A 140,566-nucleotide genomic window follows, 5' to 3' on the forward strand; every position below is an offset into this window, starting at 1 on the left:
ATAGACCTTTCGTGACGTCACCCATAGAGTTCCCAACCGCCGTTCTGAAGACTTTAGCGAGTCCAGCAGGACGTCTCCACATTGAATATTTGAAACCGGATGTAAATGTGATTGGTCCCGCCCATCACGAGACCGCACATGGAGAGAGGAGGCGCTGTGATAGGGCGATTTATGCAAAACTTTAACTCGTAATATAAAACCAACAGACGATTTATGTGAAAATCAGAGTCTGGTGAAGCAGCACGGTTATAGAAACTAGTGATAAAGACCAAAATATGTCCTGAAACCGGGCGCTTTATATGTTTATTTGCACTCTGAAAATCGGCATTTTTGAATGGGTTCCAATGAGACCGGTGCTCTTTTTCAAACCAGCATCATCGCCCCCTGCTGGAATCTCTCCGGAATTACAGCTTTTTTGCACTATACATCCAACAGTAACAATGCGCCCTCTGCTGGGCTGAAGGAGGTACTGCTGGACTTCTGCACTGCTGTGAACTCCATAGAAACAACAAATACTTATAGAACATAAGAATATTAATAACTGTAGCAATAATTTCTTCAGTTTTTCATTGAAAAAGTAGACAAGGTCACACAGTCCAGCATATACAGTACCTCTTCAGCCTCTGAGAGCCCTGCTTCTACACCTTGATCATGTTTGCACTTTTTTATTTTTGTTTTGTATTTATTTTTATTCCTTCAGGAAAAAGAGGGCTGAAATATCTGAAGGTGAAATAGTGAGTTTTAAAACGACTAAAATCAATAAATCCTCAAAAACAGATAAAAGATCAACAGTTAAAATATTAAACAGCTAAAACAAAAATAAGCTCAAAAAGATGATTAAAACAGAATGAAACAGCCTAAATTGTGAAAAAGAAACATGGTTCAGAGATTTGTAAAAACACAAACCACTGAAAGGATGAATTGGTAACACAGCTACACAGTTCAGTTAGAAAGCCTGCATTATTATTTGTTAAGTTAATTTTGACAACTAACTACAAGACCAAAATCAGAGAATGGTATGGCACCATTAGACTACACATGTACACGAAACAGTAAAAAAACAAACAAAAAAAAAAACAGGAAAATTTCCAACAATACTTTTTCTTTTTTCTTTTTTTTTCTTTTTATACATGTTCGAAAAATAAATAAATTCATTCATTCATTCATTCAATAAAACAAACAAATAGACCTCTAAAAAATGGTAGAAATCTCTACAAGGACTCATGCCATGGGTGACATTTCTTCAACAGTTAGATAATTAAACAGCTACAGCTCTGAAAATGGCAAAAACAAAGTAGAAATGATAAAGTTCTATCATAACATCAATAACAATCAAGTACAATTTAAATCCTTCAACCAGTTCTCTCAACAAAAGCCTCAATCGGCCTGAACAGTTTATGAGTTCATTTTGTTCTGTGTGTCCTCCATGTCTAATGTTTATAATGAACGGGAGTAGAAGTCGAAAACTGATCGATTAATGATCACTTTGATGGAGAGACATGTTATTCCTCAATGTGCTGTGGAAGAGGTCTCCCTCTGCAAGATGGCCGCCGCGCAGGCACATCTGCTCCAATCCGCAGCAGCGTGAATGAAGCGTCTGTCTGTCTGTGATTTCTACCCCCGCCAGACACATTCATGCTCACATTCAGACTTTTCATACCTGTTTTGGAGGACTTCATTTCCAGAAATGCGTCCTGTAGATGAATCTCCTGCTCGTGCTGAACGTTTGTTTGTTGAAAAGCAGAGAGGATTCCTGCAGCAGCAGCACTTCGCTCATTCGCGGACAGTCAATGAAGAATAAACCAGGCTGATTTGTGTTCGCCGCCTGTAGCTGGCTTCCGGGGCGGGACTTCCGTTTCCGATGCACACCAATCAAATAAGCCGTATTTAAATAAGCGCCCCCACTTGAGCAGCTATTATAATCACACGACGTTGTCCGTGCGTTTGGACCGCTGTCAAAAAATAAGGCAAACCGATCGAAAACTGGAAAGCAACGGTTAATTCCAGACAGAAATAATGGCAAGGCTGCTTCTTCTCTGCTTATTTCATTGGAGAATCACAAAAAGCACCAGCGTCTTACTGACATCTACTGGGCATAGGGGGGAACTGCAGGTTATTGGCTGCTGATGAAATGGTTGCAGCTTTTTTATGACTCGACTGTTGTGTTTTCATTTCATTTAACTGTTACAGACTGAGAGGACGAAAATATGAACTCTTTTTGTAATTCGATTTTTTTTAATCCAATTTCAATTTATATTCTGCTTTTAACAACGGACACACATTTATACAGAACCAATAGGATGACAGTGTTCTGTAAGCAAGAACAAAACATGGAACAAAGACAGGAGGAGTGCACCGAACAAAGCAGCAGACCTCAAATTACACTCCATACCTGGAGAAATAAAACACTGGTGCAGCCAGGGTGAAACTCTAGGACTTCAGGTTACCTCAGTAAAAGGGCTCCATATTTATAACATAAACCTTTTCCCTATGTGGCATTACGTGGTTGGAGGTGGGATTTCAATTGAGGGCCTGGGCCCTCATTGGCCGCTTGCGCCAGCTGGTGATCCATAAAAGTGCCGTTTCTTGGTCTGCCCCTTTGACGTCACGCATCTGCCCGCCTACCGGCGTTTCACTTCCGTGTTCTTCGGTGCCTCACGGCAGGTAAGAGGAGCTCCGCTCTTCTTGGAAATTTGTAAAAATCTCTTTCTAATTAGAGCATCTATTTGTAGCACGGACAGTCACGCACATAGACGCGGACCTATGCCTCTCGCGGCACGATCGCTGGTAAGCGTGTTTTTCATTTGTGGGGTGCAGGGCTCCTGCAGCTAAGTTAGCTTAGCTTTAGCCTAACTTAGCTTCTGTATTGTCATTAGGCAACTGGTGTAGCTCTCGGCTCGAGCCTCTCCCTTTTGAGGAGCTTCATTTCAGCTCAAAAGTGGTAAGGAATGTCTGTTATTGTGGTGGTTGAGCTCCAATATTCCAACCTAATATTTCTTCTCCACTTTTACTTCAGACGTGTTGCTGTTTTGCCCTGCCTCGATCCTCCGCGGCCAATTATCTGTTGCTTTCGTACTCCGCTGTTGCTGCTTGCTGCTGTGCAGACTTGTCCTGTCGCAGCCTGAACTGCTCGTAACCTCTCCCTGCGCTCAGTGTGGCCGCCGCTAGGACAGCGCCTCGTTCAACTACAGGGAGGGTTTGACGTATGCTGCTGCAGTCTCGCCGAAGGAAGGCTGCGCAATCGGGACACTGTTTATCCCCCCCCCCCTTCATTGTGGGAAGACTGAAATTCATTTTTCTTTATATAAATTGTAATATTTGTTTTGTTCTTTTCTAGGAGCTGGTGGTGGAGTCAAGTGGTGGTGGTGGTGGATTCCCCCTGGTGGTGGTCGTCCCGTTTAGTTTGTGGTGCACTTCCTTCTTTTGGTTTGCTGTGTTGAGTCTTTGTGTTTTTTTCCCTTAGTTTAAGGTTTCTACCCCCCTTTGGTTCTCCCCCTCCCCAGTCACGGTTGAGCCCCAGCTCCTAGTCCCCTTTTTCACCGTAAGTGTGTGTGTGTGTGTGTGTGATAAGAAGCTTCATTATTTTAGATTCTTGGCCTTTTAAAAAGAGACTGTTATAATAAAGTATGGTCATACATATTTTTTTTCTTTCTGTAAATAAAATTTCTCAAAACCAACTGACTAGTCTCCGCCTCTCAGTAAAGTTCCGAACCTGTGTGCTCTAAGTTAATTCTCCAGGTGCAATTCCTGGGGTGGCGTTGTTGGCTTTGTTTAGATAGAGGAATCGACAAACTCCATTACCACTCCGTGTCACATTTGGCGTTGTCGGCAGGATTTACTGTGTCGAGGTGGAGGCTTGTTTTGTTGAGTGTGTGCATTGTATTGTTACTGTGTGTCCCAAGCAGCATTAATAATTTTCCTCTGTCTTTTGTTATTGGAAGGGCAAAACAGCAGCCATCACTCTGAGCATCTCATTGTAAAGAGCGTCTGTAGCCATGGAGGACGAGCTACAGCAGCTAAGGGATTTGGTTGCTCAGCTTCAAGCCGACAATGAGAGGCTGCGCATGGATCGCGCCCCTGCTTCAGCCAGCTCCAGCGCCGGGACCTCGGCAGCCTCTGTTGCTCCTAACCCACCTGCCGCCCCAGTTACGGAAAGGTTAGTTTTTATACCTAGGGACCGTAAATGTCCCATGTTTAGGGGAAGGACCGGGATCAGCATCGGCGAGTGGGTAGAGGAGGCACAGGCCTGCATGAGGGCTCGGCACCTGTCACCCGCAGAACAGGCATTCTTTTTATTCGATCACTTGGAGGGAGAGGCACGGGATGAGATTAAATACCGTTCTACTACGGAACGAGGGGACCCTGCCCAGATTGTTTCTATCCTCCAAGAGCTTTATGGCTGTACTGAGTCCTACGTTGCGTTGCAGGAGGCCTTCTTCTCCAGGAGACAGCAAGAAGGGGAGACTCTTGTGGAGTTTTCTCTCGCTTTGCTTGGTCTCATGGAGAGGGTTAAACAACAGGCCCCTGGGGATGTTCCAAACGCTGAAGCACTATTGCGCGATCAGTTCATTGAGCATGTATTGGATGGTTCTTTGCGTCGCGAATTAAAAAAATATGCGCGCCAACACCCGCGGGCAACGATGCTTGAGGTCAGGGGGGAGGCAATGAGATGGGAACTGGAAGGGTTACCAGCTGGTATGCGGGGCCGGAGTAACTCGGTGCCCTCAGCACTTGGCATACAGTACGCTATGCGTAGTGGCCACCAGATGGAGACTACTCCCACACGATCGGAGGTAAGCGAGATGAAAGAGCTGCTGAAAAACCAACAGGAACAGTTGGACCTGTTAACTCGGAGCATTGCGCTCTTACAAACCTCTGCTCCGCAGCGCAGTCGCTCACCCCGTCGGGGTCCCATCATATGTCAGCGATGCCAGCAGCCTGGTCATTATGCCAGAGACTGTGATGGCCCTCGGGTTCCCCGCTCTGTGCAGGCCCGCCCCCAGCAGCCGCCGGAAAACTAGCACCCACCGCGCTTCAGAGCCAAAGCTCGGGTGGGGCACATTTGGGCTCAACCAACACTGTTCACGAACTAGTGGACGTCCCCAAATTGATTTCGTCCTGCCCACACGTTGATGTTGATATGGCAGGTGTAAAGGTGCAATGCCTGGTGGACACGGGATCAATGGTTTCCACTATTACGGAGAGTTTCTTTTACGCGCACTTTGAGCCTTGGGGAGAAGAACGCTTGAAAGCCTGTCATTGGCTACAGCTAAGAGCGGCCAATGGCCTGGCAATTCCTTATATTGGTTATTTGGAGCTGACGATTGAGCTTTGTGGCTCGGTGATGCCCCACTGTGGAGTGTTAGTCGTTAAAGACCCTCCCAGTGGTACTCCGCAGGTTCCTGGTGTTTTGGGGATGAATGTTCTCCGTAAGTGTTATCTACAGCTCTTTGGACAGTATGGGGCTGCGTTGTTCGATACAGCCCCTGTCACTGAGTCCCCTACCCCGTTATTGGATGCCTTCCAGAAATGTCATGCCGCTGACGTTCGACCTCTTCGAGAGGACCCAGGTAAAGTCAGGGTCAGAGGGAAAGGGGCAGTCCGGGTTCCAGCAGGTGCAATTAAAATAATACCAGCTACTTGCTCTGAACAGTACTCGGGGACTACTGTCCTGTTTGAACCGCTGGACTCGGGTTTGCCTGCTGGATTGTTGGCCTCGCCGGCCCTGGTTCAGGTGGTTCGAGGAACGGCTTTTGTTCCCGTAGTGAACGTCGGGGACAATGACGTCCTCCTTTATCCCCGTACCTTGGTGGGCACATTGGACACCGTGAATGTAGTTAGTCTCCCTGCCGGTGTAACTGAGCTTCCATCAGTCGCTGTCACGGTTGCTTCTCAGACATCGGCAGCTCCGGCACCTGATCCGATCGACACCTTAAACCTGTCTGCTCTATCCACCTGCGAACAGGAACAGGTGCGGTCCTTGTTGAGGAAGCATATTTCCGTGTTTGCTACTCATGATCAGGATTTGGGGTGTACCAACCTGATCACTCATGACATCCCCCTTCTTGATGATGTGCCTGTGCGGCAGCGATACCGCCGCATCCCGCCTTCAGAGTATGAACTAGTGAAGGAACACATTAACCAGTTGCTCAGGGCACAGATCATCAGGGAGAGTTCAAGCCCGTACGCGTCCCCTATCGTGTTAGTCCGCAAGAAAGACGGCAGTTTGCGTCTCTGCGTTGACTATCGCCAGCTTAATGCCAAGACACGGAAGGACGCGTTTCCCCTTCCCCGAATCGAAGAGTCCCTTGATTCGCTGAGCGGAGCCTGCTGGTTTTCGACAATGGATTTGGCCAGTGGGTATAATCAAGTTCCAGTTACGGAGGCCGATCGCGCTAAGACAGCTTTTTGCACCCCATTCGGCCTTTTCGAATGGAATCGTATGCCATTTGGGTTATGCAATGCACCCAGCACCTTCCAAAGACTAATGCAAAGAATCTTTGGTGACCAACAGGGCCAGTCGTTGCTCCTTTACCTAGATGACATTGTGGTGTTTTCGTCTAGTATTGAACAGCATCTGGAGAGGCTAGATCAGGTGTTGGGTAGGCTACACAATGAAGGGCTGAAAGTTAAGCTTGCAAAGTGCAGCTTTTTCCAGCGTCAAGTTAGTTACTTGGGCCATGTAATTTCTTGCGAGGGCGTGGCCCCCGACCCTGGGAAAATTGAGGCGGTTGCAAACTGGCCAGTCCCCACCAATGTCTCTGAGCTTCGCTCGTTTCTGGGGTTTGCAAGCTATTACCGACGATTTGTTGATGGATTCGCGAAACTGGCTGCCCCATTGCACCGCAGGGTTGCTGAGCATTCTGGGAAGTCTAAAAAGAAATCCCCTCTGGGCAGTGTTGATTTCTGGGGTGATGACTGCCAGGAAAGCTTTGACGCCCTAAAGGCAAAGCTCATCAGCACCCCGGTCCTCGCGTATGCTGACTTTTCATTGCCCTTCATCTTGGAGGTAGACGCAAGTCACCTCGGCCTGGGGGCGGTGCTCTCTCAAGAGCAGGCAGGCAAGGTGAGACCCATTGCCTATGCCAGTCGTGGTCTCAGGCCCCCTGAGCGCAATATGTCCAACTATAGTTCTATGAAATTAGAACTGTTGGCCCTCAAGTGGGCCATGACAGACAAGTTTAGGGAATACTTGCTTGGTCAAAAGTGTGTTGTCTTCACTGATAATAATCCGTTAAGCCATCTGGCCACTGCAAAACTTGGGGCGGTTGAGCAACGCTGGGTGTCCCAGTTAGCTTCCTTTGATTTTGAGCTGAGATACAGATCAGGAAAGTCTAACAAGAATGCGGATGCCTTGTCCCGTCAACCCCGGCCCACTATCCAGGGTAGTACCCTCGATGTCCCAGGCACCCCTTTGCCCTTGTCGTTGCAGCAAGCGCTGCAAGCTACCAGGCTTCAGGTGACGCAGTCTGTGATGACTGTCTTCCCCGCACTTGCCCCAGCTGACCTTTATGCCTTACAGCAGGCTGATCCTGTTATTCAGGAGATCTGGCCCTTCTGGAAGCAGCAGCGGAAGCCCACTCCTGAGGAGCGGAAAACTCTTTCCCAACCCGCCCTTGTTCTGTTCAGTCAATGGGATCGGCTTGTTGAGTTTGGCCGGTTGTTGTATCGGCAGGTGTTTCGCCCTGATGGTGGTGGGGCCTTGTGTCAAGTGCTCCTGCCCAGGGCTCTGGTTGGGGAGGTCTTAAACCAGGTCCATCAGGAACACGGGCACCAAGGAGTGGAGAGGACTTTAGCTTTGTTGCGTTCCCGCTGTTATTGGCCGAGTATGACCCGTGAGGTCACCGAGTGGTGTAGGACGTGCGAACGGTGCCAGTTCAGTAAGGACAACAACCCCACTGCCCCTGCTTTTCTGGGCCATTTACTGGCTTCGAAGCCAAACGAGATTTTGGCGGTCGACTTTACCTTGCTGGAACCAACCCCAGCAGGCTTGGAGAATGTTCTGGTAATGACGGACGTCTTCAGCAAGTACACCTTGGCGGTCCCAACCCGCAACCAGCTGGCCTCCACTGTGGCACAGGTCCTGGTTACAGAGTGGTTCGCAAAGTTTGGCGTCCCTGCACGCCTCCATTCTGACCAGGGCCGTAACTTTGAGAGTGCACTCATCCAGCAGTTGTGCAACATGTATGGGATTGTGAAGTCTCGCACTACGCCGTATCATCCTGCTGGCAATGGCCAGTGCGAACGTTTCAACCGGACGCTTCATAATTTGCTGCGTGCACTGCCCACGTCCCGTAAGAGGGACTGGTGTTCATGCCTGCCTCAGGTGCTCTACGCGTATAATACGACTCCTCACCAGTCAACAGGCGAGTCGCCATTTTTCCTAATGTTTGGGCAGGAACCACGTCTTCCGATTGACTTCCTGCTGGGTCAAGTGCCAGACCCGGTGGAGGGAAGCATTCATGAGTGGGTGCGGGAGCACCAAGCTCGCCTTCAAATGGCCTTTGACGGAGCGCAAGAGAAGTTGCGTTTAGCTGCTGCCCGCAGAAAGGCCAACCATGATCAGCATGTGCGAGAAGCCCCTCTTAAGGAGGGCCAGCTTGTGCTGTTGCGCAATTACGGCATCAGAGGCCGTCAAAAGACCCATGACCTGTGGTGTCCGGAGACCCATGTGGTTGTTCAAATCCCATCTGAGGATGGGACCGTGTACGCTGTGGCCCCAGTGGGTCAAGAGAACAAAGTTAAAAAGGTGCATCGTTCTCTGCTGAAGGCCCTGGTTTGCGACAAAGCACCAGCTTCAGCTCCGGTCGTATGTCCCTCAATCTTGCCCGCAGTTCCCGTAGTGGAGGATGAACCCCCTCTCGAGGGTGATTTGTTTTTGAGATTGCAGGCTCCACAGCCAACAGCTTCGGGTCCATCATCCCCGCCGGTCACTGTTGCTCCACCACCTGTTCAGGTGAGGCCGGAACCATCAGAGGGTGGCCCGAGTACCTCCTCTGCAGCGCCACCACTGGTGGAAGATCCTGCTGACACTTCTGCTCCTTCTGGCGGATCATTGCGTAGGTCTACACGGCCAACCGCTGGTCAACACCAAAATCCCTTTAATCTCCCGAGGCCGGTCGTCCAACCGCCATCACGTCAGGGCTCGTAAGCTCCTTTTCGTTGCTCGGAGGCATCGACGGGCCGCCGATGCAAAATGGGGGGGATGGATGTGGCATTACGTGGTTGGAGGTGGGATTTCAATTGAGGGCCTGGGCCCTCATTGGCCGCTTGCGCCAGCTGGTGATCCATAAAAGTGCCGTTTCTTGGTCTGCCCCTTTGACGTCACGCATCTGCCCGCCTACCGGCGTTTCACTTCCGTGTTCTTCGGTGCCTCACGGCAGGTAAGAGGAGCTCCGCTCTTCTTGGAAATTTGTAAAAATCTCTTTCTAATTAGAGCATCTATTTGTAGCACGGACAGTCACGCACATAGACGCGGACCTATGCCTCTCGCGGCACGATCGCTGGTAAGCGTGTTTTTCATTTGTGGGGTGCAGGGCTCCTGCAGCTAAGTTAGCTTAGCTTTAGCCTAACTTAGCTTCTGTATTGTCATTAGGCAACTGGTGTAGCTCTCGGCTCGAGCCTCTCCCTTTTGAGGAGCTTCATTTCAGCTCAAAAGTGGTAAGGAATGTCTGTTATTGTGGTGGTTGAGCTCCAATATTCCAACCTAATATTTCTTCTCCACTTTTACTTCAGACGTGTTGCTGTTTTGCCCTGCCTCGATCCTCCGCGGCCAATTATCTGTTGCTTTCGTACTCCGCTGTTGCTGCTTGCTGCTGTGCAGACTTGTCCTGTCGCAGCCTGAACTGCTCGTAACCTCTCCCTGCGCTCAGTGTGGCCGCCGCTAGGACAGCGCCTCGTTCAACTACAGGGAGGGTTTGACGTATGCTGCTGCAGTCTCGCCGAAGGAAGGCTGCGCAATCGGGACACTGTTTATCCCCCCCCCCCTTCATTGTGGGAAGACTGAAATTCATTTTTCTTTATATAAATTGTAATATTTGTTTTGTTCTTTTCTAGGAGCTGGTGGTGGAGTCAAGTGGTGGTGGTGGTGGATTCCCCCTGGTGGTGGTCGTCCCGTTTAGTTTGTGGTGCACTTCCTTCTTTTGGTTTGCTGTGTTGAGTCTTTGTGTTTTTTTCCCTTAGTTTAAGGTTTCTACCCCCCTTTGGTTCTCCCCCTCCCCAGTCACGGTTGAGCCCCAGCTCCTAGTCCCCTTTTTCACCGTAAGTGTGTGTGTGTGTGTGTGTGATAAGAAGCTTCATTATTTTAGATTCTTGGCCTTTTAAAAAGAGACTGTTATAATAAAGTATGGTCATACATATTTTTTTTCTTTCTGTAAATAAAATTTCTCAAAACCAACTGACTAGTCTCCGCCTCTCAGTAAAGTTCCGAACCTGTGTGCTCTAAGTTAATTCTCCAGGTGCAATTCCTGGGGTGGCGTTGTTGGCTTTGTTTAGATAGAGGAATCGACAAACTCCATTACCACTCCGTGTCACACCTATCTATCAGTTTACTGTTTAATCTTTCAAAGCAAGATATTTCAGACATCATTTTGCCAAATTCCTTCACTGAAAGGTTGTGGTTTGGTTTCAGGCTTCCTGAAATACAGCTGTAAAGAAGTAAGTACTTCTAAAAGTCCTTACTGAAGGGTGAGCTTCTTCATGAGTTGTTCAATAATTCAACTCAATTCAGCTTTATTTATACAGCTAACATGCACTGTCCATCAGGTAACGTCCTGCTCGCCACAACGGCAGCGCTGGGCTGATTTTAAGGTTGTGGAGGAGTCAATCCCCTCAAGATGTCCGTGAGGACGCTGCCCCTGGTGTTCATTAACCTGGGAGAGGAGATGCTTTACATCCTGGACCAGCGGCTGCGAGCGCACAACACGTCCGAGGACAATTCAGAGAAAGTTACAGCGGCCCGGCCTGGTTGGAGGAGTCAGTAGACCCCCGCTCGTCCCTCACCCCCCTTTAGTTCACCGTAGCTGTCAGATTATAGTCTGAGACATTCACTTCTCAGCTCTCCACACACAATAACACATCTGACCAGTGTGTTTTCTCTCTTCTCGCACATGATGGATCCAGGAGTTTGGTCAGAGAATGACAGGAAAAGAGGTATCCTCCCTTCACTTCACCCTGTCCAGCTATCAACATAAAAATTCAGGCGGCATGGTGTTTTAGTGCTTAGCGCTCTTGCCTCACAGCAAGAAGGTCGCGAGTTCGATCCCCTGATCGTGCGTGCCTTTCTTCGTGGAGTTTGCATGGTCCTCCCCATGTCTGGATGGGTTTTCTCCGGGATCTCAGGATTCAACATGCACGATAGGTCAATCCTCCAGTCAGGTCTCCACACCTGGAGATGGGTCCCCGAGCGCTCTCCGCAGCTGCCCACTGCTCCTTAAAGGCCTCAGTATACTCCCCCGTCGCCGCCACGGCGTTCCTACGCCGGCAACCCTACGCCGCTACTGAACATATCTTGCTCCTGCGTCAAGGGAACGCCCTCCTCTGCCAAGCCGCTAGCAGTCACAACAACAATGCGGCTTCCGTAGCTCCGGCTTTACCTAGACATAGATCTATAGACATAGATTTCGAGACATACGTATCTAGACACGCGTGCATTTACCGAACATATATCTGCATATATGACATATCTGGTGACACCGGGCTGTGGTGGAGGAGAGGCTGAGCAGACCGTGATGAAATATTGGTGAAACTAATGAGCTTTTGGACGATTAAAGCCGTTTTCGGAGCGGCTATACACGTAGCCCCGTCTGCTAACAGTGCTAACACTGCTAACAATATGGGGATGTGCGCCGCTCAATTTTGGATCTCAATTTCTCCCGAAGCACTGTTCGGATCAGAAAAGCATTTCGGGTGAGTTCTACTTTATTCTATAAACAACGCGAAAGCGGACCAATCACAGCCCTCGACGTTCACGTCACCACGCGTCGAAACGACGCAAAGTCACAATTTTCGGGAGGCGCACGTCAAGCCCCGACGTAGCCCGACGTAGCCCGTCGTAGGGCTACGACGTCTACGTCGTAGGAACGACGTAGCGGCGACGGGGAAGTATACTGAGGCCTTAAGGAATGCTTCAGCGGCAACGAAGGATGGGTTAAATGCAGAGGAAGAATTTCATTGTACATTCACTGTATAATGACAATTAAACCTTACCTAAAATTAGTAGTTACAAAATGTAACTCCAGTTCTACAAGTGTGTGCATGCCCACCTACGGGCATCCTCACCAAGAAGGCCCGCGCGCTAATCTTCCTTCTTCTGCAAACAGCCAGTAGAAAAGGAAGCAAAATAGCTGGGCCTGCAGGTAGGTGGGCACGCACACACTCGTAGAACTGGAGTTACATTTGGTAATTAGTAATTCTACTTTGTGTAGTGCTTGGCCCACCTACGGGCTTCGCTATTGGTACTCACCAAGGCGGAGGCTTGGTGGGATGAATGTACTCCCAGCTGGCGAGCTGACAGGATTGGCGCGGGAAAAAAACGGAAAAATAATAAAAAGGCAACATTTTAATTGCCAAGGCACCTTCAATACACCAAAACACTATTATGTGGATGGCGGGCGGGTTCGGATTTGAAAATTGATAAAAAAAAAATCGCTTGTGCGGGCGGATAGCGGGCCGATGGTGATTTTAAGAAGCGGTTGCGGATGGAAAAATGAGCCATCTGCGCATCTCTAACGTACGCCCAGTACAGCCACAACAAACTTCCAAGAACATTAGGGCAGGCAGCTTTGCACCGAGGCACTGCCTGCAGACGTGTCCAAACACCGTAACAACGGCACACACACACGCCGGCCGAGACACAAAACATAGCGGCGGCGGTAACCACGCCCGGTCTGGATCCCCCCCTGGGAAGCAGAAGCCGGATTGGATGAGAGCCAGCACAGTTAAGCGACAGAACTCCTGTTCTCACTTAAAGCTGACATAGCCACAGTGTCTGTGCCCATATCCATCAGATATGAATGCACAAAGGTGGACACTGACGCCCAGGAAGCAGCCTGGCAGATGTCACCCACTGTGACACTTCTGCACAGCGCTGCAGAGGCAGCCATGCTCCATGTGGAATGAGCATGAATCACCGCCGTCGGCGGGCGATTCAGCGCCTCGTAGGCAGCTGCAATAGCGCCCCTGACCCAGTGGGCGAGGCGCTGGGAGGACAGCGGGGCTCCACGCCCCCTGGTCCCGAACGTCACAAACAGCTGTTCCGGAGTGCAAAAGCCAGCTGTGCGCTCAACGTAGCAACGCAGAGCCCTGACCGGACACAGCAACCGCAGCCTTGGGTCGTCCCCTAATGAGCCAGGCAGGGAGCCAAGCGAACTGATCCGGATCACTCTCGATCGGAAGTCCGAAGTGATCACCTTGCGATGAAAGGATGGGGTTAGGCCAAAGGTGCACTAAACCCCCATCCTGACTGAACACCATGCAGGAGGGATGGACCAACAGGGCGCAGAGATCACCGAGTCTCTCTTGGTGGATGCCAGCACTAACAGGAGAGCAGCCTTGAAGGAGAGAAAGTGGTCCTCCGCATGCCCCAAAGGCTCGAAGGGGGACTCCCTCAGATCATCCAACACTGTATGGAGGTCCCATGGGGAGACCACATGCCTGTGGGGTGGCCTCAGCCAACACGCCCTGCGCAGAAACCGCTTCACCAGCGGGTGATTGCGCGCAGAAAAACGGCCGAAGCTGCCGTGGCCCGCAGCAATGGCCGATGCAAACACCACGAGAGTGGATGCAGCGCGACCGCTGTCCAGCAGAGCCTGAAGAAACTCCAATACTCCACCGATAGCGCAGGAGACCGGGTCCAAACCCCTCTCTGAGCACCATAACGTGAAGAGATGCCACCGAGACCTGTAGGCCTTGACAGTAGAGGGGTCCCTCGCACTCTGGATGGTGGAAACCACCGCTGGGGGGAGATCTAGTCCCACTAGTCTCATCCTCTCAGCTTCCAGGCCAAGAGTCTCCTGCCCAGGACAGGGCAAGACTGGAGGGCGCCCCCTGCCTGCAGTAAAGCATTGGGCCCATCGGGGATCGGCCACGGGTCTCACCCTGCGCAGCAATGGGGCCAAGAGGCGGGTGAGGAGGAAACGCATACAGGAGGCCCGGAGGTCAGACCCTGTGCAAGAAGGCATCTGCTCCGAGAGGGGGTCCGTCTGACGACCTGAGCAAGAACCAGAGTGGGCACTGTGCGTTCTCTGCACTGGTGAAAAGGTCTGCCACCGGGTGGCCGAACCTGCGCCAGAGTCGGGCTGCCACCCATGGGGACAGGCCCCACTCGTCGTGAAGTGGGCCTCCCCGGCACATCCTGTCTGTGCCGACGTTGAGAGCCCCGGGCACGTGTCGCGCTCTCAGAGAGGACAGGTGCCGGTCTGCCCACAGCAGGATCTCCGCCGCCTTGCGATGTAGCGGGGTAGACCGCATCCTCCCCTGCCTGTTCAGGTACGCCACCACCGAGTTGTCCGACCTGACGAATACATGGCTATCCCGCAGCCTGGCTTGGAAATGGCGCAGAACCCCCTGCACCGCCGTCATTTCCAGCACATTGATGTGAATTGGGGTGGATTTCCAGGACTTGCCCACCGCGAGGTGGTCTAGGGTGCCTCCTCGTCCTGCGAGAGACGCATCCGTGAACACCTCGACGTGATGCGACATGCAGCCCACGGGAACTCCCTGCATAAGGAGAGCAGGGTCCATCCAGAAGAGGAGATCCTGATGCGCCTGGGGTGGGATCGAGACCTTCCTATGTCTGTCCCGTTTCCCCAAGAGGCGGAGGCGACTGAACCACCGTTGGAGCCTGCGCATGTGCAGAAGGCCCAACCGAACCACCGGGTTCATATCTCATAATAATTCTCAATAAATTCAATGCTAATAAATGGCATGCTAATGCTAATAAACATGCTAATAAATACAATACCTTCACTTTAGTGTTTTAAATAAATGGTTACATATTGTGGTGGATGTTCAAAAATGCGAGGCTTTTTTTGTTTTTGTTTATTTTTTTTTACAAAAGTGGTTGAATCAGAGATAATTTACAACGCTGTGCAGTGGTGGATGCCGGTATCTGTATCAATACATGATCCCTGATAATTTTATTAACTTTGATTTCATTTATTTAGCATGAATAATTTGAAATCGGCTGAACAGCTGAACAGGAATTAAGTGTTCTGAAAAAACTGGTTTGACACCAAAAGGTTCTCATTGAACCCAAACTAAACTACGTTGATCATTTTTGGCACCGGGCAAATTAAGCATCAGGCTAAAGTCACTGCACTGAAACTGAAAGAGTATGAAAACATGTCTTGGTGTGACTATTGATCCTAACTAAGCTGGAAACTACATCTTAATGTGAAAAATAAAATGAAAAAAAATCACAGCTGTACTTTATTAAACAAAGGACGACCTCAGCAATATCTGTTCATACACAATTTACACACACACCCTGTCACTCCCAGTCATTTACCACTGTTCATTGTAACATTGTGTTGCTGCTACTGACAGGTCCCCCTTGAAAATGAGAACCTGGGTCTCACTGTGGCCCACCTGTACAACCAGAGGTTAAAAATAAAAAGAAAAAAATCATCACTTGCTGTGTGAAGATCTGGGGGAAGGTGAAAAATAAACACTCCTATGTTTTAGTAACAAAGAAAACCATAAGATCAATAATCCAATTCGAGTACTTTGAACCAACAAATTGTTTATTGAATTAAAAAGCCTTAAACTCTATGATTTAGCAAAATTGCGACTCAGACATGTTAACAAAGAAACACGGAGTAACAAAACCCACTGGATTCAAATCAACGTTTATATTTATTGAAATTTCTCTCAGGACACTTTGCTCCTCAATAGAAGGAACCTTGAAAGCTTGACTTTCACAGCTGACGGTACTGGACAGTGAGGCGTTCAGGTCCCACGGTTAAAATGAAGTTCTTTACAGATCAGATCACTACGCCTTGCCCCACCAACAGTTTTCACATAGAAACGTTGCTGTATTCAGCTAAAAGCGTATTTAAATGAAAGTGTCTTCAACCTTTTGGTGAAACAACTGGCTGGAAATCCTCAGTGACTCATGGGGCTTCATTTGGAAAGGGAGAACTAAAATCTTTAAGTCAATTTGAAACTTCACAGGAAGCCAATGACGACTGAAGCCTTTTTAAAGAGTGGGCTGTTGTGTTTTCTTTCACCAACTATCATATTAATGGTTACAGACTGAAAGGATGGAGATATCAACTCTAACTTTTTTTAATTCAATTTCTATTGTTCTATACAAGCATACATATACACATCCAGCCATACAGAACCAATAGGATGACAGTGATCTATAAACAGAACGAAACATGGGACAATAACACAATGACAGCAGGAGTGCAGCAGCAACACAGCATCTTATAAGGCTTGTTCATCCACACAGATGTCCATATTGACTGTGTGTGTGTGTGGGGGGGGGGGATAAATTCTGCAAAAGTTCAGTGAGCGCATTTTGATGATTTCAGCTGAAGCTGGACTTCATGGTCTCGTCTATCTGTGACACTGCAGGTGGCGATTCAAAGTTGTCCGATAAGTGAATCTGATTCCACATGTTCCACAAGAAAATGGCTTCTCACCCGAGTGAACTCTCATGTGGACCGTCATGTGACCCTGTGTACTGAAACTTTTACCACATGTTTCACATGAATACGGCTTCTCACCTGAGTGAACTCTTATGTGGACCATCAAATTGTTGTGTGCAGTGAAACTTCTGCCACATGTTCCACAAGAAAATGGCTTCTCACCTGAGTGAGTTCTCTTGTGGACCAACAAATGACTGTGCAGTCTGAAACTTTTACCACATGTTTCACATGAATACGGCTTCTCACCCGAGTGAATTGTCATGCGGACCAACAACTTACTCTTCGTCCTGAAACTTTTGCCACATGCTTCACAAGAAAACGGCTTCTCACCTGAGTGAACTCTCATGTGGTCCATCATGTGACCGCGCTGACTGAACCTGTTGCCACATGTTTCACATGAATACGGTTTCTCACCTGAGTGAACTCTCATGTGGACCATCAACCTGCTCTGCCGAGGGAAACTTTTACCACATGTTCCACAAGAAAATGGCTTCTCACCTGAGTGAGTTCTCATGTGGACCCTCAAATTACTGTACCGACTGAAACATTTGTCACATGTTTCACAAGGATATGGCTTCTCACCTGAGTGAACTCTCATGTGGCTCAACATGCGAGCGTGCCAAATGAAACCTTTGCCACATGTCTCACAACAATACGGCTTCTCACCTGAGTGAGTTCTCACATGGACCATCAAATGACTGTGCAGTCTGAAACTTTTACCACATGTTTCACATGAATACGGCTTCTCACCTGAGTGAACTCTCATGTGGACCACCAGTTGCCTCTGGGTACTGAAACCTTTCCCACATGTTTGACAGATGTTTTCATCAGTGAGCGTTTCTTCCTTCTGACATGATTTCCGTTTTTTACGAACACTTTGCTCCTCAATAGAAGGAACCTTAGAAGTTTGCCTTTCAGACTTCAGAATAACACACTCTCCATTCTGGCTGGTGTCCAGATCCTCTGGTTGTTCCTGCTCTGGACAGCAGTTTGTTTCCTGATTGATCAGCGGCTCCTCTCTACGGTCACGGTGCTGTTGGAGCTCTGCAGGGAGGAAAAGTACAAGATAAAATATCAGCTACATTACTTCTACAGTCCCATCTTAAAAAAATAAATAAATTAAAATAAAAACCTGGGAATTCGAGCAGTGAAACTGAGAAAGTTCAAAAATGTCATGGTCAGTTTCATTCATATAGCATGTTAAAAAAGCTCTTTGTCCGTACGGTGGCCTGGAGGCGGAGATGGACGGATGAAGCTTCATGAACCACTGTCTGTATCTTCTGAAGCCACTAGATGGTGCTATCTATTCAAGAAATGGTTGAAAGCACACTTCACTGTCAGTCCTTCAGCCTCCGTTTCAAAACCAAGAGCACCATCTAGTGGCTCCAGAAAGTAAAGACAGTGGTTCATGAGGCCTCATTTCCACATCACTTCCTGGAGGCGCTCAGCCCAGAAACATGCGAGAGGAAAATCAATTCTAAGATTCCCCTTTTTTTTTTGACATCGTTTTGACAAATAAATCTAATTTCAATCTTTTATTGATGAATCGCACAGAGAAGCATGGAGCTCTGTGTGAGCGTTAGCCTGACTCCCAGTCAGCTGATTCGCCCAAAACACTGCAGTCCAAAAATAAAACCTCCTACGAATCAAGAATCAAGACGAATCAAATACCAAAAACATCACAGACACAGATGCTGCTTGTGTCTGCGGTGGATAAACCAGACAGCCATCAGGATGAAGACCCTCCAGCAGCAGCATTCATGTGTTCATTCACACTTTCCCCACCTATTCTGTGCAGCTTGATCTGAGGTTTCCAGATGCTTTCCAGCAGTCTGCGTCGATTGTGGAACTTCTCCTGGTACTGGACCATCGTTGGTTCAACCAAGGTGAAGATTTCCATCGCAGCGGCAGCTGTCAGTCGGCAGGTGGTCAAGGCTCTCATGGAGTCCAGGAAATTGTCACTTTGACCATCAGTAACAGACACCTCCTGGTTAATGACTGGAGCTTCATGTTGCTCCTGCTCCAGACTGGAGCTCGTCTTCTGGCCTCCAGTGTGCTGCTGTGGACTCTCTGGAGGGAAACAAGACAAAATACACGGATGTGATGGATGTGAAGGTTTCACAGTGACTCGTGTTGTCAGGACACGGGGGGAAAAAAATTAGGAAGGAAGAAAAAAGGGGGTTGAATTAGCTGAAGGTAAAATAGTGAATTAAAATGACTAAAATCACTAAATCCTCAAAAATTGATAAAAAAAAAGAGCAACAGTGAAAATATTAAACACAAATATAAAATTATTAAATCACAAAAAACTTCAAAAAGATGGGAAAAACTGAATAACTTAAGTTGTGAAAAAGAAACAAAAAATAAAAATGGTTTAAATTTGTAAAAACATAAACCACTGAATGGATGAAATGGTAAAACAGCTGTTTCAGTTAGAAAACCTGCATATTACGTTAATTTAGACAAATAACCACAAGACCAAAATCAGAAAATGTTGTTATTGGCAACATTAGACTACAACTATACACCAAACAGTCAAAGAACGGGAAAACTTTCCAACAATACAGCCAGAAATGAATAAAACAAACAGACCTCTAAAAAAATGGTAGAAATCTCTACAAGGGCTCATGCCATGGGTGACATTTCTTCAACAGTTAGATAATTAAACAGCTACAGCTCTGAAAATGACAAAAACAAAGTAGAAATGATAAAGTCCTATCATAACATCAATAACAATCAAGTACAACATAAATCCTTCAACCAGTTCTCTCAACAAAAGCCTCAATCGGCCTGAACAGTTTATGAGTTCATTTTGTTGCGTTTATGTCTGTGTGTCCTCCATGTCTAATGTTTATAATGAACTGGAATAGAAGTCGAAAACTGATCGATTAATGATCACTTTCATGGAGAGACATGTTATTCCTCAATGTGCTGTGGAAGAGGTCTCCCTCTGCAAGATGGCCGCCGCGCAGGCACATCTGCTCCAATCCGCAGCAGCGTGAATGAAGCGTCTGTCTGTCTGTGATTTCTACCCCCACCAGACACATTCATGCTCACATTCAGACTTTTCATACCTGTTTTGGAGGACTTCATTTCCAGAAATGCGTCCTGTAGATGAATCTCCTGCTCGTGCTGAACGTTTGATTGTTGAAAAGCAGAGAGGATTCCTGCAGCAGCAGCACTTCGCTCCCGGTAAACTCTGTGATGGGACCGTCCCGCAGCTGCGGTCAGAGGACGCGGAGCAACATGAACAAAGACACCGGAGTCACGAGAAGCAGCCGCTCAAAGGAAGAGTTAGAAACACGAACCTGCAGTAGAGACGAAGAGCAGACGCTCATTCACGGACAGTCAGTGAAGAATAAACCACGCTGATTTGTGTTCGCCGCCTGTAGCCGGCTTCCGGGGCGGGACTTCCGTTTGCAATGCACACCAATCAAATGAGCCGGATTTCTTCTTCTTCTTCTTCTTCTTCTTCTTCTTTAGCTGTTATATGGCAGACGCGACTATATCAGCGCATTACCGCCACCCTCCTGATGAATGAGTGAATGAACTCTCACAGTTATGGCTCACAAAACTAACAGTGAAAAACTGTGGCATGCAAGCTACAGGGGGAAATAAATAATTAAATAAATAAATAAATAAAACCTAGATTCTATTCATTAACCCCGTCCTCCTAAGATATTCAAATAAATACTTAACAACTGCATGATCTGATGACTTGTCTAAAATTTCCTTCACTCTGAAGATCACCTTCTCGTCCTCAACCTTACTTTTAAAAACTCTTCTCTGTCTTTCATAGGTTCTACATCTAATCAGAGCGTGCTCTATGGTTTCTGCTTCATGACACTCATCACATTCTCCAGAGCTGTGTTTCCCCATTAACTGCAGTGTTTTGTTCAGACCAGTGTGTCCTATTCTCAATCTTGTGAATATTACTCCTTCTTTCCTCAACTTTGTTCTCTGACGTCCCAAACCAACCTTTGGATTCAAATTATAATAAGCCCTCCCCTTGGACTCTTCATCCCATCTGTCCTGCCACAAATTCCTTATGTGTTTTTTAATTATTGAGTTGCCCTCCGATTTAGACAGTTTACAATGGATGGAGACAGTACTTCCTTTTAAGGCCCACTTTGCACACTTATCCGCCAGCTCATTCCCATCCAGGCCCACATGAGCTGGAACCCAAACAAATCTGATGTGAGTTCCTAAATTTTGAACAGACTGGAGAAGAACCAATATTTCACCAACAAGATCACTTCGTTCACTGACATTACCTGATTTAAAGTTTTCTAACGCTGACAACGAATCTGTGCAGACTATTGCTCTGAGTGGTTTAACCTGCTCCACCCATTGTAGTGCCATAATAATTGCTACCAGCTCAGACGTATATACAGATACAAAGTCAGACACTCTTGCAGACACCCTCACATCAAACTCTGGTATTACACATGCTGCCGCAACAGCCCCTGACTCTGGATCTTTTGAGCCATCAGTGAATATCTGCAAATATCCATAATAATTATTTATATATCTCATTGCCAATTGGCCACTGTCACCCTTAAATCTCTTAACTGTCTCGTGCAATGAAGTATCAACATCTGGAGCTGGTAACAACCATGGTGGGTGCGGCTGACACATGATCGATGGACTTAACTCTAGATTTGCAATACCAGCTTTTACTGCTTTTCCTAGCACCCCTATACCAAAAGTCTCTCTCTTGATTTTCGAGTTCTCCCATGTTGGTACGAATACCCTCTTAGTTGGATGATCATCCTTATGTCCTTTTAAATTCACATAATACGCCAATGTCAGCTGCAGACGCCTCAACTCAAACGGCATTTCCCCAACTTCCACCTGAAGCGCACACACTGGAGATGATCTCAGTGCTCCCGAACAAAGTCTAAGTGCTGTACTTTGAATCACATCTAGCTTCTGTAGTTCAGATTTTGCTGCAGACCCATAAGCTATACAGCCATAATCAATGACAGATCTAATTAATCCAGCATATAACCTTTTCATTGAAATCATATCTGCCCCCCATTCCTTACTACTCAAACACCTAATGATGTTTATAGCCTTCTTGCATTTATTAATCAGCTTCCCAATATGGTTTTGCCAAGTCAACTTGGAGTCAAATTGCATACCTGGAAACCGCACACAATTAACTCTTTCTAGATCTTTACTATACAGTTGAAATTTGACACTTTCCTGAATTTTCCTAAATGAGAAAAACATAACCTTAGTTTTTTCCACAGAAAACCTGAATCCCCAATTTCCCGCCCACACTTCGACAGCATCAACAGCCTTTTGCAACTCATTCACAATAGATGAGACATTCTTTCCTCTTTTCCAGATGGCCCCATCATCTGCAAATAATGATTTTCCAATAGAATAATCCAGTCCTTCAAATATGTCATTTGTCATTATTGAAAAAAGGATAGGAGATATAACACTGCCTTGAGGCACTCCATTTTCTACTGTCAGACATTCTGAGAAGCTACTATTAATTCTAATTTGGATCTCTCTATTGCTGAGAAAATTTTTAATCCATTTATACATCTTTCCATCTATTCCAAGCCTTCAAATTTTAATTAGCACACCTTCTTTCCAAAGCATATCATAAGCTTTTTCTACATTGAAAAAAACCGCTGCAACTACTTCCTTACATCCTTGTGCCTTCCTTATGTCACTCTCTAATTTTATAATGGGATCCATTGTTGACCTGCCCTTCCTGAACCCACTCTGAAACGGGGAAACTAGATTACGTGATTCAACATAAAAACTCATTCTTTCCACAACCATCCTCTCCATTATCTTACCGAGGTGTGACGTTAATGCGATTGGCCTGTAATTTGATGCTATCGTTGGGTCTTTTCCTGGCTTTCTAACTGGAATAACCACAGCCATTTTCCAACATTTTGGAACTCTACCACACTCCCACACTTTATTAAATAATATCAATAATACATTAAGCACATTGTCGCTAAGATGTTTCAACATTGCATAACTTATTCTGTCTTTCCCTGGGGCTGTAATTTTTGCTTTGTTTATGGCCTTTTTAAGCTCCCTCAAAGAAAACAATATGTTCAGGCTACTATTTGAGTCTTCTACATTTTCCAAGAGATGCTGATACTGTTTCTTCGTCTCCTCTCTCTTTGTTCTCTCATCATTTGTCAGATTAAAACTACTGTGTACTTTAGCAAAAGTCCTAGCCATTAGCGTTGCCTTCTCTGCATCTTTCACGGCAACATTCCCATCATTCTCAAGAACTGGGTAGCTCCAAGACTTCTGCTCCAAGACTCATTCTTTTAACAACTCCCCAAACTTCATTTATACATGTTTGTCTCCCTATCGTGTTACAATAATTTTGCCAATAGCTCTTTTTAGTCTTCCTCACCACTTTCCTCACTTTTGCCTGTTCTCTTTTATACTCAATAAACTCAGACATATTAAAACACTCTCTAAACTTTTTGAAGGCCTTATTTCTTGACTTTACAGCTTGAGAACATTCTTCTGTCCACCAAGGAACCAGCTTCCGCTTCTTACCTCCTGTCTTACTCTGCCCTATAGAGGATTTTGCAGCATCTGCTATAGCAACAGTTACCTTTTCACTAAGCACATCTACATCATCTACGATATCAATCTGGCTCATTTGTCTCTCACTTAAAAATCTAAACAATGTCCAGTCTGCTTTATTAAAATTCCACCGTTCATAAAAGATCCTAGACGCGTCACAGCTCCAGCTACCAAGTCTGCAAACAATAGGATAATGATCACTTCCAATTGTTGTATCACTTAAAACTTCCCAACTCACTTGATCAGCCAGAGCTCTAGAAACCAAGGTCAAATCCAACACCGACTGCCCTGTAACCCCGATACGCGTAGGTGACCCATCATTTAACCACACCAATCCTTTTTTATCAATAAACTCTTCCACAACTGTTCCATTGTGATCAATTTTACTTCCTCCCCAAAGAAAACTGTTTGCATTAAAATCACCCAACCAGATTATTTTCCTCTCGTCTTGTCCTTCTATCCTTTCTAACGCAGCCGTCTCCAGCCTATGACAAGGGTTGTAAAAATTCACAACAACTAAACTACCATTAACACCCCATACTTCAATAACAACATATTCCAGTTCATCACCCTTCCCCAAAACTCTAGGGAATTCCTTCTCTAATGAATGTTGCATACCAACCACCACCCCCACCAGGTCTACCTCTTCTTTCACACACATAACCATTTAGAACAAAGTTTAAATGTGGTAGCAACCAAGTCTCAACTATACATATAATATCAGGTTTAACTTCTCTTTCAAAAACAAATCTTTTAAACTCCTGGCCATTAGCCAACAGGCTCCTCGCATTCCACTGTAAGAAATAAATGATTTAGGTCCTTGCGTGAGAAGATGACGCCGATCGCTGCGATGACTGTGCCGACTGTGCTGACGATTTCTCTGCCATTTCTCTGAACTGAAGTTTCTCATACACTGTCTCCCATGTAATATCTCTAATTCCCAGGTATCTTGCAGCACTCTTAACAACAATTGCAGTTTTCTCTGATCTATGCTTTGCTTGGAAAGTACCGTTAATAATTTCAACCATGAAGTATAAAAAATCCTATTTCTTGACAATCAGTGAGTCTGCATCTATCGCCAGACTCTGCACAACTCCTGGTCCATGATTCAGCTTAGGCTCAACTCTCACTTGCTTTGCTGCCTCAGCATAAGATAACTTCCTGTCTGCTCTGATCTGCTGAATTTCAGCTGCCCTCTTTCTAGCCTCACAATCTCTGTGGCCCACACTGTGTGCACCTCCACAATTCACACACTTCTCCCGCACTCCTGTTCCACATGTGCCGTAGTCATGTTCTCCTCCACAGCGCCCACACGTTAGATTTCCTTTACAGTAGGCAGCAATGTGTCCATACTTCTGGCATTTAAAGCAGCGTAAAGGTGGGGGCACATACAGTCTCACACTGTAGTTTAAATAACCCACAGTGACAAACTTAGGGAGCACCTCTTCTTGAAATTCTACCAACACTGATAAACTGTCCACCTTTTCCCCTTGTCTCCAAGTTTTAAGACGTTTCAATCCAAGCACCCGTCCACCACGCATGTTCCCCTTCATCTTTTCCAAATCCTCATTCAAAGGGATTCCATAAATCACCCCCTTACAGACTTCTCCTACTCTCATTCTTTTACTGACAGCCAAAACTTCTTTCTTACACACACTGCTCAGCCTTAATGCTTTTCCTTGCTGGATCTCATCCTTACACACAATCATCAAGTCACCATCCGTGTGGACTCTCGCTCTCACCACCTCTCCAACTTTATCGCGCAAAAACTTTGTTAACGCCACTGGCCCTACAGTCCTAATATCATGCCCTTCCTTAAACTTGATAAGCACCTTAAGACCTTCCTGATCCGTTCTCCTCCGCACAACTCTCTCCCTCCCTTGCCCGTCATCCGAATCACTTCCTTGACTCAACACTCGCTTCCTTTGTGATTTAACACCCTCACTATCGCTCTCATCCATACTATCCCCACCCCAAGTCCCCCCCGATCCTGCCATAAGGTGATTGTTCACTCCCTCTTTCAGGATTACTGGTGGCTTTCGCAAAACAAAAACAGCGTTAAGGAAATCGCTCGTCTCGACGACGGCTCAGTCCGCGTACGTCAGCTCCTCCTCCGCCAAACAGTTTCCCAAGACTCGGTTCGAGGGTTTGACTCTTCTTCTTCTTCTTCTTCTTTTTAGAGTTTTACGGCGGTTGGCAACCAACTTAGGAGCATTACCGCCACCTACCGTACCGGAGTATGGGTCAGACTAGGCTCACAATCTAGTTAAAAAAAATAATAATAATAATCAAAACTACACCCTACTATAAACCCCAGTCTCCTTTAAAAAGGATACCAGTTCCCCCACCTGACCTCCACTTCCACAGCACAGTATGCTCCTAAGAGAGAACACCTTCACCCCTCTTCTCTCCAGCCTGTTTCTCAAGGCTTCCCGCTCCACGCTGTAGCCTCCACACCTCAGCAACACATGCTCCACCGTCTCCTCCTCCTCCTGACACACCTCACACAGCCCTGTCCCGTGTTTCCCCATCATTTGCAGCGTTTTGTTCAAAGCACAATGCCCAAGTCGCAACCTTGTAATGACCACTTCATCCCTTCTGCTACCTCTCTGAGCCCTGAAACCATTCACATTCCTCTTAATGTGGTGCAGATGCCTTCCCTTAGCCCCAGCATCCCATCGCTTCTGCCACTCCTTATTGATCTTTCCCCACACAACACCCTTTGCCTCAGACTTGCTACTATTGATGCTCATGTCTATAGATCTTTTACTTAAAGCTAACTTTGCCATTTTATCAACCTTCTCATTACCGCTAATTCCCATGTGAGCTGGTACCCACAGAAACTTAACCTGGCTACCACATTGAGTTAGCATGGATACACACAGCAAAATATCAAATAACATGCCTGGTCTGGTTTTTGAGTAAAAGGACTGTAGGCTTGAAAGAACGGAGGATGAATCAGAGCACACCAGCACCCGTCTCAGTTTTGCTGTCTCTGCCCACTTTAGAGCTACCAAAATGGCCGCCATCTCCACAGTGTACACCCCGAGGGCATCAGAGGTCCGTCTATTAATACTTATGTTCCTGGAAGGGACGGTCACTCCAAATCCTGTTTTATTGGAATCTGGGCTTTTTGCCCCATCTGTGAATATATGAACGAAGGTAACATGCTGCTGCTGGACATGGAAATGAAACGCTGCAACAAGATCAGCTTTCCCTTTTGTCTTCCTTTTCAGGTCAAGAAGATGCCAGTCAACAACCGGTGACACAAGCAGCCAAGGAGGCACTGCAGGAAAAACTAGAGAAGGACAGATGTTTAAATCAGCCACACAACACTCCTGGGCTAACTGGTTTGCCGTCTTTCCAAAGTGATCCCTCTGCCCTTTCCCATACTCCCAGCAATCCAACAGCACCTCCTTGGTCGAGTGTGCCTCATCATGACTTCTGAGATGAATCCAATAATTAACAGTAATTTGTTTCCGTCTCAGGTCCAGTGGCATTTCTCCCATCTCAACCTGTAGTGCGGTGACTGGAGAAGTCTTAAAAGCGCCACAACACACTCTCAAAGCCTGAGCTTGCACCACATCCAGTTGCTTTAACACAGACGGGGCAGCTGAACCATACGCCACACAACCATAATCAAACACAGATCTTATCAGAGCCGAGGGTTTGACTCCCGCACAGTGTGCTGCTTTCCGCCGGATTTCTTCTTCTGTTCGATCTGGTCAATGTCCGTATCGGTCAACAGCGCCCCCACCTGAGCAGCTATTGTAATCACACGACGTTGTCCGTGCGTTCGGTCCGCTGTCAAAAAACAAGGCAAACCGATCGAAAACTGAAAAGCAACGGTTAATTCCAGACAGAAATAATGGCAAGGCTGCTTCTTCTCTGCTTTTTTAATCGGAGAATCACAAAAAGCACCAGCGTCTTACTGACATCTACTGGGCATAGGGGGGAACTGCAGGTTATTATTAAATACGGCAGTTGCAGCTTTTTAATGAATCGATTGTTGTGTTTTCATTTCTTTTCCTATTACTTTAACGGTTACAGACTGAAAGGACGGAAATATTAACTCTTTTTGTAATTTTTTTTTAGTCAAATTTCGATTTATATTCTGCTTTTAACAACAAACACACATTTATACAGAACTAATAGGATGACAGCATTCTGTAAACAAAGACAGGAGGAGTCTATCGAACAAAGCAGCAGACCTCAAACTCCACTTTGATAACTAGAGAACTAAAACCTTGGGTAAGGGTGAAACTCTAGGACTTCAGGTTATCTCAATAAAAGGACTCCACATTTTTTACATAAACCTTTTGCCAATATATTAGTTTATTGTTTAATAATGCATTGGTTTTATATAGCGCTTTTCAGGACACTCAAAGACACTTTACATTGCATTATTCATTCACACCATTCTGGGTGGTGGTAAGCGGTTTACAGTCAGGTCGGCACCACTCCAAGTCGGCCCCGGCCAACTCGGCACCGCCCCGGGATACAGTCAACTCGGCATCAAGCCAACTCGGCATCAAGCCAAGTCGGCATCAAGCCAAGTCGGCCTCACGGGCGGGGGGGCTCTCGAGTGACCGAGTTGGTCGGTGCGGACTTGACTGTAAGCTGCTTACCAACTCGGCCAAAAGCGTCTTTCTTTTTTTTTCAATCACGATGGTGGATAATGTACCTGGGAGCTTCATGTTTGACGTCCGAGTAGCTTAGCTACAAGCGCGCAGCGCTTAGCGGCTGTCTGGTCATGTGACCGGTCCCAAGGCATTCTGGGAATCGTAGTGCAGCGATGCCGGCTGCGCCGCGACGATTTGCAGTTTTTTTCGTGCCGGCAGCGCCGCTTCTCCTCACGTAGCAGGCAGGGGACTGGAGGACAAACTGTGTGGTTATGGTGACTGACAGGTTAGAGGTGGAGAATGGACCTGGAGCTTCATGGTTGACGTCCTGTTTGAACCGAGTAGCTTAGCTACGAGCGCACAGCGCGAGCGGCTGTCTGGTCATGTGACCAGATCATGTGACCGGCATGTGATCCGCGAACGCTGCATGATCAAACCAGTCGCCTGCATTATAATTTTATTGTAATGTTCTCCACCCCTGAAGTTTGGTCAGCCAGTACAGTTAGATTTACAATTAGATCTAAAACATGTAGGGTCACCGCTCCTGAGGACTGGAGTTTGACACGTGATTTAAATGTAAACATGACGACCGTCATTTCAGTGAAATGAAATGTATATAATATTTTACCGGAGGGCTACGTTTATGAGCTTATGAACGCCAAGAAACCACATGAACAGCTTAACATGTACTACTGGTAATCGTTTGATATTACAGTCCCAGTTGCTATTACTGTTGACGCACACTAGATGGCGGGCAAACAACATTTACAACAAAATACATGCTTTTGCAAATGACAATGTTTGTTAAAGAAAAGAATAATGACTGATAAACTAACAATGTTGATCAGAAATGAACAAATCAGCATAAGCATAATGCAATACAGGTATTATGTTGTGGTTGGGATGAAATACAACAAGTATGATCGAGTTCGTCATGCAGCTTCGGTCTTCCTAGGTTTCCACTGATTGGGTAAAAATAAATCAATTGTACTGGCTGACCAAACTTCGAGGGTGGAGAACATTACAATAAAATTATAATGCAGGCGACTGGTTTGATCATGCAGCGTTCGCGGATCACATGCCGGTCACATGATCTGGTCACATGACCAGACAGCCGCTCGCGCTGCGCGCTCATAGCTAAGCTACTCGGTTCAAACAGGACGTCAACCATGAAGCTCCAGGTCCATTCTCCACCTCTAACCTGTCAGTCACCATAACCACACAGTTTGTCCTCCAGTCCCCTGCCTGCTATGTGAGGAGAAGCGGCGCTGCCGGCACGAAAAAAACTGCAAATCGTCGCGGCGCAGCCGGCATCGCTGCACTACGATTCCCAGAATGCCTTGGGACCGGTCACATGACCAGACAGCCGCTAAGCGCTGCGCGCTTGTAGCTAAGCTACTCGGACGTCAAACATGAAGCTCCCAGGTACATTATCCACCATCGTGATTAAAAAAAAAGGAAAGACGCTTTTGGCCGAGTTGGTAAGCAGCTTACAGTCAAGTCCGCACCGACCAACTCGGCCACTCGAGAGCCCCCCCCCGCCCGCGAGGCCGACTTGGCGAGATGCCGACTTGGCTTGATGCCGACTTGGCTTGATGCCGAGTTGACTGTATCCCGGGGCGGTGCCGAGTTGGCCGGGGCCGACTTGGAGTGGTGCCGACCTGACTGTATCCCGTGGTAAGCTACTACTGAAGCCACAGCTGCCCTGGGGCAGACTGGCGGAAGCGAGGCTGCCAGTCTGCGCCATCGGCCCCTCCGACCACCACCAACCATTCACTCTCACAACTTTCATACTAGGCAAGGTGGGTGAAGTGTCTTGCCCAAGGACACAACGACAGTTTTACGCCTGCGGGAGCAGGGATCGAACTGCCAACCTTCCGGTTATAAGACGACCTGCTCTACCAACTGAGCTACTGTCGCCTCAATCTTTAATCTTTCAGAGCAAGATATTTTAGACATTTTGTCAGATTCCTTCTCTGAAATGTTGTGGTTTGGTTTAAGGCTTCCTGAAATACAGCTGTAAAGCAGTAAGTACTTCCAAAAGTCCTTACTTGGAAGGGTGAGCTTCTTCATGAGTTGTTCAAAAATTCAGCTCAATTCAGCTTTATTTATACAGCTAAGATGCACTGTCCATCAGGTAACGTCCTGCTTGCCACGACGGCAGCGCTGGGATGATTTTAACGTTGTGGAGGAGTCAATCCCCTCAAGATGTCCGTGAGGACGCTGCCCCTGGTCTTCATTAACCTGGGAGGGGAGATGCTTTACATCCTGGACCAGCGGCTGCGAGCGCACAACACATCCGAGGACAATTCAGAGAAAGGTAGAGCGGCCCGGCCTGGTTGGAGGAGTCAGTAGACCCCCGCTCGTCCCTCACCCCCCTTTAGTTCACCGTAGCTGTCAGATTATAGTCTGAGACATTCACTTTTCAACTCTCCACACACACAACAACACATCTGACCAGTGTGTTTTCTGTCTTCTCGCACATGATGGATCCAGGAGTTTGGTTAGAGAATGACAGGAAAAGAGGTATCCTTCCTTCACTTTACCCCGTCCCGCTGTCAGCAAGAAAACAGCTCAGAAATAAAGACAAAGTAAAGCAGCCTTGAAGGAGAGAAAGCAGTCCTCCGCATGCCCCAAAGGCTCAAAGGGTGACTCCCTCAGACCATCCAACACCGTGTGGAGGTCCCATGGGAAAACCACATGCCTAGGGGGTGACCTCAGCCAACACGCCCCACACAGAAACCGCTTCACCAGCGGGTGACTGCGCACACAACAGTGGCCGAAGCCGCCGTGGCCCGCCACAATGGCCGATGCAGACACCGCAAGAGTGGATGCAGTGAGACCACTGTCCAGCAGAGCCTGCAGAAACTCCAATACTCCACCAATAGTGCAGGAGACCAGGTCCTAACCCCTCTGAACGTGAAGAGATGCCACTGAGACCTGTAGGCCTTGACAGTGGAGGGGGCCCTGGCGCTCTGGATGGTGGACACCATCGCCGGGGGGATATCTAGTCCCACTTGTCTCACCCTTTCAGCTTCCAGGCCAAGAGTCTCCTGCCCAGGACAGGGCGGGACTGGAGGGTGCTCCCTGCCTGCAGTAAAGCGTCGGGCCCGTCGGGAATCGGCCATGGGTCTCAGACTGCCAACTGGACCAGGTCTGGGAACCACCTGGCGCTTGGGGTGTCCGGGGCCACCACGATCACGTGGAGGCCCTGCACCCTCACCGTGGGCAGCAATGGGGCCAAGAGTCATTTCAGAGGAAACGGATACAGGAGGCCTGGAGGCCAGGCCCTGTGCACGAAGGCGTCAACCTCGAGAGGGGGTCCGTCTGACGACCTGAGCGAAAACCAGAGTGGGCACTGTGCGTTCTCTGCACTGGCCAGACTCTCTCTTCGGAGAGACGAGCCGTCATAGTGAGAGCGTCCAGCTCCAACCCCAGATAAGCCGTCTGCTGAGCTGGGGTGAGCGCATTCTTGTCCCGGTTCACCACGAACCCCAGGAGCTCGATGTGGTGCAGGACCTGGGCCATATGCTCCACTGCATCCTGATATGAGGATGCTAGAATCAGCCAGTCGTCGATGTAAGTGAGGCTCCTCAGACCATGACGACGGAGAGGCTCCAGCGCTGTCTCGACACACTTGGTGAAGGTGCACGGAGCGAGAGAGTAGCCGGAGGGGAGCTGGTTCTATTGAAAATACCGGTCTCCCACGGCAAACCTGAGGAAGCTCCTGTGCCTCCTCAGAATGGGGATGTGAAAGTAAGCTTCCGTGAGATCGACTGACGTCATCCAGTCCCTGGGACGGACACTCTCCAGAAGGTGTTTGACCGTCAGTTTGCGGAACCTCCTGGTACCCACATGAGCGTTCAGGACCCGTCAGTCCAGAATGGGTCTCATCCTGCCGTTCTTCTTGGGAACCGAGAAGTAGGGGGCGTAAAAACCCGAATGTGCCTCCTCCACTCTCAGCTCTGTTACTGCGCCCCGGCGTAGGAACGAGGACACCTCTGTTTCGAGAGCGCCTTCCCCCGCAGGGCACACGAGCCGCGTACGAAGGATCCTGTTGAAAGGAGGCAGACGACACGCAAACTGCAGGGCGTAACCGCATCTCAGCGTCCTGAACAGCCAGGGTGAGAGCGGACCTAGCATCGCACACCATGTCTGGAAGTGGAGTGTCAGTGGCTGTACCACGACCATGGCCTGGGGGGGCCCCCAGCGACAGGGCTGCGGACGGGGCGTCCCAAGAAGCGGTGCAGGCGGCCGCCCCGGGGCCGTGCACCAGTGCTTTGTTGTACCCGAAGCTGGTGGAGGCGGCGTGATCCCGAGACATTTCGGGCTGCGAGCCTTGCCAATGATGCCGGGGCCCGAGCGCTCGACAGTGGGGAAGCGAGCTGGCATAATCCTGGCGCTTTGAAGCTCCGCTGTGCTCACACAGGGAGATGCAGGTGGGAAACGCAGCCTGGGGTGCTTGCAAGCTGACGGTAAGTCATTGGAGGTGCTCCTCTTGTGCCTTGCGCATGGCGTGAGGGCTGACGGGCTGCTGTGACCCGCTCCCGCAGTCGCAAAGCGACAAAACCGCTGTGGAGGAAGAGCCAGTAAAGGAGTGGGGGGCCCGGCGCTGAGTGCTATGCGCCCCTCTCTTGAGGAAGCGGCGTACGGGCCCGGCTCGCCACTGACCGCACCGCGCCCCTTTGTAGAGGAAGAGGCGTAAAGAGAGTCTCCCAGCGGAGCGAGCGCCATGCTGCGGACGCACTCCGCTCTGTCCTGCAAGGCAGATGCGGCTGTTTCTCGCTGCGGCGCCCAGGTGCCGTCGCGAACCCGCTGTTCACCCTGACCCTCCGCTTTATGAGGCAACGGAGGGAGGGAGAGGGAGAGTCCTGATGGGCTTGACATGCTTCAGTCTCGGGACTCGGGAGCGTGGGACCATCTCAGTTGGTCGGAGCCCCGGAGGAAGAGGATCAGCGGGCAGCTGAGCAGGCCTGGCCAGGCGCAGCGGTGTTCCAGGGGGCAGACCTCCGTTGCTCTGCAGGGTGTCGTCGCTGCGGGTTCGGCGCACGACGAGGCTGAAGATGGGGGGCGAGCTGCTGAGAGCCCCGGGCCGCCGCCTCCACATGCTCAATGATGACCTGTATGTCACAGCTGAAGAGAGAAGAGGTGGACAGGAGGAGCCCCAGGATTGCCCTCTGGTCCTGTTTCGCGAGGGCGGAGAGGCCAAGCCACAGGTGCCTCTTGGCAAGCTGGGCACTGGCCATGGTGCGGCCCCCGTTGATGGCGGTGGTGCGGCACATGCGCATCAGGACCTCGGCCGTGTTCTGGATCTCCTCGATGTCCTCCCGTGACAGCTCAGATGTTATCGATGGAGCCTGAGAGAAAGGTCATGTTGTTAGCTAATGCAAAGACTTGATTGCCATTAGCATAACCAAGATCCAGGAAGCCCGCCATGCACCTGTCTCTCTCAGAAGGCAGCATGGGATTCTCGCCAGGCCACGGAGAGGATGTGGGTAACAGACAGAGTCTCATGGAGTCCTCTATCATAGGTACGCCCCTTGGCGGTGAGTGGCGTACACCAGTCACGCTGCACATTGGCCTGGAATGATGGAATGGCGGGACACAGCACCGCACTCCGGGACCGAGTCCGTGACTTGGTTGTTAAAAAAACCCACTGGATTCAAATCAACATTTATATTTATTGAAATTTCTCTCAGGACACTTTGCTCCTCAACAGAAAAGAACCTTGAAAGTTTGACGTTCACAGCTGACGGTACTGGACAGTAGGGATGGGACGAGATCTCGCGAGATCGAATGCCGCGAGATTAAGTACGTTTATATAAAGGCAAAAACTCTTTATTAACTGGAATATTGACGGAATGATACATTACATGGCGCACAGCCATATAAGCACGTGCAAAACCCTGAATATGCTCATATTCATATTTAAAAACCCGGTCGAAAAGGACATGAAATACTGTTCTGCGCATGTTCTATCTGCAAGGAATCTTGGTCTTTTGAGTCCACAAACTACTTGTGATACAGTTTAATTGATACGACGTAAAGAAAATTTGCGGAAACGGTCGTTCAGTTCTTCTCTTTTATTGAAAAAACGGTGCATCGCATCAATGAACATTTTACCACGTCTTACCGGCTCACACTCTTTTTCGAACAGCATGCAGAGAGAGCCTGCAGCGGCTGCGGCGCCCTTCTTCCTCTGTGGCGTCTGTGTAAAATAAGGTTGAACATGTAAACAGCGCACCTAGTGGCATGAAGTGCAAATGCAGTCATGGCGTCGTCTGTGCGCCGCGGTTTGAATGGGAATAGGGGAACTCGGCGGCCGCCTCGGGCGCAGTGTAGAGCGGAGGGCAACGTGGCCGTACAAGGGGCGCTCCGACCCGACACTCCATGCTCCGACGCTGCATGTGAGTACCGCGCTGCCCCCCCCCACAACCTCAGCACCAAACCAACCCCCCCCCCCGTCTCGTGTCGTCTCGATCTCGTGGACTCAATCTCGCGAGACATCTCGTCCCGTGAAATTTGTGTCTCGTCCCACCTCCACTGGACAGTGAGGCGTTCAGGTCCCACGGTTAAAATGAAGTTCTTTACAGATCAGATCAGATCAGATGAGATCACTACACCTTGCCCCAACAACAGTTTTCACATAGAAACATTGCTGTATTCAGCTAAAAGCGTATTTAAATTAAAGTGTCTTCAACCTTTTGGTGAAACAACTGGCTGGAAATCCTCAGTGATTCATGGGGCTTCATATGACCGTCACTACCGGGGGACCTCATCATGCAATGCTCGGAAAGGGACAACTAAAACTTTTAAATCAATTTGAAACTTGACAGGAAGCCAATGAAGACTGAAGCCTTTTTAAAGAGTGGGCTGTTGTGTTTTTTTCCCACCAACTATCATATTAATGGTTACAGACTGAAAGGATGGAGACATGAACTCTAACTTTTTTTAATTCAATTTCTAGTTTTTTCTAGTTGTTTCAAGCATACATATACATACCCAGTCATACAGAACCAATAGGATGACAGTGTTCTATAAACAGAACAAAACATGGGAAAATGACACAATGACAGCAGGAGTGCAGCAGCAACACAGCATCTTATAAGGCCTGTTCATCCACACAGATGTCCATATTGACTGTGTGTGTGTGTGGGGGGGATAAATTCTGCAAAAGTTCAGTGAGCGCATTTTGATGATTTCAGCTGAAGCTGGACTTCATGGTCTCATCTATCTGTGACACTGCAGGTGGCGATTCAACCTTGTCCGATAAGTGAATCTGATTCCACAGGTTCCACAAGAAAATGGCTTCTCAGCCGAGTGAACTCTCATGTGGACCATCAAGTTATTGTACTGACTGAAGCGTTTGTCACACCTTTCACAAGGATACGGCTTCTCACCTGAGTGAACTCTCATGTGGACCTTCAAATTGCTGTGCGTGCTGAAACTTTTGCCACATGTTTCACAAGAAAACGACCTCTCACCTGAGTGAGTTCTTATGTGGACCTTCAAACTGCTCTGTGTAGCGAAACTTTTACCACATGTTTCACATGAATACGGCTTCTCACCTGAGTGAACTCTCATGTGGACCATCAAACTGCTCTGCGCGCTGAAACTTTTGCCACATGTTTCACAAGAAAACGGCTTCTCACCTGAGTGAACTGTCATGTGGACCATCAAAGTACTGTGCTGCCTGAAGCGTTTGTCACACCTTTCACAAGAATATGGCCTCTCACCTGAGTGAGTTCTTATGTGGACCTTCAAACTGCTCTGTGTAGCGAAACTTTTACCACATGTTTCACATGAATACGGCTTCTCACCTGAGTGAGTTCTCATGTGGACCATCAAACTGTAGTGTGCAGTGAAACTTCTGCCACATGTTCCACAAGAAAATGGCTTCTCACCTGAGTGAACTCTCTCGTGGACCAACAAATGACTGTACAGTCTGAAACTTTTACCACATGTTTCACATGAATACGGTTTCTTACCTGAGTGAATTGTCATGTGGACCAACAACTCACTCTTTGTCCTGAAACTTTTTCCACATGCTTCACAACAAAACGGCTTCTCACCTGAGTGAACTCTCATGTGGTCCATCATGTGACCGCGCCGACTGAACCTTTTGCCACATGTTTCACATGAATACTGTTTCTCACCTGAGTGAATTGTCATGTGGTTCAACACCTGACTCCGTGTACTGAAGCGTTTGCCACAAGTTTCACAAGAATACGGCTTCTCACCTGAGTGAACTCTCATGTGGTCCATCAACCTGCTCTGCCTAGTGAAACTTTTACTACATGTTCCACAAGAAAATGGCTTCTCACCTGAGTGACTTCTCATGTGGACCCTCAAATTATTGTACCGACTGAAACATTTGTCACATGTTGCACAAGGATATGGCTTCACACCTGAGTGAACTCTCATGTGAACCATCAAATGACTGTGCTGTCTGAAGCGTTTGTCACACCTTTCACAAGAAAACGGCTTCTCACCTGAGTGAGTTCTCATGTGGACCATCAAATTATTGTGCTGACTGAAACCTTTGCCACATGTCTCACAACAATATGGCTTCTCACCTGAGTGAACTCTCATGTGAACCATCAAATTGCTCTGTGTAGTGAAACTTCTACCACATGTTCCACAAGAAAATGGCTTCTCACCTGAGTGAGTTCTCACATGGACCAACAAATGACTGTGCAGTCTGAAACTTTTACCACATGTTTCACATGAATACGGTTTCTCACCTGAGTGAACTTTCATGTGGACCAACAACTCACTCTTTGTCCTGAAACTTTTGCCACATGTTTCACAAGAAAATGGCCTCTCACCTGAGTGAGCTCTCATGTGGACCACCAGTTGCCTCTGGGTACTGAAACCTTTCCCACATGTTTGACAGATGTTTTTATCAGTGAGCGTTTCTTCCCTCTGGCATAATTTCCGTTTCTTACGGACAGTTTCAGCACACATTTCCTCACAGAGAAGCTTTTCACCTTCAGCCTGCTTCTCTGAAACTGGAAAGTCCAGATGTTTGTTCTCATGGTGGACTTCAGAGTCCTGATGCTCAGTGTCTGGTTCTTCATCTGGTTTTCTCAGGACACTTTGCTCCTCAATACAAGGAACCTTAGAAGTTTGACTTTCAGACTTCAGAATAACACACTCTCCGTTCTGGCTGGTATCCAGATCCTCAACGTGTGGAGGTTCTGGTTCTTCCTGCTCTGGACAGCAGTTTGTTTCCTGATTAAAGTGCTGCTCTTCTCTACGGTCACGGTGCTGTTGGAGCTCTGCAGGGAGGAAAAGTACAAGATAAAACATAAGTTACATTGCTTCAACAGTCCCATCTTTAAAAAAAAAAAAAAAAACCTGGGATTTGAGCAGTGAAACTGAAAAATGTTTCAAAAATGTCAACGTCAGTTTTATTCATATAGCACGTTAAAAAAGCTCTTTGTCCATATCGTACAAAAAGCAGCACCAATTCCACACCACTGACTTGCTTTTCTCGCCCTTTTCAGCAACAAAACTCTCGCTTCCTCTACTAAACGCTGACGTGCTTCCAGAGGGGTGTGGGAGCAGACTTCACTGTCAGTCCTTCAGCCTCCGTTTCAAAACCAAGAGCACCATCTAGTGGCTCCAGAAAGTAAAGACAGTGGTTCATGAGGCCTCATTTCCACATCACTACCTGGAGGCGCTCAGCCCAGAAACATGCGAGAGGAAAATCAATTTTAAGATTCCCCCTTTTTCTGTTGACATCGTTTTGACAAATAAATCCAATTTCAATCTTTTATTGATGAATCGCACAGAGAAGCATGGAGCTCTGTGTGAGCGTTAGCCTGACTCCCAGTCAGCCGATTCGCCCAAAACACTGCAGTCCAAAAATAAAACCTCCTACGAATCAAGAATCAAGACGAATCAAACACTAAAAACATCACAGACACAGATGCTGCTTGTGTCTGTGGTGGATAAACCAGACAGCCATCAGGATGAAGACCCTCCAGCAGCAGCATTCATGTGTTCATTCACACTTTCCCTACCTATTCTGTGTAGCTTGATCTGAGGTTTCCAGATGCTTTCCAGCAGTCTGCGTCGATCGTCAAACTTCTCCTGGTACTGGACCATCGTTGGTTCAACCAAGGTGAAGACTTCCATCGCAGCAGCAGCAGCAGGAGTTCGTCGCTGGGTGGTCAAGGCTCTCACAGAATCCAAGAAATTGTCACTTTGACCATCAGTAACAGACACCTCCTGGTTAATGTGTGGAGCTTCATGTTGCTCCTGCTCCAGACTGGAGCTCGTCTTCTGGCCTCCAGTCTGCTGCTGTGGACTCTCTGGAGGGAAACAAGACAAAATACACAGATGTGATGGATGTGAAGGTCTCACAGTGACTCGTGTTGTCACAACACGGGGGGAAAAAAATTAGGAAGGAAGAAAAAAGGGGGTTGAATTAGCTGAAGGTAAAATAGTGAGTTAAAATGACTAAAATCACTAAATCCTCAAAAATTGATAAAAAGAGCAACAGTGAAAATATTAAACAGATATAAAATCACAAAATCACAAAAAAACTTCAAAAAGATGGGAAAAACCGAATAACTTAAGTTGTGAAAAAGAAACAAAAAATAAAAATGGTTTAAATTTGTAAAAACATAAACCACTGAATGGATGAAATGGTAAAACAGCTGTTTCAGTTAGAAAACCTGCATATTATGTTAATTTAGACAAATAACCACAAGACCAAAATCAGAAAATGTTGTTATTGGCAACATTAGACTGCAACTGTACACCAAACAGTCAAAGAACGGGAAAACTTTCCAACAATACAGCCAGAAATGAATAAAACAAACAGACCTCTAAAAAAATGGTAGAAATCTCTACAAGGGCTCATGCCATGGGTGACATTTCTTCAACAGTTAGATAATTAAACCGCTACAGCACTGAAAATGACAAAAACAAAGTAGAAATGATAAAGTCCTATCATAACATCAATAACAATCAAGTACAACATAAATCCTTCAACCAGTTCTCTCAACAAAAGCCTCAATCGGCCTGAACAGTTTATGAGTTCATTTTGTTGCGTTTATGTCTGTGTGTCCTCCATGTCTAATGTTTATAATGAACTGGAATAGAAGTCGAAAACTGATCGATTAATGATCACTTTGATGGAGAGACATGTTATTCCTCAATGTGCTGTGGAAGAGGTCTCCCTCTGCAAGATGGCCGCCGCGCAGGCACATCTGCTCCAATCCGCAGCAGCGTGAATGAAGCGTCTGTCTGTCTGTGATTTCTACCCCCACCAGACACATTCATGCTCACATGCAGACTTTTCATACCTGTTTTGGAGGACTTCATTTCCAGAAATGCGTCCTGTAGATGATTCTCCTGCTCGTGCTGAACGTTTGTTTGTTGAAAAGCAGAGAGGATTCCTGCAGCAGCAGCACTTCGCTCCCGGTAAACTCTGTGATGGGACCGTCCAGCAGCTGCGGTCAGAGGACGCGGAGCAACATGAACAAAGACACCGGAGTCACGAGAAGCAGCCGCTCAAAGGAAGAGTTAGAAACACGAACCTGCAGTAGAGACGAAGAGCAGACGCTCATTCACGGACAGTCAGTGAAGAATAAACCACGCTGATTTGTGTTCGCCGCCTGTAGCCGGCTTCCGGGGCGGGACTTCCGTTTGCAATGCACACCAACCAAATGAGCCGGATTTCTTCTTCTGTCGATTTAGTCAGTGTTCGTATCGGCCAACAGCGCCCCCACCTGAGCAGCTATTATAATCACACGAAAAAAAACAAGTCAAAAAACAAGGCAAACCGATCGAAAACTGAAAAGCAACGGTTAACTCCAGACAGAAATAATGGCAAGGCTGCTTCTTCTCTGCTTTTTTAATCGGAGAATCACAAAAAGCACCAGCGTCTTACTGACATCTACTGGGCATAGGGGGGAACTGCAGGTTATTATTAAATAGTTGCAGCGTTTTTATGAACCGATTGTTGTGTTTTCATTTCTTTTCCTATTACTTTAACGGTTACAGACTGAGAGGACGAAAATATTAACTCTTTTTGTAATTTTATTTTTTGTCAGATTTCAATTTATATTCTGCTTTTAACAATGAACACACTTTTATACAGAATCAATAGGATAACAGTGTTCTGTAAACAAGAACAAAACATGGAACAAAGACAGGAGGAGTGCACCGAACAAAGCAGCAGACCTCAAATTACACTTCATACCTGGAGAAATAAAACATTGGTACAGCCAGGGTGAAACTCTAGGACTTCAGGTTACCTCAGTGAAAAGGCTCCATATTTTTTGCATAAACCTTTTCCCTATCTATCAGTTTACTGTTTAATCTTTCATAGCAAGATATTTTAGACATTTTGTCAGATTCCTTCACTGAAATGTTGTGGTTTTGTTTCAGGCTTGCTGAAATACAGCTGTAAAGTAGTAAGTACTTCCAAAAGTCCTTACGTGGAAGGGTGAGCTTCTTCATGAGTTGTTCAATTGTTCAACTCAATTCAGCTTTATTTATATAGCGCCAATTACAACACAGTCATTTATTCAATAGTTCCTCATGAGCAAGCAAATTGATTAACTTGATTGACTTTGTATCTTATAAACTGCAAGTTTTGTTACTTGTGTCACAAAAAAAGGGAAGAATTAAAGAAAATCCTCCATTCAGGAGGGGGAAAATAATCTTGTTGAATTTATAAGCGGTTCCTTCAGGTGTCTATCAGTGGTGTTTTAAACATTGCCAAGGGTCAGGTTGAGTGTTCCTGATCACACGTCTGGCTTATCTTGTGTGGTTGGTCACTGTGCACCCTCACGTCAGCCTGATCCCGACCAATAAGCTGATCCTCTTCCTGGCCACCTGTTGCTTCTTAGTGAGCAACTTTATCTGCAGGAGCTCGATCAGATGAGATGCGCTGTCCATCAGGTAACGTCCTGCTCGCCACGACGGCAGCGCTGGGCTGATTTTAACGTTTTGGAGGAGTCAATCCCCTCAAGATGTCCGTGAGGACGCTGCCCCTGGTCTTCATTAACCTGGGAGGGGAGATGCTTTACATCCTGGACCAGCGGCTGCGAGCGCACAACACGTCCGAGGACAATTCAGAGAAAGGTAGAGCGGCCCGGCCTGGTTGGAGGAGTCAGTAGACCCCCGCTCGTCCCTCACCCCCCTTTAGTTCACTGTAGCTGTCAGATTATAGTCTGAGACATTCACTTCTCAGCTCTCCACACACACAACAACACATCTGACCAGTGTGTTTTCTCTCTTCTCGCACATGATGGATCCAGGAGTTTGGTCAGAGAATGACAGGAAAAGAGGTATCCTCCCTTCACTTCACCCCGTCCCGCTGTCAGCAGGAAAACAGCTCAGAAATAAAGACAAAACACTTCACAAATATCCAACTGCTTCAAATTACAGTCAGCATCACAACAGAACAATTCATGTCCAGCTCAAGAAATGTAGATTTAGAAGCCGAGAGACAAGCTGGTGTGTGAAGCCACGAGAGGTTAGCGAGCATGTGCTAATTATCTTTACAAAAAATCAAACAGAACTTTGTAAAATAGGGAGAACTGCAGTGATAACACATCTTAAAGCAATAGCTGAACCAACTACTTTATAAACAGAAGACACGACATGTATGTCCACTGAAACTAATAAAGCAGCCAAAGCAGTTTTAAAATTAGCTGCTGAATTATCTATAAAATCTGTGCGTATTAAGGAATAACTTCACAAAATGTTCACTTCAATTATGTAAACTCACATCTAATAATAATTCTGAATAAATACCATGCTAATAATGCTAATAAATGGCATGCTAATGCTAATAATGCTAATGAATACCAATAAATATCATACCTTTACTTTAACCTTTGAAATAAATGGTTACACATTGTGCTGGAAGTTCAAAAACGAAATTGTTTTTATAGAAGCGGTTGACGTGGTTGAATTGATAATTTACCATGTTCTTGTTTATTGTAATAACTTTGATTTCATTTATCTAGCATGAATAATGTGAAATTGGCTCATATCAAAAGGGGCCTGTAGCAGATAGGTCGGCTGACGAAGCTGGACAAAAGTTTGTCAGAATCACCGATGAAGCCTCTTTAGGTTTAATAATCAGGATTTACAATCAGTATCAGGTCAGTTCTATGCAGTAACATCAACAACAAAATATAAACCTTAAAATTAATTCCGGAACATGAGCTGAACTGTTGAGCCCAGGATGTCTCCTGAATGTTAGCTAGCTAGCTGGCCTTGCGCTCCGGCTGTGTTCATTCTGTTTGCTTGGTGAATCCCAGTGATTAGCGACATCGTCGGGACGTTGTTCAGCCAATCCTTCATGGACGAGCTGCTGAAGCCTCAGCAGCTGTACTCCCACCGCACCATGAAGACCGTGCTGACGCGGCTAGCGCACGCCTCCATCATGAGGCTGAGCCCCGCCAGCATGGACCGGGTGAGTCGGCCTCTCCTGGCTCCGGAGGAGGAGGCGGACTGCTGCAGGGTGGCGTTCGGTCCGGCACAACCTCGTGTCCCTGGTGTTTCCCCGCAGCTGTACGAGCTGATGATCATGGCGTTCAAGCACCAGGTCTTCGTCTGTCCGCGGCCCAAAGACCTGCTGCTCGTCTCCTACAACCACATGGACAGCATGCGGCAGCTGGTGAGAGACACGCCGGCGGTGGAGAACCGGGTGGAGGAGACGCACAGGAGGATCCTGGAGGTGGAGTTCCCGCCGCTGGTAGAGCCGTCCGTCCGGCGGCGGCGGTTCTCTGACCTGTGTGACCTCTGTGACCCTCTCTCAGGTGTACTCGGCGTTTTCAGAGGGAGAGCTTCAGCTGCTCAGACAGACTCTGCTCATATTCCTGCAGGACCTGCACGTCCGAGTGGGTTTGAGGACAGACTTTGAACCCGGGTCAGACTGGAACGACCCGCTCACGCTGCCTTTCTGGCTCCTCTCTCTCTTCAGGTTTCGCTCTTCCTCAAAATGAAAATCCAGAACCCAAACGGACGGTTCGCCCTGCCGGCCTCGGGCCCGGTGCCTCACAGGGTCGATGTTCCCGGGACCATCAGGTACGTACAGGAAACCCGCGGGAACCCGGCGTGAGCGTCCGGGGCGTCTCAGAGGCTGCATGTTCTCCCTGAGCCTGCAGGATGTTCGACTGTAAAGGTCGGGAGGTCAGACGCCGCCCGTTTCCCGCAGGAGGGAGCTACAGCTGCTCCGTCAGACCCGGGTCGTTCGAGCTGCACGGACCCAGGAGAACCAGGCTGGGCCTCAACGTGTGCGTACACACACACACACACACACACACACACACACACACACACACACACACACACACACACACACACACCGGCCAGAACATTAAGACCACGAAAACAGATCAGGCGATGATCAACTCCGGCATGATCTTTGTGTTTCGGTCAATAAAGGTACAGCATGGAGCATCCGGAGGAGACGCAGACGTCCAGAGCTCCTCCCGCTGAGGTACTGATGGACGTTCTCCTGCTTCGCTTTGGAAAACCGGAAAGTTCCCAAGAAAACAGATCACAGGCTCATATATGGCCGACAGTTTTCAGCTGCCGAGGCTGAGCTAATTCTCACCTCAACTGCAATAAGTTCTCTTGATTACAGAGTGAAAACACTCCTTTTCCTCAGTCATGTGTGTGTGTGTGTGTGTGTGTGTGTGTGTGTGTGTGTGTGTGTGTGCATGCTGATATTATTAACTTCTGGGAACACAGAAAACAGGTTCCCACTTACACAAAGCTGCACTTTGTTGTTTTTTTCTACTTCTCTACTGAGGCATTCTGAATCTGTCAGGAGTTTTTCCTGTGTGACCTCTTCCTCTTCCTCCTCCTCTTCCTCCTCCTCTTCCTCCTCCTCCTCCTCCTCCTCCTCCTCCTCCTCCTCCTCCTCCTCCTCCTCCTCCTCCTCCTGCTCAGGACAACACTCCCAACCTGCTGGCCAAGGAGGAGCTGAACCTGCTGGCCCGTCTGATGGGCAGCATGGACGCCCAGATGTCTCCGGCGAAGGACGCCAGCTTTCGATTCAACCTGTTCAACACGGTGGAGGAGGAGGAGGAGGAGGAAGAGGCGTGAGTGCTCCTCCCCGTCGTTACTCCTCCTGAGCCCTCAGGGTTCAAATCTTTTTAAAAGAGCTTTACTTTTATCTCCCCTGTCAGCACTTTAAGATATAAAGTGCTTTACAAATGAAATGTATTAATATTATTATTAGAATGATTAATTCTGACAAAATTCACTGCCAGTCGTCAATTTTTTGTCCACATTCAGGGAGCAAATTCAAGATCAGCTGGATTTTGTTTGTTGTTGTTTTTTTTCTTCTTCATTCTGCTTGAAAAGAAGTGGGAAGAAGAGAACTTGTTTAATTTCACCCCAAAGTCCTCATCAGTCACTCAACAGTGGTTAAATACTTTAACTTAACCTTTAGTGTTTTTTAAACTATTGTTTAATTTTTTTACTTCATTTTTTTAAATCAAACTTTTTTTTAACAGATTAAAAAAATAGTTTTTAGTTTTTAAACTTTTTTCAAATGATTTTCTTTCCCTTTTTAACTTTTCTGACTTAGTTTTATTTATAAAATACTCAGTTTTTAGTTTTTAAAGTTAATTTCATAAAGTTTTTCACTTAGTAAATCGCCATTTTTTCCCCTTGTTTTTCATGTCATATTCTTTTTTTAAAATCGCCATGTGTCTCCGTGTGTTTGTCAGCGGCCCGTCGTGTGACTGGAAGCGTCCTGCGTTCGGAGTGATCAACATCCAGGCCGTGCAGGTCGGTGGTCAAACTCTGCCAGCGTGAAAAACACAAAGATCAATAACGCAGAGATTTACTCACTGCAGGACGAAGAGACGGCGTCCGAGCTGGCTCGGATCGCCGGGCAGTTCGCAGAAAACGAAGAAAATCACAACGACAACAAAGGAGACGACCTGCTGGCCATGATGGACAACCTCTGACCTCTGACCTCTGTCCCCTCACTCAGGTCAAATCATCTGGAAGGAATTAACTTTAAGGCTTCATCTCTTTTAGTTTTTGTTGTTTTGCTGAATATTTAGGAAGAATCACAAACAAAACGGACTGTTTGAGATGTCTGCACCAAGAAAAACAAATTTAATGAATCAAATTTTGTAATAAATTATGTTTTCAATAAAGATTATATTCTTACTTCTGTGTTTATGATGAAAGACTGGTCTTTTGCCTGCTTCTATAAACTTCCTTTTTAACAGTTATGATCCTTTTTCATAATTTTGAAACATCATATAAACTATATAATGTTGATTTCTCCACTTATTTCAATCCAACTTTATTTATATTGTGCCAAGTATAACACCATTATTTGTAAAACCCAACTGTTCCACATGAGTCGGCATATTTCTTTATTGATTCTCTATAAAACAGACTGGAGCCTCTTTATTAGCTTTCATTTGTTAAAACATCCCAGTGAAGACTAACTCTGATTGAAACATCTGCTCTCACTAACATACAGAAGCATCAAGCAGTTTGTTGCAGATCTGCTCTCATCTCTATAAAATGTCTGTGGTTTACTTTTATGTGAGCAAATTTACTCTCCAAAAAGAATCTAGGACAACAGGTTGGGAAGTACGGCTCTAAAAATACTCACCATTCACAGTGGATGTTAAAAGATTGATCACTGTAAAAAATGGAGATTCAAGATTTCCTTCTTTTGGAGAGTTTGTTGACTGCAGAGGGCGGTGTTGTTCTGGTTATCTCAAGTAAATGAAATGAAATTAAAATTAAAAACAGTGAGGATCAGACATGAGAGACATGTGTCCTCATTTGTTTGTGGCACTGAGGCAAAATTTCATAAATCATTTTTGTTTGTTTGCTTGTTTTTTACTGTAATGTTTGGATGAAGGTAATTTTTTCAGTGCATTTGAATAAAAAAATCTGTTCAAAAAACTTCACTTTCTGAATTATTATGTTACAGTTTGGAACCATGTTGGTACAGTCAGAGACAGTTAATTCTTTAGATTAAAATTAATTATGTTGCATTTATCGTGATCATTATTATTATTATTATTATTATTATTAATAATAATAATAAATTGGATAACAATGAGTTTTGTTTTTTAAATCAGAGTTCAAGGAGTTTTTTGTTACTTTTAACTTTAATCCCTCACAATTCACTCAGAACAGCTAAGAAAATGAAAATAAACTACCCGTGTTTTTTTATTTTACATATCAATCTTTCCCTCTTCTTTCTGTTTTTAGGTTGTCTGTGTTCAGCTGAATTCACTCCCGATCGGTTAAGATTATCAATTAAATTCCACTGAACTGAATTTCTTGTACTTATTTTTTTTTTAAATAAAGATTTTAAAAAAAAACGCTGTTGACGCACAGACGTACAGCCCTGACGTCATCACGCTGCCGTACGTCACTTCTCCTGCGGGAAAACCAACTTGTTGACATGTCGGACATTTAGAGGGCTTTATCTCCGTGTGAGGAGGTTTACTGCGGCGTCTGCGCAGGAACTCACCGTTTAACGCACTCAGGTAAAAGCTGCGCGCGCTCCGGGAAAGATATCGCTGCATTTTTCACGTCTGAGCGTCACGTCGAGCTCGCGCGTCGATGCTAATGCTAACGGTGGTGCGTTCAGGGAGCGTCGGAACATGATGTGTTCAGGGACCTGCGAATTTTCCGAAGTTTGTAAAGTTATTTCTACCAAATCTTAGCTTTAAAATGTGTATTTAAACCATGACCTACCATATCGTATTTTTTTAAGTGTCCTTACTATGTAAAATGTCCGAAATCTCTGCTCTAAAATCATATTAGAAAGTTAAAAATATCAAAGCTTAGCTTTAAAATATCTTCATTAACTCTAAGCTTCCAAATCTGAGCCATAAAATGTTAATGATGTGGTTATTGTATTAGCTTTAATTTTATTTCGTGTTTGACTTCATCTTACCTTTCTTTCTTTAATGTTTCGTTTCTCATTGGCTGTGTTGAGGAAAACACGATTTTCCTACATGCACAGCAGTCTTCACTCTATTTAAGATGATTAATCTGGTTGAAATGTTTGTGTTAATGTTTGACGCACTTATGAAATCTTCTGGATCCAGAATCTGATGTGGATCCCACTGAAGATTAAAGGACTGGAACATGTTTCCTTCTGGTTTTGATCACAGTGCGTCAATCTGGCCCAACAAACCAAGAACACTGTAAAAATTTCTAAGAAAACTGATTCTCTGATTCCTGTGTGTGGCTGCTGAACTAAAATGCATTTGTACCTCCTGGTCTGCAGGTTTCTGACTTGTGTTCCTTCTGCCAGCAGGTGTTGCTATTCTCCGTTGGTCCATGGAGTCTGAGGAACCCTCAGGGTCCGGTTCTGCGGGATCCGGCTCGGCGGCGTCCGGCTTCGTGGACAGCTCCATCCGGGAGCGGACCATCGCGGAGAACAGCCTGGTGGTGCTGCTGCAGGGTCTGCAGGGTCACGTGACCACGGTGGAGCTGCGGAACGAGAGCGCGGCGCGCGGCCGCCTGCTCAGCGTCGACGCCTTCATGAACGTGCGCCTGGAGGACGTGCTGTACCGGGACCGGGCCGGCCGCTCGGCCCGGCTCAAGGACCTGTTCGTCACCGGCAGGAACGTGCGCTACGTGCACATCCCCGACGACGTGGACATCATGGAGACCATCCAGAGCCAGCTGGCCAAGATCCACCGCGTGCGCAACTTCGGCAGCGAGGGCGGCGGCAGGAAGGAGTTCCAGAAGAAGAAGTGACGATGTCGGAACGGGTCGATGTTCCCCGACGGCTCCGAGAGGAGAGACTCCAAACGCCTCAGACGGCGTCCGGACAAAATGACTCCATCATGATCGAGAACAACAACTGAAAACGTTTCAGCTTTTTTAAAACAAATGACCAAAACTTAATCTTGTCTGGACCTTTAAACCTGTGAAAGTTTAAATATATGTTGAAAACTAAGTTTATTTCATCATCGACGCTTCCAGGTGTCAACCTGAGAAAAGCAGAGAAAAAAAACTCTTCCACTTATTTTGTGTATTTAAATTTTTTTTTGTAAATAAAAAAAATGCGATCAAGAACTTTTTCTTCTTTTTTTTCTTTCTACAGTTGTGAAACGCGTCAGACTGGATTCTCTCTGAACTGCTGAACACTACTGACAGAGAAAGCCAAACCATTTTAAATGGCTAAAATGGCAAAACTTGCTCTATAAACAGTCATAACATTACTTTAAAAACAAAACTCATGTTCACATGGCAAAACTGCAAAAAATGGTATAAACAGCTGCAAAGCTCAATCCTCCACACATCCATCCACACCGCCTGATCCTGAGCAGCTGAACCGGATCACATGGATTCAAACGGTTTGAAGACTGTCGTCAAAGCAGCTCAAGAAGAAGAAGACATGAGACTAAACCCGCCGCTCTGGAGCCGCATGTGGCTCTTCAGCTCCTCCACAGAAGCTTTTTCCATTTTTATCATGTCTGCATGTTCCACTGATGTCAGAATGTTTTAATCCTCAGTATAAAAACAGCTAAAAGAGCCAAGACAGCTGGAGCTGCTAAAAAAAGCATGAAATCGCTAAAAACACTACTCAAAAAAATCCAGATAATACTGTAAAAGACGTCAAGATAAAATGATTAAACTTGTTTGAACAGCTTTTTTTTTAAGAAAAAGAAGAAAAGAGAAAAGAGAAAAAAAGGAACATTCAGATATTTTCTGTTAAGTTATACAACATTAAAATCAGATTTTAATTTTAAAAAAGCCAGATTTTGCAAAAAACAAAAACCTGAGATTAAATTAGAAGTTTAAAGAAAAAGATGAATTTGAGTTGGGAAAAATGTAGATTTTTTTTTAGATTTAAATTTGGAATCCTGAGAAAATAAAGCCAAAATGACGAAATTTCAGGTGAGGAAAACATAAAAAGTTCAAAATTTAAACAAAACATCAGACTTTAGAGGAGTTAAATCCAGACTTTGAGATACCAAATAGAATTTTGAAAAATTTTCTCAGTGTTACATAAGAAGTGAAAATAGATGATTGATAAATCTGATCACCTCTTTATTCCTGATTCAATCAAACAGGTGGATAAAAAGTTTGATAAAAACTAGAATTCACCATGAAGCTTTTCAGGAAAGTGAAGAAAACATGAGTGAGTGTGGAATCAGGAAAACAAGCAGCATCCCTGCGCCGGCAGCCGGATGGGAGTGTGGAAAGTCTGCTGAAAGGAAGAGTGTGTTTAGCTTGGAGAGTGCTGTCCTCACACACACACACACACACACACGCAGGGGGGAATGTGAGGAATCTGCAGAGGGAATGTTATTGCTGGGCAGCGTCAGGAAGAGGTCGGCCTGACTCAGACGTGTTGTTCAGGAGTGATTCAGCCGCATAATGACGGCTCTCTGCTGCCCTCAAACCCCACGGCTCTGAGAATAGCAGCTGACAAACACTCACCGGGAAAACAAGCCTGGACGACAGTGGACCGGCCGGGAGAGCTCACACTGCTGGGGCCCGCGGTTTGATTCCCACCTCACCATGCCTCTGCTTTAAAATGTTCCTGGTAAAACACTGAACCAGTTATTAAGATTATAGAGCATCTTCCTCCTCTAATATCCAGATTATAGAGCATCCTCCTCTAACATCAGATTATAGAGCATCTTCTTCCAATAACCTCCAGATTATAGAGCATATTCCTCCTAACATCAGATTAGAAAGCATCTTTGTCCTCCAATATCCAGGTTATAGAGCATCTTCCTCTACTAGCACCTAGATAGAGCATCTTCCTCCTCTAACATCCAGATTATAGAGCATCTTCCTCCTAAAAGTCTTGCTCCTGTTCTCCAAAAGCCTTTTCAGCTGCTAATGTTTGGAAACTCCTCCCCTAAAATACATATTTCACACCTTCACCGCCCTCTTCGGGGGATTATGAGACACAAAGCGCTCAGTGCAGCCTCAGCAGCAGCTCGGCCCGGGAGACGTTTCCTGTTCCACCCTGGACTCCGACACAGAGAACAGAGCTCGGAGCTCGGAGGGAGAGGCTGTGCTGTGGTGCAGCTCTCACTCACAGGGCTCTTTTATTCTGAAGTCAGGTCCCCAGGCAGCACTTCCTGTTGGAGGGATGAGAGGGAGTGATCGTCCCAGCACAGCCCTCAGTCTGACTCAGAGATGGGACCTTCAGTTTCTCTCCCAGGGAGCTCGGTGGTGGCGACGCTGTAACTTCATCCTCAAGCAAAGTGAGTACGTTCGTGTTTTTTCTGCTTTCTCCTTTAAAACTGCTCCCTGAAACTTCAGATTCCTGCATCTCGCCCTCTGCTCAGAACTATTAAACAGAGTTTATTAGAACTTTTTATGAAATGACCACAAACCATCAAAGTCTCTGTATTGTAAATTTGTACTGAAACATCTTCAGCGTCTGTCTTTTCAAACTAATTGTTCCTCACAAATGCTATGATTTTGAATATTTTGACATTTTGGAGTTTGTGAAATGTGTTTTAAACAGTTTTATCTAGTTTTAACAGAAAAAAAACTAATTTGAATATTAAAACATAGACATCTGACATATGATCTGCTGGAGAACGTCCTCTCTCGCTTCTGTGGCATAATGGACTCTGTGATTCAGGGATCTGCAGCTTTGCTTTTGGATTAAACACTCCGGGTCGGGTCGGCCAAGTGGACAAATCTGTAACAGCAACGATCTGAAGTGAAAAACGTAAACATTTTGCTGATGTTTTTTTGTTTTGTTTTTTTTTTTTTTGATACACAACGGAGCTCAGAGCCTCTGAAAACATCCAGACTCCATCATCTTATAAACGGTCAAAAACGACACTTTCTGGAAACGCCCAGGCTCCCGGTCCTGGTCCTGTTCTCCACGCTCATCGTAAACAGTTCTTCTGCACATGCTCAGTAGATCAACAATAAGAACAATATTTTCCTTCCATGAGCTAACGTCGTCTTTTTCAGAACGTCGTTGTGTCGATTCGTTTTCACTTGAAGCGCTGTCGTGTAAACGAGGTCGACCGTGATCCAAACCCTTCACGTCTTTCTTGCTGAGGTTCGGGTCTCTGGGACTCCTCCAGGCACCGGACTGAGCTCTTCCCGAAGAGGGAAGGCGATGGATCAAACATCTTCTGAGTCAGTGGGAAGTCAAGAGTCTGACCGCTGGGAGAAGACAGGAAGTCCGGAGGTCCCGGCTGGAAGTGGTTTGGCTTTGCTCCCTGTGCAGTGGGTGAGGTTACCCATGAAGACTCCGTGGTCTTGCTGGACCACTTCATGTTGGCACAGACACCCACGGTCCAGTCTGAACCCAAGAGGCGAGAAGCTACTGGAGTTCTGAGCTGTTCACGGACTGCCCAGGACAAACACCACGCTCTAACTCAAGGACAGGGTCTAAGGAGAACCACCAGAAGTGGCTTTGAGGAGATTCCAGGGGTCCAGCTCAGCTGGGCCGGAGATCCTCAGACCTCCAGTGAGGCCATCGATGTGAGATCCATAAACCCGGCGTCAAGTTGGACTTGTTCAAGGCGAATGTTTACACCTCCAACAACCAGTTCTTCATCGTCTGCTTTACGTACATGATGTTGTCCTCCTGGGAGCGTGACCCCAACATTTAGCTTTCGGGTGCGAAATGGTTTCAATGTGGATCCTTCAAGTCTGAGTCTCTCAAGGAGAAAGACGCCCCCTTCAGGTCTGGAGGAAGAACCTTCCAGGGTCCAGGAGTTCTGGGTTTTGAGAGTACAAATCCCTGTGGAGGTTCACCAGTCAGCTGAGGAGAGTCTCCGGGTCTGACCCGGGACCAGCAGGAGGGATTATCGGTCTGGTCTGGCCCGGTCTGGTCTCAGAAGAACAGGGACAGAGGCTTCTGGGCTTCGTCGCTCTTAAACAGGGTTCTCACATCAGTTTCACCTCGTTGTGGTCACTTTAACGGTTTCTCCCCTGTGGACCAGCAGAGGTTTCAGATTACATCTTTGTGACTGCAGCTGGATTATCTGAACAGGAAGTGTGTGTGTGTGTGTGTTTGGGGGGGGGGGTTGAGTGGGAGTTGAGTTTATGGGGGTTCACACAGCTGCTGGACATGTACAGTTATTGGACCGGTCTGGGTGTTAAATCCGTCTCCTCCAGACGTTCGTCGTCTGGCGTCTGAAGCGGTTCCAGCTTCACATGACAACCACAAAGAGCAACAAGAAAAGAAAAGAAGAACACATACAATACTTTGAGTCGTTTCAGTCTATATTTAAATTCTGTGAATCAAAGCGACTTCTTTAAAAATCCGCGTCTGCGTCTTCGGCTTTTAAACGTCACCAAGCTGCCTTCAAATCAACATCACAGCACTTCATTTCTCCAGAAATACTCACCGGTCACCGCCTTCCCTTTTCAGTTCCAGAGAAAGACACGATGTACAGACCGTCGTCATAAATGTGACTGTAGCTTCTTATAATCTGAGCTTCACTGTAAAGAGCAGAAGCTCGTGAGATCCACACTTCCATTGGAGAGCAACTAAACCTTCTTTTACAGCTAAATGAAGTTATTAACAAATATATTTACCTTAATTTTTACCTTTAATGTGGATATAAGTCGATTTATTAGTGGATTTCTGACTGCTCTTTAGTCGACTGATTAAAATCCATAATAGACATTATCACAACATATTTTTATGCCACATATATTCTGACTCATTGCAAAAATCTGTGATTAAAACTTCATGTGACAAAGCTAACTGATGCTAAGTGTTGTGATCTGTAGCTTCATATTTCAGATTTATTTTTTCATCTGTCGTTTAAACACCATTATCAACGATCATCACCGATCAACATTAGATGAAAGTGATGAAACTGTGCAGTTTTCAACTTTTCAATGTCTTAATATTCAATGAGTTCGTGCTTACCTGAGCTCACAGCTGCTCTACGGCGGCGTCCATACGGCGTTTTCACCATCCCGATGGGCCAGCGTTCCAGAGCTCAAGAAGCAGCTGAACAAAAGACATAATTGACATTATTTTCAAACATGACCGTCCTGTTTATATTCCCAAAACAACCCTTTCATTCGTTACCGTCTGAGCTACGGCTTGTTATCGTGGTGATTGCTTTAAAATGTTTCAAATGTTGTCTAAAATGGTCACGAGTACAAAAATGTAGCATTTTCTTGCTAACAGTCGGTTCAGTCTTCAGTATCAAGTCTTGTTTTAAATCTAAAAGTAAAGCTAACTGTTGCTTCTTCTGTCAATCTTTCCAATCAAATGCGTATTCAGAAAAAATTTTGCAAACCATGTAGTGAGCATGTTGGGCCACTAGTTGGCGCATCGCCCAACATGCAGCCAAAGCTTTTCCGTTGGCACCGTCATGTGATCAGGACCTCAGTTTTCCACAGTGCCAGTGACGGCGGACGTTTCCTCCCTGCGGTCGGAGAGCGTGGGAGTGCCGTCCGCCTCCCCGGGGAGCGTGTTCCTCATGCTCCTCGCGGTTCCTCACGGTTCCCCCGCCCTGATCCCTATCTGGGTGACTCCTGGCAGACCCCGCGCCCCCTCGGCAGCGCCGCTTCTTTATTTGTTTTAGGCCTAATTAAAGCTCCAGTCTCTGGTTCGGAGGCCGACTACTGAGAACTGCACCCTCCATTAACTGCCCCCAGACCTGAACTACATAAGAGGGCAATTTGGTCTCAGCGCAGATCGAGTCCACCACTGTTTGTTTTCCATCATTAAAGTCTGACCTTTGAGACATGAACAGCAGACACATCTGACTCAAGTTTTCTCCAGATTACATCTTTTTGAGAGTTTTCTCCTGCAGGTTTTCTGAAACAGAAGAACTCAGGACCTGTTCCACGTGTTCTAGTGACGACGGGGAACTTTCATTGTGTTCACATGACAACGGAGTGCGGAGCCACTGAAAACACAACTTTTTGAAAACCAGTTTGGCGCCAGCGGCTCGTTAGCTTTACCGTTTCCTTTGTTTTCTTTCTGCACTAAAACTTGACTCTCTTCCCGAATCGCCGCCCCTTCGGTTGAATCTCCTCCAGAGTCACATGGTGAGTCTGACGGGTCACTTTCTCCGAGCGAAACAGCCGGAAAGCAGATAGAAACAGTCCCAGAGGGTCTCTGAGGGTCCGACACGCCGCCGCCCCCCCAAGGCATCAACATAAAACACTTCTGACGAACAGGATGTGCCCCTCTGGTGACCTTTGACCTCACGTGGCTCCGCCTGTGTGCGTCCTGCAGGACCGGCCTCGGCGCGGTGCGGCAGTGGACGGTGTTGAGGGGCGATGCTGTCGGGTGTTTGAACCCCCCTCAAGATGGAGCCGGTGAAACGAGACATGGAGCTGCTCAGCAACAGCATGGCCACCTACGCTCACATCAAAGGTAAATAAAAGGTAACGGCGAGGGACCCAACACGAGGCCGGGGACCCCATCGGGGCCCCAGATGGAGAAAAGGCGCTCAGGCGAGGTGGAAAAGGTTCACATGCTAAATCTGATAAAGCATAAATTAACTTCGCTCAGTTAAAAAAGATCCTCAGAAGATAAAGATTGTACACAAACTATAAAAACTGCAAAAGACAAAACTCAGGTTAACATTAGAGTGTATTTTAAAAAGCAAATATTTTGATTAATTATGACATTTTTTACTTATTGTGAAAACTAAAATACAAAACTTAATTAGTTCTGATTAATTAAATTCAATTTACATGAAAAAACTAAATTCAGTATTAAAAAAAGCTAATAAAAATTTAAACTTACTGTTATGTTTAAAACAATGAAAACATGTTAACAGCTCTGTATAAAAGGTAGCTTAGAAACAAAATTGAAATTAGCCTGAAAACAAAATTGACATTTGCAGTGAAATATAAAAATTCCCCATGAAGTTAGAAATATTGAGTTAGTTTTATAAAAACAAAATTCAGATTAGCATTGACGTATGAGACTCAGCAGGAAAACAACGTAATAGTTACCTTAGCATAAAAACTGAATTTCTACTGAATCATAAAATTCAATCAGCATTTAAAAAGTTGGTTTAACAAGTTAAAAATGTAAGCGACTACTGAAGTAAAACTTAGCCGTACAACACAAGTGTAACGTTAACAATAACAAAGTTAATATAAAAATATAAAACAAGTTTACATTGAAACATAAAAATTTGCATGAAATCACAACCGTCAAGTTTTTACCATAAAACAGGTTAGCAGTGATGTGAGTTAGCATGAAAACACAGCGCCGCTAAAATCAGTCAAAAACACACAAATTCTGTTCAACTATGTCATGGGTGCGGGATGGAAGGACCCACGCGCAGGCAGCCAGGTGGCGCTCAGAAAGTCCTTTATTTGCAGGAACAGGAACGCAGGGATACAGGAACGCAGGGATACAGGAACGGAGGGATACATGAACGCAGGGATACAGGAACGGAGGATTCAGGAACAGGAACGCAGGGATACAGGAACGCAGGGATACAGGAACGCAGGGATACAGGAACGCAGGGATGCAGGAACGGAGGATTCAGGAACAGGAACGCAGGGATACAGGAACGCAGGATTCAGGAAGGAGTTGGGGCGGGCCAGGACACACACAGGGAACCAACGAGACACACCAGGAGAGCAGGGCTTATACATAGGGACAGGTGCAACCCATTAGGGCGGTAACGAGGGAGGCTGAACATGAGGGCAGACAAACAAAACAGGGCCCGAGCGCCCCCACATGGCCGCAGGGGCACAGGGTGTGACAGTACCCCCCTCTCAACGTGCGCCTCCTGGCACACAACGAGGCCACCATCCCGGGCAGGGGGGGGGGGGGGCACACAGGACGGGACGGAAACCAGACAGACTCAGACTCGAACAGGGACGGGGACGGGCTGGAACTGCACGCTAGCAGCAACAGGAACAGGATCGTTAATCGTTAGCATTAGCATCGGAGCTACACTAAGTTAGCCTATGTTTCTGGAACAGTATCGGAGTGTGTGAGTTTGATGGGTTGAATGTGTGTTTTTCAGCGAACCCAGAGAGCTTCGCGCTCTACTTCATGATGGGCGTCTGCTTCGGCCTGCTGATGGCGCTCTGCCTCCTGGTGGCCAGCATCACCTGCAGGGCCCGCCGGCCCCGCGGGGCGCCGCCGTCCCCGGAGAGGAGGCAGCTGAAGGAGTCCAGCGAGGAGGACGAGGACGAGGACGAGGACGAGGAGGACGAAGAGGAGGCGGCAGCGGTGGTGGAGTGGCGCCCTCCGGCGGACGGAACCCTGCGGAGCGTCAACGTGTTCTCCTCCGCCGAAGAGCTGGAGAAGGCACGGCGGCTGGAGGAGCGCGAGCGCATCGTCAGGGAGATCTGGAGGAACGGGCAACCGGACGTCCTGTTCACCGGAACCGGAACCATCGGACGAGGAACCGTCGGACCGGGAACCCTGGAGCGAGGCCAGCGCCACTGAGGCCGGCTCACGAGCCACGGCTCCCGGAAGCTAGCGGCTGCAGTACCGCCGGGCGTCTGACGGGGGCAATGCTGAGGGTTCCTCCAGCGGCGTGTGACGCCAACTCTTCTTCTTGAGTCTTAAATGAGCGCGGCGCCCTCTGGTGGACGTAGGAAGAGAGAACCTGCTCCTGGTTTCCCCCTTTGCGTAAAAGACTGGTTTTTGTGTTTCACTCAGCTTTTGAGTGAAATTCCTCACAGCTTCTGACATTTGTTTTCCAAATAGAAATACGTTAAAGGAACATGTTTTTTTTCTCATTCAGTGAGATGCCACTGAGAACATGTCGACGGTGACTCAGAGTAACAGAGAGAACAGACTTCCTGTTTCTGTAGTCACTGACATGTAGTTTCAATTACTTCAGCATTTTTTACTTGTTTCGCCATTTTAATTTTTTTTTTTACAGTCGTTATCTTAACTTTTTTTTTTTCTGAAAAAAGAATGTTTGCAGCCTTTTTCGTTGCTTGAGCTGCTTCTTTGGCTGTTTTGACTCTTAAAGGCGTTTTGCTCAATCTTCTGTTTCTAGCAGTGTCCAGGTTTTCACCTTCATCCTAGGGTTTCAGTTATTTTACCTCTAAAGCCAAGAGGCCAGAGTCCGTTTGTCAGAATGACATTTATATGTCAATAAATCATTTAGAGAAAGCTTCAGGGAGCAGAACCCGACCCCGGCCTGATACTGATGGATGGAATTGATGGGTAGGGAGTCGTAGCGAGGCGGGCGGAGGTTATAGATCCAGTCATCTGACCCCCTCTAAACTATCACTCCTCTGAAGTACTTCTGATATCCTAATAAGAATTTGTTTTGAATAAGACGGTTTGAGGTCTGCTCCTGGAGATAATCACTTCTAATCTAACGCTGCCCCCGATGGCTCCCGGCGGAACTGCAGCGTTTGGTCTGGAAGCGTTCTGTTCATCTGAAGACGTAAAGACGACGAAGTCGTCCAGACTAACTTCTTAAAAACATTTTTTTGGGGATGATGAAGCCACGAATCTGAGATTGAAAAGGAGTGACTTCTCCAAAACGTCAAAATGAATCAAAACCTTCTGTCAAAGGAATAAAATTCAATGTAATTTCCATTTATTCTCCTACTAACAGGAGTCTCGACTCAGTCGGTCCATCGGTGATCAATATGTTCGGTCTGATCAGTGTCTCACGTTGCATTTCTTCCCTTCATCTTTTCTCATCTATTTATTGACTTTTGGACTCTTGGGGCTTCCATCCTGTTTCAATGCTTGTGGATATTTGTCTTTACTAACTGCTGGAATGTGAAGAATTAAACCACTGTGGTTTTTAAGCTGTATTTCCAGTCATTGTCACGGCGGTGCGCTGGTCTGGACAGCGTGGAGGAACCCAGGTTTGAGTCCTGGTTCTGGTATAAAGGGCAGGATGTGTGAAATGATGGCTGGACAACAGGATGTAATCACTGCGGTGCAGCTCAGGAGACGCAACTCTTCCGTCCAAATTAATTGGTGAAAATGAAAATCTTTGATTTTACTCTCAGCTGTTTCTTCACGGCTTCAGGAGATGCAGAATGTTCCCATGGGTCCAACGTTTTCTGGGTCCAGAAAGTAAAAGTCAGAGGGAGAATATAAACTAGCTCTTATTTTGACTCTGGAATTTTAAAGCAGTGGAATCGGTCTGAGAGCAGATCATCAGGAATCATCAGATTCCCACAGAAAGGCTCCAGCCTGTCCCAGTTCGACCCTTTGACCCCGTCACTTCCTCTCCTTCTGTTCCCACATTCATCTCCTGCTGGACTCACATCTGTCCAGACTCTGGGAGTCTGCAGATCTCCCCTCTGCAGGACTTCCTCACTCAGTCCCAGATCCTCTGATATCTACAGCGTTAGTTTGATTTGATGAAATTCAAGTTTTATCCGAAAACCAAGTGTCTTTCCAGCTTCTGCCTGAAAACCATCTGACTTTAACACTGAAAATAATGTGGGTAAAAAAAAAAAAAAAACCAAAGCAGGACTCCTGTTTTGAGAAAGCTGGTATGACTAACAGTCTCACAGTTCAAAGGTCACCAACAATTTTGTTCCCTAAAACAATCTATTGCACATTCAAATCTGATGCTCACACTTCAATTTTTATTTTTATTTTGCATGTGTTAAAATTCCACGAATGACCCAGTGTATCAAATCAAACTTTATCTTTATCTTTATCGGATTCTCTGATCTATAAAACATTTTTCGTACATAATGTAGCACAAAATGCTTTACAGGATAAAAAAGCTAAAATTAGCTGATAAAGTCCTGTTTTTCTTACATTCTTAATATGGGGGATAAAATCCAACTCAGAGTCAAAGAGAACGCCCAGGCGTCCGACACACAGACCCCACAGAGCCGGTAACAGTCTCTCCCTCTGGCCTTCAGGACCGATCAACTCCAGTCTCGTTCTGGTCGAGCTGCAGAATATTTACTGCCATCCGTGACTTGATGTCTGAGATACAGTTAGAAAGGGCGTCTACTGTCCCCGAGTCAGCAGGAGACACGGCCATGAACAGCCGAGTATCATCGGCGTTGCTATGGAAACTGATGTCATGTCTCCTGATGTCGTCCCCAAGAGGAAGCATGCAAAGATGAAAAAGAATGGGACCTAAAATTGAGCCTTGGGGAACCCCAAAACTAATTTCATGGGTTCCTGAGGAACAGGTATCCATACTTACATAAAAACATCGACCTGTGAGAAAAGAACTGAACCAGTGAAGGACAGTCCTATCAGGTTTCCAAGTCTGTTAAACAAGACGTGATGATCGACTATCAGTGGCGGCGCTGAGATCCAGAAGCTCAGAGATGGAAAGTTTCTGAGCGTCTCTATCGCACCTGATGTCAGTACCGTTTGTCCTAAAACCAGACTGATATGTTTCAAAAAACATTTATCTTATTTTAAAAAAATCAACTGGATAAAACCTTGTTTCCCTAAATTTTGCATTTAGTTATTAAAAACACTGAGGTCTAAATGACTCTAATGAAACTCTCCAGTATCGTCCTAGGTAAAGCCAACCATTCAGAGGTTTTAAAAATGACCTGCAGCTTTCTTATCGCATCAGTTTTACTCTTGAACTCGTCTACAAACTCTACCTCAGTGTCCCTCACGGTCCTGGGGGACCTTCTGAAAACTTGAGTTCATTAAAAGCTGCATGGTGGACAGTTATGGCGTTCAGACACTCCTTACCTGAGAGTCACTAACGACAGGTGTGGTTGGCGGGAAGATCAACCTCACGTGACCAGGAGATACACAAGTGAAGCCATCTTGAAAGGCATGATGGGAGCAGGCTGAAGAAGTCCGGAAAGCTGAGGTTTGGCTGCCACCAAGTGGACAACAGGAGAAGCACAATGAGACGAGACTCCTGATCAGCCTGATGTTCAGGAAGTGGCACGCTCCCCGTTACATTTTCTTCATATACATTCATTTATGTTTCAAAAAAAAACCAAAACTATGTTAAATGAGGGAAAATGAGGGGAAAAAACAAAATTCTAAAAAATATTTTAAAATACTGCTCATCCATGGGCGTTGTGAACTTGAACCAAGACGAATTCTTTGAATATACGGCTTCAGATGAACAGAAAGCTGAAAAGTGTCTGAAGAATTAAGTTTAAAAGCTGAGGCAGCACCGGATCACCAAACTCCCCGAGACGGAGAGTAAATCCAGAACGGGAGGAACTCATCGATACAGAAACCGCTTCATAAAGAGTCAGGAGGCTTCTTCGGTTGTGACGTTAAAAGGCGCGTTGGGGGCGGAGCCACCAGATGCATCAATAGTCCACTGAGCGTAACTCCAGAAAGAGGCAGTGAGCCGCAGAACGAATCACAAGTTCACACTATTTCAATGAACACCGTCTGATTACCGATCCTTACAGATTCACATCCGGTTTCAGGAGATCAGAAGATGGTCGTCAAGGCCCCGTTTCCATGGCAACGCATTCAAAATGCTCTGACTTGCAGATGAAGGAAAACAACTTATAAAACGCAGCTACAGCGAACGCATCTGGAAATCACAACCTGCATGTCGACGTCAGATCACACTCCTGCAGAATGACAGGCGGAGGGAGAAACAGGCGGAGAGACAGGCGGAGGTAGAGACAGGAGGAGAGACAGGAGGAGAGAGAGACAGGCGGAGAGACAGGCGGAGAGACAGGCGGAGAGAAAGACAGGCGGAGAGACAGGCGGAGGGAGAGACAGGAGAGACAGGCGGAGGGAGAGACAGGCGGAGGGAGAGACAGGCAAAGCACAGTCCTGTGAAATGAGGCTCAGAGAAGTTCCCTGAATCAAAGAAAGATTTATTGAAAATCAAAAGACGATTACTTCAGAGCTCTGGAGGACAGTAAAAAAGATCTGAGATTAAAGACATGCAGTATGTACAGTGACACAAACACTCCTCCTCTTCCCCCTCCTCTTCCTCCTCCTCTTCCTCCTCCAACAGTCGCTTCAGGTCTTCTTTAAATTCATCTTTTCTTCTTTTAATCAAAATCTAAACAGACGTTCTGTGACAGGAAACTGCAGTCAGCTAACCTGGTGCTGTTTTTTTAAACCGTCTACACTTAAAAAAATGAAAAACAACCACAAACCAAAGAGGGAACACACACACACACACACACACACACACACACACACACACACACACACACACACACACACACACACACACACACACACACACACACACACACACACACACACACACACACGGGAACATCCAGCGAGGCCACTTCCTGGTCTTAAGCGCTGACCTCCTGAGCCCACGTCTGATTGGTCCCAAGCAGCAAATCAAACTCATGCAGTGACAGTGTGTGAGTGTGTGTGTCAGAGTGTGTGTGTGTGTGTGTGTGTGCCTCTGAACAGGGACTTTCTAAGGCACGAATGCTTCTTTTCTAGCAGAGAAAACGAACCTTAAGAAAACTAGAGAAACACAGAGCCTCCTGGAGCCAGCATGTCTGAACCAATGAGAGCGGAGTTTCGGCCGTGGCCCCGCCCCCCTTCCCCGCCCCCCTTCCCCCGCGCTCAGGGCTTGGCGGCGTCGCCCTTCATGTCCTTGTGCTCGGCCTCCAGGCCGTCGTCGGGCAGCTCGCCCTCCTCGCCGCCCTGGAACATGTCGTGGGTCCACTTGGGGCTGCTGCCGCCCTTCCGGTACACGAAGCGGCCGCGGCGGGCCGGGAAGAGGCCGCGGCCGCGCCCGCGGTTGTCCATCCACGTCTTCTCCCCGTCACGGTCGTCGTGCTGAGCAGAGGACACCGGAAAACGCTACTGTCATGGAGTAACTGGCGAAATGCAGACGTACTGAAAGACGACTGCAACAAACACTTCACAGGGTTCTGAATTATTCTCATTCAGCTTTACTGAACCAATTTTACACACACACACACACACACACACACACACACACACACACACACACACACACACACACACACAGTTCGTGGCCTCACCAGGTAGTACTTCCTGCTCTTGGGGGTGTACTCGGGGTCCCACTCCTCCTCGGGGGGGCGCACCGGGGGGTTCATATTGGCCGGGTTCCCATTGCTGTTGTTGCCCGGATAGTTTCCCCGGTTCCAGCCTCGACCTCTGACCCGGGGGAACTGGAACACACGGAGCACAGGTTCAGAGCGCCAGACACACAGACACAGACAGACGCGCACACACACACGCGCACACACACACAGGCCCAGCTGATGGAGCTCAGGCATTAGTTCAGAGGTGAGTTTCCACAGACTGGAGCTACGTTACCTTCAGGAAACCAGGCAGTGCATGGATTATGTATGATAGAGAGTCACCACCACCATCATCATCATCATCATCATCATTATCACCATCATCATCATCATCCACATTACGCTCCTTAGCATTAGGAGGAAGGAACAGAGCAGAGAAGCGCGGTCTACTGTAACGCCATTAGGACAGAGAATCGCAGGAGATGAGATGTCAGTACCTCAGAGACAACAAACCACAGAAGAAGGAGGAGGAAGAGGAGGAGGAGAGGAAGAGCAGGAGGAGACCAAGGCAGGCACTTACAAATCCGCGGCCTCGGCCGCGCTCCGGGTTGTGGCCCTCGTATTCCCGGGGGCCGCCGTATTCCCGCGGCGGGTAGCGGGCGTGGCCGAAGGCCTCCTCCGGGGGCTCCGGCCCCTCCCCCGGGTACTCCTTGCCCCTGTAGGGGGGAGGGTAGGGGGACGGGGAGGAGGAGGAGGAGGACGAGGACGGAGAGCGGTCGCGCTTCTTCTTTCCCTTCCTGCAGGGGGAGACGGAGAGCGGAGCTGAGAGGAGGGATGGCAGAGCGGCCGGACCGGCCGAGCATCGGCCCACACGTTTCCAGCTGCTGTTTACGCCGCGATGCGCCGCGCCGCGGGCCGGGACGTACTTGGACTTCTTGTGGTGCTTCCCAGATTTCTCAGAGGAGCGCTCCCTGCTCGGGCTCCGGCCGCCCTCGCGCTTGTAGTCTCGCTCGCGCCCGGCGAACCTCTTTCGTCTCTCAATATCCAGGCGCAGGTCCATCACGTCGCCTTTGAACTTTTTACTTGGGTCCTGCGGAGAAACGACGCTCGTCAGGGCGCGGCGGCCGCAAGGACTGATGGGTAAATTTATGCATGGAGACTCAAGGAGCACAGTTGAGTTAGAAAAGCAGTACCCACAGGTGAACATTAGCACTGTGCTCCCTCTAGTGGTCGTGAGGAGAAATGCAGTCAGAATACAGTATGTGTTGGGAGTTAAAGTACGTGTTCAGAGCGTTTCATGCATGTAGCTCATTCAAAACAAACTGAATTTCACAGTTCTGTGGCTTGATTTTTTTTTTTTTGTTTGTTTTTTCTTTTCAAGGAAAATACTTACAAGGTAAAGGCACTGATAAGCGTCCCTTGAGAGGCTCGGACTCAGCATCTTAATTCACTTCCTTTAAGCCTTTTTCGTGGGCTCGTACATACCCAATCAATAACCATATCTCATAGGCTGGGGGGGCTCGCTCGGCACTTATAAAACACAATGGGGCTCTTTTGATTTAGAAATATGCATCCTTTGAAAGAAAAGCACAAAGCTGAACACTGCTGCTCTGGATGAGACACGTCTGCTTGTTCCCAACACGTCAAATTCGTAAAGGGCTCGTCACCTTGTAGCTCGTCTCGTCCAAATCCTCAAACAGGTGAGAGTGCCTCTTAAAGGCACTGGGGGAGACATCAATTCTCCTGGGGGGGGGGGCAAAGCACAGGTCATTCGCGGCACAGACGCCACCGCTGGATGGAAAGTCAGGCTGCGGTTTGCTCAAAATAACTTCATCATCGACATCGAAGGAAAAAATAAGACTGGCTGCTCCAGAGGAGTGCGGCGTTTACCTGTGGATTTCTGGACTCTTCCTTGGCTTCATCATTTCTGCCTCTGCAGCTTTTCTTTGGTACATGGCAAACCGCTCACTTAAAGTCATGTCAGAGGAGGGGAAGTGTTGAGCTGCGGGCAGAGCACACGCCGGGGTTACGGGGTCACGGGGTCACGGGGCCTCTGGGAAACAGCCGGACCCCCCCTCCGTTACCTTCAGGCCGGACCGGAGCCCTACCTTTGATGTAGTGCACGATGGAGACGATGTGCTGAGCGAAGAGCTCAGACGGGCTGCGGCACAGCTGCGCCGACTGGATGTGCTGGAAGATGGAGCGGAACTCGGGGTGTTTCTTAGAGGGGTTCAGCAGGTCCGGGTTCATGAGGCGCTCTTTGGACAGCGAGGAGCTGCGGAGGACAGGAGCGAGGCGACTGACATGAGTCGTGGATGTTCCATCAGAGGAGGAGGAGGAGGAGGAAGAGTCTCTCCCACCTCTCTGCTGAGAAAACCCATTTAATCTCACTCACATTTTTGTTCGCTTAGCCTCAACCAGGGTGTCAAACCTTAGGCCCGTGGGCCAAAACCCGGCCCGTAAGAGGCTCCAATCTGGCCAAACTGGCCAAGTTCAAGGTAAAAAATGTAAAAGAAAACACTGATTTTCTTAAAGAGTATTGACACGACACTGAGACATCAGCGATGCTGCCATCTAGCTATCGAGGCTCATGCTGGAGAGCTAGCATTAGCCTCGAAGCCCTGCTGTCAGGGCCAGTCCGGAAAAACATGCAGGCCGCAGGCTGAGACTGCAGAAGTGATGGACGTTCTAAATCATTTCGTTTGAATTGAGTTAAAATAGAAACCAGTTTTCTGAAGTTCTTCAACTGCTGAGATACTTCTAGGGCTGGGCGGCATGACATAAAACTCATATCACGGTATAATTTAAATCCCTTCACGGTAACGGTATATATCGCAGTATAAATGTTGCAGTGTAAAACCTGTAATTGAAGTGTTTCTGAATGGGTTTTTCAGTCGTTCAATTCACCTGCATTTACACTTCATGCCACTAGGTGTGCTGTTTGCATGTTCAACCTTATTTTTACACAAACACCACAGAAGAAGAAGGGCCCGGAAGCGCATGCTCTCTCTGCATGCTGTTAGAAAAAGAGCCGGCAGTTTGTGCGCCAGAAGAAGCTGGAACATGTTCAATGAAACGATTGTTTCCGCACATTTTATTTACGTAGTAGCAGCTAAACTGTATCAGGTGAGATGACGGCAGAGCGCAAATCTCTACCGTGGCCAAATTTTTATCGTTTCTACCGTCATATCGCGCAGCCCTAGATACTTCCTGTGTCAGTGTGTGTGTCGGTGTGTGTGGCTGCAGGTACCTGGGCCTCTCGTCTACAGAGCCGACTTTCAGCTCGAAGTCCTCCCTGGAGGCCGACAGGCGCTGGGCGGGCGAGCGCTCCCGCTGCGGGAAGGCCCCGGGGAACAGGGGGCGCTCTTTCTCCCTGGAGGTGGAGGGGGGGGAGGGGCTCCGGCGGGCCTTCTCGCGCTCCTTCTTCTCCTTCTTCTTGGCCTTCTCCTCCTTCTTGGAGGTGTGCTTGCGGCCGCGGTACACCTCCTCCTCCAGGTGGTCGGCCGGCTCCGCCTCCTCGGCGTCCCGGCGGCTCTTCTCCTTGGCGGACGGGTACGAGGTGGAATACGACGGCTCGTCGTCCCACTTCCCGAAAATGTCCCGAGACGTGAGGGCGGGTTTGTCCTCGCCGTCGTCGTCGTCCAGATCCCTCTCCTTCAGCCCGTGAGACTTGAGGAACTCCTCCTCGCCGGCGTCGAAGAAAGGCATGGTCTTGTCGTCCTTGAAGTCGCCGAAGGAGGCGGAGGAGACGCTGAGGTGCTCCGAAGACTTTCCCCCCTTCTCCGAATCCCTGTCCGCGGACTGGTCCTTGTCTCGGCCGTTCTCCTTATCGGCCGACTGCTTCTTCTGCTTGTTCTCGGCCAAGAACCTGAAACGGACGAGGGGCGGAGCTTCAGCGACAGCTCAGACTGAAAGCCACCGGACGAGCCGAGCGTCTCACCGGACCGTCGGCGGCCTGAAGGTTTAACCGTGAATTGACATTTTCTACGAGACGGTGTTCAGGCCGGTTTAACGTAAAATGGAGACTTTAAGAGGACGACCCCTGAATGTAAACCAGGCAGAGCAGGTTCAGCTCAAACCCCCGTTCAGGACCAGGATTAGTTAAACCTTCCAGCAGGATCACATTCAAGCCCCCCCAAAAGCAGAGCGACGGCAGGACACCTACTTTTTGAAGGCTGCAGAGATCACCGTCTTATCTGCAGACTTGTCCTCGTCCTTGGGGAAGAAGCCGAAGCCGCCAAACGCCGCCGTCTGCGACTTCGAGGGACTCTTGGAAGGCGGGGGCGTCGCCGTGCCGACGGTCTTCCACCCGCCCTTCCTGTCGGAGCTGGACGGCGTGCCGTCCTTCTTGGAGTCCGGGGTGCCGCGCTTGGGGCTGGCGTCGAAGTCGATCCACTTCCCGCCGGACGCCTTCTCGATGGCGCTGCCGTCGGCGGCCTGGCCCGACTTCTCAGCCTGGCCCTCCGCCGGCTTCTCCTTGGCGTCCTTGGAGGCGTGGCGGCTCTTGCTGCCGCGGTGGCGGGGGGAGGAGGAGCGGGAGCGCGAGGAGTAGCTGGAGCGGCGGGAGCGCCGGGACGGCCCCGAGGACGAGCGGTCCGAGTAGCGGGAGCGGCTCCGGCTGCCCGAGCGCTTCTTGGGCGTGCGGGAGCGGGAGCGCCCCCTCCTGGGGCTGTGGGCGTGGTGGTCCTGGCGGTCCTGGCGGTCGTGCCAGCCTCCCCCTCCGCCCCCGCCGCCGCCGCCTCCCCCTCCTCCGCCCTGCCAGTTCCCCTTGTAGCCGTAGCCCCCGCCCCGGTTCTGGTAGTGGCCGCGCTGGTAGTAGCCCCGGGCCCGGCCCCGGTAGTGGTACGGCCGGCGGTAGCCCCGGTTGTAGCCCCTGAAGCCTCCCCGGTTGTTCTGGTAGTCCCGAGACGGATAGTTTCTGTAGGACGGAGAGTGTGAACGAGAGCGGGAACGAGACCTAGAACTGAACAAAGGACAAGAAGAACTACTTTCAGGGTGAGGGTGTGTGTGTGTGTGTGTGTGTGTGTGTGTGTGTGTGTGTGTGTGTGTGTGTGTGTGTGTGAGATGATTGAAGAGTGTGTTGGCCCAGACATTTCACAAAGTGAGTCAGCCAGAAATGTGCTCGTTTCAGAGAGAAGGTCCATGAACTCTGGCCTGAAAGACCCACTGCTCAACTACAGTCACTCAACCTGCAGAGACCAGACCCAGGGCCCCGAACCGGCAGAGTCCAGATCCTGAACCGGCTCAGGACTCACTAGGTCTGCACCCCATTCAGGATCAGCGCGCCAGAGGTAACTACATCAATGTCATCCACTTGTTTAAAAGCAATCGATCATTCAATGTTACTTCAAGCATTTAAATGAGGTTCCAGAAGATTCTACATCGAATATAAAGTCAGGGTTTTCTACTTGGAGTCACAAATGACTCCACAAGAGGAGAAAACAGCAGAGGATTTAATTTTTAAACCTTTTCAGGTATCTTATGCATTTAAACAGTAAATTATTATTTGACATCAGCAACTGTCAACGAGCTGCGTCAACATGACTGACGGTGATTTCTGAGCAGCACATTTTCATTTCAGTTGACAAGAAAACAAGTCTGGGAGTTTAGGAGGCAATGTGAGTTCCACGCTAGAATTACCAACGCTGACTGAAACGCCGTGAGTGAGAAAGACATCGATATGAGAAGAGAGATTAAAGCACATCTTATCAACACTAAATCCAAACGTCTGCCGGGACCGTTTCTCCTCTTACCCGCCGCAGCGCCTCATCAGATCTGAGTCCTGAGCTGAGCAGCCACACACACGCACACACACACTCATAAACACAAACACAGACACTCATTCACACAGGTCAGAGTCTCCTCCAGGAGGGAAATAACAATAAAAAAAAAACAGAGGCTGATCCAAGTTACGATCAGCTCTAATCCAGAAAGGGGGGGTGGGGTTTGGGTGGGGGTGGGGTGCTTCAGCTTTCACTTCCTGCTTTCAGAAATCATTTACATGCTGTGTTGCAATGCTGCCACGGGTCCCGGACCTGAAGGCCGGTCCGGCTGATCCCTCCACCTCCACGCCGCTGTGTCAGTGCATCTATTGGTCCACGTGTGCGTGAGTCAGAAAGTGGGCGGGCCTACCTGTAGCGACGCTTCCTGGACCGGGAGCGGGAGTGGCTTCTGGACCGAGACCTGGAGTAGGACCTGGACCGGGAACGAGACCTGGACCTGGAGCGGGACCGGGCCGGGGAGTCCGGAGCCTTGGACATGGCTGCGTTCAGACAGACAGAGATTCCCTTCCTTGAAAGACAGAGCAGGGACAGCCGCTGTTGACTTGTTTGTATTTATTCTCTGGGTTTGTTGCTATGAGATGGAACAGGAAGCCCGAGCGAACAGCCTCCCATCGTTAATCTGGAGTGCGAGAGAGCTGCTGACAGTCCGACACTGGAGAGCATACGTGCCGCCTTCACCAGCCTGCGGGCCACTTTGACCTTCAGCCGTCGGGGGGGTGGAGGGGTGGGGAAATCTGAAGGGGATAACCGAGTGTGGTGCGCAGACCGCGGCAAACAGCTGGAGCAGCATGTAAACAGGCCCACGGGCCAACTGGGACCGAGCCTCAGGGGACACACCGGGTCCAGACTGCAGAACCAGACCTGAACCTCAGAGTCTCTGACTCCAGCAGCGCCGTCCATCAGCAACAATCCAACCACAAATCATCAAAGACGCAGCTGAGAGACTCATGATGAACATCAAGTCTGAGCTGCATTTCTGACAAAACCTTGACTCCGAGCGAAGCCACGAGTCTCAGAGGTGCCGCATTGACGGAGCTCTTGGAGGCCGCAGCTGCTGCTTTGCCACAACAACAGATTAGGGCTGTTTTCGTCTGCAGACTCAACTGACACCAACGGCAACAACTCAAGGCCCAATTTATGAAGAGGGCTGAGCGTGACAGATCCGCAAAACTACTAAACATCCTGCAGAAATATCACTTTTATTGGTGTCAAACGGTCGTCAGAATTCTCTTTCAGCAGCATTTAAAGCCTCATCGAGGTGCTGAAGACTGGAATGAAAGAATAAGAAGGGCTCAACATGTCAATAATATTTTCAGAAACAATCTCCAAGGCATCATTGTTGAATTTTTGTTTCAGGGAACTTTCACATTCATCCTGCAACATTTTGAAAACAATGTAGTTAACACATGGGGCCACTAGTTGGTGCTGTATGTTTTTTGTAATGAAACCAAACACTGACCATCAAGCTGGACCAGGAGAATCTGGACTGAGAGTCCTGACACTGTGGGTGGCGAGCAGCAGTGCTTCAGAAAAGCTGTGTTTCCCTCATTTCAATGGAGCCGGAGCGCTTTATAAACATTGTTTTTGCCCCGCTTCCAGAAAAGGTTTGTTTTCTTTTGAAAACGTCCGCAAACAACAAACTGAACTGTTCAACATGTTTTGTGGGTGTTTGGTCGTGTTCAATCTCAGTGACTGCTGCACACATCTGCACAGAAGCTTCAGCCTCTCATGCAGCAGCAGCAGGAAGTGCTGCTTCAGAGGTCCTGAAGAGACGAGCGTCCGTCTGCCGCCTCGACAGCGGAGCCCGAAGCATTTGCATCTGCTGCGATGCCCTGAAGAGACACTGCAGTCAAATCACAAAGGGAACGGCTTCCCTGCAGGCTGCGAGGAGTCCGTGTTCTGTAATGTTTGACTTGGCAACAGTCACTATGGGTCAAACAAAGACTGACCAGCCTTAAAATGAGTGTTTTAGTCAGACTTTGTAAGCCTATTAGGTCTGTGTTAGATGATTCAGGGCAGAGCACCCTCTCAGAAGGAGTTAAAGTTTTGATTTCAAAACACAAAGAAATACATAACTGAATGAATTAATCGGTATAACAGACATTAGTTGACCTTTCAATGACTTTCAAACAGCCTGAGATGGATCTGAGCATCTCTGCAGTCTAATGGCAGACTCTAACCTCTATTTTAAAGGAAAGTCCTGAGCAAGTCAGCGTCCAAACACCAAACACACACCGTGTGTGTAAAAAGCTTGAGGGGGACATTCTGGAGTTTATATTCACGACAGCAGCGCCTCTGATTCTGCTCTGAATAATAATTACAGGAGCCGCATCAGAGACCTGAATGCACCCAGAGCAGCGCCGTTCTGCACCCAAGCAGAAAAAAAGGAAGTGAAGATCTGCATCTGTTTTCCATTTCGCGGCAGCGTGCGGCCGCTTGTAAAACACAAAAACACGCGAAGGCACTTTCTACACACTTCATTCATGTTTAAAACCTGAACGGTGAACTGGAGGACTCCCGGGACCTGAACCCAACACCGCCTGCAGGAGACCATGTGTGGACCGTAACCGCTTTGGCCCGCGGGCCTCAAGTTTGACACACCTGCTCTATATGATGTCTAGATCTCAGTTTTTTCTGAAAACCAGCACAGCTGGTTGTAGAGGCTCGACACTCAAACATTTTGAATGAACTTCACTGCATGAACAAAGACGTGAATTAACATCCTGGACCGTGGGCCTCAGGGCACATGCTCAAGTTCAGGAAGTCATCAAGCATGCTGGGTGGCGTTTTATAATGTCAGGAGTGAAAAAAATTAATTTAATAGTACTTAAGCACATGTTCAGAGGTACTTGAGGTTCTCACATGACTGCATTCAGTTGACACTTTTGGTTTTTACTTCCCTGTAAGGAAAACATGTTCGACTACTTAACACAATCAACTTTGCTACTTCAGCCATAGCTTCATGGATTTGTGCCAAAAATACTTTCAAATGCAATCAGGTAAAATGTGTCTCCACTTTAATACGCGTTTCCAATATTTTCTGCTACTTTTACTGTTACATTGTTGTTAAGCATGCTGACTGGCAGTCACACTGAGGGTAAAGCAAGGAAACGCAGCTACAAGAAACAACCTGCAAAATGTCTCCTACTTCGACCTGTGACTGTAATTAAGTAGTACTAAAGTACACGTCACCGTGTAATACATGTTGGTGCATTTATACATTTAAAATTAATACATTTTAAATTTACACTCAAATCGTCCGATCTGAAGGTTTTTAGCGATTAGGATACAAAAAAATCCAACAAAAACAACCTTTTAAATCTACTTTAACGTACTGTAGTTTAATGTTTCATAGATATTTCTCATAATAAGGCCTTGCGAATGAATATTTCAAGACATAGCAAACACTGTGGTTAAAAACACAGCAAAAATATTTATAATAAATGTAATCTGCTATAATGCAAGTAATGTAACTACAGTATTGGTATTTACAGTCAGGTTTTTCAATCAAATAGTGAATATATGTCCGCAGGAACATGTTCCACTGTTTTGAAGACTCTTAAAGCCAATTATTAGTTAAATTAATGAGGATCAATAGAAAACTGGAATTATTACTTTAGTAAAACTTAGTAAACTCGATGAAGCAAGCTTCGGGTTTAACCACTGGAACCGATCTGTATTTAACTAGATCTGCGAAATCGGGCTCAGATATCAAATTAAGTTACCTTTTCCTGGTTCCCCCCGAGTGGCTGTTCGGAGCGCGTTTGCCGCCCTGGATGGACCTTTGAGCCCGGGCTGCCTGCTCGCTCCTCCGGCCCTCCTTCCTGCTTCCACCGCCTGTTAGCCGCTAGCTCGCTAGCAGCCGCGCCGAGCACGGACTCGGAGCACGAAGCGGACCCGCTGCACCCTTACAGGAGGCCGGAGCGTCGGTTCATCGACACGTAGGTCATTTCTGGCGCAGCGGAGAGGTTTGTTGGTCGTCTAAAAAGCGTTTTGATGTCGGTAAAGAGCGCTAACAGCGGCTCAGCGAGCAGACCACAGCCGGACGACACCGAGCCTGCGCTCAGATCACGCGAGACTTCGTGAAAACTCGCGAGAAGTGAGGACGCTCCAGATCAGGAAACAAAAATACAAATAAATATAATTTCTTTTCGCAGCCTCTTCATAGTAGAGTTAGAAATCCTGCCGTTTCGGTGCACAATTTGCTGTTTTTGGCCCTTTGCAAGTTTTACATCGGTTCTTTTTTTGGTGCGTGTTCAGCTGTGGCCCAGTAAACACTCCAGCCTTTTATAAAGTGAAAACACAAAAACGTTGGTTGAGGTTCAAATGACATTGGGGCTCGGAGCCACTGTAAACACAACCTTTGGAAAACAAATTCCAAGGTGGAACGTCTCTGAAATGCTGCTACTGCACATGCAGTAAATATAATAGCCAGAAAATGCTTCTGCACATGCTCAGTACATAGTCATGACTCCCAGTCCATAATCTTCAGGTCTTGGTCCATATTCTCCTGGTCCTGGTCCCACTTCATGTTCTCCTGGGACGTTTTGGAGTTGACAGTCACCATAATAACAATCCAGCTCAGTGTTCTGTCCATAAAAATGTCTGTGTTCTCCCATTGTTAATGTTTTTAGTATATTGTTCTCACATTTATCGTTATTACATGTTGGTGATAGGTTAAGTGTCAGTGTGTTAAAATCTTAGAGTGTGTTCAGTTCAAGGAGTCTGACTTTGGTTTCTGCCTTTCTTCGAGACGATGTTAGAGGCTTACCTTCCTGTTAAGTTATGTATCATTGTTATTTTTGCCCCGTTCTCATTGAACCGAGTGTTTTTCTGGCCAAACGGTCCAAACAGCGTCAGAATCGGTCAGCAGTGGCACCTTCATGCCTCTGGTGTGGATCTCTGTGGGAATCTGACCCTGGTTGTGATGAGTAACCCTCCAGTGATGTGATGCAGTGAGAGCGGGAGCTGCTAAGCCTCCAAGTCAGCCGCGCGACCTTCATCCTGCACAAAACACACTCAGGAACTTCACACCTCACTCCACTCTCACCACAACCAACTCGCCCCTCTGTGACCTTCCACTGAGAAATGCAAACAGTTTGTGTCCTCCGTCATTCTTATTCAAAAAGCAGGTGCGCAACACTCAAATGTAGCGAGGTTATAATTAACCCGGAGTAATCTCTCCTCGGGCCACAATGTCTAACCACACAGGGCTGCTTGTGTGTCGCTCAGCTGCTACGAGCTGTTTATGGTCTGGCTGGAGGTTCGGATTCTGAGAGACGGAGCTCATGGGATTCAGTGAGATTAGACTGATGTTCCCCGACTGCAACAGGAATGAGGGAGTGTTGATTTAAAATAGATCAAACCAGGAAGAAGACAACTGAAGCACTGAGATCAATAACGAGTCTTTTTAAGATCACAAGTCTGAGTTTCTTCCTCAGGTTATGGGCTGCAGTGTCGTCCTGAGGCCCAGTTTACACGCTTTACCTCTCATGGCCCTCTTTGTTACCTGCAGTCCAGACAAGGCCGTGAGACACACTTTGGAAATTTAATGCCACATTTCCACTGACTCTAATCACATTTTTGTGCCTTTCCTCTGAGAAAAAGTCCCTGGTACCCAGTGGAGCTAACACAGTAAAATGTCCTTTATCACGAAAGGTTATTTACTTAATGGCTTTCTGTCTGATCTTTTAGAAATTCAGAACAGTTTAAATGTATTTTCCCGGTATTGCATGGCAAAATAAAGAGACTGACCTGATGGAGTTCAGGGTGGAGGCGAAGAGAAGAGCGAGACGTCCTCCTCATTCAAAGAAACTTTGCTGAAAGATGTTTCAGAAAAACCTCCTGTGACCAAATGTCTGACAACCACTTGACGAAGTCACATCTGAATTATAAATACTTTGCTCTCCGGAGGCTTTTTCTTTTTGATGTCTGCAGCTTGTGATCATCCAGGAACATCAGCTCCCACACACTGAATATCTCTGCAGAATTATATTGGCGTTACACCTTTATTAGTGGATTTTGAAGGTGTTTTCTGATGGATGAGAGACATGAAGCACTGTGGATTAGATCTCTGCTGGTGTGTTGAAGCCAGTTAAAGCAGAAACACAGACTGAGCCACTGAAGCACTTTAGACAGAGAAATCCAGCCCGTCTTCGTACAGACGGCTGAAACACATCAGGGAGCAATCAGACACAGGAGCCAGAAACCAGACACAGAGTTAAACACAAGACTTTTGTCATGGTTTGTTTGTCTGTTTACATGACAACGGTCACCAGAGCCACTGAAAATAGAAACATTTTAAAAATCTCAGAGTACATCTTGATCGTCAGGTGAAACCAGAGAAGTGCTTCAGAAAACGATTCTCGCTCCGACCTTCACAGATCTTCAGCTCATAAAAAAAGATCTTTTTTCAATCATCTAAACACCAGAAGTTCTCCAAGTGAAAACCGACACATTGCCTGTGATCGCGTCTGTATGTCGGCTCTACTGCATTCCGATTTATGGCAGGGTCGTCATGTGACAGACTTGATGCTCCGCCTCTTCGTTCTGACAGCTGGACCACAGAGAAGGATGTGTTCAAGACTGATGAAATGAAAAAGAAAAAAGGAGAAATAACCTAAATTTAACATAAACATCATTACAAATAACAAATACAATCATCGAAGAAGCTTTAATGGCTGAAAAGCAAATATTCCATTTTTTTCCTGGACCTCAGAGGTCCAGGATCCAGGATGTTGTTTGACTCTGGAGATCAATTGTGTCTGAGCAGAGCCTTTCAAGGCTGCCATCACTTTCCTTTTATCTTCAGCGCCATGGTGTTTTTCCATTCTTCACTTGTTGTGTCTTTTCGTGTTGAACCAGATAGCAGCGCTCAGCGTCGTGTTGCATTGTGAGTTCTGACTGACGCACAGCGATAAGGCCTGGCAGAAGGTGGACTGATCGCATTCAGAGCCGTTTCCTGTGTTTCAGTGGAGCAGAATCTGGCACGTGTTTTATCTGTGGTTACACATACACTCAGCGGTCGGTGTGTCGGTGTAGGAAGTGAGTGAATGACCCACAGAAAACAGCGACCGTGCAATTTACAGTCACTGATTAACCTGAAACAACCAGAAGGAAGGGAAGAAACGGTGATCAGTCAGAAACACGAGCTGCTGTAAAGTAAACCTGGCCTCAGTATTCACGGCTTTGTCTGCTGAGTAATCTTTCTAATTATAAAATCAAACAGATCGAGCCAGCCTGACCTCCAGAATCACGCCTCTGCGCCAAATGGCACGGCGGCGGCTGCAGAGGATCCAGCTGGACACCTGATAGCCCGGCGGCTGTCTGACAGACCGAACCTGACCCGAACCGACCAGAACCGACTGGAACCGACCGGTCGCCGCTCCAGGAGCCGTGTGTTTGGCGACAGAGTTACCAAAGCAAGCGGCACCGCAGGGCCTGGAGACGGCGTCAGACTGAGGGGGGAGAAAACCTCCAGCATGCTGCTCTGATCCTCTGCCTGCTGGGATTCCTCCTCTGTGAAATGAAAGCTGAAGCCACAAACAAACAAACAAACAAACACACAGGCTGCTGCTGAGGACATTTAGTCATCAAGCCAGGTCCGACTTTTCCTTCAGACCAGTGGGTCTCAGCCGTTTTTCAGTGATCTACCCCCTTTGAACACATTTTTCATTAAGCACCCTCTGACCAGGGCAAAGCATATTTGCTTGAATAAAGAGCGTAAGAGCCATTGTAATATATTCAGTCAAGAGATAAAGACATAAAATACAGCAATACATCATTTTCGGATCCATTAAATTCGATAACAGTGCAGAAACATTGCTCATTTGTAGCGGTGTTTCTTGAACAATTTGGCAAACAGATGCAAACAAAATCTGAAAAGTAAAACAAATAGTGATTCAATTATAAATAAAGATTTCGACACAGAGGTAATCATCAACTTAAAGTTCCCTCTTCTGTGAATCTGATAGAGAACCATGTGGACTGTGGAACTGAATTATGAGCATGTGGAACATGCTGGGGTCAAACCATCACGATACGGGGAGAAACTCCGGGGTTTAGGTCATGAAATGGAGGATCTGACTTTGTATGAAATTCAGTTTATGATCTTTCATTCATATTTTATTGAAGTATTTAATAAATACATTTTATAAAGGATTTTTGAATTTTTGGTATTTTTAAAACTTTTTTGAAGTCTCACGGACCCCTTGGCATCTATTCCAGGGGTACCCTGAGGGTACACGTACCCCAATTTGAGAACCACTGCATGAGACCACGTGATGAACTGGTTCACATCATGCAGGCCAGATGCAGTCATCCTGCTCTGCTAGTGCTGCCCCCTTCAGGTCAAAATGAAGTACTGCAGCCAGTCCTCTGCTACTGCAGAACCTTGAAGTTCCATCAGTGAGGAGGAGCAGGACGCTCAATAACCTGGTTGTTAACTTGTTTGGTGGAGTTCTTATTTATTTTCTTGCTCCCCACAGGAGGTTTTAAAAGATTTGTTCACTGCTCCTGCCTTTTTGAGAAATTCTAAGCGAACTGCAGTGAGAGCATTCAAAGACAAAGAGGCGGAGAGCTGGACGCTTCCCTTTCATAAAGCTTTATTTCACAGATCTCCTGCAGCAGGAGGCCGAGGCAGCCGGGCTCGTTTTACATTTACATACACTGTCTGAGGCCAGTCGACCCCGAGCTCCCCCGTTAAATAACTCAGTAATTCAAGACCAAAAAAAAAACCTCATACACACACACTCACTCTCTCTCACACACACACACACTTTCCAACTTAAGATAACAGTAACAACATCATAGCGACGGTAATAATAACAACCATTGTCAAATATTATGCATTTCCAGGAGTCTTATACTGTATTTTCTAAAATTTGTAACATAGTCAGTCATCTTTAAGGTGCACCATAAAATCTGCATGTGACATTTCAATGAAACTCCACAAATGCTGCACCAGGACACGCGGTGAAGACGAAGAATACTTGCTTTTTTTGTTTTGGTTTTGTTTGTTTTTTTTTTCTTTTTTGTGACGTTTTCAATGATTTTCCAGGCAGTTTCTGCTCTTCCTCCTCCTCCTCCTCCTCCTCCTCCTCCTCTGATGAGTCTGTAGTTTGGCGCGGTGGAAACACTGCTTCAGTTTGGCACACTGTTTGAAGATAAGCCGCTGTGGTGTGACATGAATCTCATAGCTCAAGCGGAGGCATAAGGCGCATCTCCATGGATGTGTGGCGACTCACAGGACCTCTGCAGAGACACACACACACACACACACACACACACACACACATACATACAAATCACATTTTTATACGTCTCAGGTGTGTGAATCACTTCACGATGAGACATCATGTCATGAAACATTAGCAGGACTGAATATTTACAGAAGTTCAGATGCAGAAGGTTCGATCTGCGGTCTGAACGATCGATCACTGGTCTGCAGCCATCACATCATGACACACGCAGTCACAGTTACAATTCAGGCTAATGGTAAACATTTAATTTCTTTCTGTGCCTGATTTTAGCAGCTGATTGCTTTATTTATTTTGATCCATCAACAGGATAGATGAGTTCAAAATTCAAGAATCAATCCATTCATTTGTACTTGAACAGGAGCGGGAAGAAGAAAAACTTATTTAGTCGCAGTATTTATATTCTGTAACCAAAATGTATATGAAAAATAGAAACTAAGCATATTCATGGTGTTGCAACGGGCAACAGCAAACTGTAGCTCATGATAATAATATCAAAATAACAACAATAAGAACACCAATACAGGCCTCATCCTTCATTTCAGTATGTTTTAAGCTAATTTCACATTTTGACTTTAAGTATTTCAGCACTGGATATTTTTTTCTATCTAATTTAAGCCTTTTCTATCTAAGAGACTTAAGTCATTTCACCTGTTAAGCCAGTTTTTATTTTATTTTTTTTGTGTGGTTTTAGTAAGTTTTCCTATTTTAATTGCACCTTTTTAACCTACAGATAAAAAATCCTTTTGAAATTTACTATCGTACACAGAATAAGAATAAGATTTAAAATACGGTCTGCACGCTGCTCTGAGCCGCAGGTTGCAGAACGGCGTTTTGCTTGAACTTCTTCATTGAAGCTTGAGCTTCCTGCTGCGTGAGCGCAAAAGTGACCATGGCGAGCGTCACGTACCTGCGACATGCTGAGGCTTCATGGGGCCGCTTTTCCTCAGGAAGGGCTCTCCGCCCTCGAAGGCCAGGATGGGCTCGCCCACCATGCCGCTCTGCTGCTGCCCGCCGCCGCCGCTGCCGCCGCCGCTCAGCTGGAGGAGCTCCTCCAAGTCTCCAGACTCACCGTTGGCCGAGACGCCGTTGTGGTGCGCGGCGGCCGGGACGCCGTTGGGGATGACGGGACCGGAGGCGGTCTGCGCCGGGATCGGGGCGCCGGGACCCTGAAGACCTCCAGGAGCTGCGGAGACGAGAGACCGGTTCTGTTTCTATCATCGGAGAACATTTCTGAACATGTTACACACGAACGTTTAGGACAACATCGTCTGCATACAGGGAGAACTTTCCTTCCATTCAGATCCTGAGAGGAGCTCAGGACCACGAGGATGGAGGGAGAAAAGGGGGCGGGAAAAGTCAAAGTTATTGAAGAAAGGAAGAAAGACAGGAAGTGGAGTTTGTTTACTTCCAGTAAACTTCCTCCTGTCCAATCAAATTCCTTCACAACCCACAGATCTTAGGCAGGATTAAATAAAGGCAGATAAACGTGTTTTCCATGTAATTAGAATTACTATTCCCATGTAAACATCAAGGAGAATGCTTTAATTCTGAATTAGTTAATTGGGAAAAATTACTTACAAATTACAACCATTTATCCGTGGCCAATGTTGATGTTAATAGAGTATTATTCTCTGCATGTTTTTGCTGTTGTCGTGGAAACGGACATCGTTTTCAGAACTTTTCTGAGTAAATACAAAACTTTTTTGGAATGAAGATGAAAAAACACTGTCCTGTATTGAGATTTAAAGAACAGCTGCAGCTCAGAGTTCAGCTTCCTGGTGCAGATGAATTCCTCACCCTGTCTGAGCTCCGCCTCCTTCCCGTTGACCTGTGAGGAGGCTTTGACTTCCTTCTGTGAATGTTAAAAAAAAAGAAAACAAAGAGTCACGCTGCAAGAAACAAGCAAGAATAAATGAGCTTCATCTCCCGGAGTCTGTTTCCCATCAGGCCTCTGACCTTTTCTCCTGCGTCGCTCTTGCGGGTTCTCTTCATGATCTCCTCCAGACGCTGAGCGGATCACACAGAGAAGCAAAGGTTGGAATCCTGCCGTAAAAACGCTGAACTCTTCTAGATTACAGGTGTGTGTGTTTGATCCTGATGCACAGCTGCGCTTTCTGCTCGTCCAGTAATTTTCTAGAAATCACAATCAGTAACTTTATGTTCGGAGAATCATTCACGCTCCTGCCAGAGGTAAACGTATAATTATCAAACTATACTTATTATTTTCGGTTTACTTTGATAAAATATCCTAAAACCAACTGAAACTTGATGAAAATAGTTTTTATTTTACCATTTATGTGGAATAAGTGAGAGATTCTGCTGTTTTTCCTGATGATTTAAACTTTAATGATCCGTCTTGTGGATCAGCTGATTGCAGTGTTTGTCTGTGCTGCAGAAGGCTCGTGTTCCCTTTGTGAATGCTGTGGATCTGTGAAACGGTCCCGGTGTTAAGGCGAGCGGCGAGCGGCGTGCAGACGGCGGCAGAGACAGGAAGTGCAGATCCACTCCTCACCCGCTTCCTCTCCAGCCGCTCCTGCTCCTCCTTCTGGAAGTGTTTCTCCCTCTCGACGCGCTGACGCTCCGACTCCTCCCGGGCTTTGGCTTCGGCCTCTTCCTTCTGAGGACAGCAGAGCTTAAAGTCAATGATTTTGCACCATTTCATGCTTTACATGTAAAGTGGACTTTGCTTCTTTTACAGGAATCTGCACCCATCCAAGGCTGGGACTCGAACCAGGGACCCTTATTGTGAGGAAACATTACATTGCATTACCACTACACCTATGCACTGATAAGGGTGCACGAAAAGTTTTTATATAACCTAAAGCTTCCTCTGCTTATGGGTGTGTTTGTGTGAGTGAGTGACGGTGCTCTATCTGACCACCAGAGGGCAGCACGTGCTCAGTGTGTTCTGCAGCCCGCAGGTCAAATCTTTATGTCATTGACTTTAACCAATTAAAGTGAAATTAATACTCAAATCTTTTTTAAAGAGAGAAAAATCTCCTTTATATCTTTTTTTTTTTTTTTTTACTGGCGTGCAACTTTTAGTTACTTTACTCTCTGAGAAACTTTAAGTACAAATTCAGAAAGCAGGTAGATACTGTTTGAAAATAAAAAAAACTGTCAGTATGTTTTCAGTGCATTGGGAACATTTTCAGTTTACACGATGATATTGGTTCAACGCTCTTATCAGAAGGGGAAACACGTCGAAAAATGAAATATCGATAGCTCGCACGAGTGCGTGCCCACTGCGTCGTCACACGATCAGTGTATCCATCAGACGTCAGTCATGTTTATCATGTAGCATGTAGCACAGCTCGGAGTTACGTGCTGCACCTGATATTAAAACACGCCATCAATCACAAACTTTCTCTTTTACGACTGAAACAGCTCAGCAATCAGTATTTCTGGAAACATCTGAGGTGAGAAATAAGCAGTGCCGCTGCTCAATCTTTGTTTTGCTTCCGCTGCAGCTCATTTAGACGCTTTACAAAACTGGGCTCAGGTCAAGGCTCCTAATTTGCATAAAGTTTTTTTTTTTGGCACTTTTATGAGTATCGTACTTTTTTTTCACCTCACTGAAACTTCACTTCGTGCTTTTACTTGTAGTTGAGTACAATCTGAATAAGGCACCAGGAGCGGAGTGCTGGAACCACCACGGCTTTCGGGCACTTGGCGTCACGACATTGATATGTCGAGGAAAACTCTCCAAGTGGAGGAGATGTGATGGAAAAGTGAGCGCCGTGGTGAGTCTGAGGAGAACAACGGTCCGATTGAGGGAGGAGGAGTGGAGCCGAGCCGAGAGCTTCAGGCGAGGCGCACACTCACGCCGCCGACCGAGAGCCCAGTGGACGAGACAGAGGCTGTCACCAACCCCCACCCCTCCGCCGCCTCCACCACCGCCCGGGATCACAATGAGCGCCTCTGCCGCCGCTCAGCGCCGTTATGGAGGTCACCAGCTGGCGTCCGCCCGGGACCAGACAACGGGCCTCAGAGGCCGACGCACGGCGAGCGTGACAGCGGAACGCACTCCGCTAATCTGCACACATGGCACACACAGACGGGGGAGTCAGTCAGTCAGTCGGTCAGAAAGTCAGTCAATCAGCTGGTCGGAGAATTGGTCTGTCAGTCTGTTAGTTGTCCAATCAGTCAGTCGAACAGCCAATCAGTTGGTCAAGTCAGTCTGAAAGTCAGTCAGTCAGAGAATCAGTCAGTTGTCCAATCGGTCAGTCGATCAGTTGGTCAAACATTCAGTCAGTCTGAAAGTCAGTCGGTCAGTCAGCTGGTCAGAGAATAGGTCAGTGAGTCAATTTTCCAATCGGTCAGTCGAACAGTCGATCAATCGGTCAGTCAGTCGGTCGGTCAGTCGGTCGGTCAGTTGGTCGGTCAGTCAGTCAGTCAATCGGTCAGTCAGTCGGTCGGTCGGTCGGTCAGTCAGTCAGTCAATCGGTCAGTCAGTCGGTCGGTCGGTCGGTCGGTCGGTCGGTCGGTCGGTCAGTCAGTCAGTCAGTCGGTCAGAGAGTCAGTCTGTTGGACGATCAGTTTCAGTCACCCAGTCTTCAGATTAAGTGATCTTTTGAGGAAACTGTCTCTCATCCTTCCATCCTGTTGGAAACACCGGGGAGCTGCTGGGGGTCGAAGGTCAGGAGCCCGCAGTGGACGTCCCTCCAGGACACCACAGCCCAGTCAAACCCAGTGTGGCGTTCAGGCTCACTCCAGTTTCCCGCATGCATTAATCTGCCCAGATGGTAAACGGGCTTAGAGCCGGAGGGGATCACCGGGATTCACGGTGGTTAATGGAAAATTAAAGGGTTTTCCAGCGCATTGAGTCTTTACAGTCACCGAGACGCTATGATCCGTCTGGGGTTACGGTTCGATTCCCACTGTCTCTGCCAGTTTTAAATGCTGATTGTTCCTGTTTTGACACATCCACGTGTACTGCTGCTGTTCCATCAATCCCTGCAGGCCTCTGTGAAAGCATCGACACATTCAGCTGCCTCAGCTCAGCCTTGACCTCCGTTATCACTCTTCCATTCAAGGATACATCCATCCATCAATCTACCGCCTCATCTTCATCCATCAATGCATCCATTTGTAGGACAGAACTCTCCTGATCTCCACAACAACCGAGTCAATTGGGTTAAAACGCACTCATGGAATTATTGTGAAGGAATTATTTTACCAGCATAAAGCTCTTGATCACTATTAGGTTATAACAGAGACTGTCAACTGTAAAACTATGAAGTCCAGGAGAATCTGGACTGGGACTGGGACCAGGAGAATTCTTCTTAAAAGTTTTGGTGTAAACGGGTCCTCAAAACGTATCTGCAGGAGCCTGGAGCTTCCTGTTTTCTTGGATTGGCACCGACCTGCTTCTGCAGCTTGTCGTTCTCCTCCTGCTCGGCCTTGGCTCTCTCCTGCGCCTCCTTCTCCTCCTGAGCTCGCTGGGCTTCGTCCCGCAGACGCTGCTGCTCGGCCATGAAGCGAGCCTCCTCCTCCCTGCGCTTCCTCTCCTCGGCCTCCCGGGCCATGGCCTCCTCCCTCAGGAGCCTGGAGACAGCGCCGTGTTACGTTGTGAGGCTGGGACGTTGTGACCACAGACAGACGGACGGATGCGGGACTCAGACCTGTTCCTGTGCTCCTGCTCCTGGCGCTCCTGCTCCTCCCTCTCTCGCTGCTCTCGGGCTTGTCTCCGCTTCTCGGCCAGGGCGCGAGCCGCCTCCTCCGGGTCGTTGGTGCCGGCCGACGGCTTGCTGGCGGGTGCGGCTGGGGCGGAGGCGGCTGGGGCGGGGGAGGTGGCGGCGGCGGCGGCGGCGGGAGCGGCAGAAGGAGCCGGATTAGCGCCGGAGGCCGCCGCAGGAGGAGTGGCCGGAGCGACGCTGGGTGCAGGAGGAGAAGCTGCTGATACGACCGGAGGGCTGAGAGAGGGCGGAGTCACCGGGGCCGAGGACACCACGATGGCAGGAAGGGTGGAGGAAGCTGCCGACAGACAAGGCAAGGTCACGGATCTGAAACTGGAACAATGCAAACATCTTCCAGCTTCTTCTCTCAGTGGGAGGTCAGCTGGTAGGCAAATACTTAGCTAGCTACGTCCAAATTAGAATATATAGGTAGGTACATCTGTAAGTAGGTAGTTGGGTAGATATAGGTAGGTAGGCCAGCAGATTAGAAAGTGGGCAGATATGTATGTATCTCGGTGGGTAATTGGGTAAGCAGGTTGGTAGGGTGGTAGGGATCCAGATCATCAGGTGTGTTGGGGGTATGTAGGCAAGTAGGCAGTCAATCTGTGAGTAGCTACAGTTAGGTCGGTTGGTAAAGGGGTAGCTCCGCCAATCACTCAGTTGTTAACTAGAGTTGAAAGCTAGGTAGGGAGATTAGAGGGTATGAATGATAAGTCTGTCAGGGTACACTGTCGGTAGGGAGGAGGTGTGGCAGGTCAAGAGGTCAACAGGCTGTTAGGTGGGTCCGTTGGTACATCAATTAATCAATCAATCAATCAATTTATTTTTGTATAGCCCAGTATCACAACAACAGTTGCCTCAGAGGGCTTCAAGATGTTACATTGATTGGTAAAAATTTCAAAGATTGATAATGACTTTGGGTTGGTACGTCTGTAGGAAGGAGTGCAGGTATTTCAGGAGAGGTGGGTCAGTGGTATGTATGGAGGCAGGTCAGTGATTAGACACACGTGGTTGTTCGCTATCTGGCAGGTTGGTGAACAGATTTAGGAGATGAGTTCAGCTCAGGACACATGAGGTGACTGCAGTTCGTCTCTCAGGTGGATCAGGTACTGACCAGCAACACGCTCACTCTTTTTCTCCTCGAGACCCTCGGGCTGCTGGGAGTCGCCGGCCGTCTCCACGGTAACCGTGGCGACGGCCTGGGGCTGCACCCTGGCGGGGGTCTGGGCCCGTTTGGGCCGGGTCTTGGGGGCGGAGCCAGAAGCCGGAGGGGGCGTCTTCTTGCCCGCCGGCGTCTTGGAGGCGACGGCGGGAACCAGCGGCGACAGGGGGCGGCTCTTCGGGGCGGCCGGCGACGGCGGTCTGTTCCTGGGCTTCGGGGTGCTGAGGGGAGCAGAGTCGGGGGTGAAACAGGAACCTTCGCCTGAACACACACATCACGGAGCAGGGCTGTTCTCCGGACTGACGCACCTGGATTCTGGTCTGGATCTCTGCACGGTGGCGGTGGGCGACGCCGTCTGTCTCTTCTTCTGCACTCTCTCTTTCGTGAGGGCGTTCTTCTCTTTCTCATTCTCTCTCTCCTTGTCCTTCTTCTCTTTCTTCTTTTTGTCCACCTTAAAACGTGACGTGAGAGTTTTTAGATGGATTTACTGCAGTCGTTACATTTTCACTTCCTCATTCCAGCTGCTCGTACCGGCGTGGAGTTCCGCCGGCGCTGGCGCTGCGTGATGTCCGGCGTGCTGGCGGAGGACACCCTCCAGCGCTCGGCGGCGTTGTGGTGGTGGTGGGAGCAGGAGGCGTTCAGCGGGCTGGCGGACACTGAGCGGGAGCAGTGGTGAGAGTCTGAGTGACAGACAACAGGCAGAGAGCGGCGGTCACACACACACACACACTCACACCACACACACCATGCAGGGTGAACATGATGAACATGAAGACGCGCCGCGGGGCACCTGGCTTCTAAAAATATCAGCAGCAGTTCATGTCACACTTGGTTTTTACAGACAATCCTCCCTAGTAGATCCATAATCCTTTAAAGTTTTGGTCTTACTTTTCCAAAGTGCATCTACCGATTTCAAACTGGAAATGTGTCTGAAGCATGCTTTTAAATGAACTGCTCATCGTTTACATAATGGTCCTTATGGTCATTATGGTTGCGAGAGCGGACCATGATGAAATATTGGTGAAACTAATGAGTTTTTGGACGATTAAAGCCGTTTTAGGAGCAGCGTTACCGATGCCCCGTCTGCTAGACGTATACAGATGTCAGCCTCTCGATTTTGGATCTAAATTTCTCCCGAAGCACTGTTGGGATCAGAAAAGCATTCGGGGTGAGTATATTGTTCTACTTCATTCTATAAACAATGTGAAAGCTGTTTAAACCGTACTTATCCTTTAAATGTATTCAAACCACTTTGAAGACCAGAGAAAGATCTTTGAACTGACAGACGGGCTGCTGATGTTGGTAAATCTCATGACTGAAGGCCGATGAAGTCAGTTGTCAGATTTGATGATGGAAACGGAATAAAACAGACGATAACAGAGACGGATGAAAGATGTTTTGTGATGTTACTCTCAAACCAAACAGACTCTTTTGCTCCCATGAAAAGTGACATTAACATTCAGAAATGCATGATTCACCAAAAGTTAGGGATATCTGGTGAAACTTGTTGAAAATGTAAAAAGTTCACTTTAAAGTGAATATTATATCATAAAATTTGGTCCCGCACTGTTTCAACAGGTCTTTTTTGGAAAAGCCAACAGTGGTGAGTGTACTGAAAGAAAAACATGTCAGTGTCTCTTTAACGTGTCCTGTGAGGTCCAGCATCAGTTCCAGCTGGACCACCACGTCTCCTGCCGTTCAAACCCACTGAGGTTCTGGATCCAGAGTTCCCAGCTGATCCAGAGCTGGTATCCAGGCTCAGGTCTGGAGACAGAGCAGGTCTCTCCACGTGAAGCCCCCCAGTCCAGCCTGCTGCAGCCACTCACTAACGACGCCTCGCTGGTCCATGAAGGCCACGGGGCCGGCCCTGCTGCTGCGTTCAGGGACCTGTCAGGTGGTCCAGCTCTCAGACCACGGAGACGGAAACAGTTTCCAATGGTCTGATGACAAAGTCCACTTCTCTACCTTTCTGGGACTCTTCCAGATCTCTGTCCAGCCTGCTGAAGACAGTCTGTGGCGTTCTGAGCTCAGCGGACTCTGTGTCTGAGAACTTCCTGAGATTCACCGTCATCCTGAGATCTCACCCAAAAGCCCGAAATGTCCCCAACTTTTTCTGAGTAGTGTCTGTGCAAACATGTGGAGGCGTGGTCGCTCGGCGCGATGCACTCACGGGAGTCGCTGTTATTGAGCAGCGTGGCGGCGCTGCGGCTGCGAGCCAGGAAGGACAGCGTCGGCGTCATGAGGCGCTCCACGATCCGGCTCTCCCAGGGGCTGAGGCGCAGGCTGCGGGCTGACACAAGAGGGCGCCGTCACAGTCAGACCAGGTTACCACACACACACACACACACACACACACACACACACACACACACACACTGCATACAGTCGGAGTTCCGCTCATGTGCTGCTGAATGAAGACACACATGGTTCAGATGGTCTGAGGAGATGTTACCTGTTCATGAAACAAACAACCTGTAAATAAACACGTTGTGTGTTTATTTATCCAGACAAAGCTCAGGAAATGTCCAGGAAGTGAGAAACAGAGCGTCTGTCCTCCACTTGATTTGTCTGATGTGAGGAAAATCAGCCCTCGGTTGTTTCCACCAGATGAGAGGAGGCTAATGCTAACAGTCGTTAGCTGGGTTCAGATCAGGCATCGAGTTGCAGAGCCGCTGTCTCTCTCAGCTCCAGTTTACTAGAACATCAGCTGCTCCAGCAGAACACCATTTTAAAGATTCATTTCACTGGCGGCTAAGCGATCGCTAATGCTAACAGACGGTCAGTTGTGTTTAGCGTGGGAAGAACGTCTCGGATGAGGGGAGGAACGTGCTAACCGTCGCTCATCTCCGACGTGAAATCAGCTGCAGAGCTGCTGTCTCTTTGAAAAACACACAAAGCTTCAGTGTCTCTAAGTGAAGAGGTTTCTGAGCAGTGGGAATGTTTGAGTCTGACACGAAAACACTCAGCGATCCGTGACACCAAAACAACCACACACGCGCACACACACACACACACACACAAACACACACACACACACACACACACACACACACACACACAAACACACACACTTCCACCTCTCCTCACTCACAGACACACACGGGACAGAGATTCCACTCGGGCTGAACGAGCACGTCAGCATGGCGGCTGATCGGGCTCGTCTCCAGGGTCTGTGTGTGTGTGTGTGTGTGTGTGTGTGTGTGTGTGTGTGTCATGTGATGAACAGTCAGAGCGTGGCTCACATAACAACAGCAGCAGCAGCAGCAACACATAAAACAACGCTCTGTGATGAACATGTGGGACATGAGCCTCAGAGGAGAATCAACCAGGTCTAAGTTTAATTCTAAGAGGAAGATTAATGATTTAAAGTCTCTAAAACAATAATTCTGAACAGACTGACACAGTGTGTTGTTACAAAAAATGATAAATCAGAAAAACTGCTGCCCGTGTTCTCTTTTCTTGACAAGAGTCGTTTAAAGCTAAAGGTAGGTAAAGTTCTATTGTGGACACGCGCGCACACACACACACACACACACACACGCACACGCGCACACACACAGTTGGACGTGCAGCCTTGTAACACGAGGGGCAGCAGCCACCTCTGTATGTTGGACAGATGATTTTCCACGACATGTTTTTTACGAGCTGATAACCCGACTACCTCCTGTTGCTAGGCAACAGAGCTCTTCCCTCCGCCTCCCTCCTCTCTCAATGCGGCAAGAGGAGGCCGAGCTGGTGAGCGTCCGCTCACCTAGAGGTAGACTGACGTCTGTGAGCGTCACCGCGATCTGTGGATGTGTGGATCTGTAGATCTGGATCTGTGGCTCTGAGGATCTGGATCTATGGATCTGTTCATCTGTGGATCTGGATCTATAGATCTGTGACTGTGAGGGTCCGAGGCGCTATATCTGTGGCTGTGAGGGTCTGAGCAGAGCAGAGCAGCTGATTGCACTGCGGTCGATACCATCAGTGACGATGTGTTATGAGGCGAGACGAATCAGGATGAAGACGATTCTGCTCAAATGTGCAGCAGCCAGATGAAATGAGTCTGATATCACAACTTCATTTCCATACCAGAGCTTAATTCTGCCACCTCCCACAAATACATGTACTGTATACACACACATCTGCTCTGTTTCTTCAACCGCCGTGTGTGTGAGACGTACACTAACGCACTGATGTTAATGAAAAGATTCCAATCGTGTGAAACTCACACTGCGGCGTAGTTTTAGCCTCAATAAAAACGTTAGCATGCCATCACATTAGGGAACAGTTAAAACATTTCAGCTGCTAAATGCCAGCAGTTTGTCACTGTCAGCATGTTAGCATGCTAACATTAGCACTCAGCTGAAAACAAGGCCGTTTGTGAGTATAACCTCAAAACACAGAAAATACGCCACCTAAAATATTTGTAGTTTTGGTGAATATTTAGAAAAAAAAAATAGGTGACAATTATTTGAGTGGTTCCCAACCTAGGGTTCTGGGCCCCCTTTAGGGAGCCATCAGTGATCAGAGGAAGGTCCCTGAGTCTTCACCGACTGAGGTTGTGAAAATGAGATTTACACAGTGATATTGAAGAATATGAATTACGATCAATCAACATGTGGATTTACTGCGGTAATCGCCTGATTTACGTCGAAACAAATACTTCAGTAAATGATGATTGTTGTGCAAGGTGAAGCCATGTTCACAATTTCTTGAAATATGATTAAAGGAGTGTGTGAGAGTAAATTTCAGGTTCACCTGTTTCTTCACAAAACGATGCAAGACAGCCTCAAAACAACACAAATCCACAACACAATGCATGTAGCTGTTTGAACTTTCACCAGTGACCACCACCAACACCACCACCACCAACACCATCACCAGCACCAGCACCAGCAACACCACCAGCAGCAGCTCAGCAGACCACCAACAGCACAGTGGAGAGGGGTGGGGTGGGGTGGGGTGGGGTGGGGGGGCAACCAAAAAGAAGGCGTGGTGATTTAAATGTGAACTGATAAACCACATGAACCGGAACCAGAGCACGGAGCATGGCTCGGTGGAAGGGAGGCCGATCCAAAATGCACAGGAGACTCAAATCAATGACACAACCACCAACTGAAATGAAACCAAAACCACGATGCAGACCGAGAGCGTGAGAGGAGGAGGAGGAGGAGGAGGAGGAGGAGGAGGAGGAGGAGGAGGTGGTAAATGACCGGTCACCAAGCACAGGCAGGCAGGCAGGCCACCAGAGACGACAGTTATAATCATGATGAGAGAACAGGACCGGATTAGGGCGGGAGGTGGGGTGGGAGAGGAGGGGAGGGGGGAAGCCTGGTGGACATCGACGCCGGGTCGTCCTTACTTCTGTTGGGGGAGTTCCAGAGCGTGGCAGAGGACTTGGACAGCCGGTTGTTAATGACAGGGTCCACCTGTCCCGGCAAGTTGACCGTGGAGGCCGAGCATCTGCCTGCACCGGAGAGAACGCAACACACAACAACTGTTCACAAGGCGGCCGCGGCTCGGGCTGCAGGACCCCCCCGGAGGCCGGACTGCCCGGACCCCCGGGTCAGCCTGGATCGTGCAGCTGTCAGGGACTCGCCCGAGAAGTCGTTAGCCTCAACTCTTGAACATCTTCTCAGAGAAGAGAGAATCCTAGAACCGTTATAAGAGTTAGCTTTAAAGCTTCACCCTGCAGCTCATCTGAACTGAGAATTCAACTCAGACTCTTAAAACCAAACCCTGATTCTTCATATATGAACTGGATTTTCTAAACTTGGACTTCTGAGACCTTGAAACTTAACTTGCAATTTTATAGTAAAATCTGGATTTCTGTTGGACTCGACCAGGACTCAGCAGAGCCTACCCGATCGATAATGAAGACCCAGATTCTTTCAAAAAGACTCTTATTCAGCTCTTTCAACTGACCCTGAAGTCTTTAAATACTTTTTCACTCTTTAAGAAACACCTGAACTCTACACCTGGATTGTTTTAGACCTGACCAGGATGCTTTAAAGCAGAGCTGGGTTCTGGTGACAGGACCCAGACTCCTGGAAAAAGAACTGAGACTGTTTAAAACACCTGAAATAATCAACCGTGCATCACACCGAGACCAAGATTTAACTCTTTAATCTAAACCAGAACTGTTTAACCCGCATCCAGACTTATGCTGACCTTTTGCTCTTTAAAATAAACTGAAATTCTTCAAACCAGACACTTTAAACTGAACCCAGGATCCTCAAACTGAACTGAGACTCTTCAAACCGAGTTCAGAGTCTTCAAGCTGAACCCAGACTCTCTAAACCGAACCCTGACTCCTTCACCATCTCCTTAACGAGTTCCTCAAAGGTTTTAGTGAAAAGCAGAGAGGCTGCCGAGCAGCTGGCTGAGCAGCAGGGTACGGGGTAATCTGCAGTCGGGCTCAGAGGGGGGTAAAGCGGGGGGGGGGGGAGACCAGAGGAAAGTCAGGGCAGGGTGTGGGGCAGTTGGAATCACATTTAGAGGCACTGTGTGAACGTTCTGTCCTGCAGACAGCCTCCTGGTCACGCTCGCTGCTGCTCCTGTTCACACTCTGAAGGAGCCACGTTGACCTCGATGTCACGGCCCCGACACGGGCCGCACGTCACACGTTTGACGCCGAAAAGAGCCTGAAAATGAGCCCACAGCTCCCTGAGGAGCAGCCTTCACACTGCCGATATAATGAGCTGGCGTCCCGCTCAGGGCCGAACCCTGAACCCCCCCCACCTCCGGGGGTCGTGTGCCTCTGGTACTCCGCCCGGATGACGGCAGCCGCCCTGGGAGCCGTTTCCACGAGTTGCATCGCTCCCAGCTGTGAGTCAGACTGAGCAGCACAGAAAACACACGAGCGCTGGAACTCACTTTCTCTGCGGGAGGTCTGGTTGAGCCCCCCCGCCCAGGACCACCTCTGCTGGCGGATCTCGGCCCACGTCTTCTTCGTCGACCTCTTGATAGCTGCCTCGTATCTCTCCTGGGGTCAGAGGTCAGAGTCAGGGTGGAAACCATCGAGGCGATGCAGTTAAATTATAATTAGCCAGACGTACTGAACCATAACTGCGGTGTTGTCACATGCAAACCAAGCAGCTTAGCGACTGAATCCTCCGCCTCACCTTGTTCTTCTCCAGTTTCTGCCTCTGCTTCTCCTCCAGCAGCGCCCGGCGCTTCTCGGCCTTCAGCCGCTGCTCCTCCAGCTTCCTCCGGCGGTCCTCCAGCTGGCTCTCCCGCAGGCGCCGGGCCTTCTCCTCCTTCTCCAGCCACTGGGCCTTCTTCGCCGCTGCAGGGGACAGTCAGAACCGACTCTCTGGTGAAAATTAAAGCTTCTCCTGAGTTTCTGTTTTTTTTTGCATTCGGCTTCTGGTGACCTCCACTCAATGTGTTCGGTGTGTGGGGGTTTTGGGGGGAATCCCACACACGGCCACACATCCTGTATCTTCAAATAAAAAGATCTTATTGTCACCGTCTGCTGGGAAACAATTGTTTCACCGTCCAGCCCACACTTCCTGAAGAGAAGCTCGTCTCTGCACGGTGACCAAAATGACTAATGACAGCTGGAAAGGTCAAGATTTCACCCGAAGTTTGAACAATTTTCCATTTCAACTCTTTTAAAGTGTTAGCTCAGCTCTATGGAGCCTGGTGAGAAATAACTGAAGTGAATACAGAGCAGCTGGCTACTGAAAAAAAGTCTATTGTGAGAAAAACGAGTAATGATGTGTTAACAGATTTCACTAAAGGGTTTTATAATTCCTCTGTAAAACTCAGCAGTTGTCTGTTTTTTGCAGAAAGCCTTCATTACTTGTGCAAATCAGCAGTATTCTGCTGCTACGATGGGAATCATGTCCCAGGAAAGCAGGTTCTCTGCTGTAAGAGTGAAATACTTGCAGTCGAAAACAATCAGTTGCAGGTTTGAACCACTGAGGATCATAAACATCTGAAGCTTTGACACAATGAACCGCTGAAATATTTCAGATCCCTTCACACTGCAACACGGGCCGTGGATGAAGGTAAACCCGATGTGAGAGCGCCGCCAGAGGACCGATTAGAGCCCGTTAAAGAGCGATTCAGCTGCTGCTCCGAGGAATCTGATGGAAAGTGTGTGTTTCCTGTGAGGGTAGCGGAGTGTGTAACCAGATGAAGCTCCAAACACAGCGCCTCAGACAGATGGGAGCTGCTGCGCTGACGGCGCGCTAATCCCGATCGGAGTAAATAAGCAGAGGTTTCCTGCTGGGTTTTACAGCAGAGGCCCGTTTGTCTGAGCACATAGAGGCTGAGGCTCATTTCTCCCAGCGGCCATTAAACTGCAATCAATCCTCTCCAATTAAAGCCAAACTTGGATTTACATGTTTACATAATAGCATATTTTTAGAGGCGTGGAGGGATTAGGAATGAAAAGGTGAGCATGGGAGGATTAGAGTCGTGAAACATCTGCAGGTTAGCGGCGTTCGGAGCGTCTGAGTGGATTAAGCTCTGCGGCAGCGTGGAGCGGAGGAAGCAAGCTTTATGTTCTGCAGCTCATCTTTTCTAATGAGCCAAAGAGACACGAGAGGCCGAGAATGATCGACAGCCAGGGAGGCGTCCTCCGCCCTCCATCCTCCACAAATCCAATTAGCTCGGCAGAATCCAAACCATGCTGACGTGACGTTATGGAGCGGATCTTCATGAACTGGTTTCTTATGAAGAAGCATGTTTGATCTTTGGTATGTGATGCGACAACAGCGCCGTGAAAAGACGACCTTGGAGACGAAGATGACCATATCTTTGATTTAGTAACTTCATAGATGTGAGCTGACACGACTTGGATTGGTTTGAACTTTGCCTCAAAAAAACTAGTAGTGTTCCTTCTGGTCTCTTCCCCAAAACATTGTTTCAGTTTTTGGACATTTGATTTAACATTCCAACTGAATTTTGAAGCTTTCCACTGACTACGGCTTCTGTAGTTTGATCAGTGAGAATGTCGTCAGGACATGTTTTGATATGTTCGGATAGTTTTTAGTTTACAAAATCAACATAGAAACCTTTTTTTATTCCAATTTCAATATTGGTTATCAGTCATAACCACGATATCAATGTCAAATATCGGTCAAGATTTTCATAATGATGCATCTCTAGTTTTTAGGTACGTAGGTAGGGAGCTGGCAGGCCTGGTTATGGCTTGTTTTGCGCCCTAAACAAGCATCTCAAGCACTGGGTGGGCGGGTCGGGGGTCAACGTGTGGCCTGCACATCGTGTCCCACGTTACATTTGACTCCGCCCTTCTCCCAGCGCGATTCAGAAACAGAAAAAAATGAGCAAAAAAATTGGCCCCCCTCGGGACTTGGCACCATAGACGGCTGCCTAGGTCGCTTATGCCCAGGGCCGGCCAGTGGCGGTTCTAGGCATAGGCGAACTAGGTGGCTGCCACGTACTGGGGGGGCGCCGTGGCCGTACAAGGGGCGCCCTGACGCTCCGTGTGAGCACCGCTCTGCGCTGCTCTGACGGTCCGTGTGAGCGCCGCACTTCACTTGTCGGCATTGCTCGGTCGGCACCTCACTTCTTGGCATTGCCCCCCCGGCCCCGTCACTGGGGCCGGCCCTGGAAGCCGGTAGGTAGGTAGGTAGATAGGTCAGGTAGGTTGGTTGGGATGCTCGTGGGTAAGGTGTGCAGTTCTGTAGATAGTTTATAGGTAGACAGGAATTTAAGCTTGTTTTCAGGCAGACTTGGTTGGAATGATGGGTAAGTTAATAGACACTTTTCAGCAGGATGAACGGTCGATAGATAGGAAGGCAGACGCAACGGCACTGACATTTGCAGGTGGGACGGTTGTAGGGTTTGGGTCGCTGTCTTGGTTGTGTAGTAGGTATTGTGGTTTACAGAGTGCTATATAAGCAGGTGTGCAGTTCAGTCAATTGGTTTGTAGGGAAGGTATTCATGTTTGCAGGTAGGAGGGTTGGTCAGCAGTAGATACAGATCGGTACGCTTGTGGTTCGAATGGTTGTAGATAGCTCCATCACCAGGTGGGAAGTTCAGTAGGTAGAAAAGTTTGGAGGAACACAGAAAACATTTTATGAATGTAGAAATAACCGAGTAAAGTCTGAACCTTTCAGTGTTATTTTTGAGTTTGTTTATAAATAAAGACAAAGGTTACAAACAAGAACAAATCAGAGGACGTATATGTGATAGAAATGTTTTTAAAGTGTCTATGAACCCGAACGCCACTCAGCTTGAGAGAAAAGGAACAAGCTTGAGGAAACCTCTGATATCCCTGACAGGAAGGCTGCAGGTTTCCTCCCTCACCGCCGCCGCAGGACCACATTACTGATGCTAATGGAGGCAGTAATTAAATCTAATCTGTCTGAGAGGCCTGGGCTCCATCACCGTAACGACTGCTCATTCCTCACTGGCCGAGAGAGACGAGAGCCGCGCTCTGATTGGCTGCTCGGAGAGGACCTCTCCATCTCTCCTCATGTGTTTGGACCACAGCGTTTCCTCCAGTTTGATCCAGCAGCCACAGAGCCGAGCCGCGGATACAGGTGAGGGGGGGGGCATGCAGGTGGGGCGGGAATGTAGAGCAACACGAATCCAAAACAGGCTGCACCAGGTTCACAACGGGAGAAAATGATCGATTCATGGAGGGAGGAGGAGGAGGAGGAGGAGGAGGATGACGGTTCCCACATGACATGATGGCTGCAGATGTTGAGGGTTTTTAGTGAAGCCCCTTACCTTGCAGCTGAGTTTGCTGTTCTGAGAGCCGAGCAGGGAGAAACAACAGGACACGTCAACACGTCAACAACCAGGAGCCCCGCAGGAGGGGCGAGTTAAAATCACACAGAGCGGGAACGTTCCTGCTTCATGCATCCAGAGAGGAGTTTTTCTCTCTTTTTTTTTTTTAGTGTTAAAGGAGCTGGAGTTGCTCTCGTCTGTCTTATTACCGATGTATCTGGCTCTCTCCTCCCGCCGCTCCTTCGCCAGCTTCTGTCGCTGCTCCGAGCTCATCGAGTCTGTGAAGAGAAACCGAAAGACAAAAAGACGGTCTTGATTCTGTTCCGCCATGTCGACCAGAGGCTCAGACTGGAGCCACGCTCAGCAGTCGCTGTTTGGTTTTGAAAAAATCTGGACATTTTCATCCCAGAAACTCTGAACCTGTTTCTGTTCTACAGGTCCGGCCCGCTCAGGGTGGAGCTGAATGACAGATCCAAACTAAACTCTACCATTTTTCCTACATTCTGGTTTATTCCAATAACTTTGACAAGTTTGAAATTACACACAACTTAAATAAACTTAAAAAAAAGATAAAAAAATTAAATGAAAATGCTTTAAAAAACGTGCATCACGGCTGTTTTTGACGGTTGATCAGGTGACCTTACCAACCTCATATTTTAGGTAAAAAAACTTTCAGAAAAGGTGAAAAACTCTAAAGATTTCAATGAATCAACTTCAGATGTTCCAAAGCAAACGATGAACGGAAGGTTTAAGAAACTTTAAAAAGGAGATAATTACAGACTTTGTTCATGGGAGCTATCAAATAAACGAAGTAGCTGAATTATTTTAAATAAAAAAGCAATACTTCTTTCATTAAGGTCACAAAAAGGAAAAAGCTCCTCTATGTTTCCAGTGTAGAAGCAGATTAAGCTCGTTTGTGTTTGTTGCCATGACGATCAATGGAATATAAATTCAAACCTGCAGAACATTTTGAATAAACGCACAAATATCCACAACACACACGAGATGTGGTGTGTGTGTGTCGAAGCATCAGAGGTTAAAAAAAGAATGTAACCATGGAAACCTGATGCTCCGTGTCGTCATGGAAACAGGGTTGGCCTGGCTGTCATATGTTCATACTGACATTTCTCACAGATATCCTCACTGGTATCATGACTGAATATTTAAAAAAAACCTAAAATAGCTGCTTATTGAAGGCAGTTTATATCGTTCCAGGTCTGTTTTTGTCAATCTAATCTACATGGTAACTTTTAATAAGTATAAACACAACTCAGACTGCCATCATAATATCTTTTTAAAAACAGAAAATCCCAATCTTGAGTCCTGAGTCCTGAGTCCTGACGCTGCTCTGGAAGACGGCCTGCCGTCCCAGCCCGGACCCCCGGGGAGCTGACTGAGCCCGCCCCCCCCTCTGTGGCTGCTGGTCCCTGCGCCGCGTAGCATCTCGGCTCAGCCAATCACAGACGGCCCTGCCTGTACTTCTCCATCCTCGTCTCCATGGCAACGCCATCCCTCCTCCCTCCCACACAGCTGATGAGGGAAGAAAACCTGCAGAGAAGGACCCTGAACGCACCGTCTCCTCGCTCTACAAACATACTTCTCATGTCTTAAAGGGACAGTGACCCCACTGTGTGGCCTGCAGATTCTCCTGCATCAGGGACAAGATTCACACTCAGACTCGCTTCTCCTCTCCATAACTCCTCAACCGTTAATATGAATGCATGTTCTCCCTGTGCGGGTTTCCTCACACCGGAGGTGAGCTGGTGCCTCTAAACTGCTCCAAGACTTCAAACAGATTCATCAGATTTCTTTGAGCTTCAAACTTCTGTGTGGTTTAAAGGAGCGACGGCGGCTCCACACACACACACACACACACACACACACACACACACACACGCACACACACTTTGAAGTGTGCAGGAATTCCCCTCTGTGTGTGGACGTGCAGGAGACTGCAGGGATGTGTGCTCTACAAGTCAAATAACTGGAAAGATGGCTGAGATTAGTCTGGAAGATGCCGGAACAATCCCGCTCCGAGGGAGATGAAGTTACACTCAGCGCTCTTCACACACACGTTTCAGTAAAACACACAGGAGCCGGTGAAGGAGCCTGAAGGAGACGATGAGAAGACACACCTTTTCTCTTTCTTCAAAGTTTCTTTTGACAATCAACATGTAAAAACAAAAGAAAGGAGGAAATGAATAATATTTTTCAACATAATTCCAGCTTTCTGAGCTTTAATGCACCAGATTCTAGAGCATCTTCCTCCTCTAACGTCCAGATTGCAGAGATAATCTTAATGGGTGAATCAGTCGCGACGGACTGACAGTGCTCAGCTAATGCTAAAGCTAACACTACAACATAATATATGGATATTATGAATTCCAGAGGTGATTTTGGAAATTTTTGTCCATCATTTTCACTCTTCTGATGTGTGTTGTCCATAGTTTTTTTTAGAAATGCATCCTTTTTTGTGACAAACTTCTGATTCAAACTGAAAGTTTTGATTACGATTAAAAGTAGAACGACCGACACTGTGGAACCAATAAAGTGATGAGGTTAGAAAGGCGTTAATACTCTCATCCCGCCCACCAGCTGGTACCTTTCTTGGGCTGCGGGCTGCTGCTGGATCCGGGAGTGGACGGCCGGACGTCCGTCTTGGAGGACGCCTCCGTCTTGCTGGGCGTCTCCGTCTGCGGGCTGGAGTCTGTTTTGGGGGAGAGGTCCGAGACGGCCGAGTCGTCCGGACTCAGGAGCTCCTTCCCGGCCGATTTGTCCCCATTGTGGATGGACTGAGGGTCCGTCTGCAGCGGCAGCGCTGTGGGACACACACACACACACACACACACACACACACACACCTAGACTTAGCGGCGGATGAAATGAAGCCGACAGGCGATGCAGGTTTTCCTCGCAGCTCCCGCCCCGACGCCTGACATGCCGCGTCAAACACCATTAACACTGCTGAGTCTGGAGGAGTCTCACACACCTTCATTAGGGAGTCAAACCTCATTACGGATCATTAACATCTGCTTCACACACACACACACACACACACACACACACACACACACACACACACACACACACACACACACACACACACACACACACACACACACACTCGATCCAACACTCCGCAGGTCCCTGAAGGGTTCAGGCTGCTGCCAGCATTGATGAACACATCAGCAGGACCACTTTGATTCACCTCCTTTAACCCACAGGGTCAGGGGTCAGGGGTAAGGGGTCAGACTACAGTTGACTTTAAGCCCTGTTCATTCAGTCTCTCAGTTCTCTCCAGGTACAGCACACCTGACCGATCTCCTGATCTGCATTAAACTCAGCTGTGCTGCAGCTGCAGACATCTGGAGCCTGGATGGAGACCGCTTCAGGTTCCGTCCAGGTTCCAGGGTCGGACGCCTCCCATCCAGCAGCATCTCGCCGTTCAGCGGCTCACCTCGGTGTGTATCTGCTGCGTTTCTATTGGCCGCCAGCAGCTGCAGCTCGCAGTGAAACGTCTGTCCTTGAGTCCCTCCCACTGCAAGACTTCAGTCTGGAGTCTCTGTGATGTGAACAGTGCAGGAGTGTGTGTGTGTGCGTGTGTGTGTGTGTGTGTGTGTGTGTGTGTGTGTGTGTGTGTGTGTGTGTGTGTGTGTGTGTGTGTGTAAGAAAACATCCCGTCTCAAAGATCCGGTCACGAGGTCACGCTTCCTGACCTCTGACCCCGAGCGACTGGGACAAAGCGCCGCAGAATACATCCTGTTTGAGTCCAGATGTGTTTTCCCTCCTCGAGGAGCCGTGACTGGTTCCTCCTCCTCCTCCTCCTCCTCCTCCTCCTCCTCTTCCTCCTCCTCCTCCTCCTCCTGACGCGTGGCATCGAGGCAGGAAGACGAGGGGACACTTTGTTCTCTTGGAACAAGATTTATGGAGGACGGTCAAAGTGTCTGTTCTCACAGCGATGCAGTTTGAAGTGTCTTCATGAGACACGCAGACGCAGGAGATGAGGTCTGAGGCTGGAGGGTGGAGGCTTTAAGCTTCAGGCTGGAGGCTGGAGGGTGGAGGCTGGAGGCCAGGTCTCACCGGAGCCAGGTGGAGCGTGATGCTCTGCTCAGGTTCGGCCAGACGCTCACCGAACCGCATAAAACTAACGCTGAAATCGTCTCCAGATCCCCGAACATGGAGCCTGACGGACGAGGCGGCGGTGGTGGTGAGGGTGACGGGGGATAACAGGATGTGAATTAAAACCCCGTGTGCGCAGCGATAAAGAAACCCTGAGACAGGAAAGGAAAGGATGCTCGGTCGCGTGGAGCAGGACGACTCGCCTACCTGATGTTGAGAAAAAAGGATCAGGATTTGAGGAGAAAGAGGATTTTGGCGCTCCTCCTCAACACGGCAGATTACAAGGAAACACGAGTGAAGCTGACTTTCTTCAACTGAAAGACTTCAGCAGCTCAGTGAGGCTGAGGGAGACGAAGAATCGAAGCCTGGAGGTGAACGATCAGCATTCATATCGATATCTGCCACTTTTTAATAGATCGGTTGAAATTGAGTTGAAATTGATTTAAGGTATAAAACCTAATCAAGGCATCTTGATTTTTGATTTCCGATTAAAAAGTTTAAAGTTAGTCTAAAACTTCTTGTTATTTAATTGACTTCGTCTATTTTTTTGTATTTGAAGTACTGCTGTCAATCGATTACATTTATTAACTAATCAGTCACAACTCTGACCACAGTTAATCGCGATTAATCACATCATTTGTTGACTTGTAATCAACACACAAAATCACCAATTTAACTCACAAAATATCTTTCTCTGAATCTTTTAACTGAAGAGCAGTTTCTCATCAGAAAACACTGATGTGGGATTTGAACCATCCAACATTTTAAAGTTGAGCTGCTCAAGGGAAAGTCAGTCCCAGTTTCTCTCTTGGTGCTGAACAGTCCAGAACATCGACGAAGTTTTGGAATATTAAGAAATTAATCGCTCTTTCATGTTCGGTCTTTGCATGGTTTTCAGTACTCAGTAGAACTTGTTTTAATACCGATATCTACATTAATAAATATCAGATATCAGACATAACTGAAATATTAGTACCAGGATCCAAACTCAGCAGGTCTGGATGACCTAGTTCTGCTGATTGACCTCCGACCTGGACAGAGACCTCAGCTACTCGGGGAAATGCTGAAAGAAAACTGCATTTTAGAATCAAGTCTTGACTCTTGGCGCAGGATTCCTCAGGAATGTGGACGTTTCCTGATCTCGTCTTGATTTTTATTTGCAAATTGTTGCTTTCAGTTTCTGTGTAGAATAAACAAAAGCATTCTGATCAAAATACAAGATTACCTGTGAAGTTTCTTTTAGTTTTATGTTTCATTGTGTGTTTTCTTTGGATTGCTTTTGCCAGTCTTTTACTCAATTTTCCATAATTGCCCCTGATGCCGACGTTTCCTGCAGGTGGAGCTTGAATCTGAGGCGTGTTTCGATGGAACGTGGTTCCTCTTGACTCAAAAACACACACGCTGCACGTGACGGCGCCTTCTGAGAATCTGCGTTCAGCACTGATTCCGGCTGGATGCCCGTCCTGCGCAGCCGGCTCAGGTTTCTGTGCCACTGTGACAGAAACCCGCTTTATAAATAGCCGCCAGCGCCGCACGCAGCGAGTCGGCCATAAAAGGGGCTGGCGGCTGTCGAGGCACCTTGGGACGGCCGCCGCCACAAAGTGGAGGCGTGCTGCGGCTTTTCAGCGCCGACACGCAGCGGGAGGCTCCAGGCCTGTTCGCATGTGTGGGCCGTTTAGTGGACAGACGAAACAAAAAAAAAACAAAAAGCAAATCCATCTGTTATCAGAACGATTGAACAGGAGCGAAACGAGGGTTTGGTAACCCGCCAAAACTTCACCTCACTCATGCAGAAAGGCTTCATTTGCAGCTCTGATCTGCTAAATATTGGTCCCCTTATGCCGCCAGTCTGCTGGAAAACACACAGCATTACCCAGAATTCCTCCTGGGCAGAGACATGGAGCGTGTGTGGTATGAGAATAACCAGGGACGGACAGGAGACGCTGATTATGGCAGAAATAAAGTGATACCAATACAAAAATAATGAATGGTGACAAACACTGATCAGCCATAGCATGATGACTGCCAACGGGTGGAGGGAACGGACCGCACCATCTGTGACCACTAGATGTCACTGTATGACGGCAGAGTGATGCTACAGCATCGCAGAAAATCTCCAGTACTGCTGGATTTAACTGACGGAGCAAGAAGAATGTCGACAAAACAAGAAAAATGTGCACAGGAGCATTGAAAGAAACATCAGAGAAGCGAAAGAGAGCAGCAGGAAGAGCTCAGATTGTGGTGAAAAACTGGAGACAAGTAGAAAAACCGCTGGATAAACAAAGCAAAGGTGGGTAAATGTGTTAATCTACTCACAGCCTCTGTTTCATACGATGTGTGTCTGTCCAAATCATGTTCAATCAGCTGAATTGACCAGAGTTTGCCTTTTCACGTTGTCGCTCTAGACTGTGTGCAGAAATATTTCATGACGTAAAATCAATATTTCTTCACGTTTCGTTTTGTTGCTGATTGTAGAAAAACTGTGAGAAGCAGGTCAGTCTCCATTGTCTATGCAGGTTGTGTGTGTGTGTGTGTGTGTGTGTGTGTGTGTGTGTGTGTGTGTGTGTGTGTGTGTGTGTGTGTGTCTGTGTGTGTGCGTGCGTGGAGTGGGACATGCTGGATCTGGGTCAGGCTGGCCTCAGGAATCCCTGGCATCCACATTTCCCGTGCTTGTATTTTAGCATCTGCATGTTCCTGAGGATGAGCTGATCCAGCAAGAGTCTCTCTGCTCCACAGACCGACGCCGGGAACGAGCCATGCCTCTCCTAGAATCAAGCATCCTGGAGAGACGCCTCCACAGCTTCTCTCCGCGCTGATAGGAGAGGAAGTGCTGCTGCTGAGAAGCCTCCACGCCCCGGGAACCAGAGGAAACACATTCCTGCCACCAAAACAAGCCTCCAGTGTGAGAGCGGAGTCGCTTTCTCTCACTGCAGCTTTGAACTGCGAGTGACGGGGAGGCTCCCAGCTCCCACTGATCTGAGGACGTCAAAGAAAACTAGAAAAAAACCCTTTCTGAGAGAAACTTCTGATGATTTCTGCTTTTGTTTGCTGGTTCGTTTGGTTTTCCTGTGACGCTTCGGGAGGTTTACAGCCAGACTTCTGGGCAAAGAGGCTCCTCAGATGTCTTCATGGAGTAAAGAGTCAGGAGCCTACGACCGAGACAAGCCAGGAACTCATGATGCCACTAAAACCACGTTTACACGACAGTGTTTCCAGTGAAAATGTGTCATTTTAACAATTTTCGATTCAGAAAAGTTTTGAAAACGATATCCTTTCCCTTTGTAGTTCTCATGTTGGGCCACTCGTGGGTGCTGTGATTTGTTTTTGTAATGAAACCACAGAGAACAATACACTCTAAACATTACAAACGGGAGAACAGTAATCCACAGATCCAGACAGTCGGACCTTTTTCAAAAAGTTACATTTTCAGCAGCTGTCACCACAGTTTACATGTAAACAGATCCTCAAAACACAACAAAGGTTTTGTGTTTCCACTTGAACTTGAGGTGCAAACAGGGTCCAAATAAATATTGTTGCTAACAACAGACGAGGAGTCTGAATCTGATTCCTTCTTGTTTAAAAGGAGTTTTCTTCTCCTCTATCTGCTCTGCATTGTTTATCCAGGTTTGACTGGACTGTAAAGCACCGCGAGATGTTTCTGTTTGAAACTGGAAATAATCTCACAACCGCAGCAGCAAATTAAAAGGTCAGTGAGTCTGGAATCGATACACAAAGAACTCACAAACAAAAAGTTTCCAACCAGCAGCACCTCAGAGCGCAGGGGGAGCTTCAGGCCTCACAGACAAACAGCACAGCGACCTTTGAACCCTTCAGATTCCCCCACTCAGGCCACAAGAGGGGGACGCCTCGACAAGCGACAACACAACACGCCGCGACTAATCACTGTCAGACGAGGAGAGACTCCGCAGCTCGGCCAATGAGAGAGCAGAAACCTTCAGCCGCTCCGGTTTCAATTACAGAGCGCCGGCTCTCGGCGTGTGACTCTCAGCTGCTCCCAGCCGCCGCCGCTCTGGCCTCGCACGCCAAACTCTGCAGCCCGAGACAGAGAGTTTTCAATCTGACGGGAAACAAAAGAGAAATCAGCCCTTTAATTATCCCGGTCACAGCTGCTGCAGGGCAGAACTCCTCAGACGACGGCGCTGAGTTTCTGTTTCAGAAGAGTTTTGGGTCTTCAAGGCAACGTTTTCAAAACAAAACAGAAGAAATGCTGAACTGGGTGCAGTTTGCATGCCGGGCCACTAGTGGGCGCTGTGGGGAGTTTCTGGAATGAAACCACACACATGCTGCAGAGAACAACAGCCTGTTACTAATGATTGTTCCTGTCCTTACTGAGCATGTGCAGAGGAAGCGTCCACTGTGGCGTCACCGTCTGCCGAGTCCCAGTGTTTCCAAAAAGTCTTTGTTTTGTTCATCTACACGACACAGTTACAGCACTGTGAAAAACTTCCACCTTTAGAGCTGTTTTCACAAAGTTGTGTTTTCAACGGACGCCCAAAACCCATTTTCACTTGAAAGCAATGTAGAGTAAACAAGGCTAAAATTATGTTAATGTGTTTTTTAATCCAGGCATAAACAAATTTTTGGTATCAATCAATTAAAAAAATTTGTAGTATTTTGTTTTAATGAATATCACGTGATTAATTACTTTTATTTTATTTTCAAGCTTCTATTCTATAATTCTATTGACTGCTTGCAGAAGATGACTATAGTGACATATATTTAAAAATTAATAAAAACAATATGATGATAAAAACCTGTCTTAAAAAGTGACTGCCAAAAAATGGCTTTAAAAATGGACTAAAATCAGAAAAAGGTGAAGACTTCAAAGCTGACAACTAAATTTTGACATTAAAAGCACTTAAGAACAGAAATTCTTGACATTCTGACAGAAAGCTGTTTCACAATCACATAATTGCCTACTTACAACAACAAAAATCAGAAAAGAAACTCTAAAATTTATTTTTGCAAAACAAATAAAGGAAAAAAAACTAAAAAAAAAACAGTGTTGAGTAAGTTTATGAAAAAAAATGAAGCTTGAATCAAGATAAATTTGAAGTATTTGCACATAGATCTGAGTGTACATAAAAATACTAACTGAAGAGGACAAAGACATCACGTTTGGAGGTATAAATGAGTGTTTGGAGGTATATTTGAGTGCATTTCCAGAGAACAACCCTGATTTATCTGTTTACAGTGTGAAGCAGTGAAGAACCAGAGGGACCACAGCATGCTTGTAGCCATGAAGAAGTGGGTTAACTAGTCAACCGCTTACAACAGGGACGACCATGAATCACTCATGAATCATCCATTATTCAATTTTCCTGCTTCTCTTTTTATCTACTCATATAAAAAAAATGAGGTCAAAGGTCAGAGCGAGAGAGAGAGAAACCGAGTGAAGTGTGGCAGGATTTTCTTGGAGATGGAGGAAGACAGCATGTCTGAAGTTTCACTTCCTGAGCCGCGACTCCGTCACGTCAGTGGGGCTGAGAACAGATACGAGCAGAGCAGCAGGTTCAGCAGAGCGGCAGACGATAATGTTCAGGTGGAAAAATTCTGTGACCATACAAAACTCTACCAAATACATTTAAAACTGTTTTGGGGGTGATTCCTTTAATTTATGAAAATTAAAAATAACCAACTATTCCAACCACCGGTCATGGTTAAAAAGCCATGGTTACTTTAACTAGAAAATTCCAGAGGAAATTTTACTTTGTGCCTGCCAACTTCTGCCAAGAGTGTGTGAGTGTGTGTTTGTATAACTCGTCCATATTCACTGTGAACTCTGTGCTGAGGTCGCCATGACAGAGAGTCAGCAGGTGTGTCTGTTGCCATGGAGACCAGCTGCACTCAGCAGCCATGACAGTGAATCAGCACTTTTTCATCCAGATTGTATGGTTGAAGAAATGTCATTTCTGGAGGACTCAGAGGTGAAATTGAATTTTTTTTTCTTTACTGTGAGCGTCAGAAGTCTTTCATGGAGTTATTTTGAAATGTTCATGTCTGCAGGATCATCCATAAAGCCACAGCGAGTTTGGAAAAATGTATGAACTTTTGCATTCAGGCGAGAAAATCTCTCTCTATAATGCATTGGAGTGGATGGGGAGAAAATTCTGCACTCTCCTCAAACAAATGCATCTGGAGAGAGAACCGTTTGAGATAGAAAAAAAAATAAAACATTGTGAGAATCACAAGGAAAATACCTACGTTTTGATGTATAACTTGTGAAGATTGAGAAAGAAATGTGGCCGTGGGGATAAGAAAAAAACTATTTTTAGTCTCCCGCATTCTAACTGCCGCTCTCCCACTCCCTCCAATACACACCTCTCCAATACACACTCATTATAAACTCCAAAAACCACTGAAACTCTTACCAAACTTTCAAGCTCACTGTTTAAATTTGATAGAAGATATTTAAATGAGGTTTTCACATCTGGATATAGAACAAAAATGCCTGCATTTCGATATTTCAATAACGTCTCTACGTCAAAGTATGGCGAGGCACAGTGGAGTTGTTTGGGGATGATTATTTGTGTGTGTGTGTGTTTTTCGGGCGACTCTCATCTGGAATACAAGGGAAAAAATTGCTGGTTTTAGGCAATTTTCTCTGATTTTTTTTCCCTCACCGGAACACCAAGAAAAGTCACAGCACACCATTCCTGGAATCTAGACATGTTTTAATGTGCTTTTTGTGGTGCTGCTCCAAACGGTGCGCAACGAGTTTTCCGGCAAAGTTCTGCAGCCAAAATCTCTTTGCCGCCTTGCCAGAGACAGGCACAAAGAATAATCACTGAAAATACAAATGAACGAGTTCCTGAAGACAGTCCCTGTTCTGCCATCACTCACTGTGTTCTATCCTGATAATGTGCACAGGTCTCTATTATTGTTGAGCTTCTCATTGAGATCAGCGGTTATTGGGAAGAAGTTTGGTTTTCATGTATTTTTTTAGTCTATAAATGAAAACAGGAAATTGCTGCATTCAAACAACATCAACATAACTTTATCACTTAGCTTTCCAATCAGCTGCTTTCAGTGTGACTCTGAATCATCTTTATAATTAAGTTCAAGTAAATACTAAAGTACAGTGAGATGGAATATCTGTAAAAGTACAGTAATGAAGTATAACGCTTTGTGTCCGGCCCCTCAGGAGAACAGCTGGAGTGACCGTGTGATTCTCACTTCTTACTTCCTAATAACCAAACAAAAGCCGCTGCTCTGTGATGGAAACACGGAGTCGCATTTAGACCACAGCTGCTGGTGTTTTGGACCCGTAAAGTAGGACATAACTCTGAGCAACGTGGAGCCGGCGGCGCTCGAGGCTCCGCTTTCATCTGCTCAACTTTCTGCCTTCGGGACGGTCAAGAACAGACGACTGGAATCAACAGAGAGGAGCATGACCACGCAGAATCCTGCTGCCATTACTGAAGGGATGAAGGCGAAACGTGGGAAAATAAGCTGTTTGTTCTGTGTTTTCAGATATTTTATGGACAGATATGTGAAACTAAAGTGAAATACAACAGTTTTCTGTCCTTCTTATGTACATAGAAGAGAATATTTACACCTCCACGTACAAAAATACAGCATGAGGAATATACAGGTGTACTTTTTATCAATTCAGCTTTTTTATCCTTTATTAAATATTGTGATAAATGATACATCGATTATTAACAAATGAACAAATGACTGTTCACCACGTCATAAGCTGAAGCTGAAGCCTCATCAAGCTCCCAATAAAAGCTGCTCATCACATCTGGACCCAGGACGCTGGACCTCGAGGACCGGAGAGAAAATGCACTGCACCTCCAATCCAGGAGGGGGCAACACGTCGGAAAGCATCCAACAATCACAGCATGAACGACATGAAAAAGCTGATCTCCTGCTGTGAAGGACTGTGAACTTCTTAGGAGTTTTTTCTGTGAATTTGCTCATTGAGACAAACGAGCTCTGAAAGTCACGAGGACAAAAAAACTTCAAGACTTTTACGAAAAACTCAGTGGAGATAAATGAAAAAGAGATTCAAACACAAACCAGAAACAGACACAGTGAAGGGTGAGTCTCATTGTGTTTGGTGATGGCAGATCAGAGAGGAGGAGATGAACGAAGACAGACGATCTCGCCGCGCCTCCTGCAGCGAGCGCCGGTTTCACCCCGGAGACGCTTCCGCTGCATTAATGAGGACTAATTAAACATTAATAGACAGAGTGGAGCCTCTGAGGGGGGAAAGAGTCGAGGCAGCAGAATTTAAAAAAGAAAAGCCCCCAGGACTGGATCAATAGTGGAGACGCCCCTGAAGGCATCACAGTGAGGCTCACGCTGCGTTCAAATGCAGCCGACCAATCGGAGAGCCGCAGCTTTTTCTTTCTACCGCTACAGACTGGATTCAAACGGATTCACTTTGAAGTCACTAATTAGAATTTTCTGATGGGAAAAGTTGGTTTTTACTGGAATGAACGTCGTCATTTAGCAACACTTTCAGACGATTTACTGTATGAAGGCCTCGTTTCCATGACAACATGTTCAAGACTTGAGAGGTACTTCTGAACCTAAATGATGTTATTAGCGCGCTGTTCACACACACTCCTGTGTGTGTGTGTGTGTGTGTGTGTGTAAACCTGAGTAATCCATGTGTTTACATGGGACTTTTTATTCCTCTATAAAAATCCGAATAAATCCTAATTCCGCTCTGAAATGACCATGTACACACCTGAGAACTTTATTTACAATTAGATTTAAATCTGAATAGCACGGCGGGTTTATTCCCGTTAGGAAGTGAAATTATATGTAAATTAGGCGACTTCATTCTAGTCATTCTGCTCATGCTCCATCGTGATGACGCAATTTTCCAAGATGGCGGCGCCCTGTCCGCGGTTCGACCTGTATGGAGACGATTTATTTGACAGCAGTTTTAGAAGAATTGGATATGATGAAACAAGCGGATCGACGGGCGGTTAACAACGCGGACATTTTCAAAGCTGCAGCGTTGAAGTTAATCGAGAAAGAAAGACGAGAAAAACGCTGTTTACTTCCTGGAGACGTCAGTACGTCACGGCCGCCCCGTCCAATCAGAACGCTTCACTGACCCCGGCATGAGAAAGGAGTCAATCCTTCATTTTTCCCATATAAACAGGACGCTCATGAATATAATTCCGAAACAAAAACACCCTGTAACCATTCTGTGATTATCTAATGTCTGTTTAAGTAATATATTGCAATTTTATGGTCATGTTTTGCATCTGTTGGAGGAATTTCAGTCCATGTCTTTATTATTTGAATCATAAAATATGTTTTTTGGTGAATTAAGTTAATTTGATGTTGTGTTTGGTTAATGTGTTTTTCTTTAAGTATGTAGGAGGAATCTTGGAATCTTTCTCAGTGACTTTGTGTGATTCTGTTGTTCGTTCCATTATTATTAATGTCATTTTGAAGCGTGCGCCGCCATTCATTGGTTCATGGTCGAAACATGAGGAGAGCCAAATCTAAAGACGCCTTTCTCTCAGGATCGTTGTTTCCTGTGTGTGAGCGTTCATCAGAAATCAGATCAGTTATCATCTGAAGGTGTTTTATTGTGTTTCTGTCTCTTAAACAAACCTTTGCGCCACCTTGAAATCATTTCTTCATTGAGATCTTCTCTGCAGCTCTCGGTGGCTCCGTTGTGTATTTTATAAACCACTTTGCGTGTTTCTGCCTTCTGCTTCACTCCTCACTGAAGGTTTTGTGCCTTTTAAAGTCTCTCTAAAGTCCATTTGCGTGTTTTTTCTGTCGTCCTGCTGCATTCGGAGCCATCAGAGGTCTGTCTGAGGTCTGTGTGTGTGAATAAATGAATGTTTGGCGTCTATTTTTGAACCTCTTGGAGGTTTTTGAAAGCATCTGATTTCTTTTTTTGTCTCTTTTTATATATTTCTAGGTATATTCTCTGTCTCTCTGTGGCTGTTTTTGTGTTTGTTGAGGCCTTTTTGTGTCGGTTGCAGATCATTTTCCATCATTTCTTGTCTCTGGTTGTGATGAACGGCTCCTGTTCTGTCCGGTTCAGAAAGGTGTTTCTCCAATCAACAGTTCTGTGGTGAAACTGTGTCTCTTGTATATGTTCTTCAGAAGCAGAAAAACCAACTCTTGCAAGTGATTTGTTCAGTTTAATAAGCGTCAAACGCAGGATTCCTCCTGGCTGCCGCAGTAAACTTCATGAGATTCAGAGTCTTAAGGAAAACCTCTATTCTTCATATAAATCAGCGTCCCGGTTGCAGATTGGAGAGTTTTGCAGCTGTATTTACGTCCTGGAGCCGGCAGGCTCTGGAACTTCGGTTTAATGAGGGAGTCTGACTAATGACAGAGGCGGATCTGGAGCCGGCAGACGAGGGCTTCTAGGCCAGCTTCTACATTTCCAGGCGGCCTGTGATCTTGACAGCATTCCAGGAACATCGCGTCAGCATGACGGGGCCGGGGGGGCCGGGGGGAGCCCACGTCTCATGATTCCTTCTCCAGAGGAGCGTTTAACTCCTGGCAGCGTCCGGGCAGGAAGTGTCCGTACGGACGCCGCGTCAGCAGCAGAAGGGCTGTTTTTCTTTTTTTTTTTTTTTTATGTGGAAGACATATTCAGTTCCTTTGTAACAGAGAGTGACGAGTCTGGAGAGGAAGCCGGGGCCGCTCCTATTGTGAGGCGCGAACAGGGAGTCTTTGAACATGTCGGGTCTTGGAGAGGCTCAGTTTGACTCCGACACTCCCTGAGAGCGCGGGAGAGGGGGGCCGATCGCCCATCCCGCCCCCACAGCGGGTGAAATCTGCCCTCGGACGGCGTGAAGCTGCTGGACGGCGGAGTTCTGATGAGGGGTGACAGAAGAGGCGAGGTCGGGGGGGGTGAGGAGGGGTGAGGAGGGGTGCCGGGGCTCTGGGTGATCCAGCGGCTTTAGGAGGGTCTGCAGCCCTCGGTCCTGGATAAAGCACTTGGATTTGGGATCACGGCGGTCCCTCCTCCAGGCCCGCAGGCCCGAAGCAAACCGACCCGGCCGGCTTTGTCTTCTGCTGCTCTCAGGACGGAGTCAGAGAGAAGGAATGCTCCTGTTTATCTAACGCCCTCTGCCTTTCTCGGCGTCTCGCATTCCCGATAGCGTCACATGTCGGCGGACCCCGCTGCGACGGGCCGGCCCACCAAAACACGCTTTGTTTTCACGTCTCAGATAACGGAGCGGCGGGCCGGGTCGGACCACAACAATGCCGGCCTGTTCCAGCGCACGGCGAAAAAAAAATCTGTTCAAAGCTGCAGACGAACCGACATGAAGAGGATTGTTTCAAAACAGGGTGTAAATATAAAGGCTGAGGGCTGAAAACCGGCCCGATGCACAGCACACACTCACACACACACCGACAGGCAACACAGAGTCACCCTGAAGCTTAAAACACTCCTTCTGCACTTTAATTTGAAGGATTAGTGTTTTAGACTGTATATATAAAGGATCCTTTTTCCGTGACAAAGTTATGAGTTTCAGAAAGGTTTTGTGTTTTCATGGTGAACGATGGAGTCAGCGGTTCTGGGGAGACTCAGAGCGGGCCGGATCGGACCCTCGGACAGACCACTGCAGGGCTCTGAGCAGCGTGTTTGACTCTGAGTTCAAAGAAAATGTTTGCAGAAATCTGTTTTTCCATGAGAAGAGGCTTCCAGATCCTCCTGGGCCTGGTCCTGGTACCAGTCCAGATCCTCCTGGACTTGGTAGTTTTAGAGTTTACAGTCACCATACTATCAGTCCACCCTGGTGATCTGCAGCATGTGTGTGTGCTTCATTGCTAAAGACATGGTTTTCAAACCATCGTCATGTAAACGTGAAACTTTCCTGAAACGAAAACTCAAAAACGAGTCTTCACTTGAAATGCTGTGGAGTAAACGGGGTCCAAGAAAACTGCTGCAAACGTCGTCTGTTCCAAACGATAAACCATCCAGAGTGTGTGTCGGTGTGTGTCGGTCAGATTCTGAGCTCTGTTTCTATCAATAACACAACGTACCATCAGACGGTGCCACTCAATAATGCAGAAAGGCAACGTTTGAAGGACGGATGAGAAATGATGGAGTGTGTGTGTGTGTGTGTGTGTGTGTGTGTGTGTGTGTGTGTGTGTGCGTGTCAAGAAGAAGGGCTCCATGTGTGAGCAGGATCATAGCTGTAACCAATCTTGCCTTGTATCATTTGCACGGTTCAGCACGCTTATTAAGGCCACCGGTGCCCATATAGGCATCCACACACACACACACACACACACACACACACACACACACACACACACACACACACACACACACACACACACACACACACACACACACTCTCTCCATCACAGCCTCCTGCTTTGCGGTGATAAAAAGGCTGCAGCAGACGCCGTTCCTCCCTCCATCCATCCATCCATAGGGGGTGGGGGGGATGGAGGGGGATGGAGGGGGGAGGGGGGAGGGGGGCAGCAGGCGGTGAGGAGAAAGTCACCTTCGTCATTGGGGTGAAGGTGCAGCTCCAGCCTCCTTCAGAGCAAACTGGATGAACCGACTCAGTTTTTTACGGACGGACGCTGAATGTCATGAAAGCATCTTCTTCCCAGCGTCTCCAGTGAAACAGACCGGACTGCACCCTTCATTCATCCTCATGTTTCTGTTACTGTTCATCTGGAGCTGCAGAAGAATTCCTCTCCTCGGAGGCTGCTGCACAGCGTCTGTGTAAAAACACTGAGCCACATTGCAGAAATACTGCATGGAGCAGCACTGATGCTGACCGGGATCCATAATTCAATAGGTAAATGTATGCATTAAAGAAACAGATGTAGCAAGCTGGGAAATGATATTCTTTTACAATAATGCATCAGACAGGATTATAAATTGAACAATTTGAGTGTAAAATATCCAGAAATAGAGGAAAATCTGCATTTCCAGGACCACAAAGAACCATTTTAGGACTTTTTAAATTATTTTGAGACAATTGAGCTGGCTGGAATTTTAAAACAATTAAGATTATGAGAAGATTTCCTGTTTTTGTCGAGCAGATTCATTGAGAAAAGAGATTTCTGGTGTCAGTATGATGAGAAGAGCAGGATTTAGTGATATAATCTGCATATTTACAGGGATTTGACATAAATCCAGCTGAGCAGAGTGCCTTCATTGTGCATGTTGTGATTGGAGGGTCTGGTGTTTGATGGTCTCCTGTGGTCAGGGTGCCAGGGGCGCTGTGAGCCCGGGTGGGGGCCGGGGCCGGGGCGAGCCGGTCCCCCCGGCCCCCCCCCCCCCCACCCGGACGGGTTTGGTAACAGAGAGCACAGCTCGGCGCAGCGTTTCCAGGATGTGAGCGATAATCTGACTCACTCATCGAACCCAGAGGTGACATCGATTCACACTCGCACTCCGACCAGAACCTGCTTCTCTAAACGAAGGACTGAATCTGTAACTCACTCTTGTCTGTCAGCGTCAGCTTCTCCTCCAGGTGATGTCCCAGTTCCTTATAATCCATGGTTTCCAGTCAGTCCCGTTCCGGTTGCTGTCATTCCTCAGATTACAGGAGATGAAACTCCCGATCCAGACCTGACAAACACGCCCTTTTGTAAATCCACCGATCAGAAAAAAAAACAAAAAGCAAAAAAACCAAACAAAAAAACCCCCCAAAAAAAGATGAAAAAGAAACAGGAAACGCCCAAAGAGGAGAAAGGAGAAAGCGAGAGATTAAAAGAGTCCAGGGAGCAGAGAGGAGGTCTGGGCTCAGTGGAGCAGTGGACTGGGCTGTGGAGGTCTGCGCTGGAAAATCTACTGAGGGAGGCTCACGAGCGTCACTCTCAGCTCAGTCAAGCTGCAGCGCAGGTGCAAGGCACTTCCGCTCTGCTCCTTCACAATAAATCAGGCTGTTTTTTTTTTTTAATTATTAATAATAACAACAACAACAATGTTCAGTCTTTATACTGAATACTAGTGTTGGGGTCAAGATCAAAAAACAGAGAAGGACTAAATATCAAGACCAAAGAATCTTTAAACCAAGACAAGATCAAGACGACAATATTCCAAGACTAAAGCATCAAATCAACACCAGGATATTGAAGAGACTAAGACTAAGCTTGAGCACATTACGCAACACTATTATCAGTTTTAACTTTAAAAAAAAGAAAGCTATTTAACAATAGAATAGATTTGCCCCTGTGCCTGAGCACCACTATCAACTCACTGGGGTATTGTTATGTTGCTGCCAACCACATCCTAGAAATAGAAAAAAAGACATTTCAGTTTAATTAATACGTAGTTAATAGAAATAAAAAATCCATTTTAAAGATGTAATACAGGATTTTCTCGAAAAGACGAAGGCAAACGTCGGTTACTCACTTTTTGAAGAACGCGCATGCGCCAGACCATCCGCCCTGCTCTCCAGCTTCTCCCAGGAAACGCCTATCAATGGCGGAAGCGTGCGAGCGCGACCTCATCCTCTCCGGGCGTGCACGGCTCTGTTTACAGTTTCTGCGATCGGCCTCGCTCATAAAGCTTATTTTCCGAAGCAGTTACAGTTTTATTATGTCAGACTCGCCATCGGTAAGTAGCTACTAGCTGAAACCGAAGCTCACCGGCTACATAAACACTCTGAATGCGCAATACGTAGAACGTGATTGGGAGCGAGCACACAACGGCTTGACGAAAGCAGCTCGTCAGAATGATTGACAAACAGACCCAGCAGTTATTTTGATGATCCACCCGGAACTCAAAGCAAATGGAACATCCTATATTACACCTTTAAATAAATATCACAGAAGTAGAATAAAGTAGAACAGAATTCATCAAACAGAATAGAAATTAAGTACATTTCTTGATTCACAACACACAGTTCTAATGTTTAGTATTGTTTAAAGTAATTGGAGTAATGACAGAGTAATTAGACTACTTAGAGTAATTGCAGTAATTACAGTTTTTAGAGCCATTGCAGTACTTACCGAAGAGGGACTTTACTTTGAAGCCTGCAGTCCGCCGGAAGTTCCTCCCGCTCGCGGGCTTGACGTCACTGATCCCGGAGACAAACCGCATGTCGAACCACCGGACCGTACCAACTGAGTCACTCTGGAAAAATCTCCTTTATCCACCAACCGGGACCTTAAACCCCGCAGAGAATCATGTCTTTCATCTTACAGACGGTATTTTATCTGTTAGAGGGTTTTCGCCGTGTTTCCGTGGCAGGAAACAGCCTGTTGGAGTGTGTTTGGGAGTGAGAGCGGAGTGGTTTAGTCCGTCAGATGATTTCCAGCAGCTGAAGCGTCGCTGCAGAGCAGAGCTGTCAATACCGCTCATGTCTGTCCTTTCTGCTGCTAAATGCTCCACAGTTAACTGTTTACATCAGGAAAACCGACATTTAATCCGTACATAGTCACAAGTAATCCAAAATCTCTCCTTTTTATTTAATTTGAGTGTCAATTTGTTGTGAGTTTGTGCGTCTTGGAGACTGTTCAGTCATTTGTCGATCAATACACATTATATTTTTAGATGGTCTTGCTGTATTTGTACTCTTACAAAATGTTTTCATCTGCAGTTTTATGTCTTGTTTTTTCTATTACAGAATTTCTTTGGTCGATCAGTTGTCTTTATGTTGTGTGTTTTTGAGGTTGTTTGTTGTCATTCTGTATCTCTGTGCTCATGTGTCATTTCTAGGTCTAGTTTGTGGTTTCTCTATTACTTTTTGTTGGAGTGTTGTATCTCTTAGGGACATATTGTGATTATTTTGGGTCTCTCTTAGTTCTTTTTGTTAGTTTGTTTTTGTGTGTGTGTGTTTCTGTGGATGCCCTGTTTAATATTTTGACAATTTTTATTCTGTGCATTAGGGCATTTGCAGTCCACATCTAACAACTGCATAATGTAACAGCATAAATTACAAAATTAACTTATGTAGATGTATAAATAAGTTTTTTTCTGTGTATATAAAGAGACTGGTGTTCTGTTCAGGGTTTTAAAAAAGAACGTGGTATCAGTTGCACATCACACCAACATTATTACCATTTTATTGCAGCTGCTAAACTCAGAGGGAGATATATTCAGCATAATTTTAGAAATGTAATCGTTTTTCCAGCGGAAGCAGCGGAGGACAACTTGAGCCTTTTTGAGGGCTGAAGAGGAGTGTCATTTATTTTTTAAAAGAGGAACTTTATAAATAGTCCGATCAGAACTGCAGGATGTATGTAACTCCTGGGCCATTTGGACTGAAAATGCACATATATTATTAATGAAGCCATAATCATGTTTCTCTTCAAGCTGCAGGACATGAGTAAAAATATATGCATAAAAACTCCCACGGACATGCTGCTAATGCACATTTAGAGCTGCTTCCAGAGTCACAGTTGATCCAGTGTGACATCAGAGCAACACTGAAATTCTTATATCTAAATATGTGAGCATTAAGAGGGAAATTAAAAGTGAATGAGGTGAAGACACAGACTCAAGATGAGACTACTGAGAGGTTCTCTAGTTCAACCACTGCTAAATGGATTGAAACGTGAAAATAATGAACTTAAAAAGGCAAAGCATTCTACTCACAGACCAGTCAATTTATTAGTTACTCTTTAATCAAGATTAATTGCAGTGCATCTTAAATATGAACAGTTGGTGTGTTGATTGGTCGGTGGGGATGGGAAGGTCGGTTGGTTGGTTGGTTGGTTGGTTGGTTGGTTGGTTGTTGGATGGAAGGATGGAAGGGCAGACGGATAGACGGATAGTTGGTTAGAGATTGATTTGTGGATGGATGGATGGGTGGTTGGGTCAATGGTTGGATGGTTGTTGGATGGAGGGATGGATGGTAGGATGGGTTGGTTGGTTGGCTGGTTGACGGACAGATGGATGGTTGCATCAATGATTGGTTGGTTTGTTTGGCTGTTTGGTTGGGGGATGGACGGTTGGATGGTCAGATCGGGTGGATGGATGGATGGAGGAATGGATGGTCAGTCGGATCGAGGGTAGGTTGGTTGGTTGGTTGGTTGGTTGTTTGTTCAGACAGTTGGTTGATTAGTTGGTTGCTTGGTTGTTTGTTCAGACAGTTGGTTGGTTGTTTGGTCGGTTGTTCCCTGGTTCGAGAACTTGAACCCCTCCCTGCCAAGCGGACTTTGAAGCTGCTGCTGCAGCAGTACGGACCTTCCCTCGGAGACGTTCTTTGAAACGGAGCGTGTCCACACTTGCCTGCACTTGACGGAGACACGGGGAGGTTCACAGCACCTTCAGCCCACGGAGGCATGTCGTTAATTACCCCTGCTGCACGCCGCCTCCAAAGAAACTCCCCTCTGACCCAGAAAGCCTGCGGCTGCTGTAGCAGCCTTGCCGTGGATCCTCCCTGAGTGTTCGCAGCAGAGGGGGAGAGCAGCTCTCTCTGGGAGCCGAGGCAGAAAACGCCTCGGCGGCTGAAAAGCCGCAGAGTGCACAATGGCTGGGTTTTACAGGGCGAGTACACATATTTGGAAAGCACGCTGCTGAAGTCAGAGTCTGAATATAACTACAGCTGCTGCAGTGTGGGAGGGAAGCATGTCTGCAGTTGCTGCTGCGATCAGCTGCGAGCAGATGAAGACGATCGAGAGGGAAGAAGTTTCACACAGCAGGTCGGTCTGTGGCGCGGTGTCCATTTCAGTCCCTGAACGCATCTTTCTGGAATTCATTTCAACATCTGGAACACAAACTGCTGATGTGATGTGAGAAATGACTTTGGAAATACAGCGGAATCAATCAATCCACTGCATCACAGAGATCATGTATAGTAATAAATAAATAAAAAAACACCCAATACTCAGGTTTAAATAAGCTTGATTTTTGTATGTTTGATTTCTATATGGTCAGGTTTTTTTGGGGTATTGTATATTTTTGCATTTTGCTGATCATTTTCTGTGTTTTTGAGCTTGCTTTGTGTTTGTCTACAGTTATTCTGCATCTCTCTTGTCGTCTTGTGTCATTTTGTCGGTGAGTTTTTGTGGTAGTTTCCATTCTTGTAGGAGACATTTTGCCATGCTTGGTCTTTGTGGTGATTTCTGTCTCTTTATTATAGTTTTAGTTCTTTTCTTTTCTCGGTGTAAATGGCCGAGTGGAGCCATGGTGGGTGTTTGACCTGTGCTTCAGCCGTCAGATATGGGGGAATCTCCACCACTCGGCCGGCTGTTCGCTGATGTTGGGATGCAGTCATCGGCCTGAGAAGAGGCTGGCTCACATTGCTCGCAGTCCCGCTCCACCCTCCGGTGTCATGTGGAGATCTCAGCTGTTCCTGAGTGGACCTGCAGCTGCCGACACGTCCTCCGATATCATCCCCGTCCGGAAGCCAAAGCCCAAACGTTTGGCTTTCGCGTTGAATGGAAGTCTACTTATACGGCTGCACTGGTGCTCTGAACACACTGATCTACCTGTGATGGCCCCAGATACCTTCAGAAGAGCTTCAAACAGGAACCCAGATCCGGGAGTCGTTGTAAAAGAAGGACGGCTTCGACCAAAGCTGAGGATCATAAAAACCTGAGGAGACGGACAGGTTCATATAATCAATAACTTTGTGAAGTGTAGAAGAGCTCAGACTGAACTGCACACACACGATTCTCACACGGCAGATGCTTCATCTTACAATAAGTTTTGATATTTGGTTAAAGATTCGACGTCCAGATTGTTTTCATGTTGTATGATATTCTGATGAAAGACGTTTGGGATCAACAGGAAGTCAGAATCTGAAAATCTTTATATATCTCCTGCTCCTGATGCATAGAGAAGAGTTTGCTTTGTGAGTTTTAGATGCTTCTCTTGTTAAAAAATGAATGAATAAAAAAATCAACCAAGTCAACCAATCAACCAAAAATTTTATATGATAAATTTAAAGATTATTATGGCACCATTTTAACGGTCCAGCCCACTGGTCTCTGTTGTACGTGGTCCCGGGACTAAAATGTGTTTGACAGGCCAGATTTCTTCTCTTTACTCAGACGTTTTCCTCATTTCTCACATGAATCCAGCCTAATCCTGACGTGTTCCTGGTTAAAGTCTCTCAGCTCTGAGAATCCTCTGCAGACTCTCTACCTGGTCCTGGAAGCACCTCGGCCTGTTTGTTCTCCAGCGTTCTCTCTGTCCGCGATGCGAAGGCGGCGTTGGGCTTCGGAGGTTTGGACGGACGCTCCCAGACTCCGATGTGGTACTGGCCGGGTCCCGGGGAGGGGGGGTCCTTTGGAACGGGGAGGGGAGGGGCCCACAGCGCCTGGAAGGAGCCCCTCCTGGAGACACATGGAGAGCGTTCAGAAGGCCGAAGCGTCCTGCAGAGCCGGGTCTCCTGACGGTCTACTCACGGCGGGACGGTCCTCTTCACCCAGGCCCGGTGGGGGCTGTACGCCCCGGGTCCCGGCACCCGGTGGTCCGCTGGAGGCGGGATCCTCTGAGTCCTGGATCTGAAGGGCGACAGCACCGCAGTGGAGCCGTGCTGGGTGAAGCTGTGTCTCACGTCATAGTGACCTTCAGGGAGTTTGACAACATGGTGTTCAAGTCCATCCTGTCCTCCACCGCCTGGATCTCATTCAGTCTGCCCTCAGCTGCCTGGAGTGACCAAACATTCCTTTTTCACCTGGACAGGACGTGTTGTCTGTTTTTTATTGTTGTCCTACAGGAAACGCAGGCAACTCTACTCTAAAGAGATTATCTGGGACATGATGAAGCATGCTGAGTCTGAATGTGTGTCTTTGTCTCTAAGAGGAGGTGTGCTTTGAGCAAAATGTAACATCTGTGGGCGAGTTTGCATGAAAATGGTTCAAGTGAAAATGCATCGTTTTGCTTCCTAACAGTTCAGCGTTTATGAGTTTCTACAGAAACACTGAAAACACTGCAGCTAGCATGTTAGGAAGCCAGTTGGCGCCGTTGCTTGTTTTTGTAATTAAGCCACACAATTTTCACACAACGCCGTTTACAAAAACTTGTGTTCTCAGTGGCTTCCAGCACCGTTGTCATGTAAACAGACACCCAGAAGTTTTCTGTTTTCACCTCAAAACGTTGTCATGGAAACGGGGCTTCAGTGTTTTCGAGGACGGCATGACGTCACTTCCTTGACAATCATCATTTGTTCTTAAAAATTCCCTGACGTCTGTCTAGAATCTCTGGAATCCAAGTGGCCTCTTGTTAAAAACAACAAAAAAGCAAAAAAAAAAACCTCTTAATATGGTGACTGTGGGAAAGAAAAAACAGAGGAAGGCCCCCAATGCTGCCCTGGACTCAAACCAGAGAACTTCTTGCTGTGAGGTGAGAGTGCTAACCACTGTACCACCATGCACAACTTTTCAGTGCAGTTTTCAAGCATTTTTCACTTTAAAAGAACGCCTCTGTGGCCTCAGTGTAAATGTGGAAAGGCGGTTTCACCTGGTGACGGAACGTCTCTGTTCAGGCTGAACGTGTGACGACTCGACCTGGAGAGAAAAGATGAAGTCCCGGCCGCCGAGGAGAAACTCTCTATGTTCACCCTCCTGACCTGAACAGACAGACGAAACAGCAGAGTCAGACCTCAGAACCTCAGGACCTCAGGACCTCAGGACCTGAGACCCGGGCCGCCTACGCTGTACTGGTTGGGCGCTGGCGTCGGGTCCCTGGGCCGGCCGGGCGGCACGGCCTGCGGCGCCCTGAAGGCCCGGGACGGCCCCACGTGGAAGTCGCCGCTCTTCAGGAGGGAGCGCTGCAGGTTGTAGGCGTTCGGACCTGGAACGATGCTCCCTGCTTTCCTGGAGGCCTGACAGAGACGAGCTCGTGAGAAGCTTCAATAAACCTCGCTTCAGTTTGTGGCACAGAAATATTCACAGAGCACGTTGCATTTAAAATGTTCACAAAGACTTATTTCACAGTCTGTCTCTGTTTGAATAATTCATCCTGGTGCAAAAAAACTATACAAACTGAAGGTTTTCTTTTTCTCCTTGCAGTGTCAAAATCTAATTAAACAGCTGCATCTAAAAAAAATACAACACAAAGAAAAAAGTGTAATTTTCTAGTTAAACTAACAGATTTTAGATTTACTGCACTTTAAATGAAACATTCCTAGCCTTCCCTTTTCTGTTCTTTATCATTTAACTTTATCAGTAACTATATCATTAATATATTTTATTTTTGTAAAAATTGCAGAAAGAAATTATTGTATTTTCTGGGAGGCACAAGTAGAAATGTAACAACAACAACAATAATAGATTGAATACAGTCTAACAATACAAAAAACAAAGAAATTAAAAAATTAAGATGACAACAGAATAGAGAAAGTTGGAATTTTTCAAAATATTTCGTCTTGATTTTAGGTTCCCATCAAGAGAACGAGTGACGAATTTAAACGAGTCTCTTTCATTTTTTCCTCATCGTATTATAATGAAAGGAAAAATACACTACAAACTTTAAAAAATACCACTTCATTTTGGGATAAGCACCTAAATCCATGGGTGGGTGTAACAAATGACAAAATATGAATATTGCTGTTAGTTATCAAGACTGGAATTTCCTCATTACAGGATGAATTCTATCTTACTTTATGTACTGAAGAATGATTTTTGTGTAATTTTGTTTCTTTTCTCTCTGTTTTGAATTCCACGATGGTTCTGATATCTGTTACGTGCCTCTGACTCATATTTGTTTGTGTTCCGTTAAACTCAGTGCTGATGGACCTCCTCACCTTCGCCACAACAAACCCCGTGGTGCCTTTCTTTGAGAAGGACGGCGTGTCGAGTTCGGTGCTGGAGATACAGCTATAACTGGCCGGTCCTGGACTGTCACTCTGAAATGAACACGACACAAAGTATTTTCAGGTGGTACCTACAGTTTCTGTAACATTCAGAGTTGTGTTGCTGACTTCAGCTGAGTACCGTGGAGACTGGCGAGGGAAACCTCTTGGCCTGGGATGAAAAGCCCTTCTTCTCCTGCTTTGGTATCAACACTGTTTGGTATTTCGTCGGTATTGAAGGCGCAGACCTCTGAAATACCTCTAGATGAAAAACGATTAAACACATACGATGCTACATTTTCTACTAGTGTTGTAGTCAAGACCTCCTAACCTGAGACCAAGTCAAGACCGAGATGAGAGAATATCAAGACCAAGGCAAGACCAACTGAGACTGAGTCAAGACCAAGACCAACCAAAACCAAGTCAAGACCGAGACCAGAGGACCATAAGACCAAGACAAAACTAACTGAGACGGAGTCAAGAGCAAGACCAGAGAATCACAAGACCACAATAGGACAAAGACTTTAAAGGGCTGAGACTAAGGCAAGACACAGATTGTGAAAATTAAACAGTCTTGGTCTCAACTCTTTCTATTATACGCAATTTTCTATTCTGTGGAAATTATGTGCCTTTTCAAAAATTGGCATTACAGATAGTTTTATAGAAGATAGAGCGCTAAGTCATATTTATTGCTTTGAAAAAGTGAATGAAGTGTCCATTGAGACTTACTTTGATGAACTCCTCGGTACATTTTGTCCATCTTTGTCAAAAATGTCCACTTCCTGTCGGGTGCTCGGTTACCATGACGACAGAAACACACTCCGGCTGACCTCATTTTATCGCGAGACTTGAGCGCCCTCTGTCGGCAGCGGCCCACCGCCGCCCGCTCGCTCCTCGCGCTCTCCCGCCCGCCGCTGTGTTTATTCCAGACCCATCCATCATGGCTATGCACGCCAAGGCTACCCCGCCGCAGATCCCGGACACCCGCCGGGAGCTCGCCGAGCTGGTGAAGAGGAAACAAGAGCTCGCCGTGAGTCCGCGTTGTCACGTTTAACCCAGAATTCAGTGTTTTAAAGTGAAGAAATGCGGCTAACTTGCACGCTTGAAGAAAGCACGCTGTGTGCCGAGGCCGCGCTAATGCTAAGCTAATGCTAACAGTAACCACTGCTGTATAAAGCTCCTATTACGTTGGTGTTGCACGTTGGGGCTGCAGCGGCTGTTTGGGGCGTTAACAACACTTGTGGTGTTTAATTGCAGCATGGAAGTTCGGATTGATGCATTTTTATTAGCAGAATAACACTATGTTAGCTCTGTTGTTCTAGGATGCTAACTGCTAGCCAGTATGGCTACAGTCGCCGGGTCGCACTGACTTCTCGCGATGTTTCAACCACATCTCGCGTGATTTTGATAATTTAAAGCCAAAAAAAGATTTGTCCGTTTCTAATTAAAGTAATCTCATTGATATCCAGATTGTAGGAAACTCATCTGAACAACAGCGTTTTTAGGAAAAATCTCTATGTTTTAACTCTCACATTAATGATCCTTCAAAGTGACCCACCTTGGAAAGGAAAATAATTTAGATTCTTATCTTTTCAGTAAATACAGTGGCTTTGCTAAAATTTCATTCAGTCATTCACAGTGGAGTGGTGATTTAGTCGTGAATTATTTTAGTGTGGACCACATTTGTTTAACAATTGGGAAAAAGATGTACCGGCATTAAAGCCCTGTGTAAACATTTAAAGCACTTACAAGATTTGAAAACAATGATTAATGTTTACATTTCATTTTTTTCATCAGTCATGCACTTCAGTCATATAGATTTCTCTGCTTAAATTAGAAATAAGATGTATTCTTCATGTACTTATATCAGAGCTACTCGGTCCTGGTCCTGGAGGTCCTTTCACCTGCATGTTTTAGCTCTCCCTGCTTCAGCGCTCCTCAATCTGATGTTGACGTCTTCATCGTGCTTATAAAAAACCCAGTAATGAGCCCTTATTGCAGTCAGGTGTGTTGTGCCTGTGAGAGACCTGAAACATGCGGAATGGAAAACCTCATGTCTTCTCCTCCTGCCTGCCAGCTCCATCACACACACACACACACACACACACACACACACACACACACTCACAGATGAAAGTGTTGTAGTTTGAGACTTTCAGGATTGAATCAGTTTGACCTCTCTTCATCCTCACCACAGGAGACACTGGTGAACCTAGAAAGACAGATCTATGCTTTCGAAGGCAGCTACCTAGAAGACACGCAGATGTACGGCAACATCATCAGAGGATGGGACCGATACCTCACCAACCAGAAGTAAGCGCCGCTCGCAAACCTGCCGAGTCTGGAACTGAGCCCGTCGTCCAGGCTTCGGTTCAGATCCTGTTGGTTCTCAAGTGTTTTCATGCTTCGCTTCTTCGGGCAGTTTTCTCATCAAAACATCATTTTGTGAATTCAAACAGGAACTCCAACAGTAAGACGGACAGAAGAAACAGGAAATTCAAGGAGGCAGAGCGTTTATTCAGCAAGTCGTCGGTCACGTCAGTCGCAGTGAGTTTTACTTTGTTCATGTTGTTTTCATGAGAAGCAAACGCAGAGATCCGGTTTGATCCGGTTTCCGTCTCTTCTCCATCGCCAGGCGGTGTGCGCCCCCGGAGGGATCCCGGACCACATGAATGAAAAGCGTGAGTTGTGTTTGTTTTTTCCCGCTCCTGTGGAAAGCCCTCTTCTTCTTTGGTAAGCGCTGACGTTGGGCGTGTGTCCGTCGTCCTGCAGGCGAGGCGGGCAGCGGCACGGAGAGCGACACCTCCCCGGACCTCCAGAACCAGGAGAACGAGCCGAGCCAGGACGACACGGAGGACGTGGACTCCTCGCTACAGGACCTGAAGCCCCAGAAGGCGGCGTCCTCCTCCTCCTCCTCCAGCCACCACGGGAGCCACAAAAAGAGGAAGAACAAGAACAGACACAGGTACGGATCGGCTCCGGCATCGGCCCTGGTTTCCAGAACAGTCCCGCCCTCGCTGGTCTCTGGACGCCTTGTAGACACCTCCCATCCTGTCTGGTCCTGGGCTCGACTTTCATTCTGAAAGTGTAAAGCTGCATTCACACCGAACGCGATTTCTGCGATTTTGCGTCAAAATGCAATTGAAAACAAATGGGAACGCGCGTTCCAGCTGCGATGAGACGCAACGCGTCAGACGCGTTTTCGTGGCGCGTCGGGGTGTTGACGCGACGCGGCGCGATTTTGCGTCCGACGCTGAAGTTGGGAAATCTGAACTTTGACGCGTCGTGATTTTGCGGCAAACCAATCAGAGAGCGTCTCCATGGTGACGTAGGTCAGGGAGCGGGGACCGGAGAAAGCGACACTCGTCCTGGCGCAGCTCCTGGAGCAAATAGTGAAGCTCGCCAAACTCTGACCGTCTGTGGATCATATCGTGCTCCAGGCACGGCGTCCTGTCCGCCCACGGCGTCCTGTCTGCCCACGGCGTCCTGTCCGCCGACGGCGTCGTTGTCTGGCTTTATTAAGTAAATAAAGCCAAGCCACCCGCTCAACAGGGTTAGCCGTGAGGCTAAGCTAACACAGGAAATATGGCCGGAAGCCCCGCCTTCCCACCAGACGCGACGCGTTTGACGCGTTCGGTGTGAACGCGGCTTTTGGCGCCGCGTTGTTCAGCGTCGGACCTCAGAATTGACACGCGTTCAGCTTCTCGCGTTGACGCGATTTTTGACGCAAAATCGCGTTCGGTGTGAACGCAGCATAACAACGAACAGTTTCTTCATGCTGTGATCAACCGGAACTGTGGTATTAGATCATGAAACCGGGCGGCGCGGTGGGGCAGTGGTAGGGTTTACCCAGCCCTCGCCTGTATCTGGCTGAGATTGGCTCCAGCGTCTCGTGACCCTGAACAGGATGAAGCTTGATTGAAGATGGATCAGATTAGGTCGTCGTTTTGAAATACATGTGATCGTCTATGAATGAAGGACATGTGGTCTGTTCTGACCTCTGACCTCTGGACTGCAGGTGTTTCTGTCTTCACGTGTCATTCTGTAGTTTGGGGTCGGTGAACTAACAGTTGCTGCTCTCTTCCTCCCTCCTAATGCTGCCCCCTTCCTCCTCTTCCTCCTCCTCCTCCTCCTCCTCCTCAGTCCTTCTGCCATGTTTGATTATGACTTTGAGTAAGTCTGAATTTTACTTCCTGTGCTGTTCGACGTCCCGCCGCCCTCTGACTCCCCGCCGGCCTCGGTTAGACTCCAGCCTGCTCTCCTCCAGTCGTGACGCATGTCCATGTTTCCGCCTGAATGCACGTCGGCTTCTGGCACTCCGAGCTTCCCCTTCATCCTTCATCTTTCCACCTCAGCTTCATCACCGCTCTGCCTCAGTCGCCTGCCGGATGAAGTTTTCTCATTCGAAACAGGAACAAGCACTCGGCCTCCTCCCGTTCTTATGATTTTGCCTGTTTTTAATTTTGGTTTTGGACTCCATCGTGGCGCTGTAGCGGCACCACTTCTCACCCGAAATCCAGGTTTGTCGTGAGTCAAGTCTCTGATGCAGCTCTGCTTTGTTTTCTCTGCAGATTTGACATGAAGGTCAACAAGAAACCTCGAGCCGTAAGTTCATTTTTCAATCATTTCAGCAAATGTTGCAACAAATGCAGCAGCAAAAGTTATTTTATCTGCATTTCACGATTTCTTCTCATGAATAAAAATACTGGGAAAAGGTGTTCTGATGCCTTTGGACATTATAATAAAGTGTGATCAAGACTTTCATGTTTCACAGAAAACTGTCCGATTTGTGTTCTTGCTTCAGAATTTTTACATGCTTTACTTTCTCTTCCTCTGTTCTCTTGCAGGATTATTCCACCTAACAGAGACACCTGGAAGACCTGAGAACACACACACACACACACACACACACACACACACACACACACACACACACACACACAGATGAACTGAGTAAAGAAACACACTTTTTGGACTTTGTATGCCTTTTTTTCCTGTGGTGATATTTCAGCCTGTACTGTTTGTAATGCGTGAACATTCCCCTCCACCTCCCTGTTTTTTTATGATGACGCGTCGTGTAAAGTAGCCGTCCTGCGCTGCATGTTGCTCCTGGACAGAGGAGGCCGACCTCCAGTAACACCACATCCTGTATAGTGTATTAAAAGAAGCCGTCTGTATTTATTATGTCGCCGTTTTTCATTGTGTACCTTTGTAAAAATAAAAACCCAGCTCGGCGTCACACTCGTGTTTAAAACCCCCCGCATTCTTTTATGATGTGATTTGTTTTGCAGTAAAAAAATAAAAACTGACAACAGAAGCGGAGTCGTGGTTGTTTCTGGGGCTCGTGGAGTCGTGTTCTGCGTCACTCGTCGGTCCGATAAACGGCCGATAATGACGTGAAGGAAAGCAGCACTTCTCCGTTGCAGTTCCCACGCAGTTCTCACCGTCCATTTTAAAGTCACATCGGGGGGTTTCAGGGGTAAACGTGACCGTCGTTTAACATCTTGAAACTTTTCTTGAGCTGGAACAAATTCTACAACACATTTTAGAACACTTGACACATTCGAGAACTTTCACACATTGAAGGAACCGCAGATATTCTGGAACTGTCACATCCTAAAACAGGGACATATTTTAAAACTTTCAGATATTCTAGAGCTGTCGCACTTTGTAGAACTTCCTCACACTCTATGGTTCTCATTCTAGAACTTCACACGTTGGAGAACTTGCACAATTTCCAGAATCCTTCCACCCTGTAAAACTCACTTTCTGGAATCCTCACACACCTGAGGGCTTCTTCCCTCTCTGCCCTCATCCCTTCTGTATTCTCTAACTCATCACAGAGTTTGGTAGGAACTAGAAGCACCTCCTTTATAAAATAAATCTCCTGACAGCTTTGATCTTCTGTGTGGTTCCTGCAGTGGTGTTCCACCAGGTGGCGCCAGAAGGCAGGAGTTAAAAATGAAACACGTCAGGTTGAATTTAAATCATATTGATTCATGAGTCCGTCAAGATATTTAGAATCCAGTTTTGACTCAGTCCTGCCTTGTTTGGATCGTGTCTTGGAACCCTTTACCACTATGAATATGTCTCCTCAGCCAGACTGGAGCTGGAGCATCACTGGGGGGTTGTGGGAGGAGGGAGGAAGGGGGGGCTGCTGGTGGTTTTAGAGGCCGGTGTCCCAAAAGCAAGAATCCGAGCTGCTGACACAAACACATCATATGGAGGGAGCGAGTGGAAAAGTGGATTCCTGGAGACATTCCTGGGTTTGGAGCCGCTCCACCACAGTCACATTTCATTTCTCCAGAGCGACACGCGGCGACTCCTCATTCTCTTCCAGCAGACAGTAAATCTCTCAGAACAGCTTTTGCTCTACAGAACGCAGATCTGCACATTCCTCATAATGATACGAGTTTTTATTAATCCAACGATAACTGATATCTCAGAAGATTTCACACACAGATGGCAGATGTGTGCAAAATGACCTGAAAGGTGTTTTATTCTGATGATCTGGACGTGACAGCTGCTTCCTGTCCTGCTCCGCCTCCTGTGTGTTGTTCCATATTAACCTGGCAAAAGCCATATTGACATGTGCAGCGACGAATTGCTTCACATGATTCTCGTGGTGTGTGTGAACAAATACTGTGAGAATTCAGCTTGCCGGCAAGGTTAGTTCTATATGGCTCCCTCCAGAAAAACACACGGAGCTGCTGATGCTCCAACAAGCATCCTGGGTCAGTCTCAGGTCTGGACCTCCAATCAGAACCAACCCAGCGCAGATTTATTCAACGTACTTAACATTCGTCACTGTTCAGCTCCACAAAATTCACCTTGATCCAAACATTTTCCAAAAAAAATCAGTGTTTCTCAGCCAGACAATCACAGAAAGTCTAGAAAGATACTTGACCTTTTAAATTCAGTTGGAACTGAAGGAGACTGAGGCCCTGTTTACACATTTTAACGGTTTTCCAGTGAAAGCAGAACTTCGGTTACGTCTCGGGGGTCTGTTCAGACGGCAGCGATGCTCAGAATCGCTGAAAACACAACTTTTTGAAAAAGTCGCCCAAGGTGGAACTTTCAGACAACCCTCTGTCTCCATGGAAACGGGGTGAAATGCAATTTTTTTTTTTTAAATGATGTGATTCCATCGCAACGGAAATAGGAAAATTATTTTTTTGAAGATGACCCTCGATGTCATGACCCCAAGTCCAGATTCTCATGGTCCTGGTCCTGGTCCTGGTCCTGGTCCCAGTCCAGATCCTCCTGACCTTGTTAGTTTTAGAGTTGACCGTCACTGTCATAACAATCGGACTCGTCCGTCTGTTCGTTTGAATGCTGTGTTCTCCCGTTGTTCATGTTCACACCGTCACTGCAGCTTGTTGTGTGGTTTCATCATAAAAACGACCAGCTGTGCTAACTTGTGGCCCAACATGCTAACGGCACTGATTTCAGTGTTTCTGATTTTCTGACGTCGTCACATAAACACAAAAGTTTTCTGAAAACAAAAAGCAAACCGATGCGTTTCCAGTCGGAGCCCTGCAGGACGAACGGATTCTGAACGCTGCAGCGTGTGAGTCCAGAGGAGAGAGGCCAGCCGATGATTTCGTAGTTAGCTGGTCTGAATCTGGCCTCCGTCACAGAGCTGAGAAACAGCTGATAAGAGGAGCAGCATGTTCCTGCACAGCCAGCGGCGCTGGGCTGAGCTGAGCTCATTTTCAGGACTGAAGGAGTCTTTATTTATCCACTTTTTAACAACACCACCATTCATTCGGCTGTGCCAGACCCCCGGAGAGCAACAATCACCCACTTTTAGACACAGAACTCGGATTGTTTCTGTTCTCCTGTTCAAAATTCCTCAAATACTGCAGCTTGCATTTTATGTAATTGTTGTAAAATCGCTAATTTGCCCTCGAAATTACAGTGAGCGTCTGGTTTGGTGAAATCATTCCCCATTAAAGCTCCACAGCGCTGAGTCACTTCACTGCAGGAATCTGGAGGCTTCGCACACACGGTTTCCTGAAACGACGGCAAATGAAGGCTGTGCGCTCACACACCCCGAAGGCCGAGCATGTGGAACGTATTCCAGCATGACGTAGCCGTCGGGATGTGACTGCCGGCTGAGTCACGGGCCGATCTGTGACCGTCGGAGGAGGAGCCCGGGACAGGAATGCAGAGTGTGTCTCCAGCCTGGGTTAAAGCGTCGTCGTAAATCCTCAATCACCTGCGTGTTTAAAGAGGCAACAGCTGCTGTGAGACGCCGTCCACACGCCTTCCTCCAGACCGCCTCCACCTCTCCCAGGCCGTCAAGGCAGCAAGCGGAGAGCGAGGTGCTCAGAGGAGGTTTTTATGGACGTGAGCTCGCTGAGCAGCGGTCGCAGAGCTGCTGTCTCCCTGCTCTGCCTGGTTTTACCAGCTGTTAGCAGGAAAACATGGAAAAAAGCACACAGATGAGCCAAAAAATAATCAGCTCCTCTTCAAATCCTCAACAATCGAGACATTTACATTTAATTCTGTTCAACGGTCAGGTTGTGGTGTCTTAATATATCCTGAAAATTACACATGAAACAAGATTATAAACCTCAAATTAGCCTTCCTGTTTTTCTCTGTAGTAGCTGTGTCTGTTTGGTTACTGCTGCATCTGTTTACTTCATAAATCTGTTTGTTTAAATAGCAAAAAATAAGATTGTAAAGCATCTTTCATGGAGCCCATAAAGCATCTTCCTCCACCAACATCCAGATTGCAGAGCGTTTTCAGTAAAATATTTTTCACTTACGTAACTTAACCTCTGCAGTATTTTTGGTGTCGACTCATTAAAAGAGAAATTTTAAGAATCTTTGTCACTTCCTGCTTTTGATCATAATTTTCATCAAATTCGATCAGGAGATGGACTCCAGATGAAAAATCAAAGGCTCGTGTGCTGCTGTTATTTGTTTGAACTTTTCCCATGACTCGTACTGAAATACATTTGACCCTGTTTTCTGGGATGTTTGGTCCCAGGAGGAGGAGCAGGAGGAGGAAGAGGAGGAGGAGGAGGAAGAGGAGGAGGAGACTGAAGCTCTGTATTCAGTAGGTCTCAGCTGGACTCTGTGAGTGGAGGCTGTTAAAGCAATTAGGCAACATGACACATGACAGACGGACCACAGAAGAAGAAAGTGGGACCTCCAGCTTGTGGGGTTTGTCTCGGTCGCATCAGGACATGAACGTCAGCAGGATGCATGTTGCTGAAATCAAAGATTTTTTTTTTCTCTGTTAAAATGTTACTTAATCAAACCAATCAAGCAGCAATGTCATAGCTCCGCCTCTCTTTTAAGAAGCGTTTACGATCGAAAGAGACCTGCCTGCATATCAGCTTCATGCAATCAGCACATCCAGAAAAATCCTCAGATATAAAATCATTCACTGGTGAGATAAAAACTGATCCCGGAGAGATCTGTAAAAGTTATTCCATCTTCTATTCAATGCTCAAATTCCTCTGGCTCTGCGTATTTAACGCTGCCTTTCAGGAAGAAGAACTCCCATCCACCATGACTGAAGCCTCAGTTTCACTTCTGTTAAAGAAAGACAAAGATCCGCGGCTGCTGTAGACCCACGTCTCTGCTACACGAGGATTTTAACATGAAGGCTAAAATTCTTGCCCCCCGTCTACAAACGGTGAGAAGGCATTTCACCGGGTGGAATGAAGATGTTCTACATTCTTAGAAGGTTTGGTTTTAGCACAGATATTGTTTCCTGGATCCGGTTACTCTACACATCCCCGGTTGCTTCGGTGAACATCAACAGAATTCGATCAAGCCTGTTTCCACTGTCACAGGGTAAAATCCAAGGCTGCCCTCTGTCTCCCTTTCTATTTGTTCTAGCTGTGGAACCACCTGGCTCTGTAATGAAGACAGATTTAAGGGTATCAAACGTGGAGGACTGACACACAAGCTGTTGCTGTATGCAGATGACCTCCTACTTTATGTTTCAGACCCTTCAAACTCCCTTCCTATAATCCTAAACATTTTAGATTTGTTTAAGAAAATCTGCGGTTTCAAGCTCAACCTTTATAAAAGTGAACATTTTCCAGTTAATAATTTAGCCAATGCTCTTCCACAAGACATTTTTCTCTTCAAGAAAGTTTGAAACTCTATACATGTATAGATTCCAATATTTTTCGCAAATCCTTTTTTCTCAGTCTTGACAAGCTGATAAACTCATTCCTACAGCGCAATAAAAGAGCTCGTATTAGGAAGGAGACTCTCCTCCTCCCAAAGGCCAAGGGCAGCGTGGCGCTGCCAAACTTTTGTTGCTACTACTGGTCACCTAATATCAATAAACTTCTCTTCTGGAACTCCACGTCTGTACATGGTGAGCTACCACAGTGTGCACAAATGGAGATATCCTGGTCTACCCTCTGTGGCTGATGGAGTGCTCCCAGTTACCTCTCCCACTCACAGTTTCCACAAACCCCATTGTGACTAAAAATCTGGAGTCAGTTTAGGAAACACGTTTTCCTTCATGGGTCCTTCCGTAACTTCCTTCCATCCTGGCATGAAAAGGGTTTGCGGTCCATCAATAGTCTTTACATTAATGGACTTTTTTTTCCCAATTTTTGGACTTGGCTGCCAAATTGAAACTTCCAAACTCGTATAGGTTTTATTTCGAGATTGGGCATTTTGTTCAAAAACATTACCCTCAATTCCCCAACCAGTCCCCAAACTGTAGCTCAGACTCCTTTCTGCAGACTCTGATAAATTGATCTCCGCCATTTTTGATCAGATGTGACAGTAGATCCGACTCGGCTGGACGGTCTTCCAGCTGTGTGGAGTCAGGACCTTGAGACTGATATTACTGATGATCAATGGAACTACATCATGACTCTGATAGGATCCTCTATACAGCTGACTTCAACGTACGATCCTACCTAGGAGCCAGAAGACCAGCGCAAAGTTAGCAAAGATTTACCCAGATAGATCTGACTCCTATAAAAGATGTAAACAATTACCGGCAGACCACATAAGTACATTCTGCTCATGTTGGAAGCTGTCTCTGTTCTGGTCAGAGATATTTAACACACTTGGGTCTTTGGTAACATGATTGATCTCAACCTCCTAACGACCAAACACTGACATGCCAAACACCTCCAAACAAGTATAGACCTTTACTACACATCGCCAGAAGGCTCATCCTTCCCAAACAGACCCATCCACTCCCTCCCACCCACAACAGATGGTCACATGTGTGAGTACGTGAGTGTGTGTGTGTGTGTGTGTGTGTGTGTGTGTGTGTGTGTGTGTGTGTCTGTAGTGGTGATAGGGGTGGTTTAGGACTCCCTCTATTCTCCTTCTCTCTTTGTTTAATGCCACATGTTAACCCAACTCAGACGTATTGATTGTAAAACCGTAGAAATGGAACTCATCTTCTGTTTAGTTAAGACCTAACACTAAACCCTGATGTGTTTGTATGATTTAAAATGAGAGAAATACTTTGGAGATGTCAGTTTTTACAAGTTATTATGCTATACTGTTACCCTTCCAGCCAAGTTGAGATCATATTGAGCTGAATGTGACTCCTGAACTCGGCTGAGTTTGACACATGAAGATGTAAAGTGTTCATAACATGATTATTCTGATTCGCCTCTCCGTCAACATCATATCTGGATCTTTTTCAGTGTTTTCACAGGGACACTAGCCTGGCACAGCCTTCAAATAAACACAATCAGAGCAGACCAGCCGAGGTTCTGAACTGTAAATGTTTGTGCAGATTATAGAAGTCTTGAGAGGAACCTTTGGGAAACCGTTCTCCGTCTTTCGCCTTGCTTTTTTAAGAAAGAAGCTGTCATAACATTTTAAAATGATGTCGAGTTTAACAGCCTGATTTAGTTTCTTAGTAACACAGGTAAACAAATATACATTTGAAATGGACTTCTGGAAGAAAACAGCTTCTGGGCTAATCACAGGTCATTGTGGGAGATGTTGACTTGGTTCTCACGTCTATACACCAAAAATATGAGAGACTTAGAGACGCAGCTCAGGTTCATCCGTTTATACATAAATTGGCTTAAAAATTCAAGTTTTGGCAGATTTTTTATTTAAAATCAGAAAGATGGAAAAGTTGACCCATATTGGGTGTAACTCCATCAAGAACCAACCAAAACATCTGACTGTCCTGCCCCCTACTGGTTATTATTATTATGATAACAGCAACGTAGTGTGTTTAAAGTGGTTTTTTTTTCCGAATACACTAAAGTATCACACATTCCACAGTTTGTGACATTTTCTTTGTGAAAGCAAAGTTTTTCTAGCACAAAAAGAAAAAAACAAAGTGAAGTGCATCTAATCATCTGCTATGGATAACATTTACTCAGACTAGGCTGGAATTGAACACCATCCCAAGATATCAGATTGGGAACCAAACTTGTATTTCTGTTGTTTACTGAGGTTATTTCCAAATACTTCAGCCTAAATTGTTAATATGTGCATGTGGTCATCTGAAATTACTCAAATATTTGTACATAATGAGATGTTGATGCAAGAAAAACACCATTTATCATCAATCCTCTGGTTCTCTTTAAATATTTTATTCCATGTATGCAGGTAGAAACCCGTCAGAGCTGAACGAAAAACAAAATGCATTGAAACAGACATGAAATGTAGTGAATCCAGATAAAATAAGGTTTTATATCACTGAACTGCTCAGAAATAACCATATTATCATGCAGTCAATGGTTTAAAATAAGGTATTTTTTACAAAGTCTAGGTCAGAACAAGTTTATTTTTTCATCTGTGTAGCTTCATGAAAAAGATTAATTCAAAAGTTTATTTGTAGTTTCTTGTGCAAAACATGAGAAAAGACGAGTGGAGTGTTTTGAGCGGTAAAAGCTGAGCTTCATATTAATGCTGCAGTGTTTAAGTGCAACGCTGAGGTTTGTTGGGGGGAATCTGGATGGAGGGCGTGGCCTGTCTGGACAGAGGGGCGTGGTCTGCGACTCAGGAGGGCGTGGCTTCAGTCGTCGCTGTTGCAGTCTGTGCACAGGATCTGGTCCCGGTCGGGGAAGAATCCGGAGCCCACCAGCGACACGGAGCAGCGCGAGCACTTGAAGCAGGGCTGGTGCCACTGCCGGTCCTCGAAGGAGACGTACTTCCCGTCTCCGAACCCTGCAAGACCCAACCAGAGCTGCACGTGAGCTGCAGAGCCACAAGAAGACGAGACGGACGCAGGAAGCCAAAAGACAAACCAATGAGACTGAACCAAGAGCCTGAGAAGAACACGGTCTGTGGCACACAAGAAATAAATCACAGCTGGATTTCTATCAGGCCGTTATCAGGATGTGAGCCGAATCAGTTCCAACTATATTTGTGTGTGCGTGTGTGTGTGTGTGTGAGAGAGAGAGAGAGAGAGAGAGATTTCTGCCTTCAGGGACGGATGGATTTGTTTTCATAGCTCAATCTGTCTCATCCTGACAGACGTCTTGTGTTTTTTTGCCCCTGATGTTGACTGGCAGGCTCAGCCTGGCGCTCCACTCCGCCTCCCGCCGACTGACCTGTGATGGCCGTGTTGCAGCCGGCGCACTTCTTGGCGTACAGGCTGCTGAAGCACTTGACGCAGTACGGGCTGTCGCCCTGCGAGGTGAACGGCTGTCCGGCGAGCGGCGCCTTGCACCCCGAGCAGAAGAAGCACTCTTTGTGCCACACCTCGTCCTTGTAGGTCACTCCTCCCTTCGTCAGAGCCTAATGAGACAAATACCAGATCAGGAACATGCGCCACACATTCAGGCTCTGGCTTCAGATTAATACAGTATCAATGGAGTTTAACCAGGAACATCAGCAGGAATAGTCTGTTTTTAAAAGCCCATCAGTCCTTTTTAATTTGAAATGAAAAAAAAAAGTCAAAAAATATAAGTGTATCACAACAAGATACAAGTTCACACAAAAAGCAGCAATACTTTCATGTATTTCAAATTATTTTTTCAGTGAAATTTCAGATGCACAGATAATTTAAACAACCTGACTTCAATTTAGCGGCCAAGATGTGTTCTTTTAAAACATCTTCAGGTCTTTCGAAAGTTTCAGGCTGCACAGACTTACTCTAAATTAGCTGTTTTCTTTTTTTACTTTAAATTCTGATGTGCATCTTTTTCTTTTATGAGGCATTTTTCTTTCTCTTGATGGAGATTGTTTTGTTGCGCATTAGCAGCATTCTGCTGTCATACAATGACATCTAGTGGTCACAGATGGTATGCAGCACTGTGTTTTGATATATATAGGTCACATGACCAGCCATACAAATATTTCTGTTTTCTGTCTTCATTAATGCAGAATTTGGCTTTCTGATGTGTATAAAACAGAGTAATGCCACTGGCGACCTGTGGTGGCAGTGTTGAGCTCATGTGTGACCAGCAAAAGTAGAAAACAACAAACTGCTCATCCAAGTATTAGAACACTATGAGCTTAATGAAAATTTATTTCAGCAGTTTGAACTTGTTTCATTGCCGTTTGCATTGGAAACGCTGCCCAACGAGAGCCTGCACTGCCCCCTGCTGGATGTAGCAACGTTTGAATCTCACATGGCAGTTTACATGTGTAAAGGCAGCATGTTTGGGCCTTTAATGTCTGTAAAATACAGTAACATCAGGTATCATTCTGATAATCCCTCTGAAATAATGTTGCGTGCAACACCTCCCGCCCTCTGGCGCCCCTCAGAGGAGGGACGGTTTTGAAATCCGTCGTGATCTGCTGGAGAGTCACAGATGAAATCAGCTGAAAAGATATATATTTTCTGCACCTTCTTGCAGTGGCTGCACTGGGGGGCCACCCGGCGCTCGTAGCACGGCACGCAGTAGTAGCTGCTGCTGTCGGGGATGAAGGCCTCGGCGCCGATCGGCTTCTCGCAGCCGTGACACACGAAGCAGTCCTCGTGCCACGAGGCGCCGTCGTACTCCAGCATCCTGGAGCCTGCCGGGAGGGGGGGGAAACGACGCAGCAGATGAGACGCTGCTGCATGTTTGTTGATGTTTATTTGGAGCTCGCATGGCTTTCTCGGTAATCTCTGCACTCTGACTATAAACTGTAATGAAATCCAAACTCAGACGTTGTGATTCGGCGTGACGGCCAATCTGCTTTCTGAACGCGGCACAATTACTCCAGCTTATCCCACTTCAAAACAAACTGTCAGGCTGTTAGAAAGCAGCGCCGGGGCTGCACACACGGCTGCACGTCACCCTCGCATGGCCTTTTATCCACTGCTCGGCTCTCAGCGGATCGTGCCGGCCAACACGCCCCACCGCTCCGGGTCGGAGAAGCTGGGAGCCGGAATGAGACGCAGCCCGGAGGCGTGATGACGGACTGAACTTCGCCACACAGTTCAGAAACGGGGGCGAGAGGGCAGCTCCAGGCCGAGCTGAAACCCAGAACGACTGCACGGTTCAGAAAGAAAGAGCTCCAGAGTCCCACACTTCCCACAAGTCGGGGTAATTTTCAGTTATCTGACACCGACGGTTGCGCTCGGTTTCGTCACAGCGGCCAAAAAAACAGAAAAGCCTGCTGGGAGATATTTCTAGCCGAGCAAGGAAACAATCATCCTGTCACACCCCGGATAACTGACACTCATTAGGCCTTTCGTTCCCTGCGAGAACAGAAGATGGGGAGTGAACACTGAGCGATCCGTCCACTGGAACCGTTTACACCACAACGCTGCCAGCGAATGCAACTTTTATGTTTTAGAAAATATTTGTGTTTAACTCACTGGCAGCCGTTGACGTCTATAAACATAAATTATATTTTTCCCACAGCCAGTTTTCGGTACTTTCGGTTGTGTTTATGTGGCAATAAATGCAAATATATCGCTGGCTGCAAACAAGTCACAAATGGATGCTAGTGTGCTAACCAATGCTAGCATGCTAACTGATGCTAACAGTGCTGAATGCAGGAGTTGTAGCTGAACATCTGAGGTTGTTCACTCCTGCACTACCTTGAGAAAAATCGTCTTAACCAGGAGGTTCCTGAGATTAGAAGTTTTCCAGATGCAGCGAGTAATCTGCATCGTATTTTGGAAATAGGGTGCTTGCTTTGTTGACATGCTAGCTACTGACGTCATTACGCTCGTGTGCATGCGATGCTGCGTTCAAGTCCGGCATGGAAAATTCCCTACTCCTCCACTCCCTCACAGTCACGAAGATGCGTTCAGGCACTGAAACGTGGTACTATTTGTTTGTACATCAAGACGTAGTACAGGAAGTACCGACGGAGTTCGGTCAGTACGTAAAAAAGTACCGAATTCAGTACTCATCCCCAGAAGAGACTCCTGTCTTTCTTCTGGTAAGTTCACTGTCTACATACTCCTAGAACACAGCATCCTGTGGGTCTTTAAAGTCGTCACCACGGACTCTACCGACGGACTCGCGCCACACCTGGCTTCACCGTCTTGTCGCAGGCCACACACTTGGAGGAGAACTCGTTGCAGTAGCAGTCGCTGCAGATCAGCGAGTCCTCCAGGCTGGTGAAGGGCTCGCCTGCCAGCGAGCGGTCGCACCGGAAACAGCGGAAGCAGTCCTGGTGGTAGTGCCGGTCCTCATAGAAGAGCTCCTGGACAGAGACCAGAGAAACGGTGTGAAGCCCACCGAGAGGTCGACCAGCGTTCGATAGAAGGTATTGGTCCGTTTTACACAGTGAAACAACCAAACGGGATCAAACGGCAGAACAGCGAATATCGCCGGAAAGAAGCAGAGACACTGTAAGCTAAGTGGTATTGTTCCTTCATGCAGTTGTTGCAAAGCATAAACTAACATTTTGAAATGAATGGGTTCAGTGTCCAGTGTGTGCACGTTTCCAGCTGTTCAGGCTGTTATTACTGACACGTCCGCACAGGCGGAGGCTCAGTTCAGAGCTGGAAATTATTGTAGGATGCAGAATAGAGCTGCTTCCCAAGAACTCAAGAGTTTCCCCCCTCAGCTGGGAGGCGATAATAAAAACCCTGCGACGCGTCGCTGGTTCCCACAGAGTCTCTTTTAGCCGCCGCCGCGTCCGCCGACCGACACGGAAGTCTGAAGCAGAAGTTTCAAACACCCTGCTGAGACCTCCACTCTGTGTGTGTGTGTGTGTGTGTGTGTGTGTGTGTGTGTGTGTGTGTGTGTGTGTGTTCAATCTTCTACACTGTTATTCTCAAAAAACACCAATATTCCAGTTCAATAAAAATCTGTGGTAAATGTTGCTGCTGAACCACATATTTATGATGTGAGAACGTTGACGGTGAAGAAACGGTGGAGAACAAAGGATGAAGGATGGAAGTTTTGTGCTCTAAACGGCCCCAGAACTCTCCTCCCTCGCCGTGACTCTGTGAGTCGCGGCACGCCGGCGGCCTCGTGGCATCTGCGAGTGTTTCCTTCAGGTCACAGTTTCCAACTTTCACTCAGCAAAGGCTTTGGGGCAACTTACAGAGGATTACTGGCAATTTGGTGGTCAGAGCGCAGAGTTTTCCAGGAACAGCAGCTGGAAAAATGAAGCTAACGGAGCCAGAAGCGTCTGTGGAGGATAAAAGATTCACCCTGCGTTCTAATCCTGAATGTTTTTTATTGTTTTATAGACGTAAGCTCCGTTTTTATGAACTGGACTGAAGGTAATTTGAAAAACAACACTAGTTTAACAAGTAATAAATGCCCTTTTCCCTTTGATAAATGTTACAAATATATTAAGGTTTGCCTTTTTATTAAAACAAAGATGTTTCTGTGACACAGTCACAGTTCTTAAGAGCTGCAACATATCCTGAGTCGAAAAGCTGCCAACATTAGCCTTCTCATGCTAACACTTCATACCTCTAAAAACATGAAGCCTTGATGGATCTGAACCAAAACTTATAGCTGAAGCACTGTCTAAAATTACACCAGCTTCATATTTTCCTTTTTATATACACAGTAAGCACAGTGAAAAGTAACATTTAAACCAGAACTAAATGGGCTTTATTTAGAAGGAGGCCTAACTGCCACCTCAGTTCATCACTTCAGCCAAGCACAAACACTCGTTTCTCCTCTTTACATCTCTAGAAAAGCAGTGAAGCTTCGAACCACTCACCCAAAATTTAAGGGCCTGTTGACATGACACTTCAAGTGAAAACACATCGTTATGAAAATGATAATTGTTTGCACAGAAATGGCAAAAAATGCTAAAAACACAGTCGTTTTCATGTTGGGCTACGAGTTGGCGCTGTTGTTTATTTCTGGAATGAAACCACAGGTAAAGGACAATACACTCTAAACATTAACAATGGAGACCAGGGACATTCTTATGGACTGACCACCTGGTCGGATTGTTGTTACAGTGACTGTCAACTCTAAAACTATCAAGTCCAGGAGAATCTGGACCAGGACCAGGACCAGGAGAATCTGGACTGGAAGTCATGACACTCTGAAGGAAAACATTGTTCTTATTTTCCACCTACTGAGCATGTGCGGAAGAGTTATTCACTGAGGCGGTGGAGCACAAGCGCAGCAGCAGTGTTTCGGAAATATTGAGTTTTCCCTCCGTTGCCATGGAGACGGAGTCGGGGTGTTGTCAAAAAGTTGCGTTTTCAGTGACTCTGAACACGGTTGTCATGTAAACGGGGCGTAAACCTTCAGCTGTGCCGTTGATCCGTGTGTACCTTTGCATTGTGTCCGATGATCTCCTTGCAGCCCTGGCAGGTGTGTGCGTACAGGCGGTCGAAGCAGGGGATGCAGTGCGGGTTGTCCTCCACCTGGATGTATTTGCGTCCATACAGGGACTCATTGCAGTTTTTGCAGTCGAACTGGTCACTCATGTTGTCGTTCTCCGGCTCAGCGCCTGCAAGACAAGACGTTGGGCACATCATGCAGTTTAGCTTCGGCTTTGTTTAGTTCAGCTATTGACAAAACGTTACTCATTGCACCTTTGAAGGAAACACGCCGTTAAGTCTGAGTTTTTGAAGTTTGAGTCATGATGCTAAACCTTCTCATGTTTCGCTGTCACGCCCCGAACGAAACCCCCCGCAGCCTTTTGGCTTCCAACAACTCAACAATATGAACTGTCGGGAGGCGTTCAAAGACTCCCCTGAGAGTGGTTTTTATCAGCGTTTGGACTGCGTCTGAAGAGCGGTGCAACTCATCTATTTACGACCTTCTCCTCCGTGCTTTCTTTGGCTGCTAGACACGTTAAAAAACAACAACCTCTGACTGTTTTGTTACACCGATTCACAGCCGTCCTCGGTGTTGAGCTCAGATGTTCCCTTTTTACTGAACCGCCTTGTAAAGACAACTATTTGTTTAAAGAGAAACTCTTTAAGCTATTGAACTGATTGATCTCAGCCAGAGACGGCGAACTGTCACTTGATTTTATTACACCCCAAATCTTTTGGATTTAATTATCTCGTAACTGTTTTTTCCTGTTTGCATGCTTATTTCAAACTAATAAAGTTAAGCTAAAGCTAGTCATGGAAAACTGCATTAATAAATAGTCGTGTCAAAAGATGTACTGTACTAAATTCGATTTACAGCTCAGAAACTATTGGATTTTAGCAGTTTGCTCTTCGTCCTTTGAGTTTTGGTTGGTCTTTCTCTAACTCGGTCCTCCTGATTGATGCTTTGCTTAAGAGTAGCTTTAATGGTATCCGACAGTTAGCACTGGTGTGATCTGACGCTGCTCTGCGGCGTCTGAAGCTGTGAATGCTTGGAGGAATCAGCTGAAAACCGAAGCGGCGGCTCGCTGTGTTGTTTCTTGTTTGCGGCACATGGAGACGTGAGCGCCGTCCCTCGGAGAGGCATTAGCAGGGTAAGTGACCCCGTGTTCTGCTGCGGCGACGGGAAATGAGCGAGGAAATGAAGTGTGGGAGGCTGAAACACCATCCTGCGCTGCAGAAGATGTATGCAGCGTGGATGAAGATCAGCGATAAGACGGCCGCCTGAGAGCTCGTCTGTTTGGTCGTGTTCAGGATCACAACATCTGGAACGTTTAGCAAGACGACGGCTGAACGGCTCACATGGAAACGGCCGTTGTTTATCCTTTTTTTGGGGCCTATTTTGGGCGCAGAGGGGCTTTGGCGTGTTTCTGTAACGTCAGTAAGGAGGAGGCAGGTTCAGCAAAGAGAGGCCGTGTGGACTCTGGAATCTCCCAGAGGGATCTGGACATGAAACGAGAGCCGTTTTCCCCAAGACGGTCCTCGTCATCACCGGAGATGATCCAGAGCTCGCTGAAAGCGAGCGAAGGCTCCGCACAGGAAGAGGTTTCAATACGTCACTCCTGGTCTTCAACAGGTCATTTTCAGCATCATAACTAATGATGCTGCAACATTTTCTGCATGTAGAAGTGTATTGCAGCGGTTTGCATCACCAAAAGAAAAGCATGGAGTGTGCATGAGAAGTTTGCACGCTGCCTTATTTTCTTAGTTCTTCCTGTATAATTGAAATACCTGCATATGACTGGAAACCACTCTGTAGGTATAAACATCTGTTCTGCACTGTTTCAAACCTGCCTCTTCCTCAAAGTGACTCAAGCTGAGTTTAAAACAGG

The 140,566-nt window shown here is 47.0% G+C and overlaps 9 protein-coding genes across 18 annotated transcripts in view; 4 read left to right on the forward strand and 5 right to left on the reverse strand.

Annotated features, from left to right (window-relative positions):
- Positions 1-32,690: 32,690 nt before the first annotated feature.
- Positions 32,691-36,601, reverse strand: LOC115409732 (zinc finger protein 239-like). Its single transcript, XM_030121004.1, has 4 exons — positions 36,547-36,601; positions 35,180-35,882; positions 33,093-33,210; positions 32,691-32,986 (listed from the first exon to the last, which is right to left on the reverse strand). The coding sequence occupies exons 2-4, from the start codon at positions 35,855-35,857 to the stop codon at positions 32,691-32,693; spliced, it is 1,092 nt and encodes a 363-aa protein (XP_029976864.1). The 5' UTR covers positions 35,858-35,882; positions 36,547-36,601.
- Positions 36,602-40,845: 4,244 nt separating this feature from the next.
- oscp1a (organic solute carrier partner 1a) lies at positions 40,846-44,811 on the forward strand. The gene is made up of 11 exons (XM_030120682.1): positions 40,846-40,957; positions 41,134-41,163; positions 42,145-42,299; positions 42,396-42,563; positions 42,646-42,726; positions 42,810-42,913; positions 42,994-43,122; positions 43,274-43,328; positions 43,784-43,935; positions 44,569-44,629; positions 44,698-44,811. Exons 1-11 carry the CDS (start codon positions 40,846-40,848, stop codon positions 44,809-44,811), a joined length of 1,161 nt encoding a protein of 386 aa, XP_029976542.1.
- Positions 44,812-46,246: 1,435 nt separating this feature from the next.
- On the forward strand, positions 46,247-47,894 carry lsm10 (LSM10, U7 small nuclear RNA associated). The gene is made up of 2 exons (XM_030082206.1): positions 46,247-46,368; positions 47,148-47,894. Exon 2 carries the CDS (start codon positions 47,171-47,173, stop codon positions 47,591-47,593), a length of 423 nt encoding a protein of 140 aa, XP_029938066.1. The 5' UTR covers positions 46,247-46,368; positions 47,148-47,170; the 3' UTR covers positions 47,594-47,894.
- A 2,013-nt stretch (positions 47,895-49,907) lies between these two features.
- Positions 49,908-57,644, forward strand: eva1bb (eva-1 homolog Bb (C. elegans)). 2 transcript variants are annotated; one of them, XM_030082204.1, is made up of 3 exons: positions 49,908-50,064; positions 54,039-54,179; positions 55,798-57,644. In XM_030082204.1, exons 2-3 carry the CDS (start codon positions 54,113-54,115, stop codon positions 56,223-56,225), a joined length of 495 nt encoding a protein of 164 aa, XP_029938064.1. In that variant the 5' UTR covers positions 49,908-50,064; positions 54,039-54,112; the 3' UTR covers positions 56,226-57,644. The 2 variants fall into 2 exon arrangements, with proteins under 2 accessions (XP_029938064.1, XP_029938065.1); XM_030082205.1 differs by having other exon boundaries at positions 49,910-50,068.
- A 2,879-nt stretch (positions 57,645-60,523) lies between these two features.
- On the reverse strand, positions 60,524-71,532 carry thrap3b (thyroid hormone receptor associated protein 3b). Of its 2 annotated transcripts, none has more exons than XM_030120233.1 (11): positions 71,202-71,532; positions 67,826-67,984; positions 65,859-66,611; positions 64,944-65,561; positions 63,802-63,968; positions 63,584-63,695; positions 63,361-63,436; positions 62,620-62,783; positions 62,274-62,490; positions 61,691-61,840; positions 60,524-61,481 (listed from the first exon to the last, which is right to left on the reverse strand). In XM_030120233.1, the coding sequence occupies exons 2-11, from the start codon at positions 67,951-67,953 to the stop codon at positions 61,266-61,268; spliced, it is 2,601 nt and encodes an 866-aa protein (XP_029976093.1). In that variant the 5' UTR covers positions 67,954-67,984; positions 71,202-71,532; the 3' UTR covers positions 60,524-61,265. The 2 variants fall into 2 exon arrangements, with proteins under 2 accessions (XP_029976093.1, XP_029976091.1); XM_030120231.1 differs by having other exon boundaries at positions 65,859-66,656.
- Positions 71,533-76,062: 4,530 nt separating this feature from the next.
- Positions 76,063-112,105, reverse strand: map7d1b (MAP7 domain containing 1b). Of its 7 annotated transcripts, none has more exons than XM_030120235.1 (18): positions 111,823-112,104; positions 96,874-97,089; positions 94,481-94,549; positions 94,272-94,292; positions 90,686-90,849; positions 90,438-90,546; positions 88,924-89,028; positions 85,747-85,866; positions 84,108-84,256; positions 83,885-84,027; positions 83,544-83,797; positions 82,361-82,712; positions 82,103-82,283; positions 79,249-79,353; positions 78,693-78,743; positions 78,534-78,588; positions 77,644-77,919; positions 76,063-76,728 (listed from the first exon to the last, which is right to left on the reverse strand). In XM_030120235.1, the coding sequence occupies exons 1-18, from the start codon at positions 111,878-111,880 to the stop codon at positions 76,718-76,720; spliced, it is 2,439 nt and encodes an 812-aa protein (XP_029976095.1). In that variant the 5' UTR covers positions 111,881-112,104; the 3' UTR covers positions 76,063-76,717. The 7 variants fall into 7 exon arrangements, with proteins under 7 accessions (XP_029976095.1, XP_029976094.1, XP_029976097.1 ...); XM_030120234.1 differs by having other exon boundaries at positions 83,529-83,797; positions 111,823-112,102; XM_030120237.1 differs by having other exon boundaries at positions 83,529-83,797; positions 84,108-84,232; positions 111,823-112,101.
- Positions 112,106-116,663: 4,558 nt separating this feature from the next.
- stpg1 (sperm-tail PG-rich repeat containing 1) lies at positions 116,664-120,359 on the reverse strand. Its single transcript, XM_030121005.1, has 7 exons — positions 120,216-120,359; positions 120,026-120,127; positions 118,934-119,104; positions 118,741-118,849; positions 117,684-117,846; positions 117,421-117,611; positions 116,664-116,868 (listed from the first exon to the last, which is right to left on the reverse strand). Exons 1-7 carry the CDS (start codon positions 120,357-120,359, stop codon positions 116,795-116,797), a joined length of 954 nt encoding a protein of 317 aa, XP_029976865.1. The 3' UTR covers positions 116,664-116,794.
- Positions 120,360-120,954: 595 nt separating this feature from the next.
- meaf6 (MYST/Esa1-associated factor 6) lies at positions 120,955-125,236 on the forward strand. Of its 2 annotated transcripts, XM_030121007.1 has the most exons (8): positions 120,955-121,103; positions 122,271-122,386; positions 122,533-122,620; positions 122,709-122,754; positions 122,846-123,038; positions 124,217-124,246; positions 124,645-124,678; positions 124,921-125,236. In XM_030121007.1, exons 1-8 carry the CDS (start codon positions 121,014-121,016, stop codon positions 124,933-124,935), a joined length of 612 nt encoding a protein of 203 aa, XP_029976867.1. In that variant the 5' UTR covers positions 120,955-121,013; the 3' UTR covers positions 124,936-125,236. The 2 variants fall into 2 exon arrangements, with proteins under 2 accessions (XP_029976867.1, XP_029976869.1); XM_030121009.1 differs by lacking the exon at positions 124,217-124,246.
- A 7,383-nt stretch (positions 125,237-132,619) lies between these two features.
- fhl3b (four and a half LIM domains 3b) overlaps positions 132,620-140,566 on the reverse strand; it is a 17,284-nt gene continuing 9,337 nt past the window's right edge. Inside the window, exons 2-6 of the mRNA XM_030121006.1 lie at positions 138,687-138,865; positions 136,462-136,636; positions 134,838-135,007; positions 133,597-133,783; positions 132,620-133,210 (exon numbers count right to left, since the gene is read on the reverse strand). Coding sequence (XP_029976866.1) covers positions 133,059-133,210; positions 133,597-133,783; positions 134,838-135,007; positions 136,462-136,636; positions 138,687-138,842 — 840 coding nt within the window. The 5' untranslated portion in view covers positions 138,843-138,865 and the 3' untranslated portion in view covers positions 132,620-133,058. The remainder of the gene's footprint in view (positions 133,211-133,596; positions 133,784-134,837; positions 135,008-136,461; positions 136,637-138,686; positions 138,866-140,566) is intronic.

Source organism: Salarias fasciatus, chromosome 22 (assembly GCF_902148845.1).
Source record: "Salarias fasciatus chromosome 22, fSalaFa1.1, whole genome shotgun sequence".
NCBI lineage: Eukaryota > Metazoa > Chordata > Actinopteri > Blenniiformes > Blenniidae > Salarias > Salarias fasciatus.

Bases quoted from the DNA above. Each gene is read 5' to 3' on its own strand.
- LOC115409732 (XM_030121004.1), bottom strand. From the start codon at position 35,857: ATGACAATTCACTCAGGTAAGAAACCGTATTCATGTGAAACATGTGGT. The intron at 33,211-35,179 runs GTTCACTCGGCT...CCTTTCTCTCAG, and splicing joins ACTTGATGGTCCACATGAGA to GCTCCATCGATAACATCTGA. The intron at 32,987-33,092 runs GTGCCCAGCTTG...TTCTCTCTTCAG, and splicing joins CGGGGGCCGCACCATGGCCA to CTGTGACATACAGGTCATCA.
- oscp1a (XM_030120682.1), top strand. From the start codon at position 40,846: ATGTCCGTGAGGACGCTGCCCCTGGTCTTCATTAACCTGGGAGGGGAG. The intron at 42,300-42,395 runs GTGAGTCGGCCT...GTTTCCCCGCAG, and splicing joins GCCCCGCCAGCATGGACCGG to CTGTACGAGCTGATGATCAT. The intron at 43,123-43,273 runs GTGCGTACACAC...CGGTCAATAAAG, and splicing joins ACCAGGCTGGGCCTCAACGT to GTACAGCATGGAGCATCCGG.
- lsm10 (XM_030082206.1), top strand. From the start codon at position 47,171: ATGGAGTCTGAGGAACCCTCAGGGTCCGGTTCTGCGGGATCCGGCTCG.
- eva1bb (XM_030082204.1), top strand. From the start codon at position 54,113: ATGGAGCCGGTGAAACGAGACATGGAGCTGCTCAGCAACAGCATGGCC. The intron at 54,180-55,797 runs GTAAATAAAAGG...TGTGTTTTTCAG, and splicing joins CACCTACGCTCACATCAAAG to CGAACCCAGAGAGCTTCGCG.
- thrap3b (XM_030120231.1), bottom strand. From the start codon at position 67,953: ATGTCCAAGGCTCCGGACTCCCCGGCCCGGTCCCGCTCCAGGTCCAGG. The intron at 63,696-63,801 runs GTAGGGCTCCGG...CTCTGCCCGCAG, and splicing joins CATCGTGCACTACATCAAAG to CTCAACACTTCCCCTCCTCT. The intron at 62,491-62,619 runs GTACGTCCCGGC...CTCCCCCTGCAG, and splicing joins AAGCACCACAAGAAGTCCAA to GAAGGGAAAGAAGAAGCGCG.
- map7d1b (XM_030120234.1), bottom strand. From the start codon at position 111,880: ATGGATTATAAGGAACTGGGACATCACCTGGAGGAGAAGCTGACGCTG. The intron at 89,029-90,437 runs GTGAGTTCCAGC...TCTCCGGTGCAG, and splicing joins CCAGACCTCCCGCAGAGAAA to GCAGATGCTCGGCCTCCACG. The intron at 77,920-78,533 runs GTGAGGAATTCA...TCGTCTCCGCAG, and splicing joins GGAGGCGGAGCTCAGACAGG to CTCCTGGAGGTCTTCAGGGT.
- stpg1 (XM_030121005.1), bottom strand. From the start codon at position 120,359: ATGTGTTTAATCGTTTTTCATCTAGAGGTATTTCAGAGGTCTGCGCCT. The intron at 120,128-120,215 runs GTACTCAGCTGA...TGTTCATTTCAG, and splicing joins TTCCCTCGCCAGTCTCCACG to AGTGACAGTCCAGGACCGGC. The intron at 118,850-118,933 runs GTAGGCGGCCCG...CTGTCTGTTCAG, and splicing joins CAGCGCCCAACCAGTACAGC to GTCAGGAGGGTGAACATAGA.
- meaf6 (XM_030121007.1), top strand. From the start codon at position 121,014: ATGGCTATGCACGCCAAGGCTACCCCGCCGCAGATCCCGGACACCCGC. The intron at 122,621-122,708 runs GTGAGTTTTACT...CTCCATCGCCAG, and splicing joins CGTCGGTCACGTCAGTCGCA to GCGGTGTGCGCCCCCGGAGG. The intron at 124,247-124,644 runs GTAAGTCTGAAT...TTTTCTCTGCAG, and splicing joins ATGTTTGATTATGACTTTGA to ATTTGACATGAAGGTCAACA.